Source organism: Ochotona princeps, chromosome 19 (genome assembly GCF_030435755.1).
Source record: "Ochotona princeps isolate mOchPri1 chromosome 19, mOchPri1.hap1, whole genome shotgun sequence".
Classification (NCBI taxonomy): Eukaryota; Metazoa; Chordata; class Mammalia; order Lagomorpha; family Ochotonidae; genus Ochotona; species Ochotona princeps.
Window position 1 is genome coordinate 44,276,690 of NC_080850.1, and position 144,179 is coordinate 44,420,868.

Below are 144,179 nucleotides of genomic sequence, written 5' to 3' on the forward strand. Positions count from 1 at the left end.
AATTGTGATAAGGTGTTTTCATGTTTGTCTGCCTGAGGTGTAGTAGCTAAAACATCATTTAGAATACCCACATCCAACAGAGTACCAAAATTTAACTCTCAGTCTGGGGAGCTGATTGCAGCTCCCTGCTAATGTATAACCTGAGAGACGATGGTGATGGCTTAAGAAATTGGGTTCCTGCTACCTACATGGGAGACATGGGTTCAGTTCCTGTCTCCCAGCATCTATGAGGCAGATATGGGCCTTTGCAGAGCAAATCCAACATTGAGATCTCACTCTCTAACAAATTGATAGAAAACTAAAAAACCAAACAAAAGCAAACTAGAAATCCTGAATACAGAGGCATTGCAGAATTGAGTCAGCCATGGATAGTAGTATTCAGAAAAGGTTTATTTAAAGAATAAAAAGAGTGTTCTTTTGTCATTAAATTATTCATGCAAGATCAACAAATTTCATGTATTTAACAATACAGCTTTAGGAGCAGAGTGACACTTGCTATTCCTCATCCATACTTCTCCTCTTTTGATTGTTTTTTGGAAACTTTTACCATGGCATGATTTCAGTTGGCCTCATAATCTCAGGCTTAACACTCCATTATGTAAAGCACTCAGCAAAAAGCAAGTAAGAAAAAACCAAAATGTTCCTCAAGAGCAGAAAGACTAAACAGTAATCAAATCTCAAGATACATGTAATTCTGTATCATAGAGTCACCAGAAAGTTAGGAAACCAGACACATGTCACGTTGCTGATGAAGGGATCTGTCTTGGTGTGCTATGCAAATGCTGTGCTCTCACAAAGACTGGGGAATGTAATATGTTATTGTTTCTGAAGAGTAGTCCGGAGAATCATTCCTCTCATCAGACTCCCATGTAATAAGCTTCTCCTTAATTAACCCCGTATTGTTCCCATCCATTTGTAGACTGCATTGTCTGCCGCTCAAGCACAGTAACTGTCAAATCATCCTGCATCGGTTCCATCTTGGCCACTCTGCTTTGGCAGCGTTTCTCTAACGAACAATAAATGGAGTTTTTAAAAGAGATAATTTAGTGAAGTAGCTTGGCAGTGAGTGATTGCACAGATACACACATTGCAGCGAATGACAGTGGCTGGGATTAATGGGCTGGTAAAAAAGGCTCTCCTGTGGAATTATTATGAGCAAACGGCAGATATAAAAGCAACAGTGACTCCCAAGTTCACTGCCGTAATCTGAGAGTTAGTGGGAACAGGTACCACACAACCCAGGTGTATCAGTCCTAATACTCCTCCTGCCTCTTTGTAAAGAAATCCTTCGTGTAATTAGTTTTAGTTATGTATGTTATTACTATCTCTCTCTCTAGTTCTCATGTCATCTTCATTGGAATTTCATAGTAGGTATTGTTAACAATAGTGTGGCTCTCGGACACAAAATAAGGCAACATACACATGGTTGTGTATAGTTTGTTTATAGAGACACTGTCAATGGTTAATTTAGTATGGAAACATTTCAAATATTTTCAGATCAAAAACCAAATCAACAGAGGCAGTGACACTCTGATTTTCATTCCTCCTTTATTACTAAGATGTGTCACCAAATTCTGTGAAATATGAAGAATGTTAAATAAAGAAGCTTTGTAAGGAAATAACAAATGTCAAGCAACAGATAAAATAAATTAAAGCGAAAGTTCATATAATTGTGGGCTACTGAAAACTGAAGATGTAGACCCTTTCTGTTCACAGAAGATTCATGCCATGGTCAAGTTTACAGAGAGGCTGGGGAGGGGCCAGGGCTAGGCAACAAAGAGCACGCTGTGGGATGCGCAGAAGCTCGTGGGGAACCGTGTGTTCAATGAACACGCATTTTAAAGATATCTACTTCTAACTTAAACCTGGAAGTGTGGGGAAGCATTCACAGAAAAACTACAGTGACAGGTAGGTAAAAATTTTAATAAAATGTAAATTATTACCTTAAAAACAAGGATATATGTTTCTTCCAAACAGGTACCAGAGCCTTATAGAAATTATATAAACCTGTAGAACAAAATCCATGTCAATTTTGAAGCAGAGAAAAACGGATGTACTTGTTTGTTCATGAATGTTACCATAATAAGGTGCCCTTATAGTAGATACGTGATAATTGTGAGATGCTGATGACATCTGAAGTAAGGGATTGGCTCCGAACTGAAGTCTGGAAGATGTGAGCCAGAGTATTTTAAGTAGAAGAAAAATAGTTGAAGGTAGTGATCTTTATTTGTCCAACGAATATGTTGAATATTTTAATATATCAAATAGATAAATATAAAACAGCACATGCTAGCAAATGAACAAAGATTGGGAATATAGCATTAGTACAAGCAGCAACATGAGTATAACTCTTGGTATTTGAAGAGGATACACTTGCGAGTTAATACATGTAGTCAGATTTGTTTATAGGAAATGTCTAACCCAGTGATTAATGAAAAGATTTCTGTAGAAATTTATGAAATTGAGATTTAAAAATGTAATTATCTGTGCTTTACCCACTGTGCCATAACACCATCCCTGATATCACTTTTTCATTTTTGCTGCTTTTATAAGTATGTTGTCATAAGATACACCTATAAATGGTGTATTGATCAGTTCAAGACACTCATGTTATCCATTTTCCCCAAGCATTTACCACGTGTGATTAAATCATGAGTCAAACTGATTGTCCAAACTATCCCCCATGGTTGCAGTATGGATATGAGCAATACATGTTGAAATGATTTACTGTATCACGTTGAGTTCCTAGGAACTAAACCAGCTCAGAATATAGAATGTAGGAGAGACTGAAGCTTCAAATTTACTTTCTCTGTTTAGAACTCTTAAGTCCCCATTTTTAACTTAATATGAAGAAAGTATATTTATACAAGCCATGTGAAGCACACAATTGAATTCCACAAATTATGGAGAGCAAACAGCATGCTGACATAATGGGAAGTTAGGATTTAACTCATAATGTGGCTTATGGATAGAGATTAATGATGTATTAGAATGGCTTAACACAAACCATGAACTGAGCCCTTCATTTGCTTTATCCCTGCTGCAGCAGCATGGACTGTGAGCTGTGGTTATAGTGCGCCTGCCTCTCTTACCTGTCAGTCTCCTTTTAACTCCTGAAAGTAACTGTTCTCTCCCACGCCGTGGTGTGGGGGCTTCCCTTGCAGCTGTACTTTAGAACACACTGGTCTCCGGGACACATCGGGCATGCTGGGCAGCTGTTTGCATCCCCCTTCCTCTCGGGTTCTTGGGATGATCCTTATTCCCAGAAATCACTGTGATATATTTTCACAGTGCATAGAGGAAAAATGCTCACGCGCTGTGCTGTGTGAGGCTCTGACAAATAAGTCACTCACTGTCCAGACTGATTGAATTATTGTTAATTTTCTGATTACAAAGTTTTCTACCTTTATGAATCAGCCATAACTGAAAGTGAATTTATCCAACTAACATTGTTTCTACACATTTTCGATAATAGTTCAAATAATTCATCTATGAGAAAGCTGTTTTATGTACTGCGTTACCTTATAGCATGTCATGTATTGTTGAGCAACCTTAACTCCATCCTAGTTCTTCTCTTCTGAAGTTTGACATCCCAAGGGACTTCAGGATCACTGCAAGAAGGATTTCTGTTTGATGCAAGGCTGGACCTAGTGTTTTCTGAAAACTCAATCATTGTTGCTTGTTATTCCTTAAAATGAACTGATTATATACTCATCAGGCAAAAGAATCAAAGTTGGGAATAGAAATTTCTGTGAGGGCTGATAGCTCTTAAGATTATTCTCTAGGATTTAACTCAACATATATAAAATACAATATACTTATGAATATGTAATTGTCTAGAGTGCTTTGTCTCTACGTTCCTTAGTTACATCAGGGAATGACTTGATGCTAAAGTAAAGTATGAAATGACATCTGCAGGAAGAGACGGGTTGGCATGGGAGTTAGTTCTTTGAATGTATGGCTGAATAAAACGGTGAAGATTCAGCCTTCGTTAAGATAATCACTGGCTTGGTCTGAAATTCCTGGTCTGAAAGAGTTACAGAGAGATGGACGGACAGAGAAGGAGCAGAAAGAAAGACCTTGCACTCACTGCTTCACTTGTCGAATGGCCCCGACAGGCATCTGTTCTCTTAGGGTGTGGATTTCACATGGTAGTTAGAATCTATGAACTCTGAATGAACAGATAATGTTTTTAGTAAAAATAAGCTCCTATTTGATTTTTATGCTTAAAAAAACATAAAAATAATATCCTAAATAAGCACTCTCTAGTAAGAATAAGATGAATGTTTTTCTATTGTTAAAAATGAGTAGTAATTGGGCCCGGCGGCGTGGTCTAGCGGCTAAAGTCCTCGCCTTGAAAGCCCCGGGATCCCATATGGGCGCCGGTTCTAATCCCGGCAGCTCCACTTCCTATCCAGCTCCCTGCTTGTGGCCTGGGAAAGCAGTTGAGGACGGCCCAATGCATTGGGACACTGCACCCGCGTGGGAGAACCGGAAGAGGTTCCAGGTTCCCGGCTTCGGATCGGCGCGCACCGGCCCGTTGCGGCTCACTTGGGGAGTGAATCATCTGACGGAAGATCTTCCTCTCTGTCTCTCCTCCTCTGTGTATATCTGGCTGTAATAAAATGAATAAATCTTTAAAAAAAAAAAAACTACCAATCATTCTAATAAACTTCAAAACACCCCAAATAAACTAAAAAAAAAAAATGAGTAGTAATCAATATCATTAAATGACTTAAAAAGGGTTTTTTTGTTCTATAAGATAGCTCTGTATCATATGAACATGCATTTGTACCTTTCATTTTGTCTCAATGATTTAATAAACTATAAAGTCTTGGTATGAACTCTCTGCTCCCCCATTACCAAAAAAAGGGGATGTAATCATTCAGATATTAACTCATGATGAAGTAATAATTTTTCAAAGTGGCAGGATTGCCGTATTAAGAACACAGGGAAACTGTTTCCAAATTCATTTATTTCTAGTAGATGCTTTGCAATGGCAAGTATTTAATGTTGACTTTATTAGTGTTATTATAAGCTATCTGCAATATGAATTAGCAGTTTGGCAGATATTTTATGTAAAATTGTCTGAAGTTGCGGTGTATCTAAAATATCTGTTATTACCATAACACTGAAATCAGTCCTTGTCATGAATGTAACATAAAGCATAGGGCTTTATAGCTTTTTACCATGAAATCACCTTAAATGAAGTAGATTCTATGCAATTTGCTTTTTTTGTTGTTGTTGTCAAAGCTTTATTTTTATTGAAAGGGTACATTTCACAGATTACTCCCTAAATGGCCATGAAGGCTGAAGCTGAGCTGATCCAAAGCCAGGAGCCAAGAGCTTTTCTGGGTCTTCCACATGGATTCGGAGTCCCAAGGCCATTCTCCATGGCTTCCCCAGACCACAAGCAAGGAGCTGGACTGGAAATGGAGTCGCTGGGGCATGAACTGTTGCCCACTAGGTTACCAGTGTTTGAGAATTAGCCAGTTGAGCCATCGCACTAACAATTTTCTAAGCAGAGTACTGAGCTCATCTTTCTTACTTCTTTGCAGAGTTGGTGTGACCTCAGTTCAACGCGAGCTTCCCACTGGCTTCAGGTCTCATAAGAAATCATCTCAACCCCAATCTGAACAGACTGTTGAGGTAAGAGTGTGTGTGTGTGCAGCTGAAAAGCTGCTCTCCAATCACCCGTCACCGCACTTCTCCAAGGCTTGGATGAGAGCAACCACAAGCAAAGTGGATGTAGTGACACATTTCCCCTCTAACTCAGATCAGCACAAGGGCAAGGCTTACTCTGCTGCCTGAAGCAGAATTTGTATCGGTTTCATTCTGATGTGGTGCCATCTGCCCATGCGCAAGTCTGGAGTCAGAAATCCCTTGAAGCTTGTGCTTAAGTATGCTGTGTAGACACTGACCTCCCTGAAAAGTGCTGAGATAGATTGACTCCTTCTTAGAAGCAAAGAGAATCATTTTGTCAAATCATTTTGATCGTATCTTACGACAACTGTGAATGGGAACTGTGGACAGTTTTCTCCTTTTGTGATACCCTTGTGAGAATAGGAGAGCACAGATCTGGACTCACGTTATCTGAGGGCATGGGTCATTAGGACAAGCTTTCTAAGCATTGCTTTGGACATCATTTTAGACACACATTGATTTTTGAGGGAGGGGAAATTTTGATTTCACACTATGTGGAAGATTGTTTACCCTGTTAGCTGATATTTTTTTTCTGAAAATGTACATGGACCATAGACACAAGTCAAATGTGTTATTGATTTGATTTTAATAACCCACCAAATGATGTAATAAAAAAACTCCCCATTTGCATACCCTGCCCTAACTGTGCATTCTTCAGGTTTTTCATTGTGTTGTCCATAAGTAGTACTACAAAGTGAAAATATATTGACCCCAACACACTTAAGCTCTGGAATTTCAGTCTAACTTGGAGTTGCAAATCCCAAGAGAGAAGACTGGAGAAGTGGAATGGGATTCTGTCATTTGCAGGGAGGAAAAAACATTCTAAGATGTCTTGGTGAAATAAGCACGGTGGGCCCTGGCCGAAAAACAACGTTTGCCAAGCTGTGGTCAGCGGCACTCAACAGCGGTCCATGCAGGCTTGCTGAGGTCACGGCGGGGTGGTCAGCCTTGGTTTTGTACTCATGCATTTTCTCATGATAGCAGTAGAAGGGGAGTTGTGCCATCTTACAGAGATACCATCACACAGGAATATAAAATACTGAAAATTTTCTGCAGCTTCTGAATGTGTGAGCACAGCGGGATTGCCTGGGTCGTGAGAAGAGATACAGGAGCAGGAAGGCAAGGAAAAAGGAAACACAGTAGTGTTTGGCCATAAATGGCTGGGAAGGCTGGCATTTTCCTTAGGAAAGTTGATACCATCTGGAGCTACAAGCCCTGAGGGTTTGATTATCCTGCCAGAAATATCACAACTTTTAGATGTCAAATAATTTCAAAAGTATTTTAGAAACTAAAATGCTATGAGGGCCAAAGAAAGCAGCTTGCAAACTTGTGAATTTTAGTTTCATATGTGTAGAAATATCCCCAAAAGACAGCTTGCATTTTAAAATAAAACCTAGAACACTTCGAAAATAGCACTGGGATTTAAATTGCCCAGCAAATAATGACGAGCTTAAGATATTTGTATTTTTGTAGCCAAACATGCCTTCAGTAGTTCATGGGGTTATTATAACTGTACCAAATTTTGGAGTGAAGGTTGAAAACTTAGTACCTCCAAAGAATTTATACATGATAGTAATGATGATATGAAAATTATTATTTTAAAAATAACAATTATTTTAAAAATTTAACCTGATTTTGCACAGCATGAAGAGTTGTTTGCAAATGTCAAATTACTACAATGCATATGTATCACTTGATAGAAAAATAATTGGAGGCGGGTCATGGTGCTGACAGCGTCAATTTTTGGCATGCGTCATTCCACATGACTAGTAAATATGTCTCGACAACTAGATGAATATTTGTCCATCCTCTTTTACTGTTTCAACTTGGTCCAAAAGCAGATGGTTATTCCCTTTTCCCTTCCTTTGATCTGGAACCTGATCTCAGACAAGCCAAGCTATCATTTAGACAATGTGGTTGAATATGTCAATGTTTTGAAAAAAAAAAAAGTGGATGTTTTAACTCTTCATTGTTCTGTTAATTCATTCACTAGTTTTTCATCCCTCATTGTTTTAAGAATGATAATACATAGACAATACAGCCCAATAAAATATACCTTGAATGGTACAAAATTTGGTTTGAAGAGAAAAAATTTTAAAAGTAATGTGAATCTAGGGATATTGTAAGTATACACACACACACACAATTTAAAAATGTAATATGCATTACATCCATATAATGTGCCTTTAAAACTTACTCTGATGTAAGTTACTTACTCTTACTTTTGGTTCACAAGTTAACAAAGGTAGAGCATGATACATTATAGAAGTGTTTATAAAGTAAAGAAAAACTGCCATGATTTTACTTCTTATATCAATAAGCAAGAGAAAAATATGGCACAACTCTTCCAATAATCAGCATCACCCCTATGGTAGCTAGGTATGTGTGCTGCAGAGTTTCCTAGGTCACCCATTCGTGTAGTTCAAAGGTGCCACGTCAGAATGAAACTCATTGGCGATCAGTTTAACACAGTTCATCATATGCTAATGGACCATAATGCGATCTGGTTAGACATTTTCTTTGAGTGAAGATTATGGAGTACACAAAGTATGTTTTCTCAGATGCAAAGTTCCTACTGTTTTTCACCAAGTTTGGGTAGTTGTCCATTGTGTTACAAGATACTTAGCAGGAGGCTCACTCTTTCGATTGTAACGATCCAAAATGTAGCCAGACATTGTCAAACATTCCCTGTGGGTAAGGACAGATCACCCCCAGTGCAAGTAGTGCCCTAGGGGAATTTAGGGATTGCACAAAAATCCAACTGAGGTTGCAAATGCTGTACATTGAAACACTGTGCCTCAGAATTACTTTCAGGGCAGGTGTGCATAAAAAAAATATCAGTATGTTCAGGGATTTAGATTTTTATTTTCAATAGCTGTTCTGATGGTTCTTGAAGCTTCTAGCTATTTACCACAAATTCACTTCTCTTTTTCTGGGCACACAACTAAAAAGGCTTTTGTAGATATATCTGGCTGCATGTTTGGTGAGCAGAAGTGATGAGCATCTTTTCTAGGAAGAACTCTGAAGGGCTAGGTTTCCATTACAGTAGGCTGTGTTTCTGGTGGAGATGCTGTTACCCATAGCAGAGCGCCATGCTCCAGGTTAACTGATGGCCCTTTCTTCTCTCTGCGCCTTCTTTTTTCTTGCTGTATGCAGGAAGAGAATAAACATCTGGAGTCATCTTGAACATGATGACTGTACAGCATAGCGAGCCTGCATTCTTGAGCAAGTAGAAAAAGAGCCAGTGATCTCTGCCTAGCGGTTTTGCAAACAAGAAATACCTTTAATTGTGTCTGAGCCTGTCGGTTTCGTGGGTTTCTATATGGCAATGGTTTTATTGATGCTAAACAGCAGAATGCACTTAATAAAACTTGGCAAATGAAGGAAGCCGAATATGGACATTTTCATGCTCTTGTGTTCTCCGCCGGTCTCCTTGCCGACATCTCTGCCATGAAAGTTACTTGTGGATTCAGACTGACTGCATATCAGTTGCTGATTGTATTATCTGGTGTTTTGAGTCCTCTCTGATCTTGCTAGGAACATGAAGACTGAACCGCTTGTGGTTTGAGCTTTGGCCACAAGCACCTTGCTTTGTCTGATACCATCAAGCCTGCGGTTTGAGCTTTGGCCACAAGCACCTTGCTTTGTCTGAGACCATCAAGCCTGCGGTTTGAGCTTTGGCCACAAGCACCTTGCTTTGTCTGATACCATCAAGCCTATGGTCTCTGCTTTAGTAGCACATGTCTGACCGTGATGACACTGACAACTTTTCAGACCTTCCACTTCTTGGAACACAAAAATTAGTCTTTGAGGAGCAGGATAAACCAAAACCTCTTCTTTCAATCAGACAATTATCCATATAACTAATTATGAAAGTGACCAAATAGTAAAAATTAGGGAGCTCAATGAGATTGTCTAAGGGATGGGGACAGTAAAGTTGTATTATGAACAGAGTGTGCCTGTTTCAGCAGGTTGCCTGCAGAATTACTATATTACTGTCCTGATTTCAGAGCTGCTGAAGTTAACTGTGGTACTCTTCTGTTGGTTCGTATTCTTCTCGCACTTTCTCTCCCTCTTTCTCTGATGTATCAAATTCTGAGTCTTTTATTAGCTGCATAATTCTATGTAGTTTCTATATCAGCATAATAGTATGCAAGAGTATATAAGTGTTTAAAAGTTTGTTTCCATGTTTTAGAAAGTACCATGGATTAAGTAAGACTTCATTTCTCTTTAATTTCTCTGTTAGCAGAGCCATACTTATTTTTGTAAAGTTGATTTCAAGACTACATATTTAACATAAATGTGAGGGACTAAAATCATTAGCAGCTAATCAGATGGGTTCACATTGTTAGGATTATAATTAATGTTTGGTGTTAAGAAAAATCTGGCTTTATGTAAGCTTTTGGTTTATAATAGTTCCATAGGATTCTGATAGAGGAGTTATTTAAAAATCAGCGAATTCTTAATCTAACCATTATTAATTTAAAAATCATCTACGTTAAAGTAACATTAAAATCTTGGCTTCACAGCTCTGTGATTCTGTTCAATACTTAAATTTACCACGACACTGGAGGAAGAGTATTACCAGGAAATGTCAGTACTGTGACAATTTTTAAAAATTACTTTACCATTTTTAAAATGATTTACTCATTCTTATGAGACAGATTTACAGAGTGAGGAGGAGAGAGATTTTTTCCATTTGCTGGTTCGGTCCCTGTGTCCGTGTGGTCACAAGGGCTGAAGAAGTTTGAGCAATTTTTCAATAATTTTTCATGCCTTTGGAGCAGCCAAGACATGTACTTCTGTAACTAAATATATATGAAGTATTTTTTTTATTTCATTGGCTAGAAATTTGGTGTCACAACCATTTAATGCTGCCATTTTAGAGCAAAAGAAAGCATTCAGTTATGAATGTCAGAGTGAATAGTTTTTCTTACAAAATCTGATAGTGGGCCAGATTTGTTCTGTGAATATTGATCTAGATCATGTTGTAAGAACAAATATCCATAAAAATCATTCTTCAGGGGTCAGCACGAAGCTCACCAGCAAGCACTGACATCCCATATGGGTGCGAGTTTTCATCCTGGCTGCTCCGCTTTTGAGCCAGCTCGTTGTTTATGGCTGGGAAAGCAGTGGAGGATGGGCTGAAACTTTGGGGCCCTGCACCCATGTGGCGAGCCAGGAAGAGGTTCCTGCCTCCTGGCGGTGGGTTGGCTCAGCTTCAGTTGTTGCAACCTTTTGGAGCATGAACCAACTGATAGAAGATCTTTCTCTGTCTCTCCTTCTCTCTGTGGATCGGTCTCTCTGATAAAAATAAATAAATCTGTGACAAAAAACATCACTCATCAGTATGGTGAACAAGCTTTGAAAATCTACAGTTCTTTTTTTATTTTCAAATGTTTTTATATTCACTGACATCTTCAATTTGCTTTCACACTTTTTTCAGTAACACATTACTGAGGTAATTACTGTAATTACTTAAAGGCTGTTAAAATTGGAAACCCCATTTAATGCTAGTTGCCTTGAATGCTAAATGACACCTTTGCAAAAATAAGGAAAAATTAAATAGGAGTTCTAGATACTACTTTGAACATTTTCCTTCGGAGAAAAATCCCCATTTGCCTTGCATTTTTACATATCTTGCAATCAAAGGCACTTGCACTTGGCTCACATTTTATTTTTCAAGATGTTAATGTACTCTACAGCCTGGGAAGGACAGATGGCATGTCTGTCTGCTCTCGCACAGTGATGCTAATATCTTTATGAGGCAAGGATGCACAGGGTCACTGAAGCTCATTGTAAGAGCCACCCTCCCTTGTCTGTCCCTCAGCTGTGATGGCGTCACCCCCCTCATCCGTGTGGGTACAGGGGAACATGATTCTGACACTCACTCCAGAGCTTTGAGTAATTGGTATCTTTGATCTTAGAGGATGGTATGTTCCACCATCATCCATTTAAAACCATTGCAGGCAAGTTTATGATCTTGCAAATGGGCTAAAAATTTCGAACTTGAACAGTACCTCATAATCAAAATTGTTCTTTCATTGGTCTAATTTGGGGGGAGAATAAGTGTTATCTAAGCCATTTATAGATTTATATTTTCTGTATACCTGTTGGAGACATCTTTTCACTTCAAGTCAGTGATCGTGTGTACTTATAAGGGAACATGACATTTTGCATATTTGTAATCTTTAGTTGAATCCATTTATTCACATAAAATTTACTCTTGTATTTCCTTAGGTAAAGATTAGGACTTCTTTTCTATTTTTATTTTTTCTCTTATTAAATAAGTCCCATTTCTTTAAAAAAAAACTTTCTTATTAAAAGGCAAAAGGGAACAGACAAAGAGAAATCTTCATTCTATGGTTCACTCTTCACATGGCTGCAATGGCAAGAGCTAGACCAGTCCAACATCAGGAGCGAGGAGCTTCTTCCAAGTTTTCCTATGGGTTTAGCATCCCAAGGACATGGGCCATCCTTCACTGCATCCCCAGGTGCATTAGAAGGGAACTGGATCAGAAGTGGAGCAGCCAAGCATCACAGTACTGCCCTTAAGAGATGCTGACACCACGGGTGTTAACTGTACCCTCCACGTCCCTCCATGTCATGGCACTGATCCCTATAAGTTCCATTTCCGTTAATCCTTAAAAATCAGAAATTTAAACAGATAAAGGACAAAGTCTTTCAAATTCTGTTTTTTGTGACAAACACCAGAAGAAGCTTGCTACTTGTACGATTTTTCTAAAAGGAAGCCAAAAATTAGAGTAATAAATACTCACTGTACAAAACATGTATAGAAATTTATATGAATTTTTGCCTTGAGCATCTGTTAGGCATAAGGTAAGATAAGGTCTTTTAGCCAAATCCTGCAAGACCAGGATTCCATCAACTTGACAGAAAATGTCTTCATGCCATCTTTAAAGTTTCCTGATCTGATTCATTAGTTCTGAGTTTGGACCTTGGATGGTGAATCCCCACCAGGTCTCCAGGGGATATAGCTAGCCTTCATTAGCAAGGAGTTAATGTTTTGGAGGGTTCATTTTAATGAACTATAACTAATTTTCCTGTGTATGTGACACCTGCCTTGGGAAATCCTCTCACATGCCTTAGTAGGGACAAACACATGGAATCTCAGCAGGCTTACCCACACGCATTGTGCAGCCAGCTGGGCCCGAGCAGACCAACATAAGCAGGTGTATGCTACCAGCAGGTCAAACTGCTCTAGTGCGATTCTGCCTGTCATTTCATTAGAAATCTCATCTCTCTGTTGCACATCTCACCAACAAAAACAGCTGAACCTACATCTCATGGTTTTTGATGATTTTGTTTTTATTTTCATTTCTTCAAAACAGTTTTTTTTCTCCTTAAATTCATCACTCATGAGTCATACAATATCATTTTTCTGAAAGAAGGTTCTTGATTTTCTTTTTTATTTCTTCAGTGACATATTAGTCATTCAGTAGCATGTTATTGAACCTCAAGGTGTTGTAAATTTCTGTTTTTCTTGTTGCTGATTTTGTTTTGTGTTTTTTTCATTAAAGGGGGTATATAGTAATTGTGAAATGGAGATTATCATATCCAGATGTGAGGATACAATGCAGTATGTATCTCTCCTTCCAGATCAAAGATAGACTTCCAATGAGACTGTTAAATATATCTTGACAGTAGGAGGCAGGACTCTGCTGTTGTCCATGTCTGCAATGATGGAATTAAGACTGTTTATGAAGAACTATACTATTGTAATGATATAGGGAAAATCAGTATGGGGGAGGAGGAGTCTTGGGGAGGGGCATAAGGGAATTACCAGAACCTGTGGAACTCTGTCATGAAATAATAACGAGAATAAAAAAACAGATCCCTTATGACAGAAAAAGAAGCCTCCTTCTGCCTTATGTTACTAGTAGAGTGGCACCCTACAACTGTAGCAGCTGGTGAATAATAAAGGGGACACTCAGTAACTGGAGGACTTTTTGTTTGGTGAGAACAATCAACACTGAATTATGACCAAGCTCTACAGCCAATCATTTAAAATAAAATAAAAAAAAAACCTCAAAATGGTGGAGCTTTTAGGAATGTATCATCTTTTACCACCCATTAGTTACGAGCCAGTGGCTGAGCTAAGCCCGTACAAATCTCATTGGTTCTGTCAGCAAAGCTGCAAACCAGTCGTTTCTCAAATTTTTATTCACCATCAGTCTATCAGTTATAAAATGAAATGCTTTAGTGTCTATTTCAGCTTTGCATGAAATTACTGTTAAAAGTACTTGCATGTTTGAAGTCAATACTCAGCTTGATACTGGGTTGCATTTCTGCATCACATATAAGGTTGATTTGATGATGCTACCATTTGTGTTACTTTGGCAACTTGTTGGTTTTCCGTAAAATTACTATGGGAAACACAAACATGGTGAGAGAAAATGAGTATAAATGAAATGGGAAATTAAAAACCATACATACTTTCTCCATTTGGTGTTATTTCTGAGTAGCCTTGATGCAAAGTTTCAAACATTTGGGTAAACTTTGATGTAGAAGAAAATTCCAGAGTTAAATGAAAGAACTCGAGTTTCCTCTTTACCTTGAACTCTGTCCCTTGACCAAGCTTTCGGTGTGCACATGGCCATCCTGTCTAATTTGGACAATCCCTCAGTACTCATTACACAAGGATAAGTGAGTGTTTGCCTAATAGTTCTTCTGTGAGGCCTACCTCTTTTCTGTCTCTATGAATGAGTTCTCTTAAAGAAACCAAGGGGAGATTTATCAGTAATTAACAGTAAATTAAAAAACTTTAGTCTTTTTTTTTTACCATGTCTTCATTTTGTGATCTTTAACATTTGTAAAATTCTTCTGCAAACATTTCTTTTAAATAGCTTACTGTGTTTTCCTTCACAACAAAATACCAGTCTCTGATTTGAATAAAATCAGTCTATCCTGACCAACAAATAACATCTCACTCTAATCACTCTAATTACTCACTCTAATTGTTTCAAAATATTCTTGTGTCTTTGTGATTCCTATTTGCTGACAGTCATGTGACATGACCCTTTAATTTCATTAAATTTATTGTTGCATTCAGGTGTGTGATTAACCTGACAGCAAGCTAAGTGTTTACAAAATGCTTTAGGTTGCAATAACTTTTTCAGTGTTACAATCGAGGACAAAATTCACTTGACACACACACAAAAAAATGAGATTATGCTAAAATACTGTCTCCTTTAGATTATATTCAATTTTTATCTGTATGATTTTTCCATAGTCTTGTGAGGGAAGCCTATGCCTTTATCACATTAGAACTGTACTTCTGTGTTTGCCTCTGAAGAGACCAGCCAGCAAAATAATTTCACACTTTCAATTGAGCTTTATAGATATGACATTGTTCCACTTAAAATTTCTCCACAGCCTACTGTGCTTTCTGATTCACTTCTATTTCTCTGACAGCCAAAAATTAAATAAGTAAAAAATAACAAAAATAACAACATAAAGTTTTGACCAATAATTTTAAAGTAGTTCTAAGAAAAGTAGCAAAATCTATGCTCAGTATTTTTCTTTTTCTGCTTTACTAATACAATCATTTATATTCAGTACTTACTATTTTTTTTGAAGAGGCATAGACAACTTTGGGGAATTGAAAGCTTCATTCACTCATCCTTCAATGAAGCTTTCAACTCCCCAAAGTTGTCTATGCCTCTTCAAAAAGTTAGGAAGTTTAAAGCTTACAAAAAGTGAATAATTTTCATGTTGGATTGAAAAAGCTCCATAAATAAACAAGTCAGGATTTTTACTTGAAGAAAAAATGCACAAAAACAGTGTGCCACTGCTTATAAGGACCACTACAAGTTAATCAAAACTGCATATAAATGTATAAATTACCGCAGCTGTCTCCTCCTGCCGCTCCATGTGAAGCATGGAGCTGTCAGCCCTTCCCGTTAATCAGTGAGCCTTTGTGTTTGTTCCTCCAAAGTTTACTAGCTGCGAGTTAACACACAAGTGGAATCGGTTAACAAGCATTTTTAAATATTTTGCATCTATGTTCATCAGGAATATTGGTCTATAGTTTTCCTTTGTATATTTTTCTGGTGGGGATTCCACAATAGTTTAAAAATGGAACTCCCATAGATTTGGTCGTTTCACCCCTGAGTATCCCAGAGAATAGCAAGCAGGAACTCACAGAGATCTCTGCACTCCCATTTCCACTGCAGCAGTATCTCATGGCCTTACATGTGTCAGGATCCCTTCTGGGAACCTGCACCTGTGTGGGAGACCTCAAGGAGGCTCCTGGCTCCTGGCTTCAGATGGCCTCAGCTCTGGTCGTTGCAGCCACCTGGGGAGTGAACAAGCAGATGGAAGATCTTCCTCTCTGTATCTCCTTTTCTCTGAGTCTGACTTTCCAATAAAAATATTTTTTAAAACAAATGAAAGTATGGATAACTAAAAATAAAAAATTTGGGAGATAGAGTGTTATGGGAATTTTTATTCTGTTCTTAAAATTGTGTATATGAAATATACATGAAATTTGCCCCTTTATCAAAGTAAAAATGAGAATATATGTGGAGAGAAAACTAGTGTGCATGATATATGACTGGATAAAGAAAATATAATATATGTAAAATTGCTCATTACTCATTAGTCTCAAATAAAGAAATCCTTGCATTTATAACATTATGATAAGTCTAAATTATACTACATGAGTATAGCCATTCAGACAAGCAATATAGCAAGATTTTATTCAATTGGAGGTGCTTAAGATGGTGAAATTAGTAGGAAAAAAATGCTGAATGGTGATTTCCCAGGATTAAGGCATGGTCAAACTAGGGACTTGTTTTTCAGGGGAGTAAAGTCTCAGCTGCAGCAAACAGGTAATATTTATGCCTGTGCTGTATGGCATCATGCCTGTTTTTAAGATGATGTGCTGTAATTCCAAGTTACCAAGATTATGGCCAACACATTAGGTAATATAACTTTAAAAACAGTGACACGTGAATCCTATGGGAACTCGTTTTTACTATGGATATGTCATGAATATTATCAAATTGTACATATTTAATATTGACAATTCTTTCTATATCCATTACATCTCAGCAAAGTTGGTGAGATTATTAAACACATCAGGAAAGGGCTGAATGGTGTGATTTTACAGATTTATAAATACAGATCATTGGGATGATTAGGTGATAAAATATGACTCAAATATGACAGACATAAGAATACTGAGAATACTTCGTGAGTGAACAGGATTTAATCATGCGTTAATTTGAGAAAATATTGAGTATAACTTAAAAATTAAGTGTCTAATTCATTAGAAAGCTGATGAGTTAGCAAATTTAGGAAGTGAGAGAATTAGAGTGTTTGTGACTTGGTTGACAATCTGATGGCGTTGCCCAGTGTGGTTTGCAGAGCCCTGATGAGCAGCAGCAAGACAGCCCTGAGGGATGTCTGCCTGAGCTGCTCTGATAAGGGTCTCATCCAATCACAGAAGGGAACACAGACCAGAAAATACTCAGGATGCCAATGCCTGAAAAGTACTTAGAATTGCTCAAAGACACACAGTCTTAGATCTGATAAATCCAACCGACTGAATAACAAGAAGACAAACACACACAATTTGAGGCCAAATTTCCAACTGCAACTTCACAGAAAAAATATTGACTGCTAGCAGATAGAATAGACAGCTTAACTCACAAGTAGAGTTAGGCTGAAAGGTAATTTCCTAAAATAATAGAAAAAGTCAGAACAAACAGGACTACGCTGCTGAAATCAGCATCCATTCAGAAGTGTGTCTCTAGCCCAGTTGTGTTTCAAACTAGTTACCCAACTTCTGTATTCTTACACAAGCAAATGCCAAGGTCATTCATTAGCCACGGTCCTTGGCTTAAAGAAATTGCAAATTTGCACAACAACAATTGAAATATCACTTGATAAAGAGGTGCTGACATGCATGAAGGAAGCATGAGACAATAAACAAGTCTGAGCAGATCCAAGCAAACTGTTGTCAGATACTTCAAAAAAAAAAAAAAAACCAAGCTAGAGAATCATGAAATATAAATTATCACTGAATGGAAAGTTTTGAATGAACATTTTATAGGGTCTTGTATAGTTTGAGGCCAGTGTAAATATGCCGAAGTTAGATACTGTGATATATCTAACATTGATTACTAAATTAAGATACACGCTTCAATTTGAACAATAAGAACTGAAGTGCCAGACAATGACATCTAAACCAAGAACGTGGGAAAAGTAGGATGAGAAAAATAAAATCTAAATATGCTTAACTTCTTAATAGGACAAGCAAACAGAAAACAAGAATGATAATACTAGTTTGAGGGTGTGATTATTTTCTTAGGTGTTTTTCAGAATGGTTTAAAGTTTTTACGGATTGTGACAGAGTAAAGCAGAGAAGCCAGCTCGGATACGTGCATCATTGAGGGAACGACCTACACACAGGACCTTACTTGGTCTCTCCCCTCACCCTACCCCCGTCCCAGCTCTGCCTCTGTGCATTTCTCAGTCTAAAAATAATTAATAGTAAGGTATTTGTTTATGTTCCCAAGTGATCGTATACTAAAATGAATACTAGGTAAATTTTTATGGAGAACAGAAGCTGTTTGCCATACTATATACGGTTGGATGTTTCTGTATTACCTTATTTGGCATTTATAATTCTACAATAAGTATACATTTTATTGGTGAGGAAATAGCTAAAAGAATTAACCAGCTTATGCAAGTGTCTCAGCTTGGTATCCATGTGTTTAGCTCCTAATTTAACCAGACTCACAGACACACCATACTCTCAATGCCGTATTTCTCTCTTATGCACACAACACACACGTAACATATCTTTATATTCCAAAACCCTGTATTCTGGTAGTTAAGTATTAAACACTGTGAAGCTACTTATCTGTAATGGAATGTGCATCAACAGCACTTTTTTTCTAGAACTTGAATCTGAATATGATCTAAAAATAAAATAGAGCCTCGGGTAACTATCTACAAGCAGTCCAAAACTGTGCAGATATAGAAAGCTTTTATATTATTCCTAAAGCAGATATCTACTTTTTAAATTCTATTTCTCCTTTTAAATAAACATGCAAGAGACATGAAAGACAGCTCTTCCACCCTGGTTCTCTGCCCACTCATGTGCAGCAGCCAGAGCTAGGCGAGGTTGAGTGAGGATCGTTGGCTGCCTTTTGGATGTGCCGCATGGATTGCTGGGACAAATACATGTGTCGTCATGTGCCATTTCCAAGACTGTGCGCGCAAGGAAGCTGGGTCAGAGGCAGGTGTGGCACAGAAACGCAGGCAGTTTGAGATGGAACCTGGGTGTCCTGGGGAGCAACTGAATTAACCACTGTGCCAGAGACCTAACACCCATGTAGACAATTTCAGGACAGTGAAGGAAAAAAAGGAGGGGCAGCACAGACAGCATGTCATCTTGTATTTCAGATCCACAACCGAGCAATTCACACTTTAGTCAAGACTCTTCCCCTAGAGGCCTAGTAAAGTGACATTAAAGTCATCGTTGCCATAACTTTCCAAGTAAATACGATCTTCTCTGGCATAATCGGGGCACAGACTGCTCCATACAGTGGCTTTGTAAACGTTCTGTTCATTGTTTGCACTGAGTGGCCTTGGAGTGCATATTACTTAACGTGTTTAGCACCAGAAAGATACCATATCTATGTAACACTAGGCTTATTTCCCACAAAGCTGCTGCCTGCCTGCCTACATAGGTTCCTATGCTGAAAAAAGAGTACCATGGTAAAATGCATTCTATCAAGGTTTCCTGTGTCACTCTTTAGCCAAAGTCTACAGTTCCTCATTCTCCAGATTTAGTTTGGTGATTCAGAGGACAAGAAAGGACGGTTTTGAATGTAGGGTCGGTTTATATTAACCTGTTAAATGTTGTACTAGGGCAACAAGTGATTTTTCATATTTTAATTTGATATTTATTGCATTACAAGATTATCACCCAAATCAATTTAAAATTCTGCATAATTAAACATATTGATGAAAATGTCAATGAAGCTAATTTTATATGTAATTTGACTATAATAACACATGTATTTTAAATTACTCTTTAATATTATAATTTTTAGATTTTGATGAGTATTCTAAATCTATTTTTAAATTATGGAATATAAATCAGTTTTCATTACTTTTTCTTTTTCCTTTAAACTGTTTATATTATGTTTCCTTTTGAAAACTTCAGGGCCTTATATTACATTAACTCCAACATCTACACTGGTATTATTTGTATCTAACTTGGTATCATTTTACTTAAACATAAACTCTTTGAATTAAGTTGCTGTTTTCCCCAATCCCTGTGTAGCTTTTGAATTTAGTTATCAATTTCATTTTAATTGCCATATTAACTGTAGATATTTTGGACCCAGCATGATGCCCTAGTCACTAAATCCTTGCCTTACACATACCAGAATCCCATATGGGCACTGGTCGCTGCCCTGGGGCAGCTGCTTCGCTTCCCAGCCAGCTCCCTACTTGTGCCATATAAAACAACACTAAATTGTTCAACCACTGTAGTATTCATTTGAAAGCATTCTGACCAAAGAAAACTTAAATCTCTCCTTCCATGTCCAGTCCCAGAGAGCCCAAATCTACTACCCCCCTTTGCCCTGTCTAGACACTTGAGTAGAACTAAAAGCATGTCAACTCCGTGTATTATCCTGGTGTATTTACTTAAATGATGTGAAGTTAGATAAAATACCTGCTGATAATACTTAGATGACATTCAAAAACACAAATTTTTGTCAGAATATTTTCAAATGAATACTAAAATGGTTAAGCAAGTCAGTGTTGTTTAATATGCTTTTATTAAAGACAAATATTTCAGAGTATGTACCTCCTAGGATTTTGCTAGAATAAACACAAAACTGTATAATGTTTACCGTGGTTGAATCCCAAATCCCAGGATTTCAAGTTTTATTAAAGGTAGCAGCTGTTGAACTTTCTAGTTTGTAACACATAGTTCAGTCTTTAAACTCACCTTTCTGTGTGTGCAGTCTGGGAAGTCTCCTGCCGCTCTTTCTGACTGGGGTTCTTTCAGCAGCAGCCTCTCTCTGCTCTGTACCAACGCCACACTGGAGTTAAATGTTAGGAACGTGAGCAGCAGAAAATAAACAAGCCCATTTCATGGCTTGAAGGGTCTAGCAGCTTCATGATTTTAACATAATAGCAACTCTCACAGTTCTCTCCAGCATCTGCCTAATAAAAGGGGGTGACATCAGGCCACACAGCCATGATTACACATTTTAAATGGCTTAAATAGGTGCTCAGGCACCTGCTTATGAAGACATCCTATAGATCAGGAAAACATGAAGAAAATCCAGGCATGTTCAGTATATTACCTGGAAGCGCAGGAAAGTAATGAAAATAACACAAACACCCAAGTCTGAACAGATTGACATATGTTTAGGAAAACAATGTATACATTAGATGAAAGGTACATCTAAAATATGCTTTTGCCTAAAGATTTATTTATTTCTTTATTGGAAAGGTGGATCTAAAAAGAGAGAAGGAGAGAGTGAAAGATCTTCCATCTGCAGGTTCACTCCTCAAAAGGTGAAAAAGGCCAGAGCTTTTATTGGGAACCATGAGCCTCTTGCAGGTCTCGCACATGGGAGCAGGGTTCCAAGGCTAGCCATCCTCTGCTGATTGCCCCCACACACATAAAGCTAGATGGGCAGTAGAGTAACGCAGACAGGAACTGGTGCCCATATGGCATCCTGGTACTAGAAAGGGGAGAATTAACCAATCAAGCCATTGCATTGGAGCTTAAAATATTCTTTTTTCAAAAAAAAATTATTTAACAATGTACAGAGAGGGAAGCAGAAAGAGACGGATATCTGCCCTCTGCTTTGTCACTCCCTAACTGGCTTCCATATCCGGGTAGTAGGTACAGAGTTCCAAGCAATCCTGCCATCTTCTGCTGCTTTCTCATGGGCCTTAGCATGGAGCTGGATTGAAAGTGGATCAGCCAGGTCTCAATCTAGCATGAGATGCTGACATCACAGGCAGAGGCTTAACATGCCATGCCACGATGCCAGCATCCAATATACACTTCAGAAAAAAACAAACCGAAACAAAAAAGAAAACAACAACAAAAGAAAAAAAGGACCCTGTGCTTTTGATCTTACCTGACAGTATTTTTTCCAGAATCAAAAATGGCCCCTGTTTTGTCCTGTGAAACATTACCTCTTCCAGTGGTCAACATAATTTTTAATAATTGATTTTAATTATTTATAAAATGACAAAATATTGTTATCGTTTCTGTTGAGAATAGGCGTCTTATGAAAACACTGTTGATTGCAATTAGCAGAAACATGATCCCTCCTGTAAGTGAGAAGAATACCACCATCAATTTTTAGTTCGTATACCCTTCCTGTAGTTTTTTTGTTTGTTTTTGCCTTTGGCCTTGGTGGCTTTGAATCTCTTCAGCACTGGTTAAAAGTGCTTCTAGAACCACATTCGTAATGATTAACCATCCCTGCATGCTTGCCAAGGTGCTTATCTATTACGGACAGCAGTGGCAACCAGGAGAATTGAAATTTTCATCTAAGCATTCAATGAGGAGAGTCCTTCGGCCAGGTGTGCCGCGGACCAACGCTCCCTGCTCTTTCCTGTTTCCAAAGCTCTCTGTTTCTCAACTCACAGCTTTTGTCCTGAAAAATCCTCTGGCTCCAACTCTGCAAGATTATTTATCATTTAGATGGTCATTTTAAAAGTCAAATCAGAGGCAGAGAAAGCCTGGAAATGCCAGGGAAAGTGTTCAGTCACTGTAGTGTAATAAACCACTTTTGTTCCATTAGCATGCCTCTGGTGAGATGCCGCAAGCAATTAGCAACACCTCTGTGGAACCCCAGGCGTGCAGATGACCACGTGAAGCATGCAACAGAAGTATGAGTGCCAGCAATTAATTATGAGCTGAAGAAAAGCTAGGCAGATAATAATCCTTTAAGACCAAACCTATCTTGCTCAGAGAGGGCTCCAGTGCTCAGGAAGATGACGAAGGATCAGTGTTGAGCAGCACTGGCTTTTCTGCCTTAAGTGAGACTGGCCATGACCTGCTAGACACCTGTTTGCACTTGGGGCCATATAAAATGTGCTGTGTTGTGGTCAGTGCCTCCTTAATCTCTCGCTGTCTGAATGATGGCTCGTTGCACTATCTTGTGGGAGCTCATATTGTGTAAAGTATTGCTCCTGAAATTTGGCTCCCAGATTCAGAAGAGGCACAGAACAAAGCCAGCCTGTCCTGTTTACCTCTGCCATGGATTAGGATGAGTTCACGCTGTGGTAGGTCATTATGATGAGTGTGTTGATTCCTAAAAACTACAGTTTTAGACCACTAAAAGTATCTCTGTGTTCCACTATAATATTTGTACTTGCGGATCTCAAGCTGCTCACACCCACTGCTGGGCTTCAAAAATGAAGGATCATGAGATTTCTGTTGTGACACTGCAAGTTAAGCTTCACCTGTGGGTTCTGATCCTGTCACCCACTTCTGATCCTGCTTTCTGCTAATGCACCTAGGCAGGAGCCATGATGACCCCATATTTGGTAGACATGGTTAGAATCTCAGGCTCCTTGGATTAGGCCTGACTCAACTCCAGCCACTGTGGGCATTTGGTGGAGGGGAGGGGGAGAGGAATCAGCAGATGGAAATATGTCTGTTTACCCTCTCTCTGTAATTGTGCCTTTCAAATTAATAAAAATCTTTTAAAAAATATTTGTTTTTATTGGCAAGGAAGATTTACAGAGAGAAGGAGAAACTCAGAGAGAAAGATCTTTCATCCATTGGTTCACTCCCCAAATGGCCTCAGTGGCAAGAGCTGTGCCAATCCAAAGCCAGGAACCAGGAGACAGGAGTTAGGAGCCAGGCATGGCATGCCATTGCTTGCAGGTAGAGAATTTGCTTGTTGAGCCACAATGCTGGCACAAAACACAAAAATCTTAAAAAAAAATACAGGACTGCATGCGATTATACCAATTAACATACACCTGTCCAGAGGCACTGTCGGCCAGGCTTCTATGAAGCCCCTACTATGTGTCTTTTTTAGAACTTTCTGCAGTTTTACTAGGTTTTGTTATGTTGATTTGCCATTCTAGAGATAGGTGCTAGTGACTGAAAAGTAATTAACTTTCCTAAGCATATTTTCATGTTGAAAAAGCCCTAAGTTATTGTCAGAGTGCATACACAAGCAGCTAAATACTTATTAAGCAAATGGGACTTTTTTTGAAATGGTTGCATTTGGGACCTGCAGATTTTTCTATTTTTGTCAACTGTCTCCACTTTCTGCATGTGAAATTCGTTGAAAAATTGAGACAATTCTGGCATTCAAAGTGAGCATTAGAAAGTAGCAAAGTGACATCCACCTTGTCTCATCAGAAATATGCAGCTTATATGGTAAAAAAAAAAATCATAGTTTTCAAGGAAGGGCAGGTGGTTAGCCTAACAGATAAGTACCTGTTTTGTAGACTAGAGTGCCTGGGTTCAACATCTGGCTGTGGTTTCTGACTCCAGCGTTCCGCAGTGCAGACCCTAGGAGGCACAAGGAGGTCTAGGTACTTGAGTCCTACCATTCAGGGCCCAGCTCTCACTATTGTGCGCGTTGGAGGACTGGATAATGGGTGTGAGCTCTCGTTCTTTGTCTCTCCCTTGTCTAGGAAATAAATGAGTATTTTTAAGATTGTGAAGTACACGCCATACTTTTTTTTTAGATTGCATAGCATAATTGTGACATACTTTTAACGCATAGGACCCAAAAAAGGAGTGCAGTTTTTTTCCTAGGATTTATTTATTTTTATTGGAAAGGCAGATATACAGAGAGAAGGAAATATAGAGAGACCAGACCCATTGTCTGCTGTTTTACTCCCCAAGTGACCAAAATAGCCAAAGCTGAGCTGATTTGAAGCAAGGAGCCAGGAGCTGCTTCTGGGTCTCCAACTCGGGTGCAGGGGCCCCAGGCCTTGGGCCATCCTCAGCTGCTTTTTCCAGGCCACAAGCAGGAAGCTGTATGGGAAGTGGAGAAGCTAGGATTAGAACCAGCACTCATATGGGATCCCGGCATTTGCAAGGTGAGGACTTCAGGCTCTCTTTACCCTTTAAGTTGTTGTGGTGTAGGTTAGGAATTAATGTTTATTTCCTAGCTTTTTGCCTGTTGAAAAGCATCTTAGGGACAGGCACCAACATGGCTTAAGAAGGTGGTGAGGTTTATTCAGAAGGCGAGGTATACAGACATTCTGGGCCAGGGAAGAAAAAGGGGAGGAAAGAGAAGGTAATAGTCTGAGTTCACCTATGGGAGAGGAGAGAGCCACCTCTTACTGAGCAGGGCTCCTAGGGGCCTTGAAGCGGAGTGGCTATGTAACACTGCTCCCTCACAGAACATTCACTGGAAAGGCCTCATTTGACAGGTGGGCAGAAAGCATTGCCAAAGTGGGAGACCTGTGACTTCCCAACTCATGGCTATGAACCAGGTTGCCTAAGTCCATATCAAAGTTAGTAATCTCAGCACAGACTTACAGTAACTAAGATGTAGATGAGACTGAATGTTCATTGTCCTCACAACCTCATCAGAAAGATGTTCTTTTTCTTCTGGATAATTCTGCATGTGATCTGTAATATCAACTTTAGCACAATTCAACTTTGAACTAACCATGTCATTGGGATGTGATCGATTTAGAATGTTTAATTATAAAACAGATAACATGGGTAAGAATCACACAAGAAACTATACTGTCTGTGGTCAACTTAATGAGTCCCCGGGCAGCTTTTTTTTTAATATTAGAAATTTGTCAAATGATACAAAAACACTCAAGCACTTTTGTGAACAGCTATTTAAAGATCCTGGTTTGGTCACTATTGACCTTGTCAGAAAACACGTTTCCTGATGGTCTAAGGATCAGCTGATGCACAGTGCACGGAAAGCCAATCACTCTGCATTCCAGATTTGCTCAAGGAGGATGTTGGAAGATTTCCATCCGCAAAACTTACAGTTTAACAATTCTAGTGATGTTTAAAATAAGTCCGTATAACCTGAGTTTTGCCACAACCCTGGAGATTTGCTTTGTGATTTAACTTGAAATACAGATCTTTAGCATTTTTGGTAAGACAGAACAGTGATATTTAACTCACATGCCACAATGAACACCTAATATGAAGTGCAAAAATTTAGATAATTATAACATCATAAAATCATTTCTGAAAATTTATCACTTTTTAGACTTTGATTCGAAAATCATACACTTGTAAAAGCTGTCAAAACGGAGCAAAAATTGCATATGTCATCTACTCTGGTTATTCAGATAATTTTGTACAGACTTCACATGTTTGCTTTTTTATTCCCTCTGTAATCATTCCTCAAGACAGTTGATTTTATTAATCTTTTTTTTTTAAGATTTATTTTAATTGAAAGTCAGATTCACATAGAGAAAGAGAGGGAAGGACAGATTTTGCATCTGCTGGTTCACTCCCCAAATGGCTGCACAGCTGGAGGTGAGCTGATCTTAACCCAGGAGCCTCCGCGTCTCCCATGTGGGTGCAGAGACCCAAGACTTTGGCCCATCCACTGATTTCCAAGGCCATAAACAGAGCTGAATCAAAAGTGCAGCAGCTGGTACACAGTCACCCACGTGGGATGCCAGCGCTGTAGGAAGATGAGCTTGCCTACCCTGTGATTTTATTAATCTATTTAAAAGAGTGACTGCACCTTAGGCATCTCTGTAGCTTTCTAGGTTTGTGATTCTTACGCTGCCTTCTTTAGACCTACTGCATTATTCTTTTCTTGAATTTTTAGGCTAGATGTACAAATTCTAGGTTTGTACTTTTCTGCTCTATTAGAGCAAATAGACCACAAATTTCTCTCCAGGGACTACTTTAAATAATTTTTATTTATTGTTAAGGTTATTAAGTTTTAAATGTTTCATTGTATCTGTATTTTTTCATTTGATTCAAATATCACATAACAGTGTGTTCTTTTATCTCCAAACCTCTTCTCCATTATATTTTCTTAATTTCATGCTGTTTGAAGATAATTGTATGACTTGTATATTATCAGTGAACTTCTAGAGATACTTTTTTCTTATATAGTTTTGTAAATGATCAAATGAAACAATTTATCTTTGTTAGATGCATTGTTCAAAAATATTATGTTCAAATGGCCTGAATAATTACCAGGATTTATGCACTTTTGGTCTGTTTATTCCCATTGGTAGATTGCTATATTATGTGGTAGTTTTTGACTTTTGCATAGAATATTTTGAAATTATTAGAGGTAATATTTGATATAATCTTCTCCCCAGATACCGATTTATAAAGCTCTGTAACAGCCTTATTATTTCTTTTAATACTTATTTCTTGTGATGTATACCAATATAGCCACACAGCCTCCCAACGGTGGATGCTTCTCTAGGAAAACTTCCAAATCTGTAGGTTCAGCTTTCAAAGCAACAGTTGCACAGGCTCGGGAGACTTTGCTCAGGTTCTAAGTCCTGTGTGAGTGAGTGGAGAGGTGCCACAGGAAGTGTGGGCCGAGCTCCATGGGCTCATCATGGGATGCTTTGCATCTTGCCCCTGAAGCAGGGAGAAACAAACTGAATTTCCTGATGCTTGGCTTTCTAAGGAATAGGCCCCAGGTTTTTGAAAACGTATACCTAGGTTTTAAAACTACCTGGAGTCTTTAAACGATTTAAAATATCAACTAGGGAGATAAGAATATTCAAATGCACGTTTTCTAAAATAAATGATTATGTAAAAGTGACTCAAGCTGGAGGAAACCACTTTGTAGGAAAACATTGTTGTCGTTCAAGTCAGTATCCATGTGTTTTAGAGTACCTGCATACAAATAGTTATATCATCAATCTTAAAAATAGTTCTGTTGCATGAACATGCTGCATTCACATTACCCTCTTTCAGTACTTTGAACAAAACATTACAGCATGTTTTGATTTCCATTGTTGCTCTTAAAAAGGCAGCTCTTTGGAAGCCCTGCCTCTGTAAGCAACTTGTGCTGTCTGCTGCTTCAGTTTAATGGGTCTACATATGAAATCTCTGTTTTTCCTGCTTGACATGGTGAGGAGGACATCAGCTTTTATTTTAAACATAATAGTTACCTTTCCTGAACTCTGAGAATTTCTCTCCAAATATAGCATCTTTCCTATTTTGCCTTCTTTTGGATCTTGCATTTCTGAAATTTCTGTGTCTTTCTTTTTCAGCTCTGCTGAGCAAAGCTTGAGGTCATTATTTCTCTGTTATCACCAACATTGTTCTAGTTATTCATTTGTTCAGTATTTACAATTCTTGTGAACACAACGTTGTATCCATTTCTGTTGACTTCCCTAACGTTTACTCATCACTGTTTACTATGATTTACAATATAACATTATATTCTTTGCGGTGGTATCTTTGGGAGTATGCTGAGATTTGACTTCGATTAACTTCAGATTCTGCCTCCTGTTTGCAAGACACTTACTTGATGGCCAGAAATACATATACTGAATTTTTTGACAAGGTCATTTTCAGTTTATGTGGTTAGTTTCAGAGCTCAGTGTTTCTGAGAGTTTGAACTTCCAGTTGAGAATTCTAATGAGGGAAGAGTGTGTATTGTCCATGTGTGTTTTGCTGCTCAGTGCTCAGCCACACCCATTCAGGCACCTGTCTTTACCATCACAGCGTGAATGAAGGAAAGGTGTTTTGTTCTTTTTGTTTGGGTCTCGTTTGTTTTCTACTTGCTGAGCGTGTTGATTCTCTGAATTCTCAGATTTTTTTTGGGTGGGGGGGTTGAAGTTTGGATCTGGGCTTTGTCATTGAAACTCATGCCAGGATAGATAAACAGATTGCTCTAGAGCCAATGTAGGCCTCATGATAACCTACTCCTAGGAGATTTCTTTTCTCATTTTTGCCCTGGAAATAATTTCCTTAGATTTACCCTCCCACTGACTAGCATTTTCAGCTAGAGCTAGTGTTGTAACCAGTACAGTCATTGTCCTATAGCATGAGTTTCTTTGGCTTCCAGATGTTGCTGATGTGTCCCTTCTGCCTGTAAACACAGTCCATTGAACATACCATTACGTACACAGTTCATGGAAACGGTGTACTTCTGCCTGTAAACACAGTCCATTGAACATACCATTACGTACACAGTTCATGGAAACGGTGTACTTCTGCCTGTAAACACAGTCCATTGAACATACCATTACGTACACAGTTCATGGAAACGGTGTACTTCTGCCTGTAAACACAGTCCATTGAACATACCATTACGTACACAGTTCATGGAAACGGTGTACTTCTGCCTGTAAACACAGTCCATTGAACATACCATTACGTACACAGTTCATGGAAACGGTGTACTTCTGCCTGTAAACACAGTCCATTGAACATACCATTACGTACATAGTTCATGGAAACAGTGTACTCTGAAGGAACAATGACTGGATTTTAATCTTTTTTGCATCAAAACTATTTTCAGTCTATTATTCCGTGAATTTTCTGAAGCATCCTTGTACTTTTTGAGATTATGACATACCAGTTGTGATTTGCAATGGGTTACCTACTGGTTTATCTTATCCTGGTTTTAGTATAGATGACATGAATTATACAGGAGAATTTAAAATGCCTTCCCCTTTATCCTTTGCTGTAAAGTGATAGTTAGAATATAGATGTTACTACTTTCAAAGGTAAGACACTGAATATGTGGCAGCTGAACTGACATTGTCAATTAGATTAGCGTTAGATGGATGTATATGGCTCTGTCACCATCACCTTCTCAATCCTAGAAGAATAAATAAAATATCTTATTTTCACACTTGGAAATAATTTTTTTCCATTTGCTTATCAGTTATATAGGATTCTTAATTTGACATCATATTGTTTTTTAGTGTGGTGATTTGACTTTCAAAGAAATTCTCTTAATAAAAGTGTGTTCACTTAGTTTTCTTTTTCACAATTTGTGTTGAATGAAGTGTACGGTGTGTGCCCTGTGCTGCAGCAGGCCGTATGGATCGCAGTGCAAGTCCCAGCTGCTCTGCTTCTATTCTGCTCCCTGCTAAGAAATGAATCATTTTTTGTAATTCAGTTGCATGAACAACAGTTTTTCTCCAATAACTTATTTACATCCATTTTCATGTTTTTTCACAGTGCAGTTTCAAAAGCAAATAGTTCAGGAAAATTCATTGTGATGAATTGTCTCCATCTTCAGATTATCAAAATATGTTAGTTCTTCAGGGGAATCAGTGAGTGTTTGACCAGGTGCAGAATTCTGTGCACAAAAACCTTGTCTACCCTTCCGGGTTGTTCACTGCAGTGGGGACAGCATGAAGCCTCCTGGTTTGATTCCAGCTCTGCCAGCTTCTAGTGGTAAGGGTGTATTCACTCAGAATCCATGAACCTCGCTTTGACCTTTCTAGCATGACAATACTCATTGTGTCTACACAGTTTAATTTTTCATGTATTTGAATTTTTTGTGGTCTTTGAGCACTGTAAACTGGTGCTAGTTAGTCTTAGGGAATTCTCTAATGATAGATCCAAACTCTACTAGCTCCAGTTCAATTTCCTGCCAACTAAAGGTACAGCCTCCACAGCTAATGAGTAAAAGGAAAAAAAAAAACCATAAAACATACATTTAGCTGTCTTTCCAATATGCAAATCCTTACATCTTATGATAATATGTCACAATTTGTTATTATATTACATAATGATTTCACTATGTATTTTGTAACACATTTTCTATCATATTTTTTCTGGAGTTTCTGTGTGTGACAATTGAGAAGCATTAGCAATTAATATTAGCAGTGAAATGCATTCCCTCCTTTTCCTTTTCCTCCCCAGAGATAAATGGCCTGTCAGCATACTGCCAGGCACTCTGCCTATAACTGCTAGCCCCCAACCAGTGTACAGTCAGATTATGATTCCAATTGAAGGCAAGACCAACACTTTTTCAAGGTCTGCTGCTTTTGCTATTAAACTTCTACAAACATGAATAAGAGGGCATTACCTATTAAAAAGACTTATTTTCCCAGTTGCATATCCATTATTCTGTGCAGTTAGGAAATACAGAATCTGGTTTACTTCAGCAACTTTTAATATAGTGCTACATTGAAAGAGAATGAAGAGTTACGGCTTGGAAATGAAGGAGGAAAAAACCCAGAGGCTTCAAGGTATACTGATGTCGGGTAAATTAAATCACCAACAGAATGACTCTGTCAATTCAATTTATCTTGCACATCATCTACAGCTGGCTTTCCATTTTTTATTAATAAGAATTTTTAGATAACATCCAAAAATGTGCCCCTAGTCATTTTTCGCTTAGTGTATGCTAAGAAATGCAGCTAAAATGGTAAACAAGATGACAGAATATATGAGCTGTGCTGGTATTCATTTCCTGTCTTCATGCTTGGATGAGGGGGGGGTCCGTTTGTTTAGCTCTTAATGCATTCATTTCCATACAAAGCAGCTATCCTAAGTGAGGACCTTATTTCAAAACTATGTCCTTTTGTGCCTTTAGAAGCTGACACACTTGGCACCACTGGATTAACCAGCTGATACTTTTGATGTAATCAATTGCACTCAGCTTACAAATTCCTAAAAAAAAAATTCAGAGTAAGTTGGAGGAGAGATGATTCATCTTCACACTGTTTCTAGAGGCAATAAATCAAGGCAGTTGGCAAGCCAATTTTCTAATCTGGGTTTTGCAAGATACTTAAAAAAATATGTAATGTGGAACATGCTGGGAATTTTCTATGAAATATCATGTCCCAAGTTCATTAAACACTGTGAGATAAAAATTGTCTTAATTCATCTCGCGTCTGCTGAGCCACTAGTACGCATGACACATCGTGCACTGTTATGTGTTACATAGTTTATGCCTTTGGTATTATATTCTGTGTTTTGAACTTGCAAAGTTAGAGTCCTTTTTTAATATACCTGTGGAGGAAGTGGAATTAGCAGTGTGTCATGGCCTCTTTTTCCCTAAAATAACCTTCTTGACCTCACACTGTGGTGCCTGACTTCTGTAAATTGTGTTGTTGACTTCTGAGTGTGAGGAATGAGATCCCAGGATTGCATAGTCACGTACCAAATGCTCTGCATTCTTCAGGGTGTAGGTACGCTCCCTGCTGGCTCTCGGCGGCCGCACTGGCAGGGAGCCCAGCTATGCTTCTTTGTCCTTGTCTCTGGAGGGTGAGCAGAGAATGTCCAGGCACGCGGGAACTGGGCACTGCAGGACACATCCATTGTCTTCCTTCAGGAAGGAGGGCCCTGCTTGCTTCCCATCCTCCAGCTGCAGCTGCTGTGACTTCCTTTGCTACAGTAGGACTAGTATTGGACATGAAATCTGCCACCGTGTTAAACAGCACTGCAGGCCTCAGGGGCAGTCAAGAGTCACTGGCCTAGTTGGCAGCAAACCTGTGCTTTCTGGACTGCTAGCCTGCTTGGCCAGATCCGGATGACTTTCTGCCTTTAAATCTGAATTTCAAGCACTGGGATTTCTTTTTTCTGGAATACAGGTCTGGCTTTCTTCCCTGTGTTTCAACTTGGAAACACATGTAGCTCTTTTATCCTTCCTTTCCTCCAGGAATGGTTCCTCTTCCTGGTGAGAATGTTTCCTCACAAACATTACTCAATACATGTTCCACTGCTCCCTCTGCTCTTCTTCCTTTGGAAAATAAACAACTCCAGATGCAAGACAAAGTAGACATGTTGTTGACAGTCATGCTACTGTAAATTCCAGATGCAGTGAAACCATTTAACACGATATGGGGAAATCAACATGAGCAAATAAATTAATTAAAACATCTCCATATAGGCTTAAGAAGAAAGAGAACCCTCACCAGATACATGAGTACTGTCATAGAAACTGTCAGGCTTAGAGACTGCCTTTAGCTATCCAGGGATTCTTGAATCACCACATAAATGTTACAGTTCTTAGTGTTTTTATTTTAGAAATTATTTTTACTTTTTTATTGTTGTCCACGATATAGTCATCGTTCTCCTTTTCCTTTCCTGTTTGCTGCCGTCCCCCACCCTATATGTATATCACACGGATGTAGTCCCTTTATTGCGAGTTGGCAGATTCTATCGCAAAAGATGAGTTGGAGTCAGACTGTTAGAAGCTCAGAAGTTTTTATTGACAGGCTGGTGACTGTCCCATACCACTGCGCCACTGCAAGTGGAAGAGGGCAACACCCTGGAATGGCCACTGTTGGGGGTTTTCCAGCTCACACTGGTATGAACAACTGTCCAGTCAACTAAGTTAACATTGGCACGGGCACAAAAGGCTGTCCAATCAACTAGGATAATATTGGCACAGTGTGATGAAAGGGGAACTATCGGAAATATTTTTTTAAAAAGATTTAATTATTTTTATTGGAAAGGTGGATTTATAGAGGACAAATAAAGAACCACCCACTGTCTCGCTCCCCAAGGGGCCACATGGCCAGAACTGAACTTATCCTAAGCCTAGCGCCAAGAGCTCCCTCCAGGAGCTTCCTCCAGGTCTTTGACATGCATGCAGGGTCCCAAGGCTTTGGACCATCCTCTACCGCTTTCACTGGCCAGAAACAGGGAGCTGAAAGGGAAGTGGAGCAGCCAGGACATGAACTGGTATCCACAGGGGCTCCCAGCAAATGCAAGGCCACACCCGGGCCCTGTTAGAAATTCTTGTCTTCTCAAGGTTGGGCACTTTTTCTTCCTGGGGTTACTCTTGGAGTCTTACATCCCTCTCTCCCTCCCTCTCCCTCCCTCTCCCTTCCTCTCCCTTCCTCTCCCTCCCTCTCCCTTCCTCTCCCTCCGTCTCCCCCCTTCACCCCTCTCCCTCCTTCTTCTGTCCCTCCCTCTCCCTCTTCCTCTCCCCCTTTTTCTCTCTCTTATGTTCTACCTTTCACAGCAAATCTTTGAAAGAAACTGAAGCATGGCCTGAATTAGATACGAAGTATAAATTGTACAATATTCTTCTTTTTAAAAAGATGCGTTTATTTGCTATTGGAAAGGTAGATTTATAGAGAGCAGGAGATGCAGAAAGATCTTTCATCCACTGGTTCACTCCAAATGGTTACAATGGGCGGAGCTGAGTTGATCTGAAGCCAGGAGCCAGGAGCTTCCTCTGGCTATTCTATGCAGGAGCAGGGTCCCAAGGCATTGGGCCAGCCTCTACTGCTTTCCAAGCCATGAGCAGGGAGCTGGATTGGAAGTGGAGCAGCTAGGACACAAATTCGTGTTCACAAAGGATCTTGGCACTAGCAAGAAGAGGATTAGCTAGTTGAGGCATTACTCCAGGCCCCCATGCAATATTATTTTCATAAAATTAGCATAGCTAAGTAAATAATAAGGACCCTAGTAAAGTAACTATTCCTAAGTATAAAAAATCATGGATACTAAAAGTCAAGTTATTACAGGATTGCTAAATTACTTATAAGACAGGATTAACATTGTAATAGAAATCGAAACTGTCCTTTCTTACCAGAAATCTTATGGTTTCAATGTGACTTTCCCACATTTATATTGTAAGAAAATAACAGTAAACTAAAACGAAGCTTACTCCACTAAAAATTAAGTAATGCTTGAGTATTAGTTATGGCTTGCTTTACCAGTATGGCATTAAAAGATCATTGTGCTCCTAGTAACGTCCAAGTTTTAAATGTGCTTTCCTAGCAACCATAGAAGAATGAACTAACACTTAGGATTTGAGTGATAACATAATGAAACCATGAAATAAATCTCCAGACTGATTGCTTTGTGTCAGTCTTTACAGTATTTGTTCTTTTTAAAGAAACTGAACTTTGAGTTTATAGATTATGCCAGAACTACAACTTAAAACTCATTGTAAAATAGCCCACGCTCGGGTGTCACAGACTGAATAAAAAATAAACAGGTGAATTTAAACGGTGCATGTTTAAGTAATATTTTAGTTGATACATGTTCGGTTTATAGATGACAGAAGTGGTTTTGATCTTATTATCAAATTGGATATCTGGTTTTAAAAATCATTAACTTAAACATGAGTCTGAGATGTATCCTAGATTGACTATTCTGGGATGTATTTGGCGGTTTTCCAGCATGGTTGAAGCTAGTGAATAGAGCCTTTCAAAAAGGTAGTGTGTTAATAGAATACATAGACAGGATTTACATTCTCATTCCTAATGACTTTGAGTTCGGCTTGATTGCAACATTGAGCATTCCTGGGCTTCAAGTTCCCTCTTTAACTTTGAGATAATAAGTCTATGCATTACAAATATGTGTTAGGTGTTACAGAACTGCATGCTGAATCAGTGTTCACTGTGGTTTTCACTATCTGAAAATATTATTGATGTAAACTTCATGATTGAATTCTTATCGTCAAATAACTTAGAATCAGCTAGTGTCAGAGCACTTACATACCTGATATACTTCCTTAAGTTTACATATGTGTGATGATTTAAGCCTCTATGGATGTATATTTAGGTATTAGAGAAAGTGTTTTGATCCTTGTCTTTTTACAATTCCACATTTCCAACTGATTAATTAAATTAAAAAAACACAGGTTTCCCTTTTTTGTTTTTTTTTTTTAGTAATGCTGTCAACTGTCCCCATTGAACTCAAGGTCATTAACAAAGGTGTGGTTCATACATGGCTGAAGCTACTAAAGAACATGCCCTCAGATAACTAAAGAAAGCAGATGGCATAGCCAGCTTACAGTGGACTGAAATGCTTAAGTCTTTTTGGCATTAGTACGCCACGTTTATTCTAACTCATACTAGCTTGAATTTTTAAAATCTGATTCATCAAATTAAATCTTTTAGTTTTTAATGATTTTAACTTGTTGAAGCCTATTTAAACAATCTGTCTTCGATCATAACTTACAGCATGTTTTCTAAGGTTAGATTGTGTGTGTCTGTATACATACATATACATGTTTTTAATCAAGCTCATGACAAAAGATGTTAACTTGAACATTTCAGACCCATTTGCCAGAGATTCGGTAAACAAGGAAATGAGACAGACTTCATGCTTAAGTAGTTCTGAGATGAAACAATGCTTGTAGAAGAAAATGTGTTAAAATCAAGCAAGCCTCATTAATAGATCTTATATTATTTCTACCTGCAAACATTCCAAGGTAAGAAGAATTTATATAGGTGAAAGTCACAGTCCATACTGGGCAGTATTACAAGTTTGACAAAGCACGTAGGGGGTAAAATAACACTAGTAAAGACTGCAGAGTTACATACCAAGTTTCAGCATTCAAGTGGAAATCTCAGCAGTATAATTCAAGAGCAAATTAAATCCACAGTATATTCCAGGCTAAGTTCTAGAGTCTCCCACAAGGCATCTCATGGTCCTTAACCATCAATGGTAATTGGCATATGTTAAAATAGAGAAAATGTTTATAGTCTCCCACAAGGCATCTCATGGTCTCAACCATTAATGGTAACTGGCATATATTAAAATAGAGAAAATGGGGCATATCTCTTATTTAAATCAATTTTGATTTTTTAAAAAATATTAACTATAAGTTTTCATTTTGTTACATAGGTAAGAGCCTCTTTTAAATTAGAAAATATGATTTCAACTTCACATAAATTTACATTATTTTTGTATCTGGGAATTTCTTGTGTTTTGTTTCCTTTTTCTCTTCTAATTCTAACTGTTCTGTCTTATTATATCTAATATGAAGTTATAGTACACAGTGTTTCCATGGATAACATTCTACTAAAGAAATTTGTTCATATTTGTATATGTGCTTCTCTTATCAGTAACAATGGTTTCGTTATAAAGTTGGGTTTTTCTCCTGAGGAGGTAGAAGATGGGCTTGTTTTGCTTTCTGTGTCTGAATTTTCTCCTAAACACATACAGCCTGAAAATAATATTATGTATTAAAACATTTCAAAATGAGAAATAATTCTTCATAAATCACCCATCACCAAATAATAAAATAATGAATATGCGGACAATTGTCTCTGAAAGCATAGCCTGTAAACTAAGCAGGTGTAATCATGCCAGGGGACAAGTGACTGCTTGTGGCACAGGAGGAAAGGCTGCTTGAATTGCGCTGCTTTACACCACCTGGGAGGTGACTGGTGAGCTACCACTTTAAGAACAATATGCTGCCTTAATCTGGTTTCACATCAGAGCCTGTACATTGTTCCACCTTTTTCATTAAGTAGGGCATGTTCTTGCAGGTGAGTCCAAGAAGCTGGACCAGGTGTCCCAAGCATTGCCGGATCCCCCACCCCTGGGGTTCACGAACTCAATACCCACGTATTATGCTGACCCTGAGACCCAGTCCCTGTCAGGTTCCCCACCTGGGGTTCACGGAGCCAACACCCACCTAGAAGGTGGGCCACAGGATCTGGGCCAAGTGACCCATACCCCACCAGTTCAAGTTTTGCTGAGAACGGTCTGCTTTTATACAGTAACTCAGTGTCAGATTGTATTTGATATTTTTGATGTGTAGTAACAGTACACAGTACATGTTTAAAAATTATTTGAGAGACTGAGAGAAAAAGACAGTTTTCCATCTGCTGGTTCACTCTCCCAAAACCTTCAGTTTTCTGAGCTGGGTCAGGCTGATGCTAGCAGCCAGGAACTTGCTCTAGGTCTCCAAAATAGGTGGCAGGAACCCAACCACTCTCTTCCAGAATGTACTTGAGCAAGAAGCTTGAGTCCTGAGGCCAAATTTTAAACCAAGCTTAGCAAAATGGGGTGCAGTTTTTTAAAAAGTTTTCATTTATTTATTGAAACGGTGGAACTGGAACAAGAGTCAGAAACAGATCTTCCATCTGCTAGTTCACTCCCAAAATGATTACAGTGGCCAGGAGTGGGTCAGACTGAAATCAGGAGCCGAGAGCATCATTCAGGGCCTCCCACGTGGAGGCAGGGGCCCATGAACTTACTACTTTCCCAGACTATTAGCATGGAAGAGAATAGCTGAGGTTAAAACCTGCATCCATACGGGATGCCAGCACTGCATGCAATGGCCCACCTCACTATTTGTTGGTGTCCATTGCTAGGATGTAGACATCTTAACCATTAGGCCAAATGCCTACCCACTCCTTCTTTCATTTTTACTATCAAGTGAGCAGCAGAGTAAGTGACTTGCATGTGAGTAGTCTCTCCGTAGACAGAGATGTGTGTTTTCGTTCTTTGGATATTTCTTACAAGTGTAGTCAAAGTGATTTGCACCTCTTCAACAGGATACAGGATTCATGGTATTCCTAGCTAGGATTCCTGGCTAAGGGATCATCATCTAGCCATGTCCCATCTTTCAGATAGCATGTACCTTGTGCAAGTTGCTGTCAGAGACCCTGGGCCTTCAGGATGTACTGTTTCATCACTCCTGGGTGATGGAGAAAATGTTCCCAAGAGGACGGCAGAACCCTACAAGGATATGAGCCTAAACTCGTAACAAGTTGAAGACATGGTTGGTTTTTATATATTCTGAGGATATAATATTGAGTTCTGAATATTGGTTACACTAAAATACTATTTTAAATAAACACCCTTTCAGAATATGGTTTTTCCTAGAACAGATATGTACATTTTCTTTTTTTTAATAAAGCAAACATTTATTAAACTATAATAAAAACATTCGATCAAATTACAAAACCTGAGCAAGAAAAACAAACGGCACATGCTTAACTGTAGTTGACATTCAAATAAAATTTACATTCCCAAAATATTATACAGTAATTAGAAAATACCAGCCAAAGTAATATTAGGATACTTTTACGTGCGATCTCAACAAATTTGAACAGAAGCAAATTTTAACAAAGGTGAATTTTACAGTGAAACATAGCAGTAGATTAAGGATCTTAACATGTTTATTTTACTGCTATTTGACACTATGATACAAAAATAAGAGGATTTACTTGACATTTTTAATAAATATCTCATGGGCTGTTGAGTGCCTTACTGGTGAAAAGATTTAACTGGCTAATCTCGTCAATCCATTTTGTACATTTAGTAAGCATCATCTCTGCCCTACATAACTCTTAATGCAATTCAACAGCAGAGTATATTTAGCATGTTGTGTACATGAATATGGCAAATTGGCAGCTTCCGTCAGTTGCTGGCAATAGTTTAGAGTGATGACAAATATTATTTTGATTTTTTTGTACATTTTCTTGTTATTTTCCAACTTGGACAAAATGGTAGTGTTGATGGATTGGGGAATGTTTCAGTTCAAAACCAAATCACGAGTCAATTAATCTCTGAAGCATGATTCATAGTCTTTCATCTCTAATCTCTTTGGTCTGTTTTTGAGAGGATGGGGTTGAAAGGAGAATGTTGTTTGCTCCAGGAATCCTAAAGTCACAGAGCAAATCCTCCAGAAAAATTTCCCTGATTCTTGAAATTAGATTACATTCTCCCATGCTCACATAAAACGTATCATGTGTCGGTCTTCCCACTGCAGATTTCTCAGAAGCAGGAAGCATATCATAGAATTACAAAATTACAATGTGTGTAAGATTGTTTTGTATGTAACATGCATTAAAATATACTTTGTTTCGCAACGATGGACATATGAATTTTTATGAAGAATTATACTATAGTAATGATATAGGGGAACTCAGTGAGGGGCGAGGGAATTAAGAAGGGGATAAGGGAAATCCCATGATCTATGAAACTGTATTAAAATGATAATAATAAAAGAAGTAAAATTTAGAAAAATAATTAAGACACCGGGAAAAAAAAAAAAATACTTTGTTTCTAACCCTGCCTTCAGAATATTTGCTGTTTCAGAATTGGCTTAAATTCATTAGCTAAAATACAATAGAAAAGAACAAAGGATTTCTGCTTATCCTAAACCTCTGTGAGTACTTTTATCAAATATAGTGAAAGAGTACAAGTGAGCTCCTATCATGTGGTTCAGCCACCCCCAACAGCTCGTCTAGGCCAGGCTGGGCCAGGCTAAAGCCTGGGGCTTGGAACCCAACTGGCTTTTTCAAGCCATTTGTGGCGAGCTAGCTGCTTGAGCCACAACCTGCTGCTTCCAAGGTGCACATTCACTGAGAGCTGGAAAAGGGAACTAAGCAAGGACAGAACCCAGACCCTCAACGTGACGGGCATTGTAACTGCTGCTTAAACAGCCACCCCTGCACCCTATAACAGGGTGCTTTTCCCCCTACATCTTTCCCAGTATTCATTGTTTACTGATTTCCAACTGATACCATTCTAACCTGGGTGAGATGAAACTTCATTGTGCTTTATATTTGCATTTCCCTCATGGCTAGTGATCCTGAGCATTTTCCCCCATGTGTCGGCCATTTGAATGTCATCCTTCGAAATGCCTGTTCATGTCCTTTGCTACTTTCATAACTGGATTGTTTGTTTTGCAGTTATTAAATTTTTGGACTGCCTTATAGGTTCTAGATATCACTCTCGTCAATTGCATAGTTTTCAGATGTTTCCTCCCATTTTGTCAGTTGCCTCTCCACTTTGTTGAGGGTTTCTTTTATAGTAAAGAGGATTCTTAATTTGATACTATCCCATTTGTCTATTTTTGCTTTAATCGTCTGTTCTTCTGTTGTTGTTTTTCCCAAGAATTCTCTGCCTACATCCATGTCTTACATGATTTTCTCAATATTTTCCTTCAGTGATTTGACGATACCAGGTGTTTATTAAAATCACTGTATCATTTTGCTTGGAATTTTATGCAAGGTGTAAGGTAGGAATCTTAAACTTCTGCTCATGGAGATCTGATTTTCTGAGCATCATTTGTCAGAGTGTTCCCTCTCAAAGGACTGATTTTATTTGCAAATAAAAAAGGTTCGTTGTTTGTAGGTACATGAATTGACTTCTGGGGTTTCTATTCTGTTGCATTGCTCTTTGTATCTGTTGACATCAGTACTAGTCCATTTTCAGAATTATTGTTCTGTGTCATATACTGAAATTTGGAATTATGACGCTGCCAACTTTTAGGGTTTAGATTTATGAGGGCTCTCTTGTACTTCAGTATTAATTTTAACATTTTGCTAGTGCTGAGAAGAATGTTTCTGACATTTTCTTTGGGATCCCATTGAATCGTAAACTGCTTTGGGTTATATGGACATTTTCATGGCGTTAATTCTTCAATCCAGAAATGTGGCAAATTCTTTCATTTCTCCCTTTACTTCGTCCTTTAATGTTTTGTGATATGTGCTTAGAGTATCTGGTGTAGATTCAGGACAACAGCCACTGGATGTTAATAAAACTTTCAGAACTTGAGGTATGCATAAGAATGATTGGACTCGCTTACTAATGATGATGTCATTAGCAACTAGTCATTTAGCAATATACTGTGCGACAATGAGAAAAGGTTTCAGCTTACAGTTTGTATCTGTACTCAAGAAGTGTTGAAGCTGACTTAGAGTCAATAATATGGCACAGATTGTGTGACCTAACAGGGACAACTCTGGGACCGCAAACTGTGAATAGCACCACACCTGTATATTGCATGCTCTGCATATGTTTGGTATTGTATCTGTGAAATTTGGATTTTGATAGGTATCTGTAATAGGCAAAATAGAAGCCCACCTAGAACCTCCATCGCCTAATCGCTGAAATCTGTGCCAATAGAATGATATATGACAAAAAACACTTTGCATTTGTGGGTGAGGTCACTATCTTTGGATAGAGCATTGCCCTGGATGACCCATGCCTGGCTTAATGGCATGGATATTTATATTGAAGCAAGACACAGAAGTCAGAGAGATCTGAAGAGAAGTACTGTGCAGGACCTAAGAAGGTGCCAAAACCCCCAAAATACAAGTGTCCCCTAGAAAGCAGAAAGCACAAAGGCAGTGATTCTCACTAGAACACCTGTAAGAAACACAGCCAGGCTAAACACTGAATGTCAACCCAGGAAGTCTCTCAGGCTTCTGATCTCTTGAATTGTGAGGAGACAAATGTTGCTTCAAGCTACTGTGTCTGAGAGAGGAATTGGCTGCGACCTGTGGAAAGGCCATTGACTCTAAGCAGTCTTGTGCTAGCAGCGTGTCTTAGAGCTGGTTGCTGTGCACTGCCACCCACGAGATCATCTCATTGTGCTGCTGCGTTTGCAGAACCAGTCCAGCCACTGTGTCGTTTGCAATGTTCAGAGCTACAGCTCGTGATTACATCATGAGCTGTGAAGCCACAACTTTTACAAGTGTGGTTATCTAAGGGAAAATACTTACAATAGCTTGCACATGTTCCAGAAAAGTATACATATTTATTGTGAAAAAAAGGTTATGTTTCTTAAGATGCATTGTCTGTGTTCTCCAAAGATTGTTGAAACTTAATTTCATGTTATTCAAATCAAACTATCAAATTTATTGAAAGGCAGATTCTTTTTATTTCTAACACATCAAAAAATGTGTTTTCATTACTGGGTCATGTTCAGGAAAGCAATAAACTCAAAAATTTAATCACACATGGGTTTAAGAATCTGAATTATCATATTTTAAGTTGCCACTTATCAGATTGTTAATGCATTAAATTTTCAAGAAAGTTTCAGTTTAATGCTGTTATTAGAGTTTTATGAAAGAAGTATTTACCAGTTGTGTCTCTGCATCTAACACTTTTGGGATTGACAGTTATTTTGATTGATAAAATAACTGTGTAACTGTGATGGTTGTAACTGGATAGCAGGATATTTCATTTATTTTGTCCACTCAGCTTGTTTTAGCTCATCAGGTATTAACCTATCATTTTTACCTGTACAGTTGTTCATGGTTATCAGAATCCATAGTTATTTATCAATTTCACTAAATTTACTTTTGTTTAAATTCAGTGTTGTTAAGTAATTTACAAAATGTCCAGTAGTCAGTTTATCAAAAAGGCAGGTATAAACTCAGAATCCTTCATTTTCTAATAGCTAGAAGAGCACCGGTGGACATGTGCATTCTGTATGTGTGTATAAATGTAAATATGTAATGCATGTGTACGTGAGTGGGTGTGTGTAATGCAGAGCAGCACAGTACTGGAACACAAATAACAGATTGTCCTGGAATCTCAAAGTGATCTGTTTAGGTTTCAACCTATTGATTAGAGATTTTCCTTTGAGCCATTTATGACAAATGGACTCTGGATCAGAATTGCTTAAAAACATGGTAATATATCATAGTAAAAGAAATAACAATCTATCAATGTGACAGTGGCTTACGATGAGAAATCAGATTTTGTTTTAGCTAAGCATATCTTTATGCAAGAAATGAACCTTCACAGAATGGTGATCAGAGCACCAAAGGATTGAAACATATCCTGTAAAATATAGAACAACTTTCTTCGTCTTATTTTCAAACATTCTAAAAGCATTTTTATTGGTATATAATAGTTGTCCATGTTGATGGATACAGTGTGATTTTTGATGCACGTACAGCTGATGTAATGATGACATCATGGTATTTAGCTGATTCATCTCCTCAACCACTGATCCTGTAGGTGTGGTGAGAAAATTCAAAATGCTTTGTGTGGCTATTTTGAGATGTATGAATATAATTTATCTTTACCTTGGATGCCCTACTGTGTGACAGAACCCCAAAGCCTTTTTCTTCTCTTCTAGCACTAAGTTGGCATCCCTCGATGAACCACGGGTCTTTCTGTTACCCACCCTGCCTCGGGTAGCTGGTGTTCTAGTTACTGCTTCTATGGTCTCAGCAATTTTAGTTCCCGTAGAAGAGTGAGATCATGCAGTACTTGTGGTATTTGTGATTCTGTGTCTGCCTGATTTTGCTTGACATAATGACCTCCAGATTCAGAAACACTGTTTAAAAAAAAAAGGTTGTTTGCATTGATAAAACTAGAATTAAAAAAAAAAACCAATAGGGCTTCTTTACTCATGTGTTATATTCATGTTAGGTCATTTGACTTTATCATATTACTTGTATTTATATCAGTTCAGTTCTAATGTTTTAAATATAATTTTGACAAAAGATTTAGATGAAGCCAATAATTGCATTAATTTTTTAAGTACAGAGAATGGTATTAACTACAATACAGAGATTTTACCATTTTTTGAAATGATTTCCCATGGACACCTTCAGCTCTCTAATGTAAGCAGTGTGTTTTCAGTGCTTCTTTTGTATGTGAGAGATTTGATGCTTAATACTAAGGAAACAGACATGCTTACTATCAGCCCACTGCATGGGAAGTTCCATAAAGTAGAGCTTAAACAAATATGAGAATCAGTACCATCCAAAACAGTTCCTAAACAAGATCATGAAAAACAATTACTATTTTAAAAAATAAAAGCTATGAATGGATTTTAAGGTTTTTGCAACAAAATAAAATTATCTCTCTAAAATCCATTTGCCACCAACTTTTTAACATCCTCTTCATAGAGTCGACACGCATTTACCAAAAATGTGGCCAAGTTACAGGGTTTAGGTAGGGATGGAGCTTATTATACAGGTGGGAACACAGACAGGCTTGAAATAGTGACTCTTGGAACAAAAGCTGAGCTTTTGCAGTGGGAAAATTATGAAAGCACAGTCTCCTGTCAGGTGCAGCCCTTATGTAGGGAACTGAAGAAGGAAGACATTAACTGAGGAAGTATCTCTCTGCAGGCCCAGGAGGACTGCATGTGACGGGAGCCTTGGAGGCTGCAGAGGAAGCTGTGAGCTAGTAAGCCATTCACCTTTATAATAATGTAAAAGTAGCATGTGCTCTGAGTGTAGTGGAGTGAGTGAGGCCAGCATCCCAAATGGTTGCCAGTTCGTGTACCGGCGGCTCCACTTCCCATCCAGTTCCCTGCCTGTGGCCTGGGAAAGCAGAGGTTGGTTCAAAACCTGGGACCCTGTAGCTATGTGAAAGACTGTGAGGGGGCTCTTGGCTTCGGATTAGCTCAGCTGTGGACATGGCAGCCTTTGGAGAGTGAATCAGTGGATGCAAAATCTTTGTCTCTCCTCTTTGTAAATCTGCCTTTCCAATAAAAATCAATAAATGTTTGTTTGTATTAATGAGAGATGAACAGAATATACTTACTGATTCCCTAAGCCTTCAGGGGGAGTAACTCCTCCTTCTGGAAAAACTTCAGATGTCCCCATTGCCCTTTTTAAGCTCTACTCCCCAATTATTAATTCTGACATGATCATGGACTGGGGTAGCGCAAAGGGCACACATAAAAATTACCCAAGTTTCTGAGATAGAGATATTTATATGAAGTTATTTTAGCTGTGTTTTGGAGAGGTTCATTCTTCAAGAGAAAAATAGTGGAAATTGGCCTTTTAGGGATTTAGAAGCACATTTATTCATTTAATCTGTGATTTGGAGATTTCCTTTGTTTCAGTATCTGAGTTATTGAGACAACAGCTGGGCACGCTGTTACATATTTCTGTGTTTGTTAAGGATACCAAGGAAAAGTGGCTGTTTTTCTAGGACAAGCTCCCTACCATGCAGAGCAAGTCCAATATTCAGGCTGATCATCTGTCCAGAGATGGCCATTAAATTCACAGACGAGATCTGAAAAACATTTGTAAGTATTTAGCTGCTCCTGAATAGCTTTCACGGCTAGCTAAATCATTTTCTCCTAGTGGTAATTGTTTCAATGTCCCAAGACATTAAAAACTATTAAAGCCTAATGACCCAAGTCTTGTTTTTCTGTAAAGGTGGATACTTTTTCTGATGCTCTAGCTTTTTTGGTATCAGTGCTCACCTGACTACGAGTCTTACAAAATACACCACCGTGTGTGCATACAATAAAATAAATAAATCAGTGAATACACAAATCCAAGAAGAGTAAGACAAATAGATCCAGAAAAAAGCCAGAGAGTCAGAAAAGTGGTATTTTTAAGTTGTTGTTGAATTTACTGGAAAGATTTTATATAACCAAAGAGCCGTTTTCAAGTTCAGATAAAAGAATTAGGTGATCACCAAGTGACAGCTAAATGAGCATGAACATTCCCATCTTTTGCTGGCAGGATTTACAGTTTGCATTTGATTGGATTTTCCGGCCTTCACCTGCTGAAATATTTGCCATCACCATGAAAAGCTGGTTTTGAGGCAACTTGCTCCTATGTAAGAGTATAAATACGGGAGTGACATCTTTTACTATAATTCTACCCTGTCCCTGCACTTCTGAACACTGTTCATCCTACAAATATCTGATGTTTTAAAAAAGGTTCCTATCAATCGACAAAAAAGGAAGATATGAGAAGAGATTGGATGAAAAAGAAAATCATGATTTTGATCATTGTAATTGAATGAGCATGCATTTTTATGTTCTTCTGTTTCAGAATGAATGGCTACCTCCTCATTGGGGCATTGAACCCCAATCCTCCATGTCAGAGAGGAATGCTTACCCATATGCTAATGAGGACTGCAACAAATGCTATTTTAACTTTCCACGCACCCTCAATTCAAACATTGGCCCAACTAAAATGGGAATTCATCTAAGTAAAGTGAAGATATATAGTTTCTTACTAAAGATATATATACAGCAAGGGAGAAAAGCAGTTTAAATGCTGTATTTCTGTATTTGTCTTACAAAAAATTATCTAGAAATTTATGTATCTGCATGTCTGTGGATGACTATATAGATTTTGTTTCAATAAAATGATCAAACAAAGCCAAGACAGGCTATTCCAAATTATATCTAGATTGACAGAGAGAAGGAAGGAAAAAAAAAGTGTTCTATCCACTAGTTCCCTCCCCAGTTGGTGGCAATGGTCACAGCTCAGTTGATCTGAATTCAGGGCTAGGAGCTATTCTGGGTTGTCTCCCAAACAGATGCAGGATCCCAAGGCTTTGGGCCGTCCTCTACTGCTTTCCCAATCCACAGGCAGGGAGCTGGATGGGAAGTGAAGCAGCTGGGACACAAACTGGGGACCGTATGGGATGCTGGCACTTACAGGTGGAAGATAAGCCAATTGAGGCATTGTGCCTGCTTCCCCATCACTGTTTCTAGCAGGAAAAGAGAAAAATAAACACTAACTCAGGTATGTAACCTGTGTTGTGAAGTATATGAAGGCAGAATGTTCAGGAAAAAATCAAAAGGAAAACTTATTTTGATGAATACATTTTTCAAAGATGTAGAAATAGTTTCCAGGAACTTTGTGAAGACCCTCCAAATAAAAAAAATACAAAGTTGTGTTTATATTTTTACAGCAATTTCTAAATCTAACTAGGTTGCTTAATTTGAGTTGCCTATAGTCTTAAATTTGTGTGGTATTTTTACTTTGTTTATTTTAATTTGAGAAAATATGCGTTGAAATGCTATTTTAAACAAAATTGTATTACAGTAACCTGAAATTTATTTAGCAAATATTTAATTACTTCTTATTGTATGGAAGTTACCACATTACAGGTTGAGTTTATGCTGATGAAATGGAAAATAAAATAATGCCACTTAAATTTAGGGCTTATGTATTTTAATAATAAATTGAAATAACTCAAGAAAAATATTTTATAAGCTCCATACCAACTCAGTATTCAGTCAGTGGTCAAAAATACTGCTTTACTTGACAGAAGAAACAGGCAAAGATGTAATGCAATTTTACTTGAGTGCTTAAAGAAACAAAATTGAGACTTTTGTCTGTAGTATGCATTTTTAAACAAGTGGTTTAGTTTGTCATAATTGGGAACAACAAACTATTGTGAAATGTGGAAACTTGCATTTTAAAAGGACATCTTATGAAGTTAAGTTTGCTTCCAATACCACATTTATTATAACATGAAAATTTATAACACATGTTGCTGTTCCTAAACTTGTTGCTGTATATTGATGTTGAAAATAGCAAATCCTTGTCTCTCCCATCTTCTAACCTCTGAAAATCCCTAACAATGCAATTTACACTGCAGAGGTGTGCAGAGGGCGGTCTCACTAGTCACCGTGTGAAGAAACCGGACAGATACAGCAGAGAGACACATTGCTTTGTTTTTCAGGTTTTTTTTATTTTTGCTTGCAAATTTAGACACAGGGAGAAACACAAACGCACAGAGAGAGAGAAAGAGAGAGAGAGAGAGAGACTGACTGACTGACTGACCTTACATTCACTGGTTTACTGCCCAGATGCCTATGTTGAGCTGGACTGAAGTTGGGAGCCTGACATTTTGTCATGACCCAAGGCTTTGGGTCATCCCCTACTGCTTTCTCAGATCACAAGCAGGGATCTGGGTGAGAAGTGGAACAGCCAGAACATGAACCGGTACCCAGGCTAAACTACTAAGGTCCCAGATAGCCACGTTTCTAACAAGCCTTAATATCCACGTCCAACATGAGCCATTTATGGACTTCTCAGTGAACGACTTCATCAAATTAGGATCTGTGGGAAATTTGAGTTGGAGATATCAGTAGAATGGCCAATGATTCAAACAGAACTCAGTTTTTTAATGACCTGAAGATATTTAGACATTTTGTTACATCTTGTTAGGTAGCTCCGTATTGTCTGTTTATGTTTGCTCATGCCCATGGTTATAGGATACAAACAGCAAAATGTAACTGGTCCAATTTTCCCATATCAGTTAGGAATGTAGAAGAAGAATGAGAGAAATAAAATGGAGCAAAGATCTCTATTTGCTGTTTCTGTTAATTGGGAAACAGACTGCATGATTCATTTGCATGTGGGGGGTGTGTGTGTGTGTGTCTTGGAGGGATGAACACATAATTAAATCTGCTATTTACCCCAACAGTCTATTCTTAGATGCCAGATTTAGATTAAGAATGTTAGCTTCTTTATGTATTTTGATTTTTTAACATTTTATAGGGTTATATATGACGTCTTGATGCATATATGCATTGTGGAATATCCAATTAGAATAAACATTTCTATCACACAAACTTAACATTGCTTAGGAGTAAAAACTGTTAAAAAAAAACACCTTTCTTCAGGTTTTTTCAAGGAGAAATAGAGAATAATTGTAAATTAGGTTGAATTTACAAATTGGGAGCAGAGCATTATATAGGGTTAGAATTCATGTTTGTGGAATTTTACTCATGTTGAACTAGATTGAAGGAAAATAAGCAGAAATGATCATGTATACTGACAGAAAATAAGAAATGCCTCCAGCTATATAACACAAATGCACAGGTTTTCTGTCAGATAAAAATTGGAATAAAGAGAGGATGCCAGAATTGATAGAAAACTCCCTTACTCAGTCATGTAAGAGTTGTGGAAAGAAAGTATAAAATACCTCAAGAGCCCACAACTATTTTCCAATGTAGACAGACAAAAATTTTGGTGATGAATTTATTGTACAGAAGATGTAGGATAATTGTGTTAGTAACACTAGCTCATATCAATTGAGTTACAAAAGGAAATACTGCTAGGCAGTGCATCACTATTTTTACACAAAAAAATCTCCATCCCTGAAAAAATAAATCAGTCAGTTTTATATTCTTCAACATATAAAGAAAAACCATATGATCCTACCTGTAGATACTGGCAAAAATGTCAACAAAATTCATTATCTGTATATGACAAAAAAATTCTCAGCCAACCTGGAATAGAAGGGGTCTTTCTCAGATTGACTAAGTGTAGCTACACCTGCCACCACCACATCTAATGTCATACATATCCTTTAAGATCTGTGGCAAGACGGTAATGTCCCTTCTCACCTCAGTGGCGAGCTTGAAATACTAGCTAATGCACCAAGATGAGAAAAGGAAAAGGATGTAAGAGGCCTAAGGATTAGAAAAGAATATGTAAGCTAGCTCTTTCCTTAGATGATACAACATCTACATTAAAAAGTCCAGAAGATCTTTCATGTTTGCTTTGATCTAGTAGTGATTATAGCATGCTGAAAGAATTTGAGGAAGAAGGGCTCAGTGGTCAAGGAAATGGAGGCTCAGTATTGTCAGTGTGTTGGGCCTTTCCGACTTCATCCATAGGCTCAGGGCTACCCCAGTCAAGAGCTCAGCAAGTGACTGTATGGGATTGTTATGCTCATTTCTTTATCTTCCTGATGGCATATTCACCACACTAGCCCCTGGTTTGTTCCCGTTCCCATGTCCTATAGCTTTGTTGGACCAGATGGTGAGGGAGCTGGGCTGGTTGGAGGTGGAGGTTCAGCTTGGCCTGCAGAAATCACTTAGCTGCTTATTTTGTAATCGGAATATCTTTGAAAGCATTGAGTTACTGGAAATAGGCTGCCCATCCCACCCTCATCCTGTCTTCCCCTTCCTCTCACCAATTGGTCTGCTCCTTACTATCTGGGGACGTAGAGTCACTGGCTCACTCTTTCAATTTGTTGCTTTGATGGCAAGCACTCCAGTTTTCCTTGTTGTGAAGGTTGTTTAAGGCAAAAATAAAAAGAGACATATTGAAAAACAAAACATTTACATATAGGCAAAAGACTTCAGTGAACTCAATTACTTTAAAATGTTGAGCCAGCGTTTCAGGCCTGAGATAAATGTAACCTTGTCTCTATTTGTTTGATATATGATCGATCTCAGTTTGTTAGGATTGCTGTTGAGGGTGTCTGCATCTGCATCCTTAAGGGACACTGTTTTACAGTATACCTTTCTTGTAACGTTTTGGTCTAGTTTATAGTGTCGGCATGATGCTGGCTTCCAAGAATGAATTTGGATGTATTTATTACCTGTCTGTATTCTAGATAAGATTTTATAAATTTAGCCCAAGTTCTTCCCACTTTCTGTTTTGCAATGTAATTGATCACTGATTCAGTTTCTTTAATCAATATTTGCATGCACACACACATATACTGTGTTGGCTAGTCTGTTCTTTAGATAAAGGAATCAGGAAAACTTACAAATGTCCTTTTTTCTATGAATTTTGTTGAATATCACAGAGGTAAGTGTTCCGCTCAGAGTGAATCAAGAGTGGGCAGACCTGAGCCAGAAAACCCTCCCTCCTCACATAACAGCGCAAAGGAATGGAATTAATGGAAGGTTGAGTAAGAGAGTCTCAAAAGTCTTTGATTCTCATACAGTTGTCAGGTTTGGTGTTTCTGGTTGGACCATATCACAGATAAACCAGAATGTACATGAATTTCAGTCCCCAGCTTAGATAAGAGTAATGCAGAATGCTTCCAGAGAGCTTTCTGCCTCGAAAGGGAAACACCGCAGCACACTGGCTGCCTTCATGTTCCCTTCATTTGTGGCAAAAGCCACACTGGACCCTGCATGTAGCAATTCTACCTGCCTCAAGCAGCATCCCTGCTGGCTAGGTTTTTAGTTCACAACTTACCAACAGCTTACGGCCAGAAAAGCACAAATTGTCAACTGAATTTCTGAAGCAGTAACATTGCCAATTTGTTACCCGTTTTGCATGATTGTGAAGGCAGCACTTTGCATTTTGGTCAGATCCAGTTATTTCCATAAGGACAGAATACATACAAGAAGTATAACACCAGCATTTACGTGAGCTGGCAGATCACTTGCTGGGATGAATTTACGAAGTCCCATCAGGTATTTTGCTTTCCTTGAGATAGTTTATGCAAGCTGGTTAATTTGATCCCTGTCTGTTTCACCAGGATTTTTTGTTTTCTATGCTGCTGCTTACATCCTCCTGGTTTTAACGTCTTTTCTAAGAAGTTTTTGCTGCTGTTGTTTGTTTTTTAGCACTCTCAGCAGTTCAATCTGTTAGCCTTATTAAGCATCAAGAAAATGTGACATTTTAGGGGAATGAAAAAGGAAGGCTACTAAACTTTTGGGGGACCTGTAATGTTTTCCTTTCCCTTCCAGGAATGTAGAACCGGAGAAGAATGAGCTATCAGATTTCTGTTCTGTAGGTTGGCTTTGAAGCCCAGAGACCTCCTGCAGTTTAATCCATACCAGATGTGAGGAGTAGCAGTGGGCATAGAAAGAAAACAATCATGAAATCATGCATTTCTAAGTGAAAGGAAAATGGAAACATTTTTGTTTTCAGTTATCCTGGTTCAAAAGAAAAGTAGTATGTACTTAGAACTGCAGAAGGAAACGGGTTTTTATCACATTAGCAACTATTGCAATCCAGCAATCAGACTGTGATCCAAAAAAATCCCTTTCTCATTGGAAGAGAAACTCTTGAGCAAAATCTTAGTGTTCAACACTGTTTCCAAGCCAATTTTTATGTTAAGTGCTTCAATTCAACTCCAAGGTCAGTATCAAACTTCAGAAAAATTTTTAATGTATTTGATTGATTTTTTGTTGTTTTAGTCTAAGTGATAGGACAAAATTAGAAATGTGCAGAACTTACCTTAGAGATAACAGTAATATCAAGCCTGGCGCGGTAGCCTAGCAGCTAAAGTCGTCGCCTTGCACATGCCAGGATCCCATATGGGCGCCAGTTCTAATCCCGGCAGCCCTGCTTCCCTTTCAGTTCCCTGCTTGTGGCCTGGGAAAGCAGTCAAGGACGGCCCAAAGCCTTGGGACCCCGGCACCCACATGGGAGACCTGGAAAAAGCTCCTGGCTCCTGGCTCTGGATTGGCACAGCACCGGCCATTGCGGCCGCTTGGGGAAAGATCAACAGACGTAAGATCTTCAGACAAAGATCAACAGATGTAAGATCTTCCGCTCTGTCTCTCCTTCGCTCTGTATATCTGACCTTCCTATGAAAATAAACAAATCTTTAAAAAAACAGTAGTATTCTTTCATTGGATTCATTACTCTCCATATGACCCCACTTAGTTTGCCTTTAATGCAGAAGCACTATTGACTAGGAGCTCTTCAATATAGGCACCTGTTTGACACCATGTTTTTTCTTTTTGTTCAAAACCACTTTGGATATTTCAGATCCTCCTGTCTATGAAGAATATCTGCAGTTTGATGGGAATTTTCCTGAATAAATCAATAGCTTTGGATAGAATTGATCTCTTAAATTCGATTCCTCCACTCCATGACCACAGAAGTCTTTGCATTGTGTGTGTATCTTCAGTGTCCTTCATAATATTTTGTAATTTTTTTAAAGGTGTATTTACTTGAAAGCTAGTTCCAGAGAGGTTCACTCACCAAATGGCACGCAATAGCCACTGCTGGGCTGGGCTGAATCCAGGAGCCAGGGGCTTCATCTAAGGCTTCCATGTGATTGACAGTGGTGCAAACGCTTGAGCTATCCTCTACTGCTTTTCCCAGGATGTTGGCAGCAGTTGAATCAGAAGTATAGCAGCCAGATCTTGAGCTGGCACTCACATAGCATGCCAGCATGCCAGGTTTTACCTGCTATATAACAACACCAGCCCTGTGGGTTTTTTTAAATTTTTATGGCAGTATGTTTCAAAATTCTCATTTACTCCATGGTACTCTTTTGTATGTAAAATTCTATGAATGATGTTGTTGCATTTGTTTCTTTTTCAGAAACTTACTGCAGATGTGTACAAAGAGTGAATTTTCTATGTTGATTTTTGTATCCTACAACTTTACTGAATGGGTTAACTATGTATGTATATTTTATTTATTTTTTTATTAGAAAGCATTACAGACAAGAGGAAAGACAGAAAGATCTTTCATCTGTTGGTTTTCCCCTAAATGGTCACAATGGCCAGAGTTGAACCAATCTTTATGGCAACCTTTTACTTTATTCCTGTCTATAGCAAGTATTGAACATATCGTTGTTGTGCATTTGAACATGTTCTTTTTTTAAAAAAGACTTTATTTTTATTGGAAAGTGAGATTTACAGACACAAGGAGGGAAAAAGATCTTCTTTCCACTGGTTCACTCCCCAAACGGCTGCAACAGTCAGAACTGATCCAATCCGAAGTCAGGATCCAGGAGCTTCTTTTGGGTCTCTCACAGGAGTGTGGAATCCCAAGGCTTTGGGCCGTTTCCTGCTTGTGGCCGTTCCCAGGCCACAAGCAGGAAACTGGATGGGAAGTGGAGCAGCCATGAAGTACTAGTACCCACATGCAATCCCAGCATGTGCAAGTTGAATATTCAGCCATTGATCTGTGGCAGCATGCCCACTTAGTTATTTTTTAATTAAATATTTTTATTCTTTTCTATGATACTTATTTTTAGATAAAGGGATTCCTCCTTTGCCCTCTGCTCTCCCTTCCTATTTTTCCCTCCCTAAATTATTACAGTAGTATAGTCCTTTAGTAACAATTACAGGTTTAACATTCTGCTCTTGTAGGTATAGACAGAAGTAGAAAAATCTAGTATCTTATTTTCAAGGTGTATGTAACTGATTCCCAGGGAATCCTCCTTTTATTAGGCAGTAATAGTTTCTTAACAGTCTCTTGGTTTTATTTTTCTGAAGTGACTAATTATCCTTTGTATTTACCTCTGTTACATTGTGTGCCTTTGAAGAATTATTTTTTATATAATGTTTTATTTCATAACTTGGTTTCCACAGATACATCTGGTACTAAAATATTCCCATCGATTTATTATTTTTTGTTCCAGTATTTATGTCAGCCAACTACTTGCTAGTGTTCGAAAGATCATAGGTTTATAGAAAAAAAAGGCTAGCTTAGAATATTTAGATCAAATAGTATATTTAAATTTATATTTATGTTGATATACCTGTCCTTAAGTCTTTCTCTGTGTGAGCCTTGATATGACCAAAACAAACATTTTGTACAGTACATCTTTGTTTAAAGGAAATTAGTCAATTCTGTTGCACTAGGATATGGCAGTGGGAGGTTATGTTCACATTGTTGGATGATATGCTACTGTTAATGTTGATACTTTGAGTGTGAGCTTCTTAAAACCAACAGTTCATACTCAAAAGAAGCAGGAGTTGATTTAAATATCATGGTATTTTAGTAGGACATATTTTTTACTGTACAATGTACTTTGGTGCTTCACCTTATGTCTCTGGAGAACATAGATCGTTTCCCTAAGGGGGGCTTTTTAAAAAGTGTGGATAGGGTGACAACCTCGTCTTCAAAGACACTTTCAGCCTGCCTTTAAAATGAAATAAGAAAACCTTCTTTCTAAATGTCTAATTGAATCCCTCTCCTGTTAGCAGTCAATAGTTGTTAATACACTTTCTTCTTTGTGCATCGCTGGTATCATTTCCTTCTCTGCCACAGACATCTGGAGGCACTTCCAGCCGGCGACTCCAGAGCCCCAGCCTGCTGTCATTGCCGTGGGAGTCTGAGGCTTTTCTTTCAAAGTGGAGTCCAGTCTTTCTCTGTCCTCTGTGTTAATAGGCATGTCATATGTACCGTTGGGACATCTGATTTTTGAAACAGAAAACAGGCACGCGAGGCTATTTTATTTTAGCACTTTTCCCTCCTACTCTGTGGAAAGTGTGTGTAAACACGCACAAACACACAGAGAGGCAGAAACACACATGCGTTTTCCTCCCTTTCTGAAAGCTCTGTGGGAAGTCTCTCCAAGGGCGCCATGAACATCTGCTTCCTCCACGCTATTGGGAGACCAAGGCTGATAGCCTAGTTGTTAGATGCAGGTTGTTATGGTGATTGAAAAACTCTATTCCTGAAGTAGATTCTATTTGTTTGTTTTGAAGATTTAAGTTTTTGCATTTTTATTGGAAAATCAAATATACAGAGAAGAGGAGAGACAGAAAGATCTTCTGTCTGATGATTCACTCACAAATGGCCGCAATGGCCTGAGCTACAGCGATCCAAAACCGGGGGCCAGGAGCCCAAAGCCTCTTCCAGTTCTCCCAAGGGTCTGCAAGATCCCAAGGCTTTGGACCATCCTTGACTTTTCCCAGGCCACAAGCAGGGAGCTAGCGTGTGCAAGGCAAGGATTTCAGTCACTAGATTACCACGCTGGGCCCTAGATTATGTTTACAAGAAAGTTTTGAGGAGTTTGCTGAGAGAAAAGTTGTGTAATTGTTACAGTAACAGGTGGACTTGTGGCCTGAAAGATAGCAAATAAACAGACTTGTGATTTCATCATTAATGAGGATAGTAACAGGCTCTGTATAGTGGAAAAGATGTTGCCATATTTTTTGCTGCTGTTAAATTGCCAGAGGTAGGCACTGAAATAATTATCAGTCTCGGCATTTTGGGGTGTGGTAACTACAGCCCGGAACTCTGACCGTCACGGGAGCATATGTCCTTCCTAAAATGTGAAGTTTTGAGGAATTTGTTTAGATGGATTTAAAGATTTGAGGGAAGAAACTCAACTAAATACAAGTCTTGGTTGCCTAGGATAGAACACTAGTGATGTCAGAACAGAGATTGTCAGCCAGTCTAGGTTGTGTCTGCAGGACACATTTGGTAGTATCTGGATGTATCTGTGATTGCTGTGACTGGGTTTGCTAAGAGAGAGTCTACGGAGGTCTAGTGGATAGAGACTCTAAGCATCGTGTAACACCGAAGACAGAGTCATTACTCTCCCCACTCCACCCAAGGAGTTACCTGATTCAAAATGTTACCAGTGCCGGGATTACTGGACACATCTACCAGCATTTCATTCATAATAAAGAGTGGAATACACAATAGTGACAAGGTCAATCAAATGATAGACTGACAGAGTAGAATATTCCCTGACTACATAGCTAAAAGAAAACAGGATTCACCACAATTCTACCAGACAAAATAGTCCAAAGCAAATGAGGCCAAGAAGGTCTTCAATGACCAATCTAGTGAGAGCAAATGTTTCGGATATCTGTTTCACTCGGCTTCCAAACTGAAGAGTTACCCAGCGCCATTGCATGAATGACCGTGGAAGCCTGCTCCCGGGTCAGTGGCATAGGAAATCTGTGACGTATGGTAAAGAAGGCAGCATAGACATGGCGTTGATGTGTTTATCGGGATCCTCTTTGCTCAAGTACCGCCAGGGTGAGACATGGTTGTTGAGCTGGCTGCTGCATGAACTGAGGGCTTGTGTTAGCGTCGGATTTTGGGTCATATCTGCTCTGATGAGCCACAGTACCAGGTTATCAACGATACTACCAATAATGCTGGTGATGGGGTGGATGAAAAATAATACTTCAAATTTTTTGTGCAAAATAGAGTTAAAAGATATTTATTTTGGTGCAGAGTTTTATAAATTCCACAGATAGTTGCTTTGTAAGCCTTATTTTCACTGAGCACTTTGAAGAAACCCAGAAAAGCATACTCTGAGGCAAGCTCTCTGCTAAATATTTCACGTACTTTCAGAAAATTTTCACAGCACTGGTATATGGTAATCCCAGAGGGAATGATTGACATAGGAAACACAAAAAAGCAGCTTCCAATCAGACCCATCCCTGTACCTTCAGAAAGTTTCCAGTCAGAGTCCAGCTACGACAATCCACACAGGCTGGGTGGTTAGACAGCACACTGTGTGACCAGGATGGGGAGAGGAGGAAACACAGTAGCTGACCTTCTGCCCTCCCGCACCCTCCTCTTTCCTTTGTTACACTCCACAAATTGAAAGGTCGACCTGTTCTGCCCTTCCTCTGTGACAGGAATATCCTTCACATTACATGTTGCTTTCTCCTCGTCTCTAGGTTAAGGGGCCATGGTGAGACTGAGCTGAAGACTGTAATGTAACAGTTTCTTTAAAAAAATATCGTTCACATAGTTGAGAGGAATATACCCCCTACAGTTAGGGTGGGAAGGGTTGGGGGAAGGTGGGTGGAACAGATGTTTCAGTTCCTTCTTTTTTTGATTTTTTTTTTAATTTTTGTCCTTTGTCTATAGTGTAGAAAGGGAGGGGGCGGACCTTGCTGTCAAACTACATCAGCATCCAGGGATAGGATACAGTCATTATGAGGCCTTAGAGACTGATGTGGGAGACAATGTTCCAAAGATTTTTTTTAAATTAGAAAGTCAGATCAGTTTTACAGAGAGGAGAGACAGAGGAAAAGATCTTCCATCAGCAAGTTCACTCTCCAAGTGGCTGCAGTGGTCAGAGCTGAGTCAATCTGAAGCCAGGAGCTTCTTCAGGTCTCCCACATGGGTGCAGAGTCCCAATGCTTTGGGCCATCCTCCACTGCTTTCCCAGGCCACAAGCAGGGAGCTGGATGGGAAGTGGAGCAGCTGGAACGAAAACTGGCTCCCACAAGGGATCTGGACACTTACAAAGTGAGGAATTACCTAGTTAATCCACCAGGTTGCGCACAAAGGTGTTAGTTGAGTGTTTTGATCATTCTGAGATATTGTTGGCTTTGTTGCACCAGGATTGAGAAAATTTTCACAAATTCTGTCAGCTAAGTCCACCTTAGTGCATCCACCGATCCAGACTCTTGCTCCAAGTTTGTTCAGGAGAGTTGTCCAGCCTGTTCTACTTTCCGTCCTCTGAAGAGGCACTCAGCATGTTCTTCTGCCCTAGACGAGTTGGCTGTCATGTCCTCGGTGTGCATGTTGGCCTGCTGCCCACTGCACAGGCATCAGCAACTGATGAGGTCAGTCTCAGTACAGGCACACCAAGATTGGATTGTATATCTTGTGATTTTTTCCCCTCGGCCAGGATTTGAGTCCGGCGATCTAGTAGGGGAATCTCCCAAGAAACTTACGTGGGGTGTGACCTCGTCGGTGCTGTGGCCAGACCCTGTCTAGCCTGATAGTCCAGCCCTGCCTCCTAGCTCTGATTCCACAAATGTCCGTGGATTTTACGGTCTATCCTAGCTCAGCCCAGTACTACCACCAGCTCTTGTGTAAACTAGCATGTTGTACAGTCCCAGAGATTTATGCCCATAAACCCCCTACAGAATCTGCCCCCAGATCCGGTTCTGTTACATTGTGGTGGGTGCTATGGGCCAGACTAACATGGTCAACCCCTGCCCTGACATTCACCAGTGGTTAATGTGGCCTTGCCCAGCCAGGCATACACTGCAACTAGCTTTTTTGCACCTGTGGGTGGTGGGCACTGTAACTTAGCCCAGCCTTGGTTTCCCACATGGATGGGTAGCTTGGCCTGACCCAGACATGCCCTCCAGTTTCCCCCACCCCGAAACCACCAAGTGCAGTGGCCCATTCTGTGGAAGCATTTCTCCGCCTGTTAAACATGCCCTCTGTGGCCTCCACTCCATTACAGCTCCAGCTCCCTTCCCCAGGCAATCTGCAGACCCCGGGCATGTGCCTGGGAGCTGGGGAGGCATGTCCTGACTTGGTATTCCCTGCCTTCCCCATGTATCTTAAAAAACAATAGGCTACTCTGCTGGCACACTGGCATAGATAACATGGAGTTGGCATTGACCAGGCTCAGTTTGCCCACCAGCAATTGGCTACTTTTCTCCCAGCAGTGTAGTACTTGCCTAGGTTCAAGGCATCCCAGGTAGTTGCCTGTGGCTGGGGTATTACTGTCTAAGCTTTGTTTTCATGGCACTTGTTGGAGAAGCAGGGTAGCAGCCATGCAGATACCATCAAGGGGAGAGAGGACTGCCTTACTCCGGTGAGCAAATGAAACTGCTAAAAACATAGAGGACAGCCTTAGTCTTTGCCTTTTATTATTTTTCTTCAAAACGAGTAATCAATGCTTGATTGTCAGGGTAGTTACTTTACTTTTAGTTATTATAATCGTTACCATGGTAACTGTCCCCCCAGAACAATCCAGCTGTTATCTAAAAAAAAAAGTCCCAGTTTCTTACAAACGTGGAGGAGGTTAAGATATAAGTTCCACCTAAATAACCATGTTTGTTATTTGTGACTTTGAAATGAAGAGGACCAGAAAAATAGTGGGCTCATTCCGTAATAGATACACTTTGATATCTGTAGTCCTCATTACATGGGGAAAGGTATGATACATTTAAAGATGATTATGTATCTTTAAGTGATGTGAGATTCTTCTTTAGACATTTCTTGAATGATTAGTAAACTGACAGGCTGCTGGAGATGAAATCTTCTCCTGGCCTAAGCTACAATGTAGTGTAGTATGCCCAAGGCCCAGCCCTTATTTCAGTGACTGTTGGTAAGATGCAGCGCCACTTGGACTTTTTGTAGTGAGAATGAAGTCTATATTTCTGTCTGTATTTAATCACATTTATGTCACTCTGCTTACACAAAATAACACGTATTTCTACTATGTGTTGATGACCAGCTAGTCCCATAAAAAGAAGTTAAGCTACTTTACTGGGTTGATTGGCCCTGAGAATAACATTTTAAGCTACTTTACTGGGTTGATTGGCCCTGAGAATAACATTTAAGGCTTAGTAGGTATTTACATTTTCAGTTGATTTGGCAGCACAGCAAGATATCCAACAAGGGCTTCATCTACTTGGCTATGAATTATGTTGCAAATGTTCTCGAAGGTGCATATGTGTTCCTGTTAGCTCTTTTTTTTTTTAAGATTTATTCATTTTTTTATTACAGCCAGATATACACAGAGGAGGAGAGACAGAGAGGAAGATCTTCCGTCCGATGATTCACTCCCCAAGTGAGCCACAATGGGCTGATGCGCGCCGATCCGATGCCGGGAACCTGGAACCTCTTCCGGGTCTCCCACGTGGGTGCAGGGTCCCAAGACATTGGGCCGTCCTCGACTGCTTTCCCAGGCCACAAGCAGGGAGCTGGATGGGAAGTGGAGCTGCCAGGATTAGAACCGGCGCCCATATGGGATCCCAGGGCTTTCAAGGCGAGGAATTTAGCCGCTAGGCCACGCCGCCGGGCCCCTGTTAGCTCTTAACATATCAAGGGTAAAATTGTTTTTAAGTACTGCCTTAGGGTTTTCAAATAATATCCACAATATATTTTTCTACAAACCCCACATATTTATTCAGATGAAACTGCCCTAATGGCCTGACCTTTAAGTTGCACTATAAAATATAGTGTTCTGGCCATGTTTGCAGCCATTCACATACTCTAGCATATGTGTGACACTTTTTTTCCCCCAGGTTAACATTTGAACACTTTATTTCTGGCTGAAGGGGAAATACCTGTTCTGACTTTGATTCTAAATTACATTATAATGAAGTGCACAGCATGGTCAGTGCTCAAGGGGAGAAGGACCCAACAAAGTCAGCAGCATCATGGATAGGTTTTGGGATTTTTAGACTCTTTCATGTGTGTATTATACTGCCTTTCCAATTAAAAAAATGGCTGCACCCTTCCTCTTTTTCAGGGACTAATAGAGCCGATTTATTTAGGTGGAGAATTCCTCACCTCAAAACCTTTTTGCTTCTTATAGTCAGAGTACCTCTTCCTGGTTTTCTTCCTTCTCCTCCTCCCTGCCTTGTCTCTCGTATTCCTTTTGCTTTTCAGCCAGGCGAAAGCAAGATGAAACGCAAGGCAGCTAAAGCCTTCCTCGAGGCCGTGCTGCACATGTTTCTGCAGGAGCTCCAGGCTGGCGAAGACTCTGCAGCAGCCCAAGCACTTGAAGCCATGCTCAGGTGCCACCAGCCACTCGGGCGTTCTGGCCCTGGGTCTCTCCAGCAGAGCTTGACCCTCTGCGAGCCCGGAAGCCTCGTCCCCAGCCTCTTGGTCTTCCAGGTCCCAGCTGGACTCACCCTCAGTAAGGAGGTCCCCTGTAGACACATAGGAAAGGTTGTCTTCCACAGGGAGCTTCCCTGGAAACGTCATTTCCTCAACCTTTCTCTTCTTTGGGGGAGTCTCTGATTCCTCCTCTGTATCCCCTACGACAGCCACCCCTCTTTTTCTGTGGACGTGCATGTAGTAAACCTTCATATCCCTCTCCTTTCTCCTGTGTGCTTCTGGGGTACAAGGTTCATTGGCTAAATGGAAATGGAAGCATATATGATGATAAGGGGAAGGGGTAGGGCTCTCGTGTTCCTCCAGATCTTGGGGTCGGGGCATCTCTGAGGATGGAAGACAAAGGCCTTCTTGTTGCAATTGGTGGATTCCTAGGAAAGAGAATTTCCTGGATAAGTTGCAATAAGGTATTCAGAATGGTCCCAAGAATATCCCTGCTAGGGAGACGGAGTACCTGATGTGTCAGGGTTCTGTATGTGGTGGGTGTCATGGGAGATGTATACTTGTTATCTCTTGTACGTAAAAAGTGAGTGTGGGGTGGGTCTGGTGCAAGTATATGTGTGTTCTGGTACCTAGACGGTAATACTTCTGATGCTAATTAGAGGAGATGGTGTGTGTGTGCGTGTCCCCTGGTATAACAATACATGTGGAAGAGTACAGCTCTCAGAATGAGAGCCAAAGGGTTTCATTTTTTAAAAATATATTCTTGAAAGACAGGGCTTCAGAGAAAAAGGAAAAGACTTTTTCTCTCTCTCTCTCTCTCTGAATTGGGGGGATGTGGAGGAGTGTTTTCATCACTCCAAAATGACTGCAATGGCCACGGCTGGGCCAGGCTGAAGCCAAGAGACTGGAATTCCATCCATTTTCCATGTGGGTGGAAGGGTCACAAATTCTTGGGCCATCTTCTACTGCTTTCCCAGGTGCTATAGCAGAGACCAAATTTGAAAGTGAAGCAGCCAGGGGCCTGGTACGATGGCTCAGTGGCTACATCCTCAACTTGCACACACTGGGATCCCATGTGGGTGTCTGTTCATATCATGGATGCTCCATTTTTTTTTTAAATCTAGCTCCTTGCTTGTGACCTGGGAAAGCAGTAAAGGATGATCCAAAGCCCTGGGACCCAACACCCATGTTGGAGACCTGGAAGAAGCTCCTGGCTCCTAGTTTCAGCTCAGCCTAGCTCTGGCCATTGCGGCCACTTGGGAAGTGAACCATTGTTATAAAGGTCTTTCTCTCTGTCTCCCTTGTGTAAAGCTGCCTTTCCAATAAAAATATTAATAAATCTTGAAAAAAAAGAAAGTGAAGCAGCCAGGACTCGAAGCTGTGTTGATAAAGGGTGCCAGTGTCACAGACAGTAGTCATAGCACGGCACCAAAGAGGTAGTCTCCTAAGATGACTCTAGGACTAGAGCTTCAATACATTGTCTGTATGAGGGAATGTAAAATAGTTGTAAAACAGTTAGGAAAGATCTAGCTCTGAGGGACCAGGTACAGGAATGAGGGGTTAAGGAAAAACTGTACTGTTAGTGGAGAATGGGGAAGATGAGTGAGGCGTGACATGGATAAGTGTGAGTGAAATGAAAGCGTGTGAGTATGCGTGACTGTCAGGCTGCCTGAGATGTTCTGATCAGGTTTCCATGCATGTCAGCCCCGTCCAGAGCCTTACCCACAGCTGTGCTAGGCTTCTGTGACCTGTGCTTGGAGATACAATCCCTGCTGTGCTTCTCTGTTCTTCTGAATCCCTCCACCCTGAATTGCTTTCTTGTCTTTGAGGGCAGGCAGGTAAGCAGGAATTGGACAGCACAGCCCAGCTGCACGTCTGGTGCAGTTTCAGAGGTCACCTTTGTATCTGCCTTACCAGTTTTTTCAACAAGAACATGTTTGCTTGGAGACGAAACACAGGAGAAATATTCTGAGGTGGCACTTTTCTCTCCTGCTGCCTGGATGCAGACTGGGACCAGCCTGCCGCATGTCTCAGAAGCTTCTACTTGAGATTTCTGCAATTCTAGGAAATAAAATGAAAAAAAAATGGACAAAAAATATAGTCAGGGATCATCTGGGTGTTGTGTCTAACAAAGATGAGCAATGGAGTGGATATTTCATTTGGGGCGTTGTGACAATGCGCTGGGCCTTCTCTCACAGGAATTAGATTGCTTCATATTTTAAAATTCCCAACTATAAGTAAACAACAGTTATTAACATTACATTCCTGGTGATGTCAGTAGGACGTCATACTTTGGGAGATACATTGAGAATCTTGGAAACAAAAATTTTTGCATAAAAATCAGAGTGTAGTCATTGAAGAGAGATCCTATCATTTAATTGCTCAGTTTTCCTCATGCATGGTGCAAGTGAGCCTGCTGCGTACAGTTTTTATTGTAATTAGATACGTTCATTTGCATGCATATAAGGGAAAGAAGGATGCAGTGTAGATACATGATAGGTAGGAAGGTAGACAGATAAAACTATCAGTTCTTGATCTTCATAGTCACACAGACATTGAAGTATGTATGGTATAACTCTGTCCATTCTGCTCCCGGGATGTCTGCTTTCAAAACTCTGCAGACCTCAAGCCTTGTGATAACCAGTGAGTTCTGATCTTACTTAGGAGGTTCCGTTGTATCTCTGGGACCTGCTGCAGGTTGGACATGTTGCATAGGCCATGATTCTCTCCCAGTTCTGGTTTACTCTTCACCAACAAGGTCAATGGCATGACCTTTATCCACAAGTGGCCTTGACTAATGTTTCCCCTGTTCAGCAATCCGGAAGCTGCTGCCTTATTGCAGGTGCATTACTAGTGGGTTTTTGTTGTTGTTGGCGGTGATGGTTTGTTTGTTTTGGCAAAAAAGATTTTGTGAAGTTTTAAAATAAACTTTGCCTCCCCCATGGATTTAAATGTTATGACAACTACTGATTTTTTTTTAAATTCTCAATCCATTTTTCTGGTAGAGAGAACTATACCTTTGAATTCATGAATTCATGGGCATGAATAAACACGCACATTTTAATTCCTGAGGAAATAATTCATAAACACATTCAGTCTCTTTTTTTTGAAAACATCAATTTAATGTATAACCCAACTTTTACTCCACCAAGTTCACCCATTTTGTCTCTTGGTCACTATACAGTAACTGGTGTTTCTGTTGAGAATAGAGATAGGAAATGAGTATGTGTGGTTCATCTGTAGAAAATTAGTGTCTCATGATGGATAAATATAATTTCATGTATTTGTAGTCTGTATATATGTGTGGCAGAATTTTGGAACCTCTGTGCAATGAGTATAGGGCTTGAGACCACCATTGTATGTGAGAGTAGCATGCGCAAGATATAATTAGGTGAAAGTTAAGCCTGGTTTTATACATTTGAAAGTACTTAATCTTCCATGTATGTTGTACTGTGTATGCCATTTGATATTGAAGTGTTATCATTTACACAATGGCATTTAGAATATAATAGGGTGTTTGTGAATATGAATAACTTTTTACAGATTTGCAAAGAGTTGAATAGATGGGCCATGTGAGCAAGAATAAAAAAAACAAGGATCGGAACCCTTTGGTTATGGGATTTTATGAAGGAACTAAGGAACTGGAAACATCATATGGGGTTATAAGATTGTAATGGCTTCATTCATTGTTACTACACAATGCAGAGTTCTACAGGAGCGGGATTATTTATGAGATTAATTGCAAGAGGATGCAACCTCCACTAAGAAAGTAGTATTCGGGGGAAAATATGAGGGATGCATGTGCTGTGAAATGAAGATGCAATGTGTGAGCATATGAATTGTGTGTCTATGTACATAACAAAATGCAAGTAACAATGGAGAACCAAGGAGCACATACACATACAGAGATGGACTTTAGAGCAATGGAGCTGAGCCAACCTGGGCGAGATGGGCTTGGAAGTACCTGAATGTCTAATGTCTCTGCCCTTCTCCACTCACCAAGAAGTCAGAGCTTTGCCGTCTTCCTGGAGACAAGTGTAGAAACCACTGAAGGCTCACTTTATACTTCAGTGTATACCTTTATGGTTGTCCAGGACCTGACTGAAATTGCAATCCACAGAACTCAATCTTTCAGTTCCAGACAGAATGTGTCTTCCCTTATTTCTCTGACAAGTCTGTCATTTCATTACTTCTCCATCTTCCCCCACATTTCCATGGAATTGTGGGCAGTTTTCCATCTTAGATTATTCTCACCTCAAGCACTTGAGTACCTCTCAGAACTAGAAGACCGTGTGTCCTTGTTGTAGTCTGGCTGTGACCTGTCCATGAGCTGTTAACCGCTCATGTGGACCAGATCGTAAGGCCATCCTACATCTCCTTTACTCTACTCCCTTATGTCCTGTTGAATCTTCTCCAATTGCAAAATTTCATTTTCTCAAAGGAGATTACTTTGGTTGTGTCGTCTTTGTGTGAAATACCGACTGGCTGTGTGTAATCTGTTGACATTGCCAAGATTTCTATTTGAGGGAAATTCAGAAACTGCATCTCACCTGTAAGCTATTCAGTCTTGAGTTCTCACTATGTGTCAGATGCTCATGTAGACTACAGTCTCTTTTATGGCCAAAAGTGCAAAGCATTAACATTTAATAGTTATTAGTTTTTTTTGTTAGGATGGTTAAGCTGACACAGTCTGTATTTACTGCAAAGTTTTACAGAGCTGATTAGGATGCAGGAAGCTTGGACTTAGGGCTTTACATAAACTGTGGTTGATATAAGAGATTTTAATATACCTTTACCTGAAGATGCATGTCATTGTGTTTAGCATATTGCATGATGCTTGTGGAAGACTGCATAAGACCCCCAGCCCATGTGTTTATATCTTAGACCATAGAGCCAGTAAATACTCCTCATGTTTTAAAAAGGACTTTGCAGATGTTATTAAATTAAGGATTTTGTGATGGGGAGATCATCCTGTGTGACACTGGTGAATAATACACGCAATCTCAAGGAGAGTTAAGGAGGCGAGAATGATAAAGGCAAGAGAAGAGATGTGACAGTGGGGTAGGAGGTTGGACAAAGGAACATAAACCAAGGAGTGCAAGAAGCCCTTGGGAGGCAAGATGATTTATCACTGGAGCCCACTGAAGAATCTAACTCAACGGTTCCTTGATTTTTAGGTCCAAAAAAGATGTTTTGAATTTCTAACCAGCACCCCAAACTGAAAGGGAAAGAATACACATTACTTTAGGCCACTACATTTGTGGTAATTTGCAATCGCAGTTAAGAGGAAAAAAGAACACACACTGAGCTGGATTTAAACTTCTCAGAGTCTCTGCTTGCCTACTTTCCTGAGTTTGGAGTTGTTTTTGAGTCCGTGGCTTTCCTCTTGGAGCAAAGAGTGAGCTTATAGCACTTTTTCCAACCTTGAATGTTGTTGTAATCTAGTAAATTAATTTAAATGTTCTGTCGCTTGTGAATAGGTAGTTTTTTTTATTTTTCTATTTAAATCAGCTACCCCTGTTCATATATAGTAACGTATTTACCCATGTTAGGCTCAAAATTTAACTTTGATTGTTATTGTTTCTTTGTTCAGTTGAACATGTTTTAATAAAATATGTCCATTAGTGTTTTCTATATTTCTTATTTTTTAAAAAGTGACTTTTTAAAAATCATGTTCTTGCTGATTGGGACTGTTGCCTGTCTTCATTGCATCTTTTCTGGCTGTGGTCTTTGGGAGTCTATGAATGCCTCTGAACAGCTTAGTGACTCTAATTCTGCCCAGCCCACCACTGCAGCAATCTGTCTACCCTTGGTGGTCCTGCCTGTCGCTTACCAGTGCAAATGGGCATGGACAAAGTGGAGTAGCAGGTGTAGTATTGTGATTCAGAGGTTGTGTCATTTGCCACGTGGACCCGGGTCTGTTCCTCCTTAGAGTACCCAGATGGTGGAGCACATTTGTGTAAGTCTTCAATTCCTAGAAAACAGAGCAGAGTTTGTTGATATATACTTGGTGTTTGTTGTATGCATTTGATAATCTGTCATGTATTCTCCCAAGTACTAATCAGGCCCAACACTTCTTAGCTTCTGAGATCAGACGCATTCAAGGTAGTATGGCCATCAAAAATTATCTGTCATATATTCTTAATAAAATATACTGCGCTCAGAGAATAAACATGATCCACAGCTTGGTGGAAAAATATCTAACCTTTTAAAACCCATAGTATGCTCATGCACATAGACGTTTGTACTATTCCTAGATGTAGGAGTCTGGATTCAGATGGATCCATTGGTTTGCACTGCATTTCATCCACTAATGCTGTCAATCCCAAAAGTATAATAATTTATGAAGAAACACTACTGTGAAACACCACTTCAAAAATAGAAGTATTTGATATATTTAGTTCCATACCTGAAGACTCTATGCAGCTGCTTGCAGTATGCATCTTGAACTTACATTGCCATGAATATTACATTCAATGTGAGAGATGTTAATATTCATGTACCTGGCTGTGCATCTCTGTTCAGATGTGTAGCATATTTCATGAGAGTTGTAAGAGGTGGAGTAGTGCTCCCCACCCAAATGCCCATATCTGAAGTCCTGCCTCCTCAGAATGTTTCCTAGTATACACTTTGCAGATGCTCATACATGTAGGATTTTGTGAGGGGTAGATTATCCTGTAGCTGGGTCCTCAATATCACTGCAGGGAGATTTATAAGAAGGAAGCAGGAGGGGCAGATGCAGAGGTAGATGTAGAAGAAGACAAAGGTTGTTGGAAATACAAAAGGGTTACACTTCATAGAGCGCAAAGAATGCAAGAAGGCAGAGTCCTCAAGGCAGAGTCCTCAAGGCAGAGTGTTCTTCTGTGGCATCCTCAAAACAAAACAGCCCTGTCAGTACCTTGATTGTTAGCCTCATAATAATATTTCAAATTTCCAACTTGAAAAGAATGTAAGAAAATGAATGTGTTTGGATTCAAATCACTGAGTTTGTGCTAATATATAACAATATCTAAAGGACATACACAAATATACTAAATTTGAATTAACCTTTTCCATATGGGCAGGTCCTAGCTTTTTAATTCTCCACTGATTTTAGAGTTGGTTTGAACCATAGTACAAGCATAAAGTCCTTCAAATTCCAATTACTATCTTCCATGTTACATACGTGTAATACCTCAATGATACCTATTTTATCAGTTCTGAATTATTATTTTTGATAAGTAAATCCTCAAGGCCCATTTATATTCAGCCACATAATTACAAATGCCTTAGTTTATAATTTGTTCTTGCCATTGCCTCTGTGTTTTTTATTTGCCTGAATTGATTCTTTCGTTTTCCTACAGTGTTCTTTCCTATTATGTGTATGTCTATTTTCCATGTCCTTATTAAGCATATGCTTGTTGATTGTGATTGCTCTTTTTCTTTGCCATTATTGTGATTCTTTGCGGACCTTTGAACAATTAGCAACTACAGGTCTGCTCTGCTTCTTATTATTGCACTGACCTACCTCTCCTTGAGCGTCCTGCCTGTCCCTTACTGGCTGCAGAGTGCTTGTGCAAAGTGGAGAGGCAGGAGTAGTATTCTGATTCAGAAGATAACTCTTTCACAGTAGGCACCAGGATCTTCTCCTCCAAAGGGTGCCCAGTTTGTGGAGCACAATTTTGTAAGGTTGATATTTCTGAAAAAAAAAAAAATGGAACAAATGTCATCAGTGGGCACTGGGAGTTTAGTTCTCTCATTAGTTTATCATTTAGTTAATTTCATCCCTCATATAGTCTAATATCATTTCCTTAGCTCTGAAAACAGACATGACTCATAAGCTCGAAGGAAATAGTCCCAGTCCTGTTAGAACTCACAACATGCCTGAGCAGAGATGCATGTCTAAGGCTTGGCTGTTGGAGCCTGACTACACTTGATCTGTTTGGGTTGGACTGCAGGTCTTCCACGGATGCTGTGTTGCTGATGCTGTCACAATTGTGAGGGAACACAACCACCAACCTCTATTATTTTTGCCAAACTTGTTTCCTGACTCTGCTCACATGAGACTTCAATAGTCTCACTGCAGTTCTTTGCTTCCAGGGCTGAATTTCGTATGCAGGAAAGCCAGAAACCCTAAATGAAACTGTAAAGATCCCTGGAGGCATGAGAACTTTCAGCTAAATACGTCTACATCCTTACTTCGCCCTCATTGTACTCCAAGATCCCACACTCCCGCACCCTAGGCACATTTTGTCTTGAACAATTCTAACTTGGGCTGAGTATTGGTGCGTTACATTTCCTTGTGTGTCTCCTTGAAACATGCCCTGTTAGGCTCCTTCTGTTCACCAGCCTTGCCTTAAGTGTTACCTCGGTTTGCCTCCACTGCATTTTTCACGCTAACATTTTGTGTCTTACAGCTAGAGTTTCACAGCTTTAAATGAAACTAATGGTGTTTTTTTTAAATTTTTAAAGATAGTAAATATTTATGATTTATGATGTGATTAACTATTTAAATGTTAAATTCACTAGTCAATGTTTGGAGAAACCGTCAGGCTTTCAGCAAATAAATGTCACTTTATCAAAACACCATTCACCAAACATACTGTCTTACTCCAAATCTAAAAAAAAAAAAAAACCAACATGAATTCAAAGGAATCCATTACCAAACAGGGAAATTATTTGTACTAATGAGATGATATATGTGCAGATGTGAGGTAGAACAGACTACAGTCATGTGCCATGTGGATGAATTTCACTAATATGAGCGAAAGAAATCTCATACAAAGTGTGTACTGTGCACTTTTGTTTATAGAAAGATAAAACAATTCAGGGATAATGAATCCATGATACTATAAAAGAGTAACCATTACTCTTTTGGCAGGCACACAAAATTTCAAAAATCTTCATGCTTGTGGAAGTCGATAAGGGATGAAGGTGAAAGATAGGAGGGGAGATGGATCTACAAATGGGTTATGAGTGAGACTGTTGGCTATGAAATCACACTGATGAAACAAGGTCTTACAAAGATGTGTCACTCTTGAGCAGGCGTCTGTTCACTGCCTCAAGCACATGTCATAATTACACTACTGGTTTGACCCTGTTTTCAGATAGTAGATTTTTCGTAATTCCTTGAAAGTGGAGCATCCTGTGTTACTTCCCTCTGAGTTGCTGTTCCCGAGTGCCTCTGTGCCACTACCAGGCAAACCGGGTATTCCACTGACCTTGCAGGGCTTGCTCCAGTTTTCTCGGGTGCTTTATTCCTGGAGCACGTGGCTTCCACTGCTGCTCACATCAGAAGCCATGGGAGAGCAGTGCTATGGTTTGAATATTTGTGGGGTATCTCTTAACTTCTTCCTGTGTTTAATTGTAACTACTACTGTGAGATAATGCGAGGGTAGACATTTATTCTAGTTATGAAGTACAGGCACAGGGCCATAGGGGAGGATGATTGTATAGGGTCATTCAGGTGGAACCCACATGAGTGAATCAGGCTGGCTTTAGAAGAAGTGGGAAATACACAATCCACTTGCACCTCCATGTGTGATTTGCCACTTGATGATCGCATCACCCAGAATTCTGCTACAGCAAAACCATCACCACAGGAGTGATAGGAGGCAGATCTCTTAATAAAGTTTGGCTCCATCATAGATTATATTATAGCATAGAGAAGATAACCAATACGAGTGCTTTGAATGTTCTTTTTTTTTTCTGGAATGCATAAACTTGAGTGTACTCCTGGGAGAGTCACTCAGTTCATCTGTATGTGCCTGCATGCTGGCTGGCTTCTGTACCATGATCTCTCCCTCCTGCCCCAGTGAGCTTGTCTTCAGAGGAGACACAGGAGAAATAGTCTGAGGAGCCAGCAGCAGCATCCCCTGTTTTCTGGCCTGAAGTTGGGGTCAGCACATTTTGTTTTTGCTGCAGAACATCCTTGTACAAATTCGAGTTTCCTGAGAAAGGACAGAAAAGAGACAGGATTCACATTTGCTGTATATGTATTTATCCATTTTTAAACAAGCAGTAAGTCTGTAATGTGGCAGATTGCACACACACGGCTCCATCTTCAAGGAGCTTCCTACCACTGGAAACACTAATTGTGGAGATGTGTTTATCCGTCTGTTGCTGTATGTCATTGGAGACTGGAGTTGCAGTATGTGCCTTTGTAAGTAGTGTGAGGATCGTCACTAATCCTTTATCTATCTGTGTGTAGCTTTCATATTCATCAACCTCCCTTAGAGAGTTCTGAGCTGACTAGGGGGTGACCTGTACCCCTTCCTGGCATGGACCTACAAACCTGTATCCACTACCCTGCTGTTTCATTTTCCATCTGCCTGGGATATTGATATTCCCCTTTTGAGAGCTTTCTGTTACAATTACATTGTTTTCCTAATCTTAGGTTCTGAAAGATCATGAGGAACAGATTTACTCTGTTGATTTAAATGTATCACCTATATTCTTGTAAGACACAAGTGTCTTCACTGTGTTTTGGTTATCATGACCTCATTCCTAAGTCGAGGTTATATGGGGAGTAAAACATTCTGGAGAGTCAAAGCTGGTAGCACAGAAATATGTTCTGTGTTACTAGTGCCTTTCTGTGGGTGCTGTATGTGCCCTGTGTGTGCCGGTGTGAATAGGTGTGATTTTATAGCTTACACACCTCAGTGCCTACACTCAATAGCATGTTTGGATGTGTGCTGATTTTACTGAAGTTAAGGAGGCAGCTTCACTCGCATCCTCTGTAGGGGACCATCCGTACATAGAACCTTAGACTTCAGTGGAAATGACAGATTCTAATCAGGCGAATGAGCCATGGTTGGATTGTTGAGGTTGGCTGCCTTCCCCTCTGCTGACTGAACAGTGACCTCAGCTCCTATGAGCTATTTGTTTCCTGTTAAACTCCATGGTAGCTGTGCCCATCTAACTTCACCATTTTACCAGTAAGACCCGTCTCCATCTCTTTGATTTAATCTTTGTGACTAAATGGTGTTACGAGTGTTACTGCATGTCCTATATGTTTCTCACATTCCAATAGCAGGCCCCACACTTACATCCTCACGGCCCAAAACAATTGATTTTACTGCTTAGTGAATACATTCTTTATGGCTGCACTCAGCCCTGCCTAGACATCTTCAAACTTCTCAAACTTTTTAAAATGTTTCCTTCATCCCTGGGAGTCACACTTTCTTCACTGAAAGGAGAAAGTGGCAGTAAAGAACTTAAGAACATAATCACTTAAGAAGTTTCACTTAAGAATTTTGTGGACAATTTTCTCCCTCATTTCTCCTCTTTTTTCCCCAGTTCCCACCAGAATCCTCCTTCCCTCCTTCATAGAAGGCAGTGCCTGGTCGCACCAGACCTAAAGGATATACTAGGACACACCTCTTGATATCTTTGCAGCTTGGGGAGAGTATGTGACTTCCAGATGTTTTGTCTTTTGTTTCCGCTTCATGGTTCAACTCCTTGGAGAATTATTTAAATCAGGTGCTTTTCTCCTTGCATCTTTGCTCTCCAAGAGTTAGTCAATTAATGAGATTTGAACCTTCAAGAGCAACAGATCACATAAGACACATTCCAGTTAGTCACCACCCTTTTGAGTGTCCAGTTGAGCACTGAGTTTCAGAGATTACAGCCCATCACTAGGGCCTCTGCAGTGTTTATGACCTGTCGATGACATCACTCTGTTCTGAACTCAGAAACTCCTTCAGGAGTGCAGGACCGACACATCCTCTTGCCAGGGGCTTTCTTCAAGTTTATTTATTTATTTATTTTTTACTTGAAATGGTGTGTGATGCAGAGAAAGGCAAACAGGAAGGGAGATCCTGGTTCAGTCTCCAAACACCTTGAAAGGATGGAGCGAGGCCATACCAAGAGTAGGAACAAAATTCTGTTGAGTCACATCCATGAGGGAGCAGGGACACAAGTACTTCAGCTGTCATCTTCTGCCTTCATTGAGTGCTTCTGAGAAAGCAGGTGTATCTGCCAGCTCTCTGCCCATGTGCCTGGAAGAGCAACAGGAGGTGACAAGTTATTGGGCTCCTACCTTCATGGGAGATCCTGACAGGGTTCCAGGCTCCTGGCTTGATGTCCCTCTCATTCCATTTTCTCTCTCCACTCTCGTTGCCTCTCTCCCTCCCTACCTCTCGGGTCCACCCTCCCATCTTCCCTTTGGCTCTCTTTGTTGATCTCTAACACTGCCTTTAAAAGAAATCTCAAGAAGGAGGAGAAGGAGGAGAAGGAAGAGGAGGAGGAGAAGAAAAGAATATTTGAAGCAGAAGCAGGAATTGATTTCAGGCATGCAGATAGGAAAAGCAGTTATCCCAAGAAGAGGTAGAACCTGCTGAGTCCTAACATACATCCTTGGAGTGTTTATTACCATGGAAGTTCTATTATTAACTTTTGTTTGTATTGCATTTGATGCCAAGACTTTAATTTGATGTCTTACATTAAAAAGAAATTATGTAATGCATTAAGGGATACGATGTTACTAAATCACCCGAGTAGTGAGGATATAGCAGTGCAAAAGAGCGCAGGGAGGCTGGTGTTGTGGGCAGGACAAACCACTAGTTTTACAACTAGCATACCATATCCAATTGCCAGTTCTACACCTATGCACTTCACTTTGGCCAAGCTTCCTGCTAATGTACCTGAGAAACCAGAGTGGTGGTCCAAATCCTTGGGTTTCTGAAATCCATCTGTGAGACGTGGACATAAATCCCAAATCCTATTCTTAGCTTGTCCTGCCCTTGGACTTAAGGGCATTTGAGAGGCGAACCAGTGAATGGAAAATCTCAATTTGAGATTTTCCCTTGCCATCACTCTGTCTCATAGGAAATAATTACATATTATTAATGGTACAGTTTAACTTAGCATATCCAAACACTAGTAAAATATTTGGAAATAAGTATATTTACCTTGATTGGACACTGTGCATTGTATGTTTGTACTGAGATGTCAAATAGCACTCCCAAAATATGTGCAAGTAGCTATATGTCTGTTTTCAAGGAGATGTGAGATTTTAAAAATGTGAGTATGTTGTAGTGGGTTTGCAGCCATTTCATGCACCTGTACTTATTTACTGAGTTTATCTTACTGCTGGCAAGTCTTACGTGTCTTCACAATGTGACTCCCTCTTAGCCACCACTCCACATCATCTCACCATAGCTGGGAGTAGAGGTCACGCTTAGCTATCAATCCTCAGCCCATCTCAGAGGTTATGTTCTCAAACCAGAGCTCTCAGCTTCCACTTTGGTTTTCCAAGTCTGAATCTGTTTCTTCTGGAAACATCTGGGCTGTGTACATGGCTGCCACACTGGGGGCACTCCTTTCTGTCTCCCACCCAGAACAGGAGTTATGCCATCTCTTGGAGTCTATGCTTTCAACCCTGGCAGTTAGCAGGGCTTCAGCTCTGGAACCTCCTTTATCCAGTTGTTTGCACCTGGTTGTACCCATTGATGACCTTGGCTTTTGGATGCTGGGCACTAGCACCAAGTTTTCATGTCATTTACCACAGTGCTGGGCCCCCTGCACTAGGTTTCTAACAGCTGGTTTGTTAACCCCCTACTCTGAGATAAGCCAGTAACTACTTTGTTACAGAATTTGGCACTTATTTTTACAATATTTTATCCTCTGGTTACTATTTTTTTGCACCTTTATTTCAAACTAGTCATAAATATTTAACACAGTTAAACCAAATATGTATGTTAAGCTCTAATGCTTCCTCTTTTGTAATGGAATCATTCTCTTAACCTTTTATTTCTATGAACTTTTATAGAATAGATTATATAACATATATGTGACGTATATATTTGAATGCTACCATATATCTCATATGGCAAGGTACTTTCTGGCATATTTCATTAATGATAATAGTTTCACACTATCACAAATAGTTGGAAGTCTGCATTAAGCCTTCACCTGAAGTACATTCTATTTAGGGGTTGGTTTAGTCCAATCGAGCTCGCTGCTAATATGCCTGGGGAAACTGTGAAAGACAGCCGGCATGCTTTGGCCCCACACCCAGGTTCATTCTGCCGTTGACTTCATTCCCTCCCGCCATTGTGGCCGTCTGGGGAGCGAACCAGGGAATGGAAGCTCTCTGCTTCTGTCCTCTCTGTGTTTGTAATTCAACTTTTCAAACAAGATTAAGTAAGTAAATAAATGACTCTTCAAGAAAGTCATGCAAAAGTACTTCCAAATATTTGTAGAGTGTGTAATTGTAAAGGTTTCTTTTCTGTCAAAGACTTTTGAAATCTATACATTTTCCTGTGAAGTTTATGAAGACCACTTGTATGCTTGGTTTCATAAACTGGGATCACAGAGAAAGCTTTAAAGTTTGTTCAGATTTATTAATTTCAAAGCCAGAGTTACACAGAAGGAGACAATGAATCTTCAGTCTGCCAGTTCACTCCCTACATGGCTGCAATGGCCAGAATCGGACCAGGTCAAAACCAGGAGCTTGGAACTATATCTGGGTCTGCTACATGGATGGCAGGGCCAGGCAGAAGCTGGGGGCTCACAACTCCATCCAGGTCTCCGATGTAGGTGCCAGGAACCCAAGTCCTTGGGCCATCTTCTGCCTTCCCAGGTGTGTTAGCAGGGAGCTAGCATGGAAGCAGCCAGTCTCAAACTGTATTTCTTTATGGGATGTTGATATCAAAAGACAGTGACTTAATGTGCGATGCCACAACACTGATCCCAAATATGTTTATTTTAGAATAGGAGTGATATGTCAGAGATAAATAATGCCTCCACTTTTCACAAGAATGAGTTGACATACACCAGGTTATATGGTGGTCAAATTGTTTTTATAAAATGTGAATCAGATCATTGCATTTCTTGCTCAAAACCCTCCAGTGCCTTTTATTGCATCTATTCAGTGCCTTGCCCTTATAACCTATCCAATGCTTTTGCTTTATAGCTGTAATAAAACTTCAAGTCCTACTATCATGTCCAAGATCGTCTGCGATCTTGTCCCTGCTGTTCTTGTAAAAGCCAACCCACCTCTACCTCTGGGCTGTAGCACCTGCTGTTCCTTCTGCTGTATCGTGCTTTTCCCAACCTGGTTTCTGCCAGCACTTATTTCCAGCCTTTGCTCAAAAACCATCTCTTCAGGGGTTCCTACTCTGTCCCCAGTGCAAAATAGAGTTCCTAGTTGGCAATCAGCAATCATTAAATTTATCAAGTTAGCTTATTTATAATTCTTTCCAATTCAATCTGCTTTGCAACCTTTTGAAATATGCATTGTGCCATCATATTCAGATACAGAACTTCTCTATGGTACATTTTCAACTCCTTGTTAGTTTGTATTTACTTGAGGGAATATGGACTATTTCTAAAATCTTAGCAAGTGTAAAACAGGATTAACTTAAAAATAAAACTCATGCAACAAAATACTCAAACTGCTAAACACAAAATAAACATCTCAAAAATGCAAACATGTGGAAAAACCATTTGTGTCAGACATAGCATTCTGAACTTTTATCTGTGTTACTACTCAGACACAAACCCACACACAGTGTTTGTATTGTATCACCATAGGATTTTAATATTAGGATCAATACTGCCATCTCCATCTTCAAGATGACAAAGCTGAGGCAGAAGAGCATGTTGTTAAAGGAGAATGAAGTCCATGTCCATGTCAACAGTCAGGTTTTTTTTGGGTATGTTTCTCTACATAAACACACATCTTTCTCACTACTTCCTTCTGATTTCCTTACATGTAAATTATTGGTCTGCAGGACAGGCTTATGGTCAAAGAAAGCCAATTGGGTTGTCTCACAGATGAAATCAAACACAGCATGTCTTGATTTCCCCTTGCACATGTGGGTGAACAAATACAAAATTAGTTCACTGTGTGATATTAGCATAAACACTATAGTCAATGTAGTTTATAGTTACAGTATTGAGAATACATGAATATTTCCTCATTCCTTTCCTTTACCTCTGTCTCCCTTCTCCTTTCTTTCTTTGTGGTACGATTTTGGTGTTATTCATATTCAACTACCTGTATATAAACTCATCTGTAGGTGGATGAGGGAAAGAGAGACAGAAGAGATTGAAGATGTGTTAAAATACAATAAAATTTTGGAGTTTTGATCTTCCTCTTCATACCTTTTAAAGTCCTGACAATGCAGGAAATGAATGGTTGATGGTACATTTCTGTCCATTCTGTTCTTGCAGTCATTCTTGACAGAGTGTGCTCTCTCGTGCGCGCTCGCTCGCTCTCTCTCTCTCTCTCTCTCTCTCTCTCTCACACACACACACGTTATTCACTGGCTTTAGTCAGAGATCACACCTTTTTCAACAAACACTGCTGTTAGTAGGAAATAATGTGTTAAATTTGAGTTAAGACTTCCTGTATCTCCTGGGTAGGTCCTCTGTAATTCTCCTACTGTGCTGAATTCAGAGTTGCTTTATGCAATCAGTGACTTCGCTCTACTTCAGTCATTAGGAGGAGTTTCAGATGTTTTAAGTTTCAGTCATTCTGACATACTATTGATTTCCCTATGTTTTCAGTCCAGAGTTATTACTTTTGGGATTTAGGTTTTCAAAGAATATCTATATTCAATCATATATTTACCAGTATCTTAGCTCAGAATTTGTTCCTGATTGTCACTTCCTCTGTGTTTAGTTCAACTTATTTTGGAGTGGATTTTATAAGTACTTTTCTGTGTGATATTCCATCATTTCAAACTAAATTTATTTAACCATATTCTGTTTGATTGAAACTCTGACTTGTCTCTAGCACACTAGCTTATCTTTTGTTTAGGTTTCTGTGATTGCTGTTGAACAACTTGGTCTGCTCACCCTGGTTGTCTTGGCTTCCTCTTACCAGCATGAGTGGGCATGGACAAAGTGCAGTGGCAGGTGTAGGATTCAGATTCAGAGTTTTCTTTTGCGTTGTGGACTAGTGCCTTGTGTTCCAGCTTGTGGAGCACACTTGTGTAAGATTGAAGTTCCTGGAAAATGGAACATAGTTCAGTCATATACACTTGGAATTTAATTCATTTGTTCATGTCTCATATATTCTGAATTTCATGTTCTCAGCTCTGAGAATAGATATGTGCCACAGCTCAGAGGAAGCAAGGTCTTGAACCTGCGACCCTTCATAGCATGTGTTTCCACAGATATATGTCCTTAGGCCTGGGCGTCTGGATTAGCATTCAGCCACTTGTACTGCGCTGGCTGCTCAGTACTGATCCATTCTTGGTGGTGTCAGAGTTTATGAAGGAACACAGCTGTCCAACTCCACTGATTTGCCATGGTTTTCTTTTTGTAAGATTGTCTCATAATTATCCATATTTTCCATGATACAGTTGTGTAGGTACAGGGATTTCTCCCTGTGCTTCCCCCTCCCATTTCCCCTCCCACTATCTCCCCGCATGATTCCAAGCTTTGTTTTCCCCCTAAAAGCTACTTAGTCACATGTAGCTGTGATGATCTTACACTCTAATTGTTGTTTGCAGGACCGAATTCCACCAGGGAATTCCACAGGGAAACCAGTGTCCCTGAGGAGACTAAATATCCACATATTGATGAGCGTTTTCAGTGAAGAGGGCCGCTTCCATCACATTCCCCCACGTCACCCTTCCCTGAGCCCACACTGATGTCCCCAGGCGATATTGTGTCTGAAAGCTTCTCTCTTGGGCAGGGAGTTGGTGGGCTTCATTTCCATGTGCTTCTCCCTGCATCCTACCCTTGACACTGCTTAGACTCGTCTCATTTGGCTAAAGCTTTTCCCTCTGTCTGCATTTTCACCTTGCATCGCATGTACCACATTGAGAAATTGACAACCTCATTCGAAACCAATGGTGCATTTTTATTTTTAAAGAATGTTAAATATTTATGGCTTTGCAAGTCACGATCTCTGTTACATGTCAACGTGGCTCAGTACTCAGTATTTCATGGTTAAGTTTTTCAAATCTCTCATAACTATATCTAGCTTGTATACCTTACACACATCACACTATGCTTGTTTGATTCTTAAAGTGTGCCTGGTGTGTAAAAAAAAAGTTTCTACTATCTGATTCAAATTAGGTTAAAGTTTAATGTACAGTTCATTTGGAAGGTACGGGTGTGCCTGTGTGGTGAGATTTATTTTGGTGGGATTGACATTATGTGGTTTGAGCCTGTTTGATATGTCTGTGTAGAAATGGTATGTTCTTTAATGAGATGTATGTGTGTGCTGTATACTGTGGTTTACGTTTATGGTGGAGTTAAGTGAGAGTACGCCATTCCAGACTAAACAAGTTAGTGCATAAATGACATCTAAGGGATAATGAAGATGTGAAGCCCAAAGTTCAAAAGAACATACGCTCTTATCCATAAAGTGAGGTCAAGAGGAGCAGGAGTTAGAGAAGACTGCCTCTGCATCTCGGTCTCTCTTCTCTCTCCCCCCACTTTCTCTCTCAAATAAAATACAGATGCAAAGACAAAAACTGTGGAACATTGAGTTCTGAAAGGATTAATATACAAGTAAAGGAACTCACCAAACAGAAGTGTCTTAGTATATCCAAATACATGCCATGGGGTGTTCAAATAGCGATTTCCATATTTCTACAATTAAAGCCACCCAAGTTCCCAGCAAGGTACAATTAACAAGGAAATGGTTTGCATTCAGGCAATGGAGCACAGATCGTAGTGCCAGTCAACAAATTGCAGTCACATGCAGCTTGGATAAAATGGACAGAGGAGTCGGACACAAAATATGTTTTGTGTGTTTCTATTTACATAGAGTTCACTGTACACAGGTAAAGAATCTGGAGGCACTGAGGAGTCCCAGGGATCCCTATTTGTATATTTTCCATGAGTACAAATGAACATAGAGAACATCTATGCCTGTGAAGATTCTAAGGAGCTCAGATGTGAGGACAGGATGTGGAGCTGGGACTTCACAGGGGTAGGTGTGAGAATTTCGGCACTGTAGATGTATAGATGAGATCATGAACATTTATCTTTACCTTGCATGCAAAGCCTGTCTTTTGAAGATCTCACTACTTTTGGCCTGTGTACACCTGCTTGGTGCTTTCATAGCTGCCTGGCAATGCAGCATCCCCTCTTCCACATCATGCTTGCTACGTGGCTCAGATGCTGCTGCTATCCCCATTTCCTCTCCCACCGCCTCCTTCATCAGAGAGTCCTGTTGGAATGTCATCCCTTTGAGCTTGCCCAAGTGCTGTTAGGTCCTCTTCCCTTGGCATGTATGTCTTCCACTGCCGCACACACTGAACAGTGTAGAAGAGAATTGCTTTGATTTGGCCATTGTCTCCCAAAACTATGTATGTTGAAATTTCACTGCCATGGTGAGCCATGAAGTGGATGGAAACTTAATCCAACTATGAAGTACAGGGGTGGGCCTTGGGAACTGATGAATTTGAGTGAGTTTAAGTGACTTCAGAAGAGGGAGATAGGCACACATGCTATCTGTGTGTCATCTGCGTCACTGCAGAACACCACACAGAACTAGTTTGCCTCCAGAGGAGGGCCCTGCGCTTGGCTTCTCCAGAGCCAGCAATCCAAACAAACCTCTTCGCTTTAAGTTTGATCATTTCTAGAGTTTCATTATAATAATGAAAAGTTCTTAAGTTTTTGTTTTCTTCTGGAATGGGCAGACTTGTACAGACTGATAGAATTCCTCTTCTCTGTGCTTTGCTTAGGTCCTGGATTCCTTCTGCATCCTCTGAAAGGTTCTCTTCCCCACCTGCACCAACAAGTCTGTCTTCAGATGAAATGCTGGAGAAGTGGTGTGAGGAAGACGTGCCATCATGTCCCTGGTGGTCTGAGGTGGGGGTAAGTTTTTGTTCATACCATAGAACATCTCTGTAGGAGTTCAAGTTTCCTGAGAAACCACACAAAAGCAGAGGTTTGTGCCTGGCATATCTGTGTACCTATCCATCCTTAAATAATAGTACGAGCAACTTAGCAAGTTCTGTGTTCCTAGGGGCGCCATAATCTGCTTCCTTCAATTGGAAACTTTAAGTATCTGTCATGTTTCTTTATCACATCAGTATGTGCCAAGGGTGACTAGATTTGCGCCATGTGTATCCTTTGTAAGTCGTGCACAGATTGTTAGCAATTCCTTGTACATATGTGCACACTGTTGTAGTATATCATCAAACTCCTTCATAGTCAACTCTGACCACCGGGACTAAGTTAATGGATGGGGTACAATGAACCCCTTCCAGGTACAGACAGACATATGCCCTGTGTCGTGTTACTTTGTCTTGCATCTGACAGGGATGCCAATACCTTAGTGTCTGCTTCAATGCTGTTGTATAATGATGACAAAGTTTTCATTGATCCCAGTCTGAATTGTAACATGGAGGAGACATACCAACTTGACCTGCCTTGTGTTCTTACATAAGCAGAGAGCCCATTTATCAAGTATCACTAGAGCAAGAAGACCTGGTAGATGATGTGTAGAAGTGTGTATAGTAGATGTTAACATATATCTCCTTTTTGCTGATTCAGCTCTTTCACTTTGTAATTTTAGGTAGCTATGACTATGTGTTTTACTTGTGTCCTAATTTATATTCAGTAGCATCTTTGAACATGCACTGATATGAATAAAGTTGACATTGGGGCAGCTTTCCACTCCAGGTCTCTCTCTGAAGGACCATTATAGTATTCAGAGCCTCAAATTTTGTTAGTATTTTCATATTCTACTAAAGAATATGAGCCATTATTTGGATTGTTGCAGTTGGCTCCAGTCTGTTCCCCTCACCTCCATTGTGAAGTAATCTGACCCCACATTAAGTTACCCACTTACTATTTTTAATTATGTATATAAATGGACCAAATATCATATACATGGTTTCAAGAACATTCAATTCCTGCTGGTGTGCAAAGGGTCAGGTCTGTGGCATGCTGGGTTGGGCTGAACCACAGCACCCACTGGTTTGCATAGGACCTTGGGGCTGTGGATGGAACTGAGCTGACAGCTACAATCACCAGTGTATGCATAGGTTGATGCAGGTGACAGACTGAACCGGCCCCTGTATTGGCTGGCAAGTGCGAGTCAGGGTTGGAGTCATCCCAGGTGAGTTTTCTTGGGAGAATTCCCAACTGGACTACTGGATTTGAAATTCTGGCCACAGGCAGAATCATTGTATTTGTGGTCTGACCTTGGAATTCATGTATCAGGATTGTGCTTCAATTGCTGATGCCTGTGCGGTGGACAGCATGCCCAGGTGCATGGGTGGGGGCAAGACGGCCAGCTCATTTAGGCTTGCAGAGGATGTTGAGTACCATATAGAAGATGGAAGCAGAACAGGTTGGACAACTCTCCTGGCCAAGTGTCTGGGCAAGTGGATGCATTAAGGTGGACTCTGTCAGCCAGTGAACCTTGGAAGCATTTTCAAAACCTTGGAGTAGCAAAACCAACAGCATCTCAAAACTCTAAAAACTATTCAGGCAATACACTCAGAACGTTCTTCTCCATCAGGTTCTAAATGACATCAAGAAGACATCCCCTGTCCCCAGGTACTGAAGTATTTTGGCAGCTGGGAGCAGCCCCCGCCATTCCCCTGTGCCCCAACTCCCCCCACCACCGATACAGGAGATACAGGAGAAAAGGAAAGAAAAGGAAAATTGGAATCATTTGTTCCACCCCCCTCCCCCCCATCTTGACCCTCCCCACCCTAATCAGTGGTCCTCAGGCCTACTATGTAAACAACATTAAAAATAACATTTTTTAAAAAAGAAGAACATAGAGATCCTTCCACGCAACATTCCTCTCTCTTGTTCACAACTTGATTATTGTAATGCAGCATGGTAGTCATTCCAGTCCAGCTGGTCATCTTCCCAGAACATCTCAATAGCTAATTTTTTTCTCTGTCTTGTCTTTTACACTCAAATGGAATTCCTCCATTTATACCTTCAGAGTCCAAAACAAACCGTCTTTATTTCTTGGTGAATAAATTATTTAGGGCTATGTACTTATCCCTTCTGAGACATCTTCAGAGTATCCACTGTTCCCCTCTGGGGCATCTCGAATCTCTAGAAGCCTCACTTTCTTGTTCTTTGTAAAGAGAAAGTTTTCATGCACAAAAAATGAATATATAAATCTCTAGTGCTTTCAGAAGTGAAACAAACGAAAGGAGATGTGTCACTGTTGAGAAACCCATCACTGTGCAGCAGGATGAGTCACGGGACTTTGTGGAGGTAGTGCCTAGAGCCCGCACCTGAAGCTCCACAGAGGAGCATGCGGCGTCTGCTCTGCACTGTCCCATCGCTTCCATCTTCAGGAAGACCCCCGCACAGCTGCCTCTGTCGCCTGCCTCCTTTCTCCCCTCTGCCTTTCCCTTGCTGCCCCTCCTGTGTAACCAGGAATCTGTTCCTCCTCCTTGGAAAGGCGGTGCCCAATCACAGTGGCCCCACAGGCCGTACTTCTTGATGTCTTGGCAGGCTGGAGAGGATGTGTGTTTTCTACATGTTTTTTTTTTTTCTTTCGTTTCCACTTCATGGTTCAGCTCCTGGGAGAGTTGTATAAACCAGGTGTCTTTCTCTCCGTAAGTCGGCTCTCAGGGTGAGTGGTGGTAAGGCAGGCAATGTGAACACTGTAGATCAGTAAGTCGTACAGCTTGCTCTCTTCCCACTGAACAGTAATGCCGCAGCTCTCAGTGTATCCTCAAGTCATCATCAGGCCACAGCGGCATTCTGTGGCCAATAGACCACATCAGTCCATTCCGGGGAGGCAGCAGTAATTCGGAATACTGCAGGATTGTTACAGCTTTATTACTTGGCGTTGTCTTTTAAAATTAATTTCTATTTAAAAGAGTTAGAGAAGGAGAGACAGAGAGTGAAGTTTTCTCTCTGTTGGTTTCCTCCCCAGATGACCTTAAAGGCCTGAACTGGGCCCATCCAAAGCCAGGAGCCAGGAACTTCTTCTGGGTCTTCTGCATGGGCAAGGGGACCAAGGGCCTGAGGAGCCTCCACTACTTTCCTGGGCCATAAGCAGCTGGATTGGAAGTGAAGCAGCCAGGACACAAACCGGAATTTATGTAGGATCCTGGCACCTCAGGCAGAGGCTTAGCCCACGCTATCATGGCACTGTCCCCTATAGTAATCTATTTTATCATGTGAAAACCCTGCTATTAACTTGAATTTTTACATCTTGTACTTCATACTAAAACTAGAAGGCAAAAGACTTGGATTTATACACAGGAAACTATTTTACATCTAGAGACACCACATAAACACTGTACTGATATTACACAAAAGGACTAGACAACATTCTGGTGTCATAAAAAGTATCAATATTATGTCAGTATTATTTAATTTAGGTAAAAACATAAGTAAATTGAAGAGGTAAATATGTTGTAAGCATATGAGAATGTCCCCACAACCACCACTATTCTCTGTCTATTACTCTCATAAAAATCAAGTTAATTTTTTCCCCAAGGGATGTGTGTTTTAAGAGTCTGTTCAAAATTCACTTAATTCTATAATACGAGCAACTAAAAAAAAAGAATGGAAATGTCATGAGCAAAAGATGCTTACAACCCTTAATGCTAGAGTTTGGTAGAGCGTTGACAGCAAGCAGCGAGGTGAGGTGGGTGGGGGTGCATTGATGGGTGGGTTACACTGCTTCCCGTGGTGTGCCCAGGCCTCCCAGCGCTGGTCTCCGTTGTTCCCAGAGCCACTGTCTCGGCTGTGCTCCCACAGGCCCCTCAAGTCTCTGAATTCCCATTGTAGCTCCGCATGTTGCTCTAAGGTGCTTGCTTTTGACGTCGAAGTTACCTTTTATGTAGGGAAACAGCTGATGTATTTGGCTCCATAAATGTCTAATCCACTTATGCCAAGACTCTGTGAAGAGGATGAAAAAATGTCATCAGTTGAGGGAAAATAATTGCACATTGCCTATTTAAGAAATAATTCACTTATGTAGGCCTTTTGAAGGACTCTCCAAGTGATAAGAAAAAAACCAGAATTTTTAAAATAGCAAAATCTTATGCAAATCTTTCATAAAAGTTAGCCAAGTGATAACACAAAGCAGACTGGCAAAAGCTAGATTATAAGCACCATAAAATCCCATTGCATAGCTACGAAAATGACCAGAAGGTTGAGGAAGCACCTGTCCCATTAAATGTCCAAGAGAAGCAAGGATACCAAATTTCTCCTTCATTGGTGGGAATATAGCAATGATTGGGCTCTTGTTGAAATTAGTCTATGGTTTTCTTTTTCTATTAAGAAATCGAACAGGCACTTCATGTGCAGGCAAACCTTAGAACGCTTCAAAATTCACAGAGAAATGAGGTCTGTGTTTACAAAAATATCCTTTACACTCACATTATAGAATAGTTTTCAAAAACCAGTAACTTGAAGCAATGACAGGATTCACCTGCAGTGTGTGACAACACTGTCTGGCAGCAGAGCCATTGGTCGTGTGGCTGTGTTCTTCAGAAGGAAAGTCACTGTGGTGCTTGGGAGCCCTGGATGGTAGCTCGGGGCATGTTTCCTGCTGCCGATGCCAGCCTCAATGAGAACCCTGACTACCACGTCCTTTGGGATGCTCCTGTTCTTGAGCACTCACCTCTCCTGCAATCTACCCACAGCAGCTTCCAATTCCAGGGAGTGTCCACCTCTCCACCATGGAGGTGACAGAGATGACACCCTGGCTGGGTACCCCTGGTCAGGCCAGGAGGATGCTCTGTTCTCCCTTATGGCAGAATCAGTCTTTTCTTTCTTGATGGTGAAGGCAGTGGATCCTGACCCTATGGTCATGAGGGTGACAGGTGTATATAACGAAAGGTGAGCCCTCTGGCTGTTGACAAAACATAAGAGCCGTTACCTCATTAGAGTATGGCTGCTTCTCTTTCTGTAGGAAAACCATCTATTTTATCTGTGTACGGGGCTCCTGGTGTCAGTACCTTTTGCTATTTTGCTTCCACATGTGATTTTTCTGACTTTCTTGTTTCCCCAATTCTTCTTCTCCTTCATGCTCTTGCTCTTCAGCCAGGCAAAGGCAAGGTGGAAGGCGCGGCAGCTGAAGCCCTCCTCCACCCCATGCTGCACGTGCCACTGCAGGGCGTCTTTGCTGGGGAAGACACGGCAGCAGCCCAAGCACTTGTAGCCACTCTCAGGGCTCAGCAGCCACTTGGGCGGCCTGGCCGTGGGGCTCTCCTCCAGAGGGGGATGCCTTGCCATGCTCTGCTCCCGCACCCCCACCTTCTCCTTGTGTTCTTCCACATCCCAGCAGCACTCGCTCTCTGTTAGCAGTTCCCAAGCAGACATGATGGGGAGGTTGGTCTCGATGGGGATCTTCCCGGGAAACACCATTTCTTGTACTTGCTGCTGCCTTGGCGGAGGGACCAGTGGTTGTGATGCATTGTTTAAGCCAGCCATCTCTCTTTTACTCGGAACATGCATATAGTAAACTTTCATTTCCCTTTCCTTTCTCCTATGTATTTCCGGTGTGCAGGGCTCATTGGCTAAGTGGTAATGAAAACAGTTCCGCTGATATGGGGTGAACATCTGCAGGGGCAGCTCTGAAGAGCAAATGCAATATTTTTGTTTGAATCTCTGAATTCCTAGGAAAGAAAATTTCCTGTGTAAGAACAATTAAATTAGTGACTTGACGTTTCAAGGATTTAAGATTGTCTTGAGTCTTTCCCTGCACGTGTGGCATGTAGAATCAAAATGTATGGGTGGAAGATGTTTCAGAGTTTTATATGTGATACAGTCACACGTGGTGTGCACTTTGCATCTCTCATACGTGAAGAATGAGTGTACGTGTGTCCAGTGTGAGAGGATGTGTGTTCCGGCACACACATAATGGTGTTTCTGGTGTTTTAAAAGAGAATGGTAATGAGGGGTGGTGTGTGCTCTGTGTTACAACATTGCGTGTAAGTACAACAGAATGACCTGTGTTAGACCACAAGACAGAAGCTGTCTAGGGTTAGAGAAGACACACAGTTCTTTGTAGGGTTTTAGACTTTGTCAGTTCAGGGATGTAGGAGGGAGAGAAGCCATCTATGACAGTGAATTCACCTTAGATGATGGGAGTTTTCTGAACCCCACTACCACTGCAGAGTTACAAGATGTTATTAGAGGGGCCTGGCGTGGTAGCCTTGTAGCTAAAGTCCTCGCCTTGCACACGCCGGGATCCCATATGGCCATAGGTTCTAATCCTGGTGGCCCCGCTTTGCATCCAGCTCCCTGCTTGTAGCCTGGGAAAGCAGTTGAGGACAGCCCAAGGCTTGGGACCCTACAGCTGCATGGGAGACCTTGAGGAGGCTTCTGTCTCCTGGCTTTGGATTGATGCAGCTCCAGCTGTTGTGGCCATTTGAGGAGTGAATCATTGGACAGAAGATCTTCCTCTCCCTGTCCCACCTCCTCTCTGTGTATCTGACTTTTTAATAAAAACAAAATAGTTCTTTTTAAAAAAAGCATTTCAAGAAAGAATATGTATTGGAGACGATGGGAATTAGTCATGGTTTTAGTATTCATGGCGCTGAATGACTGTGTGCAGAGCTGAGTCTGTGTTTGTACTTACACAATGCTGCTAGAGAACAAGCAAGATTTGTGGGCAGTGATGGGAGGTGTGGGTTTGCATCAGCTCACCCCAGAAATTCTGACAGGTTTTGCATGCACATGTGTGTATTCCTTACAGCTTTATCCATGGCTGTCCTAAAGCTCACATGTAATGCTTTAGTCCCAGAGTTCTTACCTACTTTTACAGGCACATTCTTCCAACCCCAAAGGTCTCAGCCCTGGTTCCCCTGCCCTGAACTGGTTTTTGGGGTTTTTTGTTTTGTGTTTTGTTTTGTTTTTCCTTTGGAGGGCAAATTAAGTAAGAGGAGGTTAAACAGAGGAGCCTAGCTGTACCTCTTCTCTAAGTTCCCACCTTGCCGTTGCTTCTGCCTTACCATCTTCATCAGCCAGAAGGTTCTTGCTTGGAGAGGAGACACAGGAGAAGTATTCCGAGCTGGAGAAGCTGTCTCTCTCTGCTTGACTGCAGGCTGGGACTGCTGTGCTTGTCTCAGGAAAGGTTACTTGAGATTTCCAGGGTTCTGGGGAACCAAGTAACAGCAATTAAACACACATGCCACATTGAGATATTGTGTTATCTGGACTCTGTTTCCTTTCAGAAGAACAGCACATACACATACGGGTGGTCATGAGAGAGGGAGGTAGCTCCAGGCAGTCCTTGAGCCCCTGTTCAATCCTCTAGCCTCCCCTCATTTACCAGGCACAAGAACTTGGCCCTCCTCATAGAGGCAAAAGCAGAAGACACTCAAGGTCTGTAACATGCAGTAATTCCTACTTTTCTGGTTGTCAAGGACCTACCCACTAATGTAGCCCATAGAATTTACCCTCTTAGTTTCACACAAAGTCTTTTCTCTGACAAGTCACTCGCTACTTTACATCTCTCTATTCTCCTACTGAACCCTGTTCCCTTATCTTTGATTTTTGAATGCGTCCCCCCATAGATTATTCTGGAATGACAGCATTTTATGTGAGTATGATATATAAAAGTTATTTCCCAGTACTAGAACATTGTGTATTGTGTTCAGTGTTCTGGGCATGGTATATTTATCAGCTTAATATATTCATCATCAACTGTAGGGTAGACCCCTGGGTTGTGTCTCAGACACTGTGCTAGCATTTCATATTCTCACTAACACTCCCTCACATCTTGTTTAGACATTCCCAACCATAAGTATTCATGTACACAATGTAAACACAGGAGAAATATCTGTATATTGTTCTCTATTGTTGCTCAAATCATGTGACATTAAAGAGCTCCTATCTGCTATCTATTGAGAGACCATTGAATATTTGCTGTGTGCCAGTTACTCCGGCAGATTGTAGTTTATGTCCTGACCAAAGCTTCAACATACAACAAGTATGTCATAATTTTAGCTTTGCCATTGTGTTGATGTTCAGTCATTATGGTTCTATCACAAAGACTTCAAATATAAGAGATGTTTATATGTGCACACCTGACTATATATGTGTCAAGGATTTTAGCATGTTTTGTGATGTTTGAGGAAGGTTGTGTTACACCTCTTCACCCAGATGTTCATGTCTTAATCCCTACATCCTGATACCACTCCCTCATACTTAGAGAGGGTCTTTGCAGATAATAGCACATGAAGGATTTTGTGATGGGAAGATTATCCCATAGTGATAGGCATAATATAAATGTAATGACAAGTGTATTTGTGCCAGGGAGAGAAGAAAACCAGATACAGGATATGAGACATAACTGTGGAAGCAGAAAGTTGGAGCCAAGAAGCAAAGGGGCTGCAAACCCAAGAGCACACTCAAGTGAAGGCACATCCTCCATTGGAGTTCCAGAAGGAAACAGCCTTGCCAGTGCCTTGATTTCAGCCCCAAAACATGGATTTTTCAATTTCTGACTCCGAAGAAAAGGATAAAACTGCATGCTGTTTTAAACCACAAAATGTGTGGCAGTGTACAACATCTGTATAGTAAACAGGCACATACACTAAATTTAAATTCACATTATTTGTCATGGTGGGCTCTGCTTATTTAATTGCCTCACTGAGTTCAGAATCGGTTGCTACAGCTAACAGTTTTACTCTGCTTTCAGCAATACTCTGAGCATAGACTGCTTCCAATTCTGACCACCATCTTCCATGGTAGAGCAATCAAATCTGTCAGTCACATCCATTTTATTGGTTCTGAACTATTGGTTATTACCTTGGTATGTAAAGCCTGAAAGCCTGCTTATATTCAGCCACATACTTATCAGTGCCTAAGGTTAGAATCTGTTGTGGAGTATCATTTCCTCTGTGTTTAATAATTCAAAAAAATTTTCCAATGTTTCTTCTACATTTTTCTTTCCCATTATTTCTATACTTTTATCTCAAAATGTCTTTATTTAATCATGCTTGCATAGACTGTGACTGCTCCTTTGCTCTGCTGTGGTCAGTGGATATCTATGGTTGTTTTTTGAAACACTTAGTGTTGGAAGCCTGCTCACCTTCCCACTGCACGACTTTGCCTGACCTTGCCTATCTTCCCTTGGTCTTACCAGTGGAAGGGAGTTTACGCAAAGTGGATTGGCAGGTGTAGTATTCTGATTCAGAGGATGTCTCTTTTCCTTCATGTAACTGGATCTTCTCCTCCAAAGACTGTGAAGCACCTGTGTATACGGAAGAGATTGCTAGGAAACAGCACAAGGATCACTGATGTACACTTGGAGTTTAACTCATTTGTTCAAAGTCTGAATACCATGTTCTGAACTCTAAAAACAGATACATCCCCAAACTCAGAAGAAATAGTCTTCATCCTGCCTATGTCCATAACGTATGCAAGCCCAGATACACCTGTCTTACATTGGGTGGTTGGACACTGCCTTAACTTCACCTGTTTGTACAGGGCTTCTTGTCATACAGCAACCCTCTGTTGCTGATGCCGCTGGAATTGATGAGGCCACACAACTGTCAACCTTCATTATTTTTCCAAACTCATTTCCTGGCACTGCTCACAGGGCTGATCTCACTGCAGTTTTCTGATTCCATACTCGAGGAGACCAGCAACACTGAGGAAACTGCAAATGTTCATGCAGGGACCAGCACTTGTAGGTGCTTTCTACTTCCTCTCTGTTCTCTGACTGCACTCTCTTTAGGAGCTCATGCTGCTTCTACCTGCTGGATATTGTGCCTTGAACAGTTATCTCTGACTTGGGCTGGGACCTGGTACGTTTCAATTCTTTGGGTTTCTCTTTGGAACCTGCCCTTGAGACCTCAACTAGCCCACCTTGCCCAAGACTTTTGCCTTGGATTGTTACACTTTGTTTTCAGTTACACCCACTGTCTCACATCTCAGCATGCAAAATCTCAAATAAAACATTTATACATTATGATCTCTCAAGAAAATAAATATTCATGATTTAGCCATACCAGAGTTTATGGTAAAAGCCAACCCACATTACCTTAATTGCATAACTCTTGAGGTTGTCAAATTCTCTTGTGAATATATCTGCCTTTGTGTTATGTACTAATCACAGTGAAAGTATACTAAGTATGATGAGCTTGATGTTTGTAGGATAAGTTGGTTTAGATTGGGCTATCGTGTAGTGTGAAGTTGATTTAGTTACTAAAATGTTAATATTGGATGGGTTTTATTTGTGTCAAATAGTGATGAAAGAATTGTTTCTATTGGTTCAAAACGTGTGTTTGTGGTGTTGTATATTCTATGATTATGGATTTGGGTGGTTTTGGTTTTCATATTTGGCTTAGCATCATAGTGTAATTAATGAAAGTATTCGAAGAATTTGGTGTTTTTATAAAATTTAAGAGAATAGTGAATATTCAGATACTGGTGCATGGAGATTGGTCTGAATTGGGATAAATATGATTATATGGGCAATAAAATTGGATAGCTGAGATCTTTACAGTGTCTCTATGCTGTACATCAAGTCCATCACTCGAGGACGCCCTTAGTCTGATCTATATTCAGTTTCAGTATATCTGTAACTTTGAGAAAATGGCATATTCCCTCCCATGCGTCAACCTGGGTTAGTGTTCCTGGAAGTCTGTGATAACACTGCTATCTCCTTATTCTCTTGAGTACTAATGCCTACAACTGAACCAAATGTCAACTGAACCTTTAAACTTGCTTCAGTGCTCTGAGGTGATTCTTCTTCAGAATGTATGACTTTCAGTGCTGCTCACAATAGAAAGTATAGAACAGAGTTGCTATGGTTCGGTTGCTGTGCAGTATCTCCCAAGGATGGGTGTGTTGAAATTTAACCATCATTAAGTTTAAATTTAAATGATAAATTGTGATATACCTATTCTATGAAATATTACTCAGCCTAAAAAAGAATAAAATTCCACCATTTGCAACAAAAAGAGCCCAACTTGATACCATAATGCTCAGTGAAATAAGCCAACACCAAAAGGACAAATATCACATGTTCTCTCTGATATAAGGCAATATCATGCAATATACAGAATAGATGTATAGGCCAAGAAGTATATACATATATTGTTATTGCTGAACTGTAGGACGGAAACTAGCATCCCGGGAAATGAATATAAATCCCTACTCCTGAATAAATGCAGACTCCCAATGAAACTGTTCAGTATACTTTGATAACATGATACTAGATTTTCTAGTATTGCCAATGCCTACAATGCCATGATACACTTAAATGGCAGAATGTTGGAGTTGTGACTGTTGCTGAAGGATAGTACTATTGTGTAAATATGGAACAAAACAGTTGGGGGCGGAAAATGGAGAGGGAGGAAGGGAAGGGGGAACCCTGCAACTATAAAACAGTATCATGGAGAATAATGATAATAATAATAATAAATTGAAATTTAAACTTAACCTAGGTTTTAAGTACATGAAAACTTAATCCAACCGTGAGGCTCAACTGTCTGGCCATGTGAAATTGAGAGGGTTATGTGCCTTCTTTCGGGAAGAAGTCCATGAACAGATGAAGCTGGCTTTAGTGTAAGGGGGAAACACATGTCATTGGCAGGTGACACTGTCGCCTCAAGATGCTGCCCACACAGAGATCAATTCCAGATTGGACTCATGGGCCTTGTGTCTGTCTAAGCATCTTTCCAGACAAACTTCTTCTCTTTGTAAAGTTTTACTCCTCGCAATTTCAGTATAGTACTGAAGAGTGAAGTACCTTGAGACTTTTTTTTCCCCTGGACTTGGCAAATTTGAATCGATTGATAGAACCATTCACTCTTTGTGCTATGACCGGGACTTGACTTCCCTTGGTGCCCTCTGTGAGAAGCCCCCCGTATCTGTGCCAACGGGCTTGTTTTTAGGTGAGATGACAGAGGAGAGTGAGAGGAGGATTAGCAGCAACCTGCTTCTCGCCTGCAGTTGGAGTCTGCACCTTCTGTTTATGCTACAAGATTTTTGTGCATGAAATCAACATTCCTGAGAAATTAGAAAAGAAAGTAGGAGTTGGGTTTCATAGTTGGTGTTGGATTGTATCTGCACATGTGTCATTAAACAAGCCTCAAGAGTCTGATATGTGACGGACTCTGCAGAAGAGTATTCCGTCTTCAAGATCTACTGCACAGCTGAGAGCTTCGAGTCAGAGCAGTGTTGCTGCAGCGAACCTGTGTAACCATGGGTGGCTGAGCGTCGCTTGTGAGCAGAGCAAACACTCTTGGGAGTCCCCAGTGCATGTGCATCTGAACACATTGCATTCAGCATTCTTCCTAGGAGCTAGTTCTCACCATGAGTCTAAGTTAATGGAAGGATGACCCATACTCTTTCCAGGTACAAACATACAATCCTCTGTCCCACACCATGCTTTTTTTTTAATTTTCTGGGTGACCAAGATACTGTCCTTTAAAAACATTTATTATGATAATATTTTTATTAATTATGGCACATAGCAGACTTACTACATTGACCTGCCTGTATGATCTGATTTCTTATGGTAATTATAGATGCGTAGTTTACTGCCTACATAGCTAGTCCTTAAACTGATGATACCCAGGCATATTGTGTTTTTAGCAAGAAGTAATTAAAACTGATAGTGTGGGGACATATATCTCAGATGTTGCAATTCATCTCCACTGGCTAATTTATCTACTTTCTTCTGCATACATAGATATGGATGACTATGCATTGTACATATTACATTGCTTTTGCTCACCTTTGAACAATTAGTGTTTTTACTGATTGGTGAAATTTAGACAGCTTCCCTCTGCATTCTTCTCTCCAAGGGAATGTGCAGAGCCTCCAATTTGTCCGACTTCTCAGATTCAGGGATATGACTCAGTGTTTGGATTGTTAAAATTGGATCCAGGCTGCCCCCTCTCAGCTACGTACCTCATACCTCATACTCGGGTTCTAAATGGCATTCATGTGTTGATTTTGTCCTGTGTTACTGCTTGCCTTTTAATAGAAGTCCAAATTTATTCCTTCATTGTCCAAAGCTAAACATATGGTTTCTATTCCTTACTAAAAAATTACCATGACTTATTACTTGTTCTTGACTAACTATAGTTTACATGTTAGAACTTCTTCAGTGTTGCCGTGATCGCTGTTAGTCACACTCTCCTCTTCATTAGATGGAGACAGGGTTAGTGGAAATTTTATGACACCTTCTCTTACTTCTCCAATGATTCCAGAGATAAAGCAAATAAAAGGAAATGCTTCATTTTTGTTAAAAATTAGCCTAGGTGGTTGGTGCTGTTGCCTATCAGGTTACACTGCTGCCTGTGATGCCAGCATCACAGAGGGATATCTGCTCACTTGCCATCTACTCCACTTCAGATCCAGCTTGCTGCTAATGTACCTGAACATGCAGCAGGGGCTGGCCCAGGTCCTCGGGCCCATGAATCCAAGTGGAAGACCCTGAGGAAGTTCTGACTCTTGGCTTGGAACTGGCCCAGCGCTGACCATTGTAGCTATTTAGGGAATGAACCAACAGGTGGGAGATCTGTTTTCCTTTTCCTCTCTCTCTTTCTCACTCTCTGTAACTCTGTCTTTCAGATCATTAAATAGATCTTGTAAAAAATTTCTAAACTAATCAAAGACATTATCAGCAATGGAGAAACCAAGAATGCCTTTGTGTAGGTAGCATAGGCCCTTCGCACAGAAAAGTGCATGGGTGACCTGAGACTTTATCTACTCTGTCTTGCCTGGATCTTTCGGAAGATACGAGTGCAAACACAGCTCTTCTGTCCCGCCCAACTTTAATCACAGCCCCTTTCCTCTGCCTCTCTCCCTTCCTCTGCAACTAGGAATTCTCCTTTCCTCCTTTTTAAATCTCAGTTACTGATCACTCTGTTCCCCGAGACATCAATACATACCTCTCGATGTCTTTTCAGTTTGGGTAGAGTATGTGTTTTCCAGATGTTGCATCTTTCGTTTCTGCTTCATGGTCAGCTCCTTGGAGAGGTCAAATCAGGCATCTTTCCTACAACTCTACTCCCTGGGAGTTAGATGGTGGTGATAAGGAAAAAGATTGGAAGAACTCACATTAGAGGCTCATCAAGACTAACATGCAGTGAGTCATGTTGTACCGTGAGACTTCCACAATGTGACATAATGATGACATCGGCCTAAGCCAGGCTGAGACAAAGTTCTGCTATTTAATTTACCAAAAAGGCAGAGTATTAGGGAGAAAAAAGACCTGTCTTCTACCTAATGGTCTATTCCCAAATACGTGTAAAATTCAGGTGAGCAAATACAAGAACAGGAGCCAGGAGCTCCATTCGTATGTCTAACATGGGCAGGGACAAATACTTGAACTGTTATCTCCTGAATTCCTAGCTTGGACCTTAACATAAAGCATGAATCTAAATTTGTGGCAGTAATTAAAGCCTCACACCACAGTATTTGCTGTGGGCACACGTTGCCACAAAACCCACACCTTGAGTGTTTTGTTTTATCTAGTGGAAACTATCATCTTGAAATGTTGATTATTACTCTCACTAACAAAAAGATAGATTACTAGGATTAAATAAATGAAACTATTCGATGCATTTAAGGATACCGCGGTACTGAGTCTTCACAGTTGTGAGGATGCAGCAATACCAAGGCTTATGGTTAGAGCCATGCTTGTCTCATACTGTTTGATTTATGTCAAAACATAAGTGAGATATCTGAAGAGATACATACATTTGCCCTGAAAGGATATTACAGTACATTTATCAAGACATTACATGGTATATGCTATTTTTTCTTTTTTTCTTTTTCAGACAGCTTATTTTTAGCTTGCATTATAGTCAAAGCTTAATGTTCCACTAAATAATGATTTCAGGAAGTAAAAATAAAAGGGCCATAGGTCTATAGAAATATAGAGAAAGGCTATAAATGATAATCAGAATGAAAAGGTGTAAATTTCACTCAAACAGTAACTTTTAAAAGAATTACACATCATTTAAAACATAGGAGTATATCATTCTTTTTTTTAGGAGTACATCATTCTTAAAATTTAGTTGACAGAAATAAAAAAAGTTTGACAAAACTGCATTTGTAGCAATACTTTATACACAGTTTTAATTTTAGCACAGACATTAAAAACACATGTGGTATTTGTTTTTCTGTGTTTGATTTATTTCAGTCAATGTAATGTCTTCCAGTTGCAACCATTTCAATGGTAGAATCTTTTTTCCATGGCTGAATAATAATTGTGCATAAAATATTTATAGTATATATTTATATCTATATAAGTGTAGATGTTTAGTGCATATATGGCATATAGTTATACTTATAGTGCATATATATATAATATATATAATATATAATATATATATATTATATATAATTTTTTCTATTCATCTGAAGACAGACACTGAGGTTCCATAAATAAGCTATTGTGAAAATCACTGCTATGAACATAGTGGTTCAGGTAGCTGTTTGATATATTGTGTTCATGTGTTTTGGGTGTATGTCCAGCAGTGGGATTGCTGGACCACTTGACATTTCCTGGTTTTTAGTGGTTTCCACAATTGCGTAGTAATTCACATTCTTACCAAGAGTATGTGAATTCTCCTGTTTCTATATCCCAACCAGCGTTTGTTTTCTCTATCTTCTTGAGATAGTCACACTGACAGGGATTAGATCTCATTGTGGACCTGATTTGCATTTTCCTGAAGGTTTCTGCTGTTGAGCATTTGTTTATGAATCTCTTCGCCATTTGTATTTCTGGTTTTGAGGTTTTTTTGCACTATTTTTAACTGAATTGGCCTATTTTTTATTCTTGAGTTATTTGAGTTGTTGTTACAGGTCTGCAATTATTAACTGTCAATTAAGTAGCTGGGAAATATTATCCCCAATCTGTTGGATGCTTCACACTATTGTTTAAAACTTTAAGGGTTTGATTTACTCTCATTTGTCTCACTTTCCTTTTATTGCTTGAACTTTGGGGTTCTTATCCAGATCATCACATACGCCAATGTCTTAGTGTTTCTCCTACATTCTCTTACAACAATATGATAATCTCAAGTCTTAAATTTAGATTTTTGATCCATCTTGACGTCGTATTTTATAGTTGGGGTGAGGCAGGGATCTAATTTCCTTCTACATATATGCATCCAATTTTACCAGCACCATTTACTAAATAGATTATCCTGTCTCCAGTGGATGATGTGAGTGTGTGAGAGAGTGTGTGTGTGTGTGTGTGTGTTTGAAAAATCATCTGGCTCTTGTGTGTGAGGATTATCTTTTGTGCAGATATGTTCCATTGGTTCATGTGTTGGCTTTTATGCCAATACCATGTTGTTGTAATTACTACAGTTTTGTAATATGCTTGAAAGTCAGGTATTATAATGCCTCCAGCTTGATTTCTCCTGCTCAGGGTTAGTTTGGCTTTTGTTGGATTTTTGTGATTGCATGTGAATTATGGGATAAATTAAAATAAATTAGGATAAAGAAACTTGTGGTTTATCTGATTGGGATTGCATTAATTCATAAATTTCTTTAGGTAGCACACACATTTTAATGATACCAATTATTCCATTTCATGAGCAAGGGATATTTTGTTTTCAATTCTATGTGTTTGTCCTTGATAAACACTTTCACTAGTATCTGAAAATTTTCATTGTGGAGATCTTTCCAATTTTGATACCATTTATTTTTTTCATCCATAATTGCTATTTTTATTAATAATTTATTATTATAAATGTATCACTTAATTTGTTATTACAATAATACAATGAATAAGCATGCTGAAATGGACATCCTTGTGTTATTCCAGATCTGGGGGAAATGTTTTCATCTTGTCCCCTTTAGTATGATATTTGCTATTCATTTTCATGTATAGCCTTTATGTATAGCCTAATTTTGAGGTACGTTCTTTCTATACCCAATTTCTGCAGTTTCTTTCATGAAGAGATGTAAAACTTTGTTAAATGCATTCTTCTCATACTTTGAAATGACCATCTGGTTTAAATGACTTCAAATTAAAAATTTTAAATTATAAAAATGTGAAGAATATACGTATCACTTGTCCACACAATTCTTGCATTTCCCAGATTTTCCTTGCTACTGATAACATGCTAATGTGCTTTAACAGAAGTTTCTCTTTTGTCGCTCTCCCTCACTCACACTTCCCCACGCTTTCAGAGAAGAGATAGAGCATGACTTAGCAGAAAATTGCCCTTCCCAGATTTTTTGGTCAAGCCAAAGTTCTTATATTTAGGCTGTCTTTTTCCAAAGTCTATCTCTGTGTCTTCTGAAAATGACTGTATGCTTTGTATCACTGAAACTCGGAAGTAGTGCCTGTCTATCTCCCACCTGGTGTAGAATGTATCTCATCTCATGGAGTTGGTGTGTGTTTGCTTTCAACATTAGCTACATCCATGGCAAAGCCTCCTTCAGTCGCCTTCCCTACCAGGAGGATTTTCTCATGTCTCTTCCATTTATTCATCATGGCCAGTGAATGATGAGCATGAATGTAAAGATACCCTAAATCTTGTTACCTACCAGAAAAGTGAAAATAAATCACAAAATATGTACTATCTTGCACATTTAAAACTGGTAAAGTTTAAATTATCTAAGTGTGCTAAATAATATCGATAGGACATAGACAAAATGTACTAACTATTAGATTGAATCTATATATAGCCAATGCAGAATAATTAAGCAACACTTTCAAAATAAAACAAGCCTATGCACACTTTGGATCTATAATTTCAATCCATAAAGAAACATTCATGTAGTTGATACTTGTTGCATTATTTATGCTGGCAGTAAGTCAGAACTGGAGTTTCTGACTCAAGAACAGATAAGAAGTTGCAGTGGTTATGCTAGAGAACTAATTCTTTAAGCTATTTTTTTAGCTTCAAATTTTAACAATGTTTGACATTTTGCCACATTCACTTCATATGTATATACTTTACACATACATATCTTATTTTTTCTTAAACAGATATTGATATAACCAAGTGTGGTCTTCATGATAACCATAATGTGGATAAAGAAAGACTCTAGTGTACATGGCATGATTCAGTGCAACAGTGTTTATAACTAAATACCAATAATATGGCATCTGCATAATTTTATGCTCCATATTAATGATAAGACATAAGAGAAAATATGTAATCTTTGTCTTTCTGGTCCTGGTATATTTTATCTGTCATAATAATATTAGTCCCATCTATTTTATTGCAAATGTCAAGCTTTCTTTTTTATGACTAATACTCCATTATATGAATATACCACATTTTCTTTATCAGTTCACCATATGGTGGACACCTAAGCTGATTGCCTATCTTTGCTCTTGTGAATTTAGTTGCTATATAGATGGAAGTGTAGTTATCTCTTATACAAATTTCATTTCCTTTGAATATATCTCCAGTAGTGGTTGGGAGGTTCCTATAGCAGATTTATTGTTAGTTTTCTCTTGCATTTCCATGCCAATTTCTGTAATGATCGTGACAGTCTGTATTTCTACTGCATTCTGTTTTAGGGTGCTCTTTCCTCACACCATTGCCAGTATTTATTTTTTGATTTTTGGTTCGTAGCCATTCTTAACTGCAGTGAAGTAGTATTTTTTTACCGTGGCTTTTATTTGCATTCCTCTAATGGATAGTAACTGTGAGCTTTGTTTCATGTGTCTATGGGTCATTTGTATTGCATTCTTTGAACAAGATTGTATTTATATCATTTTCTCATTTCTTAATTTTTTTGTTTTGTTATTGAATATTTTGGGGGGTGTTACTGTTCCTGTATATTAATCCTCTATCAGTGCAAGTATTTTCTCCCATTCTGTTGGTGCTCTTCTTACTCTGTTATCTATTTTTATAGAATCCATTTATAAGAATAGAGATAAGTATAAGAAATAAGGTTAGAAATAGGAATAAGATTTTAATGTAAATTAAAATCTGTACCTGTGAGAAGGAATGTCAGAAAGAAAAGCTGATAACAATTAAGAGAAATAAGAAGTCAGGGAAATAATCAAAAGTGATTTATTTAACCATCTGAAGGCTGAGATTATTAGCCATTCAAACATCTGTAATTTCTAGCGAGAAAAAAAAAAAATAGTCTTGCCCTGAAGTAATCATCATCTACGTTAGGGATGGGATCAAGAGAAGCAACTGCTCTCACTGTGCTGGTTCCCTATTGCTACTATGCCAGATCAGCACAGACATTGGAGTTTATAAGGAAGGGTTGAGATCAGGAGGTGGCCAGGGCTGCTCCTGCCCGGCAGCTCTGGGGAAGAGCACCTCTTTGCAGCCCTTGGTGCCTGATACCAATTACTGTCCTCAAAGCATCTCTCCAATGGGAACTTCTGTCATCACAGTTCTTACTGGCCTGCTATGATAACGTCGTCCTCATCTAGATCTTCCAAGATAAGCTTCCCAGGTCAACACACATGACTTAGTCTCATCTCCCAAATCCCTGGACACTCATGGTTTGCACTGCAGGGTGTGGAGAATAACATTGGTGGGAGTGGGTAGATGTCCGGGATAGGAGGTATCATGGCATTTACCATATAGAGAAAAAAAATTCAAAGGACAGCAAGAAATTTTCTGACAGCAAAATTTCTTGCTGTGAGAGTCAAACTATAGTATCAAGCAAAAATAGCCAGGAAGAAATCAACATGGAACTATGTATACATATTGAATAAAGAATAAAATGAAACAGATTGAAATGAGGAAAAAAATATGTTTAAATGTAACCAGAGAAGTGGAAGATAATATGAAAAATTACTTCAGAATGGAAAATGTAGACTTGACAAAAATGAAGATCCTGTAAAAGTAACAATAAAAATGTTAAAAGAATTGCAAACTGGAACAGTAAAAGGAGCATATTATGATTTCTTGAAACATAGCAATTGTTTTAAATATGTATACCGAGGTAAGCCTGAATGTAAGTTAAATGACACTAGTAATGAGAAGATAACAGATTTTAAAAAGAAATGATGCGACATACTATAGACTTTCTCAAGAATTTAATGAACAACACCATTTTTTCAGATCCAATACAAAAGTACTTCAATTTTCATGAAGCATGATCATTAAAGGATATTTATTTTTGCTGCCAACTCCTTAAAAATATATTCATGATCATCATAATACACATTGCCCATGAATTTTTTAAGGCTGCATGTATGCAGATTTCAAACATTTTTGAAATTTACCTTATTTGATTACTTTTTTAAAATGTATCAGTGTCATCATTTTTAAAATAGGACTCAGTGTAAGAAACTAATAGGATAGTATACTTACTCTAATGTGCTTTCCCATGAATGTTTGAAGTATTCTATTTCCATAACCTGAGAAAACAAGTCAGAAATGAAAGTGATGCATTGTTTTGCATGAATAAAAAAGGTGGAGGAGCAGCTGTGGAAATTGAAATCCTCCAGTGAGAGTTTTATTTCAGGTGGTGGAACAGACGCAGCCTTTAGGCACCAAAGGAGAAGCAGCGAAATGACTCAAAAGAGCTCTACTTGAAGATGAACTTCATTCTGTAGAAAGTACTGTGCATTGCTTAAAAAAATACAGTGGCAAGAGGCAAAAGACTTACATAATCCAAAGCAAGAGAATATTTTCTTGTTATTCATCCCTAAGGTCATTTCACATAGGAAACAGAATGTTCTCAAAAGTGGTGCTTGGCTATTGTGTATTTTGCCTTGATTAAAAATATACTTTAAATTTTTAAAAAATGGAATGTTCTTGGTAGTTGCTAAATGAAAATAAGGGTGACTTTGGCATATTATGTTGCAAATTATTCTTCCAATGTAAAAGCAATTAGCAGGCATTGTTACCTGTGTGGCAAATTTTGTTTCAGGGGATATGGATGCTAGAAGAACCCTTATTTAACAAGCCACTTAACTGCAACTAAAAAATGAATGGAAAAGCCACTTTAAAACATGATGGTGGTCTTAATGCCATGAAGTAGTAGACCAGTGGCAACCAGCATCGGAGTGCAGAGCGAGCAGGAGATGGGTGGGAACTGATTGATCCAAGGATACTTCATGCTTTTGTTTGAACAAGTTTAACTTCTGCACTTTCCAAAACCCACCTGCATGGACTGTCCCCAGCTCATCTTTCACTCCATTCTGTGTTCCATGTGTTCAAGGGTCTTTCTATTTCCATGGCAACTCTGCATTCTGACTTCTCTGTACTGTTGGCACTAAAGGCATTGGCAGAAGAGAAAACAACTCATGTATTTGGTTTCTTACACATAGAAAATCCTCACTTGTCCCAAACTCAGTTGAGTGTGTAAAAAAAGACGCGTCCAGAGAATGAAATCAATTACTTATTTCTTATGAAGGACTCCATATAAGTAAGAAAGAAATGGACTTTTAAAATGAAAATGTTTCAATAGATCTTTACTGAAAGGAGATTTGTAAGTGACATAGCCACAGTGAAATATAATGCTTGCCTATTAAAGTAGGTTAAAAAGTAAATACCTATATCACCCAATACTAGTGAAATTCTGTGAAACTGCATTTCTCAAGAATTTGTAGAAATAAGGAAAAGGGGATTTGGCTGCTGTAGAACTCAGTTCTGTGGATTTTTCTGTAAGAAATGAAATATATATCACATAATATCACTCTTAGGTATTAATAGTAGAGAAATAAATGTTTTTTCTTCCATAAAAACTTGCATACTAATTATCTTCTATTGCCAATAACATGAAAAACCCGAGCCAATTGCCTTCATCTGTTTGACATGTTGAATTATTCCACAACAGTAAAATGAAATCAAATACACAGAGAAATTTGAATACATTTAAAGGAGTCATAGTTACTTGAAAAAGCTGATCTCCAAAATATTTCATCCCATTTATCATAATTCCTTAAAAATTAGGAATTGCAGAGATAAAGAATCGATAAGTGGTACCCAGGAGTTAGGAGAGTCGGGGGTGAAGACGAGCAACAAGGTCAGATAGCAGAAAGTGTTTGTCTCCGGACAGCAGAGGGGGCATGCAGATCTATACACGTGATAAAATGTCACCACGTTAAACAGAAAAACACCTAGAAATGAACTTGTACAGCAAATAGGAAATGTGGGTGAGGTCTATGGTTTTCTGTTAAAATTAGTATAATCACTGCGTTATGTTTAGACGACGCTGGTGGTTTTGGGAGAAGTTGGATGATGGGTATGTGGAGCTGCTCTGTGCCATTTTTGCAGCTGCTTGTATGTTTATAGTTTCATTAAATTTTTTTAAAAAGAGGTTTTTCCAAAGTGGGATTTGTCAAACAAGACTGGTGTTAAAAAAGGCTATTTAAAATGAAAATCCTATCAAGATACAACATAAACAGGCTGCTGAAAATCTAAGAGAAAAGGAAAAAAATCTGAAAAAATGAATGGAAGGCAGAGGGATTTCAGCCAGTTGCAGAGATGCCCAGCACTTGCCTCCGTCCCATGGAAGAGCCAGCAGCACAAGGGGAGACAAAGACTCTTGAGACAAGAAGTGAATGGAGCAGTGTGCAGCTCAGCAACCCAGAAAAGCCAGCATGGAGAAGAACCACACACACCTCATCCCTCCCTGCCGCCTCCCCAGCCAGGGCCATCATTTGCCAAGGAAAACAGCAATCTGCAGAACTCCCACTGAAGGTTGGCGTCACTGCAGGCTGGCAGTCCTAGCTAAGGCAGAACTGGATAGCTCTCACTGGCTTTAGATCCAGCTTGAAAAGCTGTATGGGATCCAGGGTACAGCTTTCTTAAAAAGCCAAAAACAAACAAACAAAACCTCACCTTTCCTCTGTCTTCTGTGAAGAGTCCCAGACTGGAGCTGCTGCTGCTGCTGTCCAGCCACGATGGACTCTGTTCCGTCTTACGGACAGCGGGCAGGAGCCCCCTGAACCAGTGTCCTTTACAGGCCAGAGAGCAGGTCCCTCTGTTTGCTATGAGATGGGTGACCCAAGCCACGGAGTCACAATTGCCTGGGCTATTTGATCTAGGGAAATCCCACTGCTTTTTGGGGCTGTGTGCCAGGGGCACCAATCCACAAACCTTGAGGACCATACCTGAATAAGGCCTCTTCTATATTCATTAGCACAGTGTGATGTGTAGCAATGGCACAAGTGCCAACATCACCCTTGCATGCACCATGGAGTGTGGGCGTTACAGCCTTGTCTGCTCACTGGCACTGTACCCAGGGAGTAAGACTCACTCACCAGTAGTACCTTTGGAATCCTGTGTGCATCCCTGTCCTTCTGGCCGGTGACTGCCAGTCCACAGTCTTATGGATGTTCATCTTGGGTCACCGGGAGGGCTTTTCAAGTCTCACAACACTTCCAGGCTTGAGCCTGATAGTGCACCATCCAACCATAACTCCACTGTTCAGGAAAGAACCCCTTCAATTCTTGTAGCTTGTGAAATGAAGCTGTTGGAACTATACTCCCTAGAGTCACCTAAGGTCCTCAGGGACCAAGGAAACACCCTCTCCATATCACACTTCTCTGGACATACGTCTTCCAGTGTACAATCCCCAGCATAACCTACATATGAAGCGTGGTAACTGGGAGGTGCCTCCACAGCATGCAGGGTCTCTGGCACCATATCGGCTGCTCTGCCCGTCCTGGCAGCATCTGCACCTGCCATGTGCCTGAGGAAGGCCATATTTCCACTCCCTCATTAAAGACCTATGGCTGAAACAAGAGTGAAGAAGCATCTGGCGTAATGGGATATAGTACTTGTACTTGGTGCTTATCTTTTAGAGGATGAAGATTCAGAATATATCTGAAATATAAGGAAATGACAGTAGCAACAAAACTCCAATGAAGATGTAGGAAAAGTTCCTGAATAGACATTTATCAAAAGAATATTACCGATGATCAACAAATATAAGAAAAATGTGCAATACTAATAGCCTTGAGATTAATGCAAATCAAAACTACTTTAAATCAGACCTGTTTGAATGTCTGTTATTACAATAATAAACAAACTATAAAGGTGTAGCAAAATTCTTACATAGCTTGGTAGTTTGGTGAAAATTAGTACAGCCACTATGGAAGCCAGTATTTAAATTTCTTTAATGCTAGAAATACAACTGACCATATGTTCCAGCAATGTCACTAATGTAATCGCATGACATGGAACTCATTGTACCAAAGGTATACCACCTCTGCTGTTTTTATTGCTGCAATATTCCCAGTAAGCAAGATATGGAATCAACATATGTGCCCTGAATCTGATGAACGGATAAGGAAGATGTTGTATATGAACACAGTGGAATATTTCTCAACCATAATAAATACAATTTATCATTTCCGACATAATGGATGGAACTGAGAACATCATGCTGAGTGAAATAAACCAGACACAGAAGGACAGATACTGCATGTTCTTCCTCATATGCAGAAGCAAAAAATGTTCAATGTTACTAATGTATTACTAGAGTAATGGTGATTATTACTTTATGCTGGGAGAGATAAGGGTGAAAGAAAAAAAAATTAGATACTGGGTGCCATGTCAGATTTAAAGAAATATGTTCACAGTATATAAGGTAATACAGGAGTACATGTAGTTGATAAAATCCTGTATTAACTGTATGAAAAAATAAAAAGGAACTCAAAGCTTCTAATACTACATGTCGAAAAGAGGGAAATGGCTACCTTTTGATCAATTCATCTTATATGCATCCATTGAAATGTCACACTAAGCCACAAATAGGTACTGTTGGTTAATTTGAATATCAAAGTAAAGAGGATGAGGCTGTGTCTAACTTGGTTTTAAAGCCTGTATAGTTGTATATTTGTGGTGTGCTTGTTATATTGAGGGACATGTCTGAGGTTGATTGTCAAGAGTCTGACCACAATAGAGTCTAAGACCACAGCAGACAGGTAGTGTAAGTGCTTTAAGCATTATGTTAACATCCTGCGTGTATATATATAATCACCTGTAATTCAAAGTAGATCAAAGTACACAGTGTAAGAATGCATAAAGAAATGAAGCATACTGAGTAACCTTTATGCCACACACTTTTCTGTGCATTCATACGTTATGACCCTCAGACATACTATCACACGCATTTCATCTTCACAGGGTGTGAACAGTATACTCAATAGTGTTGATTCTCTTCCCAAGATGAGAGCACTAATATAGAGGACGATGCGCTAAAGGAGGCTTTCTCCCAGCCCCAGTGCAAGGACTTAATGTGCGGAAGGCATAAAGACATTTCCGGTGTAAGCTCTGGGTCAATCGAGGGCTTTGCATATCTACCACAATTAAGGAATCCATTTCAAGGTAAAATCCCAGAAATATTTCAGTGTTTAAAATGTGAAAAATTGTGTTACACTGAATAAGTATCAACCATCAATAACTGATCAGGGTTCATTGAAGAAAAACCAAAATGAAAGATATAAATTTATTATTCAGCACTTGTTCATATACGGGGTTGAAAGGTGAGTACTTAGATAAAGGCGGCAAAAAGTCCTGGAAAGATGAAAGTAAAAGCGACTCCCATCCACCTCTCGGCTCCTATGGCGTCTGTGCTCACACATGTCCATGAAGCCTCCTCATACATACACACCCGTGAGGGAGGAAGGAGCGTGGCTATTTCAAGATAACCAGATATGTTTCACACAGATGTCGCTAATGACATCTAGAGACGTTGTAAGTTCTAATTTTAGAATAGCAGCTGTGATGTACAAAGAAATTTTTTGAAAACTGCACTAGCCCAATTTCAAATCTTTCTGAAGTTTCATTTTATTGATGCTCTCTCTGGTGGGAGATGGAAAATTATGACAAGAAAAATTCAATCTTTATTTTGAAAATACAGAAGGCTTAAGTATAAATGAGATGTAAATAAACATGCAAATGTTGTCTCCCAAGAGTCAATAGTTTCTACATTTCTGATTATTCATCTCCAAACTACAGTATGGTTTGGAGGACATCTGAATATACAGATGTTTGATTTTCTCAGTTGATTTATTCCATGTTACTTCTTCACTGCTACTACAGATGCTGTCACCTGTATATGTGCATGCTCAAAGAAACTGAGGATTTGAGGCTAATCTGCAAGTGTTCTATTTCCCTCCTTGTAGACTGTGTCTGTCCTGCAGCAAACGTTACACAGCTAAGCTCACTAGTGGAGGCATGAGTCAAGGTCTGTGTTCGTGAAGAGGATACAGAAGCAAACTGTTGACACTAAGCTCTTGGGAACAGAATGGACTACAGGAGAGAAGGGCATTGCAGTTTAGCCGATCCACATTCTGTCCTCATGGTGAAGCATGTTGTAGTCATACATGCTGTATGTGGGAGGATGGAGATGGGAAATGATGAAGTTGAATGGCGTGAAGCACACTACCTGGTCTGGAGCACAAAATCGTGAGCTCCATATCAAATACACAGTAAATGGGATAGAGTCTAGAAGGTAGACTTCACAGTTGGAAGAGAACCAGAATATCCCAAACCCCCATTCCTTTGAGCAATAGCCTCGCAGTATTCCCACGTAGTTGTCATCCATCCCAGTAGCTCTAAGCATACAAAGTCTACTTCCCACAATGTCAGCATCACTCTGCCTACACTGCCCCTTCTCACTTCGCAGTCTTAGAGGCATTTTAACTGTTCTTTGACCTTCTGAGGGGATTTGAGTGTAACAGGGAAAGGCCCGCTAGGATGAGCTGTTCGCAGTGTAGCCTGAGTGCCCCACAACTCCAGATGTTTGCTTCAGAGCCGATGCCACATTTTCAGCAACTGAATGCAACTCCAGGGGATCTGCTTCAGATCTGCTGTCTTCAGATCAGCCCTGGTGTGATGCTGTGAGGCTAAAAAGGATGGATGATTTCCAGAAAGAATGCAATTGTGTTGGACACTTCATGTCAAGCCTAGGTTGCTAGCAGGAAACAAAAACACAGGAAATAATTTATTTAATGAAGAAAATCAGGTGTTCTTATTGTGGTGACAAGAATTCAGTCATTTCTCAGGATGCGGACAGTAGAAGATTTCATCAAAACAAGGTTCTTTGGTACTATTAGTCATGGAAACGTCATGTGTGTTTAGGAAAAAATGGGTACTTCTGGCTTCTTAGAGAGGATAAAGCTGTCTCGTAGACTGTGCCTACTTCACTTGCTCTTTTTAAAGGGGGCTGGAAAACATCTATTTCCCTGAGCAATTCCTCCTGTGAAAGCGTTTTCCTTTTCTGCTTGCATGGATGCTTTTCTTCTGTCTCCTATTTTTCATACTCCTTTTGCTCTTCAGCCAGGCAAAGGCAAGGTGGAAGGCGCGGCAGCTGAAGCCCTCCTCCACCCCATGCTGCACGTGCCACTGCAGGGCATCTTTGCTGGGGAAGACACGGCAGCAGCCCAAGCACTTGTAGCCACTCTCAGGGCTCAGCAGCCACTCCGGTGGCCTGGCCCTGGGGCTCTCCTCCAGTGGGGGAAGCTCGGCTGGGCTGTCAGGCTCCTCCTCCTTCAGCACCTCCACCACGTCCTCTTCATCCCCTACGTCCCAGCCACACTCACTCTCAGTTAGGAGATCCCAAGGTGATAAGATAGGCAGGTCAGTCTCAACCGGGATTTTCCCAGAAAAGGTTATTTCCTGTACCCTCGTGTTCCTTGGTGAAGATGTCAAACCTTTCTCTGCATTCCCTAAGTCAGTCACCTCCGTTTTTCTTTGGACACGTGTGTAGTAAATTTTCATTTGCCTTTCCTTCCTCCTATGTATCTCTGGCGTACAGGGTTCGTTGGCTAAATGGTAATGAAAACAGTTATTCTGGTAGGGCGAGAGAGTCTGCTGGAGCTCTATGAACTGGAGCAGAGGCGTCTCAGAGAATCGAAGACAGGGAGCTTCTGTGAGGCACTGATGGATGCCTAGGAAAGAGAATGCCTTATGTAAGAAAAGTGAACGAAGTGTGTGTGTGTGTGTGTGCGTGTGTGTGTAGTCAGGAGGGTTGCAGATGGTCCCAAGAATGTCCCTACATTTGACATAGCAAGGATGGATGGGCAGAAATTATGTTTCAGAGTTCTGTATATAGTCATTGTCGTGAGAGATGTGTTCTTATTGTCCCTTTGTGTGGACAGTGTGGGGTGTGTCTGATGAGAGTGGGTATGTGTGCTGGTACATATCTGGTGATAGTCCTGTGCCAGTGAAAGCACATGTATATATGTGTTCAACGTATGAGGCTATGAGTGAGCAAATAATGCAGCAGCTCATGAGCACTGTTAGCCACACAGAATGCAGATAGTCCGATAAAGAAGGCCTCTGTGATATCTCAGAACATGCCCTGCAGGGCTGAAGGTGCTGTGACTGCTGGGACATGGAAGAGAGGCTGTCTATGAAACTGAATTCTCTTCATAGCAGAGGGTTTTTCTGGAGCTAATCTAGCACCAGTGAATTCAAACAGATTATCTGTAAGAGAAGATGCAGTGCACTCTAGGATTGGAAAAAAAGGCTGGTTCTGAAAGACTGTGCAGGAGTGGGTGTACAACTTTGTACCTATGTGATGCCACCACAAAATGGCAAAGATGCATGGAGAGTAAAGAGAGATGTTTGACAGAATAAGTCAAAAGATGGTGAATGAAGCCATGCTTGGTGTGAAGTGATAAAAGCTGTGATTATCTGAGGGCCTGGTTCTGTGTTAGTCTGGGTTGTTGTGATCAAGTTGCTGTATGTGTCAGCACTGCTCATGGCTCACTCATAGACCCGGTGCTCACATGTGGCTGCTGAGTCCTTGGGCACTGTATCCTGTTCTTGCTAACACATCCCCTGCGTGTCCCATCCCACAGGGCTGGCATTACTCCCACTGCTAGTGGGCATAGCTAGTGAGCAGGGATGGGGCAGACAGCTCAGCTGCACCTCTTGTCCACGTTCAGGCATCCCTTTGTCGCTACTGTACCATCTTCGTCAACAAGAGTGTGGCTGTTCTGAAACAGGGACAAAGGAAAAGCTGTCTGAGCTGGAGGCACTCTTGCCTTCTGTCTGGCTTGAGGCAGACAGGAACACTCTACCTGTCTCAGGAACATCTGCTTGAGACGTGCAGAAACCTGGGGAGCAAATATCACAGAGAACATGGAAACATGGCCTCATCTGGGTTCTGTATCCATTCACAGGAAACGCATGTCTGTGGGTGTGGAGGGCAAGAGGCAGCCATTTGAAGACCCTTTCAAACCCTTTCTCACTCACCAGGTCACAGGGGCTTTGTCCTGCCGCGGGAGGCAGAAGCAGAAGGCACTGATGGCTCTTCAGATGTTTCATTCCGCACCTGTCACCGGGTGGTCAGGACCATGCACGCAATTGCTACCCACAACATTAAACTTGCTAGCTTCAGACTGAATACATTTTTCCTTGTCTCTTTGACAAACCTATCGTTCCGTTGTTTCTCCATATTATTCTTCATAACGCTGTTTTCATTCCCTTGTGCATTCAGGTATTTGTCCTTTTTCGCATTATTCTTGAATCATAATGCTTTGATTTTCAGACGAGAGACAAAGAGTACGTGCCAACATTACAAGAGTTGGTGTTCCTGCTAAGATGTAGGTACAGGCTCCAGCAGTGTCCACTGTGGTCTGGTAGCCATAGAGTGGAGCCAGTTGCTGGGTGTCAGACACGTGCCAGCATCTCATTAACCACTGTATGCCCTACGATCCTGTTAAGACATCTGCAACTATGAGTTTTCACCTTCTCAAGGAAAATGGCGGAAAACTATCTTGAGATAAAGATGGCTTTCTTGTCTCTCAGGGAAATATTACCAGAGTTAATATTATCTGTATCATCAATATTATTGTTTAGTTGTAAGGTAAAATGTTTTCTAAATGTTTAGAGTCAGGTTTATTTTCTAGATGGCCACAACAGCCAGGGCTGAGTCAAGTTGAGGACAGGAGCCATGAGCTTCTTCCGTGTCTCTCCCACATGGAAGAGCAGGAGCCCAAACATTTGGATCATCTTTCCTGCTTTCCCCAGGCTGTTACCAGGGACCTGGATTAGAAGTAAAACAGCTGAGACATAAAACAACTCTCAAATGGGATGCCAGCATTGAGGTGACAGTTTCAGCTGCTATTGCACAACAGTGCACTCATTCAAGGAAATTAAAAGGCTGCATCTTTATTTGATTCAAAGAATGCTGAGTGTTCACTGTCTCACACTTCTGGCTGCTGTCTGTTCTTATCAAACTCTAAAATATGACTATTAATGATACATATTTTTGGTCAGGTATTGCTGGCAAAGAGAACATAATATATGTATGTTATCTTTCTGGAGTGGCTTCTGGTTTGGAGTCTTAGAATTATTATACTGTCACACAACCTTCAGTCAAGAGATTTGAGTATGTGTTGACCTGACTGTATCTGTCATTGTGTTGAGGATGCTTAATGATAGTTGTGGAAGGTTGAGTCATGCTGCTCATCTCAGATGTCGATAAATTCTGGAGCCAATGAATGTGCCTTCATGTGATGAAGAGGACTTGGAAAGCTAATGCAGGGTGTTGTGATGGAGGAATTATCCTACATGATGTAACAAGGTCCTAAATGGAATCCTAAACATTCTTTACAAAGGGTGTCAAGGAGACCAGACAGAAAGATAAATAAGACAGTGGAAGTAAGAAGTTAAGTTTAAGACAAAAGGGTGTACAAATCAAGGAGAGTAGGAAGCACTTGAAGACAAGGACATTCTCAACTGAAGCATTGGGGGAATCCAACCTTACCAATATCTTTTTAGCCTCACACGACATTTGGAATTCCTGAGCCCCAAGGACATAAGTGCAGCTTTTGAAATAATTTATAAAAATTTACAGTAAGGGACCTGGCCCAATAAACCCTTGCCTTGCCTGCACCATGATCCCACATGGACACCAGTTTATGGCCCAACTGCCCACTTCCCATCCAGCTCCCTGCTTGTGGCCTGGGAAAGCAGTGGAGGATGAGCCAATGTCTTGTGATCCTGCACCCATGTGGGAGACCCAAAGAGACTCCTGGTTCCTTGCATTGTACCGGCTCAGTTCCAGCCATTGCAGTCATTTGGGGAGTGAACCAGCAAATGGAAAATCTTTGTTTCTCCTTCTCTCTGTAAATCTACCTTTCTAATATGAAGAAGTAAATTTTTATAGAAAAATACATAGTAGGAAGTTAATCTATTAAACTTGATTTACTTCTATCTCATGGGAATGTCGTGTGTCTTCTAACTCCCTTGTTTTCTTGAGTTTAGAGTTTCTTGTTAAATTCAAAGCCTGTATGCCACATTTGAGAAATAGCAGGGACTTATGCTTTTTGTTTACATAGCATAACCTTTTTAAATATAAATTTAGCTTTCCTGAGAAATCAGGAAGAAGAGATAGGGCTCATATCTGCTGTCTATGTATATTTGTCCTTCCTTAAACACGTAGTAAGAATCTGCTGTATGATGGATTCTGTGAGCATGCAGCTCATGAAGCCAAGATCTACTTTCTTCAGCTAAAAACATTGATTGTGGAGTGGTACTTATTGAGGCAGGACACACTGTGACTGATGCATTGGCAGTGTGTGTTTCATTTATTAACAGTGCACACACTGTTAGCCATTCCCCGTCCACCCGAGCCTCTGTATCATACCTATCAACCTCCCTTGGAATTGGTTCTGAGCTGTGATTGAATTAATGGAAGAGTGACGTGTGTCCTATCCAGCATACAAACCTCTGTCCTCTACCATGCTGTTTAGCTTTCCAGCTGACTGGGCAGTTGATATTCCAGGGTCCCTTTCAGTGCTGCCTATAATGACATAATTATATTTCATTAATTATATGCCATGAATTACCACATGGAGAAGACTTGCTCTTCTGACCTGATGATAAACCTTGAATTCTAACAGAAGAAATAAATTCATAGTGCATAATTTATGGTGACCTAGTCTCTAACCAATGAATTCAGGCTGTAATGTGGTTTTGAAATAGATGATTAGACCTTGTAGTGTGTTGTAGTGTGTTGGCCTATGCATTAGATTAGGCTGTTATGTATTTTTTTTTTTGTATTTGGATCAGTATGACTGTGCTCCACACTTCTGAGTATTAACACTTCAGTAACATCTTTGAATATGCACCGATTGTATTGACTTTGAAATGGATCCAGCTTCACATCAGGCCTCTGTCAAAGGCAGCTTCCAAACAGGCGGAGCCTGAAACTTTATCGGAAGTCTCAGATCCTACTTGGAAATATTAGTTGCTACTTAAATTGTTTAGATTGGCTCAGTTCTGTCCCTTTGCTTGCACTAAACTACTCACCATCCTCAGATCGGTTACTTACTTGCTGTTAAGCTCCATGGCAACCATTCGTGTGTTATGCCCCATTTACCCAGACAGCCCGCTCAGCTCACTCTATTTGTAAACAGCTTTGCATGTTTGTGTATGTTCTGATTTTTTCACATTCGCGTGGATCCCTGCATTTAAGTCTTCACAGTCCAAACCAAAAGTTTCTATCTTAGTACATAGATTTAGTATGGCTTCTCCTGTTCCTTGCCCAGGCATCTTACAAGCACTCAGACTTTTTTGTCTCCTAATCTCCAAGAGGCCCACTTCCTTCTTCATCTAAGAAAGAACTAGTAGAAAACTTTCATCGCTTACGTTTCCAATTCTTTAAGAAAATGAAAGAAATGGTAGTTATAAAAAATAAATTAGTCTGTTTGCTGCAGAGTCACAAAGAATGACATAATGTGGGTATGACAGGCCCTAAACATCAACAAGAGCCAGGAACACTTGGCTCTGCTTTTCTCCTGCGCCCTTCACTCATAGCCTCTCCCTCTTCTCTCGCCTGGTCACCACCACAGCTGGGAACCCTGGGGTCTGCCTCACACACCGGGCAGATCCTGATAGCCCTGCTCCCAGAGAACATCCTCAGACGTACCTCGTGAAGTCTTTTCAGATTGGGGGGGATATGTGATTTCCAGATGTTTTGTCTTTTGTTTCCGCTTCATGGTCAAGTCGTTGGAGAATTACTCACATCAGCTAGTTTTTTTTTACCCTGTAAGTCAGCTTCTGGGAGTGAGTTGGTGGTAATGAGGAATGAAATGTGAGCATTCAAAAATCATATGAGAGGCTTTCCCTTCACCTAACCACAGTTCTGTCAGGTGCTCAGTACAACATCTACCTAGCTACAGGGCAGCTCAACTCATTTATGACACACTGATGACATCATTCCATTCCAGGGACTCAGTATTCCATGACTGCAGAATGGCCACAAGCCGCTGCCTTAGTTGATTGAGTTTGTCCAGTGGAGACACTATTAACTAGAATCTGTATACCGATTTAATATTAAAGACACAAACGTATAGAAGATAATTCCTCAGACTATCACATTTAATCAATGAGACTCCATAAACTAGAATTGTACAACCATGCAGGTCAATTCAAAGCAATAAACATGGAAAAGCTAGAGTTGTGAGAAACAGATTTTGAAGAGTCATGACAGAATACGTAAAAGAAGCAGAAACAAAATATCTATTGGTTGGTCTAAATATTTTTAATAAGGTTGAGTGAAGGAAAATGACAATGCATTTACTTAGAGGGTGACATACTTAAGACGGAACTGCTAAAGGAGTGTGTTGTGGCAGAGCACCGTAAGCCATCATTTGGAGTGCTCTGGCTCCGGTCTTACCTCCTCTTCTTGTGTGACCCATTTCCTAATAACGTCCCTGGAGACAGCACGTGATGACCAAGTGCTTGAGTCTTTCCCACCCAGGTAGGAGACCTGGAAAGGATCCCCAGCTCCTGGTTCCTCACGTCTAGCCCATCCAGCCCAGCACTGGCTGTTGCAGACATTTGTGGCAATCTATCAAATTGGCTAGAGTCCTTTACTTTGGATGTGCCAGGGTCCCATATGGATGCCAGTTCTAATCCCAGCAGCCCTGATTCCCATCCAGTTCCCTGCTTGCAGCCTGGGAAAACAGTCGAGGATGGCCCAAAGCCTTGGAAGCCTGCACCCACGTGGGAGACCCGGAAGAGGCTCCGGGCTCCTGGCTTTGGATTGGCCCAACTCTAGCTGCTGCAGCCACTTGGGGAATAAATCATCAGATGGAAGTTCTTTCTGTCTCTCCTCCTCTCTGTATATCTGAGTTTCAAATGAAAATAAAATAAATCTTTGAAACAAAAGATTTATATATTTTTTATTTGAAAGGCAGAGTCACAGAGAGGAGGGACATGGAGGTATTCCATCCATTGGCTTGCTTTCCAGATGTCCACAATAGCTGTAACTAAGCCAATCTAAAGGCAGGAGCCAGAGACTTCTTTCTGGTCTCCAGTGTGGCTGCAGGGGCCAAAGGACTTGAGCCACCCTGCTTTGTTCTCCTAGGCCACAAGCAGGTAGCTGGATCAGAAGTGGAGCAGCCGGGACTAGAACCAGCATCTATTTGGCCTGCTGACACTTCAGGCAGATGTTTGGCTCTCTGTGCATCACACTAGCCTCTGAAAAAGTAAATTGGAAAAAAAAAAGATAAAGAAAGAAAAAGAAAATTCCCAGGTATGCCCAGAAAAATCTTTGGAGTCCTGGCTGTGGATTGGATCAACTCAGTTGCAGCCATTGTGACCATCTGGAGATTAAAACAGCAGATGGAAGATTCTATCCTTCTTCTCTGTCTTCTCTCCGTAAGGCCACCTTTCAAACAAAAATAAAGCAGTCTTTAAAAGCAAAGTGGAATGCATCAAAGTGGTAATTAGTTTTCTGACTAAAGAGCCCAAAAACTAAAGCAGACATAATTCCAGAGTACTTCAATATCTTCACTGAAAATGAATTAAAAAGTTTTATTAGGTGTCAAAATATTTTTGCAATCCACACATTGACATTTTCCGTGAACTGTATAAGCGTTGTTTGCAGAATTAGATCAATACATATATAAACCTAAATTACTATTATTATTCTATATAGGTATATAGAATATATAATGTAAAAATATATATGGAAACATTTTTAAATTGTGCGTATGAGATGTCATTTTGGGTACATATGTTTCTTGTGTAATGCCTAATCAGGATAAGTATTTCCATCTCCTTAAACAATTAGCTTTTTTTATTGAAAACACTAAAAATCCATGTGCTCTGCTTTTAAAATAGAAAGATATACAGTACACAGAGATTGTGTTAGCTCTGAAGTGTATTTGTGTGAATTCTGAGATATCCTCATTTCCACAACATGAGAAAATAATGTTGAAATCACAAATGAATGTGGTTCATAGTTTTTTAGGAACAGAATGACAGACGTGATCCCATAAAACACTATACCCCCGGTGAATTCTTTAATTATGATTGAGCATAATTACCTTTGTATGAAGTGCAATTGACTGTGCAACTTCCATTGAGGAAATTCTCCAGGTGAGGAATTGTAACGCATATTTCCTGTGTTTCTGATCTGCTCTGTCACTGAATGCCCACCGTGCTATTGCAAGCAAAACAATTCACAGTTGAAAAGCACAGAGAATCCTCAGTAATAGCGAGCCTGTGAGGTTTTGCTTAAAAATTAATAAAAACAAAAAAAACCAATCTCAGCAATGAAATCCAACCAGCTCTTTAGGTAGTTGCTTACAACTTGCAGAGCAGACATCGTGGTATGGAGCAGGAACCTAGCACTTGGGACAGATGTATCCATTTTGAGAGTGCCTCGCTTGAGTCCACCTACTCACTGCACATTTTCCACTGGTGTGAACTCTGGGAGGCAGCAAACAGTGGCTCAAACACATGTGTCCATGCCAATCCATGGGAAATAAATATGGAGTTGGTGTACCTTGACTTGGACCTGGCCAAACCCTGGCTTTTGCAGACATTTGGCGAGTACTGCAGCAGGTGGAAGTTCTCTGTGCCCCTCCTTCCCTGTGCGTGTGTGTGTGTGTACGTAAAAAGGTATTATAGCTCCTTTTCCATTTCACTCTCCCTGTCCCTTTCTCCCTGTACATATCACTCTTTCAATTAAATAAAAGTGAACTTTAAAAATAATCTTACATGTCTTAAATATAGTAAAATGAATAGGGATAAAAAATGAATCCATGTGAATACAAAATAGCAAAAGGAAAGTAGAGATTATAGTAACAAGAGAATGTAGATTTTGGACTTTTTTATAAAGGAGCGATATTTACAAAATTGAGAAGAGAAGAGAAGAGGTTAATAAAATAGATGATTTCTTCATCTTGCATGTCAGAGTTTGATACTGCCTAAATATCAAATATAAAATTATATCTACCTAATAATTTTAAGTGTTATACTTAAGTAAATATCTTTTCACCATAAATGTAGACATTGAAAGTTGAACAACAGTGTTAGTATTCATCTCAATGTCTCTATACCCGATAATTTTTTAAATATTTTAATAATATTTTAATAATTATTACTTAATTTTGCAAAAGAGCTTCTTTTCCTTTTTTAAAAGATTTACTTTATTTTTGTTGGAAAGTCAGATATACAAAGAGGAGGAGAGACAGAGAGGAATATCTTCCATCCAATGATTTACTCCCCAAGTGGCCACAATGGCCAGAGCTGATCAGATCCAAAGCCAGGAGCCCGGAGCCTCCTCAGGGTCTCCCACGCAGGTGCAGGGTCCCAAGGCTTTGGACAGTTCTCACTGCTTTCCCAGGCCAAAGCAGGGAGCTGGATGGGAAGCGGGGCTGCCGGGATTAGAGGCACAGGCCATATGGGATCCTTGCACATGCAAAGCAAGAATTGTAGCTGCTTGGCTACTGTACTGGGCCCTCCTTTTCCTTTTCTATGAGGGGTGATAGAGGGAGTCTGACAGGATCTCCTATGTGCTGCTTCAATCCCTCAAACGACTGCCAGTTCTGGGTGAAGGCCAGCCAGTAAGTCCAATGAAATCTCCCAGCTGGGTGGCACGGAGCCATAAGTGCTGCTTCCCAGGACATGCAGTTAGGACCTGGAGCCAGAGACTGAGACCAGCCACACCAGCGTGGGACAGAGCGCCTTGATCCCTGGCTAGACCCCAAGCCCTGTTTCTCTTACATCCATCCAGTAAGTCTGTACAAGCTTGCATGCAGAAATATATTTCTATTAGCTTCATAAGGTGTAACTAGTGGAACATTTTTACAAAGAAGAGTTAGCATTTAATGCATATCAGTCATCACTTTATGTCTTCATACAGCGGCATGACAAATGCGTCATCACAGAGAAAGGTTAAAGAAAACCTCAGAGTTAAGTAGTCATCTTGAGCAGGTGAACAGTGAGTGTGGCCAGGGGCTGTCTATCAGGGAGATGAAGCTACACAGTTCTTGTCTGGACCGAGGGAGAGCGGCCGTCTGGTTGGAAGGCTGATCTGATTGATGCAGTGTGGCAGCCTCCCTGAGCCATCGCTCAGCCAGCTTAAGGTGTCCGAGGGTATCTGTTCTTAGCAAACACTTCTGGAATTCTTAATAATGCTGGAAGCTTTACTTTTTGTTTATTTATTTATTTATTTATTTATTTTATTTTTTAAAGATTTATTTATTTTTATTGGAAAGGCAGATACACAGAGAGGAGGAGAGACAGAGAGGAAGATCTTCCATCCCGTGGTTCACTCCCCAGGTGACCGCAACGGCTAGTTCTGGGCTGATCTGAAGCCAGGAGCCTCTTCCGGGTCTCCCATGCGGGTGCAGGGTCCCAAAGCCTTGGGCCGTCCTCGACTGCTTTCCCAGGCCACAAGCAGGGAGCTGGATGGGAAGTGGAGCTACCGGGATTAGAAGTGGTGCCCATATGGGATCCCAGGGCGTGTTCAAGGCGAGGACTTTAAGTGCTACACTATCGCACCAGGCCCAAAGCTTTACTTTTTAAACCAGCTGATTTTGTAGTCATCAAAGACCCTGATTGCAATGATTCTTACTTGGTTCTAGCTCTCAAGGAGAAGTTGAATGAAAGCCTGTCTCCCACTTTGGCATTGGACTTGTATCATTTATCTCTGCTGAAATGAAGCTGTCAAAAACAAGTATGTGGCTGAGGGCAAGAAAGGAAAAACAAAGAAAAGGAAGCTACAGTTTACCCTTCTCCATTTCTGTGTGTTTGACTTCTGACAATTGCTGAAGGGTGGAACAGAGATCAGAGGGAGATTGTGCAAGCAGGAGAAATGTGTTAGACAGGTAATACCCGCCTCCACCACACACACACACACACACACACACACTAAAATGAAATATGAGGGTAAGCGCCAAAAACTTAGTAAAACCAAACTTAAGGCATTTGAAAGCGCTAATTTACTTTCAGCATTTGTACTGTGCAAGTATCCTACTCAATTTTATCGCTTAAAATAATTTGAGTGGATTTTCTTTGATTTCTCTCATAAGCCCGAAATGGCAATTATTATTTGCCTTTAATGCTCCTTTGAAAGAATCACTTCTCAAAGGATCAAAGTGGAATTGTGTTCCTTTGATGGAATACATGCCAATTTTCTTCATTTAAGTGCGCTGTAAAATCGGTGGTATAACAAATTAGATGCAAAAAGTTATCACTGGTTGCTGACAATGGTTGCCTTTTACTGCCTGTAGTGATAGAAAAACATCTCTTCCTGTGGTGATAAAAGGATGTTTGACATTTTATTGCATCAGATTACCTGTAGTTAAGTTTCTTTATGTTACTTTGTATAGTCAGAAAATACCATTTTTTTTAAATGAATTTAAGACAGTAGTGCTAGCTGTTGGCATTGCCAACATAAGCCTTTAACAGAAATGCCGGTGCCAAGTATGAATGCCAAAATTTGAGACTTCTTGTAAATTCATTTTATCTTATTATATTTGTTAAATACAATAATAAATCACCACTTCTTTATTTATGTGCCCAAAATAGTTACTATCTTAGTTTTGATAGCAAGAATTTTTTTAAACGCAAGTGATCTACTTCACATACCTACAGTCCTCAGTTTGTATATCAATGATTTAAATATACTTGATTCTTATTTTTTCAAGGCAAAAAAAAAAAAGATTTGAGAGACACTTTATGATAAACATACATGGGAAAAATACTGGAAGATAAGACCCCCAAATAGTCTAAGGCATGTAATTAAAAATCAGTTTCAGTACGTAATTAGAGAAACACTTGTATACGCTTCACTTGAACACTCCTGCCAAAGAGACAAGGGTGACAGCCAGCATCTCTCTCAACCCTGCCACGAGTCTTATCTGATACAAGTTGAAATAATGAGAACACTTATTTCTACGACGGATAAGTTCACTTATCAATCATCTAAATCATTTTCCTCCAACACCAGATATTTTAGATGACTGCTCTTTGGATCTGCTTATTTCTCGTGAAGGATGAGCTGTGACTGCAATGACTGTGTTATGAACATTTGATACATGGAAGCTTATGGAACACTTCACTGAATTCACACTGTGAGCTCACATTCTCAGCAGTATTCTTACTTTGGTTATTTCAACGTGTAACTACACATGACTCCCTACAGGCTCGAGATCCATGAACAAATCACTCTGTCTTAGTAAACCTTCAGTGCATGTCGTAGAAATTGTCTTTAAAGAGGTTGTTGGGGGGCATGTGTATGGTGCAGCAGCTGCTTGGGGTGCCTGCATCCCAAAGAGCCTGGTTCAAGTCCTGCTGACTCCCCTTGGAATCCAGCTTCCTGCTAATGCAGTTCTGGGAGGGAGCCAGGTGATGGCGCAAGTCCCTGGGCAGATTTCCTGGTTTCTGCTTCTCCATCTCCATAACTCTCTCGCTCTGAATTGTCAGTAAAGGGGTCAGGTCAACACTTCATGGACGCTTGATAGCTTATGGAAAACATACATTGCAAATTAACACACAAATAATGGCTCATCTTTCTTGTAGTATCCCATTTTCTTCTTTTTCACACCTGAACAAATGTATTAGATTCACTGACTGAAATAATATATTAAAATGAAACGTTTAGCCCAATGATAAGAAACCTTTTAATGGAAGTATGTCCTTTGAGTTACCTATTTTTTTTTTCACTCGATTTTTAGCTGTTTTCCCTTTCTGCTCACTGACGACAGTTCCTTCATGCTGTAACCTAATTGTGTCATCTCTTGATCACAGACTGTTCTTGAACTGTTTTCTTCTGGCTTGATTTCAGCATTGTTTTGTCTGGCAGCATTAAAGGACTTGACAGCAGCCTTTCACACCCCTTTCATTTGCAACAAACCACTGACTCATGCTCAGGAGAAGGAAGTACTTGGACTTTGCTTTTCACAGACTGTTTAGAGATTCCCTTGACCATTTCAATTCTATCCCCTCCATTGTATCAGATGAACAAAGAGAATCCCATTCAAGGCCCAGGAGATGACTGTTGGCAGAGGAGGACCTTGCAAGTCTTCATTTAAAGTGCTTTTCCCCCTGAATCATGGTGCTTCTTAGGACCTTTCAGTGTTAAGCATAGACATTCATAAGGTTAAGCATTATGGTGGGAAAAACATCCCATTAGAATTGCTTATTTTATTGATTTTCCTCTGCTGCGATTTCTTAATTCTCCTAAACTTGTAAATGCACATGTAGGCTCTAGCCCAAACTCTATTTTCTTTGCAAAGTTTTTTTAAAAACTCTCATTTACTCTAATCTTTTGGCTGTCACCACAATTTAGATGAATTTCAATTTTATTTTTCCAACGTGCTGTCTCATTCATATACGTGAATGTGCATGATTTGATTTTTCACATTGCAACTGCATGGGCACAGATAGTTCCCCCTTTCACCTCCCTGCTCCCCACTGCTTTTCCCCATGTTAGTACAGTAGTGTAGTCCTTAAACAGCAGGCACAAGTCCAACATTCTACTATGTGTAGCTTGGCATTTTAGGTGTAGAAAATGGTAGAAAGTCTAGTACCTATTTTCCAGATACACGTAACAGTTTTATTGGGAGTCCTCCTTTTGTCTGCGAGTGGAGGTGCAGTGTGTTCACTCTCCAGTAGCCTAGTCTCTGTTCAGTTCATCAACGGGAATTTATGCATATATGTTCACCTATATGTCTATTTGTTGGTATTTTGCATGAAGATTGCTTTTTCTCAGAACATATGATCTTTGTCTTTTCGATGTTGGTTTATCTCGTTGATAATAATGATTTCTAGCTGGCACTATTTTGTTTCAAATGGTACAATTCCATTCTTTTTAATGACTGATTAATATTCCACGAAGTAGATAGCACAGTTACTTTATCAGTGTCTCTTTTAAAGGGCATCTGGGTATTTTCCATGTCTTCACTATTGTTTTTGCTGTCATAAATATAGGGTTTCAGGTCACTGTCTTATATGCAGACTTTACTACTCTTGGATATATTCCTGGGAGTGGAATAGCCAGGTCATATGGTAGACCCATTTTCATATGTATTAGCACTCTGCATAATGGCTTTCGTAGTGGCTGCACGAACCTACCTGCCATCACTGAGGTGGAATACCTTCCCCCACATCCACAACAGCAGGTGGTATTAGTAGATTTCCATATGTGGGTGGATCTTAGTGAAGTTAGTGGAACCTCAGTGTGCAATTTATTTGTATTTCCCTGATCGCTAGGGAACTTGACCATTTCTTATGACCTTTAACTAGTTGAATTTGTCTTTTGAAAAAGCCTGCTTAATTTCCTTCAGCTATTTTTTCACAGGGTTGTTCCATTGTTGTTGAGTTTCCGAATTCTCTGTAAGTCCTGGATTATTCCTCTAACTCTTATGTCTAAAACTCTCCTTAACTGTCATTTCTAGTCTGAAAACTTGACACTGGATGTCACTCGGGATGCCAGCTTCTCTGTCAGCGTGCTGGGGATCCAGTCCTGGCTCTCCTCCTACCTGATGCAGATTTCTGATGCAGAACCCCTGAGGCACATGTGAGGCTGTGATGCTGTGACTCCTGCTGCCCACACAAGTTACTCAGGATTTTGGAGCTCCTGTGTTTAGCCTGGCCCAGTCCTGAGCGTAGTAGGCATGTGACAAGTGAATCAGTAGATAGCGCTTTCCTCTGTCTTTTTATAAAAGAGATTTTAGTAACTTTTCTGAGAACACCTAGCTCTGTCATTCTCGAAATCTTTATATTCTCCAAACTTTCTTTGAAATAGCCATTTCAGTTGGCATTTTGGATGTTGGCATTTGTTATGCAAAGGGAGAAAATCATTTATTCTAATATTCATTTTTAATGAAAGCAATTAACAGACACTATTTCCAAGCGGCATTTTAAAATGATTTTTAAAAAATAACTTACTATTTCCCTATGCACTTGCACCCATTAGTTCCCTCCCCACAAGCACCCAGATTCTAGGACTGTACTAACCCAAAGCCCAGAGCTGAGAAGTGCAGAAACTTAATCCAGGTCTCCCAGCAATCTCTCTCATGCTTAGCAGGAACTCAATTGCGTGACCCATCACTGTTACCTCCCAGATTGGGTATTAGCTGAAGCTGGGTATCATGCAGATATTATAGATATCTTTTGTGATGTAGTTTTACTTTTATTTGAAGAGAGGCAGAGATCTTGTGTATACTGACTCATTCCCCTTATATCCACACAGGTCCACGACAGGAGCCTGGAAGTCCACTCAGATGTCCCTACATGCAATGGCACAGCAAAAGTACTGGACCTATGGCCCCCGTTGGGAATCACATGAAGAGAAGCTGGCCTCTTGGACCTGCAGTAGCTGGAGAGGAACCTGGCACCCCAGGTACTGTCATTGCCAACATGCCAAACCCCAACCTGGAGTCATAGGTCTTTTAACCTAGTGTCTTCTCTACACACTAAAATCAATACTGGTCCCTTCACTTTTTTTTTTAATTTAATAAGGTAGCTTGGCAATCTATCCAGATTAATATATAGAAGCCCTCCTCTAAAATAATAATGGTTATTCTTTGTGGTCCAACCAGATTTTTTGTTGTTTTTAGATCTGTGTGTATCCTAAATTATGCAAAAAGGAATAACTTCAGATGGATGCTATGTACAAGTTTTAATAGATTTCCACATTGCTGTAGACTAATAGGGTAGTTTCACTTAAGTTTCGTAGAAAATGCCAAATGCCATCCCAGTCTTATCACTGTTACCAAAATGCAACTGTATACTCCAGATTTTGCTTTCACATTTCTCTACAATGTGTTGCTACAGTTTAGTATTTAATATGACACTGGAAATATACAAATTTCATTTCCATGTTTTCTAAATGAGGTTGAGCATCTTTTCAAATATTTAGGGTTTATTCGTTTTCCTGTGAACTATCAACTCATGACTCCAATGGTGACGACAGTGGTTTTCATCTTAGGTAAGTAATGACTTTTGTTCTTGGTTTGTCCTTTACATTTTGATTATATATTTCCCCTGTTTTCACAATTCTGATTTTAAATGTGTGATCATATCTTTCAGTACTTTATATTATACCTTCTATATTTTGAATAAGGGTGAAGATCCAATTTTGTACTCCAAGACTGCACAAACTTTTACCCACTTTGTGGTAGTTTTATAGATTGACATTTTAATTCTTTGTCACTTTGGAGTAAAAGGAGTTTCTATTAAATAGGACAGTAATATATTTTAAAGAGATTCCCTCTGGATAACTGATTATTTATATTTACATATGCTCATTGCAGGATTTTCTACGTTGCCTATGTGGTTACATGTCCTGACATTTGCCAGAGTCACAAAATGTTAAATCATGAGGCTTTTTCCTCATTTCTGTTAATTTGAAGGTTCTTGTGGCAAATGTTTTCTGACTATTTGTGTGAAAGGGTCCTGGAGGGAAACAAACTGTTGGTGCAGTTGTCATATTTGTTGCATATGTGAACTGACTTTGGGGTAAATGCCATTATTACGTCAGATTCTCATATGGAGAGCATTGGGTTCCACAAGCATTTTCATTTTTCTCATATTTCATACATTTTCTGTTATGCAAATACTTAGTCTTAAATGATCTCTCGCTTTCCTCCCCCTCCTCTATTTATTTGAAAAGCAGATAGAGAATGTTACTTTATTCCTACAAATGCTCACAAGACCTGGAGTTGGGCCATGCCAAATCCATTAACTAGGAATTCCATCTGGATCTGCCCTGTGGCAGGCACGAGCCCTTGGCCATCATCTGGTCTAGACGAGATCAGAATTTGCAAAAAGCAGATCCAGAGGCAGCATGTTCAGGACTCCGACCAGTTGCTCGGATGTTGGTTAAAGCCTGCCTGTGAGCTGCGGTGTAACTCACTCTGCCACAACACCTGCCCAGAGATTTTCTGTTTTAATGTTGCCTAGCTAGCTAGTTGTATCTATGAATATTGGTGACTGATGTTAATAATAACAAGTGGAGTTTGTGGTTATTTTATTACTGTTTTTATTGAAAAGTCAGGTATACAGAGAGGAGGAGACACAGAGAGGAACATCTTCTGTCTGTAGATTCACCCCCATGCTGCTGCAATAGCCAGAGCTGCACTGATGTGAGGCCAGGAGCTGGACCCTCTTCTGGGTCTCCCACGTGGGTGCAGGATCCCAAGGCTTTGGGCCATCCTTGACTGCTTTCCCAGGTCACAATCAGGGAGCTGGATGGGAAGTGGGGCTGCCCGGACACAAAGTGGCACCAACATGGGATCCCAGTGTGTTCAAGGTGAGGATCCTTTCCTTTCCTTTCCTTTCCTTTCCTTTTTCCTTTCCTTTTTCCTTTCCTTTTTCCTTTCCTTTTTCCTTTCCTTTTTCCTTTCCTTTTTTCCTTTCCTTTTTCCTTTCCTTTTTCCTTTCCTTTTTCCTTTCCTTTTTCCTTTCCTTTTTCCTTTCCTTTTTCCTTTCCTTTTTCCTTTCCTTTCCTTTCCCCCTCCCTTCCTTCTTTCCCTAACCTATTCCTGCCATTCCGCGCCCTATCTCCATTACCATTGCTGCTGCACTATGCCCTGCCCACTTCAGTGAAAGGGGGCCTTTACCGCCCGTCATTCCTACCTTACACATGAGTATCTCTATGTACATGTCTTTTCCACTACAGGAAGTAGAATATCTAACTCTACAATTAGAAATTCTATTCCTGATTAGACAACTGATTTGGACTGTCTGTGCACTGCCGTTTGTTACCAGCAAACACCTGCCCAAGCCTTGAGCTGGATGGCCAGGGTTCCTTCCGCACATCTGTGATGCTGTTTCCTTCTTCCAATCCAAATTAGAGCCCACAGGGAAAGCTTTGGTCCAGTCATGCAAGCGTTTCTCTCATCCTTTTCTTCAGCAGCAATGCCTGGAGCAAACGGGTAAAAGAAACAAGAGTTCATAAATACTAATTCATGGATGAGTCTAGAACCTATGGGTGTAGACCGCAATGTGCCTTCCCCTTTCGGTTATGAATGTGTATGTTTTCATTCTGCCTTCTTTCTGTGGTTGTTATCCTTGGTGGAATATTATAATCACCCGGGGAGCTTTAAAAATGTGCCTGCCTTATCCCACCCCATCCCACCTGCCTTGCATTCACCTCCAATGACTTGGCACTGAAACCATTTAAAGCTCCCCGAATGATTCTAATACATCCCACAGGGTGACTTCTGTTACATTTAGAACTTTTTTCCTGTTCAGTGAGAGCAGATGTCAGTTCTCAGGAATCAAAAGGGCTAACAAATTTTTGTCATGCAGTGTAAAATGCAAATGCAGAACCAGAATTCCTTTTAACCAAAAGCGATTAATTTCTACTGTGACAGTAGAGAATTAAGCTGTGAGCGTCCCTGGGCACAGGTAGCGTTTCCAATGAACTGTTTGACCGACAACTCCATAGTTAAGCATTTATCCTCCTGTGGGCTATCTTTCATTCCATAATCTTCTTTAAACAAGTCTTTAGTGCACTTACCAATTCTGTTTCCCATTTATCCTTGTGAAAGTACAGAGCATGGAGAGAAACATTGTTTTGTGGTTGTTCCTTTCCAAACTCCTGGAAACTGGAAACTCAATCCCAGCCCCTCAGCTTTGTGGGGGGGCCAACTACTTGCACTGTCACCGCTTCCTCCCAGGGTGTGCATTGTCATGAACCTGGAACTGACAACAGCCCGGGTCTACAGTCTTGGCACTGACATGCAGGTGTCCCAAGCAGTGAGTACAGCACTACGCAGGACACCCACTTCTTACCAGTGACTGAGAAGGCATGACACAACAGTCTCCCCCCACCCTTGCAGAGGTGAGGACGGGTGGTATAAGCACAGCCTGGGTTATGTTAGAATTTTCCGTCTATTCCCTTGGTTAGCTCATTTTGAACCAGCCTCATCCTCTTACTTGGTGGTGACAGGGATGTTTTATATTATTGCTTGAGAAAAGTATATTCAATAGATTACGAGGAAGGAGAATCCTAGGGCTTGCTCTGCTTAGAGAAAAAAAAAACTTGATCCTATACATGTTTCATAGTTTTGATTTTTTCTTGATATAATCACAGATCAGCAATAGAATAATCAATGTCACATGAAAATTAACCATAGCAAAGAGGGTTACAATAGATTTTAAATCCACCACCATGAAGAAATACATATTCTTATCCCATCCATCTTTATCCATTTGGGGATAAAGAAAATGAAGGTCAAATACAGCCGAATTGACACTTGTGCATAATTCTAGGAGACTTTTGGGGATTATTTTCTTGCCACTACTTCTAACCATTTTCCCTTTCAGTGCTTTCAGAAAGTTTAGGATTCATCTCTTGGCATACTTACAAAACCAAAAAATAATGGCCCATAAGAATAACATCCTTCAAAATAAAAGCAGTTTTGATCCTTAGGTGAGGATCGAAACTGCATTTTGGGGTCCAGAAAGGATGGAGCTGTCAGCCCCTCTGTAGACCCTGGCATCTCACACTGGGTCGACCTTGTGGCACACAGTGGATTTACAACGCTCAGTGTCACTCTGATTTACTGCTCAGTGAGGGTCTCCCAAAGACTTGAATCCTCACTACACTTGAGCTGGAGATGGAAAATTTTATTAAGACAGGCACAAGTGAAAACTTCTCCGGGAATTTAGCTACAAACCCAAAGAGAAAGGAAACCCATTAATGTAAGATGTTGCAGGGCCCATGACTGGTGTTGGGATTCTTGCTGGTTCAGGACCATCCTCTTGCTGACCTAGTTTGCCAAAATGATTTCTTCATCTATTTACCTATGTTCTTGTAATTCTTCACAGTTAAACTCATATATTTGTACTTGAGCTTTTCTTCATGAGACTAAGATGCTTCTTTTCTGATTTTATTATCCCTTATCAGCTAATATACATTATATTTAGATGTACATGATGTGCATATACATGAAACTTACTACATTGATAAGCTACTCATTTTATGCTAATTATCAATATAATATGCACCGAGATGGTTCAGTATATTTGCATCTTGCAACATCTGCAAGAAAAGCTTGCCTTTGTGTAACGTGAATAGGAACACTCTCTTTGGTGTGTCAGCCCAGAATGCTTGGTCCGAATCTCACAGAATGCTGTTTCCCTGTAAGTTGGAGGATACACAGTCCCACAGAACAAAGTTTCCTTGTAAAAGGAGGCAGCTCATGGAACAGAAATTTAATTCAGACCGACAAACTGCCCCATAAAAATACTTTTACCAAGCCACAAAGTGACTGTGTGGTAAGCGGTTATTCCCCAGGGTAAAATCCAGAACTAGGAGCTAATCCAATTCTGTTACTCATTCTTGCATGGGACCTAAGAGAACACTTCAAAATCTGACCTATGCATTGGATTGGATGAGTCAATAATACTTAGATGATTCTCAAAGGAGACACACTGGGTTTATGTAAACCACTTTGGCTGGTGTGGCACAGCTGCTCAAACTGCCACTTGGTATACTCAGGTTCTGCATTAGGATTCATGGGGTCCGGTCCCACCTCTGCTTCTGCTCTGGTCCTTGGGCTGCATCATCCAAGTGGAGATGTGGTTACAGTTCCTAACCCCTGGCCTGAGTGTGACAGCTCCAGCAACTGAGCCCATTCAGTAAGTCAAAGCATAGACACAGTATCTGTCTCTCCCTCTTCTCCAATGTAAAATGTTCTGGAATTTATCATCTCCAGTGCCTGGGTCAGAGTAGTCCATTCCTCCCTGTTAGTCACTTTAGCCTGATAGCAAAGAAGTTACTGAAGTTTTGACAAAAAGCATCTTCTGCTTCAACTAAATGGGAAAAGGAGACTCTGGTATGTCCTATAAATGCATGGTCGCAGGGCATTACCCCAGTAATGGGACCAAATGACAGAATCTGTGCTAGAGAACCTAAAAGTTTATGTAAAATACATCTCTTAATTTTTACTGCTGTCTGTTTTTGTAGTGTCCTCCTAGGACCTGTTTACCTGAAGTATGAAGTATAGTCAAATGCATAGACATCGCCCAGGGCTACAGACTAAGGACATGCAAAGTTTTTCAATAGTTGGTGCAGAATTTGTTTTACAAGATAAACAGTGGTCTGTGCATGACAGATGATGATTGTAGCAAAACACATTTATTTAATGCCATTGAACTAATATAGTGAAAAATGATTTTGATGACAGATTTTACAAGAGGCATATTTCCCCACAAGTTTTAAAATTTGAGAAGAGCCAAAGACAAAAGCAAATATGCTGAACTTTCTACACGGTATTGGTCCTTGATTCCAAGAGTTGGGACTGAATTTGATGCGCAATTTAGTACTGTCATCCTCTGGCTGCCTGACTTCAACAGAAAGGCAATGTGTACATGATGGTTATTGTCTTGCAGTGACATATAAATGAGAAAAAAATCTAAACTTGTTCTTTTAACAAAATTCTTAAAGATAAAGGGTAGTAGATGTAATCTATTAGGTGCTGGAATAGGGGGCCGACTTTGCTTTCTGCAACCTTCTCCTGCTGGGACTGAGATGTATTAATTGGGCCCACTATGGTAGCCTAGTGGTTGAATTCCTCACCTTGCATGTACCGGGATCCCATACAAGTGCTGTTTTGTGTCCCGGCAGCCCCACTTCCCATCCAGCTCCCTGCTTGTGGCCTGGGAAAGCAGTCGAAGACAGCCAAAAGCCTTGGGACCCTGCACCCACGTGGGAGAGCCAAAAAAAGCTCCTGACTTCTGGGTTTGGAGCAGCTTAGCTGCAGCCATTGCAGCTCCTTGGGGAGTGAACCACTGGACATAGAAGGTATTTCTCTCCTCCTCTCTATAAATCTCACTTTCCAACAAAAATTAGTAAATATTAAATACTGAATTAATCATTTCAAGGCATGAATTCACAAGTGTGACTGTCCCACACGTGATGCCTTTGAGCGATCTCACTTCCTTCATCCCAGTAATGGACAGGAAAGCTAGCAATGCAGGAAGGACCCCGGCGTAACGCCGTGGCTTAAGGATCACATTATTCATGAAGGAAAACTAGATGAAACCAATTGCTCAGGGATATTAAGGTAATCATGTAAATATATGTACATATATTCATATGTTGATATACAAATACAAGGATATTTCAAAATGTTTTGGAAAATGGAGGTTGAAAATTATTTTGGTTCAAAATATTCTTGAAATTCATACATGGAGCCTTCAAACATAAATATGTACATATATTTATGCATGTTTAAATGTGTGTATTATTAAAACATTTCTGCTAGAAAGAAACAAAGCTTATTATTTATTAGTGTCACAGTTTTATGCCCATCCAACGTTCTAGCCATCTGTGGACTATGTTAATATCTCATGGCCTTAGGAAATGCAATTCAGACGTAGGTCCTTCCCACAGCAATGGTTAGAAATTAGACTGACAGGCTTTCATATTCCATTTCACATCTTACTGGTCCCCTAATTATATATACATAATTGTTAAAGCATACCTTCATTTTTAAATAACTATGTTTTGTCTTCCTATCATGGCTACTATTGGTCATTAGTTGCAAAAAAACAGGATATTGTTAAATGCATAGAAAACCACTTTTCTTTCAGAAGAGTATTCCCAGGCATACTGTCCTATCATTATAATTGTATAATTTCAGCACTATTTAACCTCTGCTCCTGTGGCTCCAGTAAACTCTTCCATTGGAAAGATGTTCTATGATTGAAAATCAGATTATCTACCTAACTTTCCCAGGCCACAAGCAGGGAGCTGGATGGGAAGTGGAGCAGCCGGGATTAGAACCAGCACCCATATGGGATCCCAGGGCATTCAAGGTGAGGACTTTAGCCACTAGGTTACGCCGCCGGGCCCAAGATCAATGTGTTTTCTCTTGAAGGTTAAGGAAAATTGAGAAGATAAAGATAACGTAGGGCTGAAGGGGAGAAATTGAAAGAGAATGTAGAAGAAAGGAAAACCAAGATGAAAATGGACTCTGCCTATTGCCACCGGAGTGAAGCTAATTCTTAATCATTATCTATAATTATTAAATAAACCTGTAGAGCTAGTGTATCAGTTTTAATGTGTGCATCAAATGGCTCTATTTAACCATTTCCCAATGTCCTTATCCCCCCCATGAATGCAAAGAAGCACTAGTATTACGTGAGTGTTGCTGATGTATTTTAGAATAAAGATAAATGCTTCAAGTAAAAGCAACCCAGCATATTGACTTTGCATGAACAAAAAATGAAAGACAAATACAGCAGTGGAACCAATCAGCGAACAATTCTGCAAATGTAGAAAATTCTTAAGTTACTCGTAACAGTTTCATTTACTTCCAAATACATAACAATAAAATTACCATACTTAGACATAGATTTTTAGAGGGAAGCTATTCCCTGAGCCAGCTCTACAGCTATTACAATGAAAGCCTCCTGCCTGATCTCTCACAGGTCCAGCTTGGCCCATCAAAGCACACAGATAGATTGGGGTTTCCAGTTGCTTGGTTGGTATTTCATTGTAATTGCATTTTCGTTCACATAGGTATGGTCTACCCATGTAGATCTCTATAGGTAGCACAATATTCTCTAGTCTCTAAGCACCAATATTGCTCTGTCTACAGAGACGGATACAGAAGGGCAAGAGCTCGTTTTCACTTATCACAGTTTTCTTCCTTTGCATTCTGTTTCATTTGGGCAAAACCTGTTCAGCTATGAGTTTAGAAGTGGTTCATGTCACTAAATCACGGTCATATTTTTTCTTGGACTAGAATTCACTTGTATACTACTTAATGAAGATTTTTGATAAATTGTGAAAGTACACACATTTCCTACATAAATCATTCTTTGTCCTTCATCAGATGGTTTATGAAAGTGGTTGAAAATATTGCCAAGAATTAAAAAAGCTTCCGCAACAATTGTGGGTAAGTCTGACAGACTTTATACATGATGCAAAGTAACATTTGTATCCCAAGCAATAAGGTAAAACAAATGCTATGAAGAAACAATTCCTAAATAAGACCCACTCTTCCCTGCAGATCTATGTAATACACGTTTCTTTCACTGATAGTCTGTCGGAGTTTCATAGTCTTCCCTTTAGAAAGAGGAAGAAGCTCTGAGGAGGATGGGGGGAGACAGGGACGCACTCCAGCTGGAGAGGTTGGCATGGAGCTCAAACCAGGCTGATGCCACCGGCTGCTGAACAGAAAGGAAACATCCAACTCTGTGCTGGACCTGGAGCAGAGAATCCAGCACAGCACTCCCCACATTTCCGCACACCAATGAGTTGACCCACTTTTTGCAAAGGCTACCCTGGAAAAGTCTCATGGGCACATGTTCTACTCCCCCTACCCCAAGAGAGACAGAAGAAACTATGCAAGCATTAGTGACTACAATCATGCATGCACTTTAGAAACAATAGCTGCCTCCTCTGATACACATGTGCAGACTCAGACCTCTCCCCTGTACTCAAGACTCATTTTTGTGTTTTCCTCCCCTCTGGGAACCAACCTCTTTTTCTCCATTTTTTTTTTTTTAGTATTTCAGTTGCATTTTTATCTGGGAAATTGAATACATACAAATCCTGACAAAGAAAACTTACTGAACCACTCATCTGGAATTTATCGTGGGTAAGTTACAGAGATGGTCATCTTTCTTTTTCTTCATAATTACCCTCTAACTTTTGATTTGCATGAGGTTACTTCCTTAGATTTCTGACAGCATGGGAATAGTCACTCTTGTTAAATGTAAAGAAAATGCCTTGCTTAGAAATATTGAAAGGCAAGAGAGAAAAGTTGTAAAAACAAACACAAAGAATTAGGACTTACTTAAATTACATCCCTTGAAAACATCATAGAAGATAACACTCAATGTCCTGGCAAGTTTCATGTCACTGCTAAGCTTGTTGAGATCTATCATCCTTCAGACCTTAATTTTTGAAGTTCTAAATGCAAAATTCTTTATCTTTCTTAGGCAATGTTTTTTGCATTTTAATGCGAATTACTAAGGATGATTCTCATTAAAAGATGAACCTTCAGCTTGAAAAACTTACAGGAGGAAGTGGACTAGGTGGGCAGTGTGGTGTCCTGGGCCAGAATGCCACCTCAGCTACAAGGGCCAGGGCCTGAGAATCGGCTTCCTGCCAACATCCCGGAGAAGGCAGCAGGTAGTTCTCCTACTCCTCAGTCCCTGTCACCTGGTGGGCATTTTGGGAACCAACTGCTGATCTGCCCGTGTACCAGTGAAAGAATAACACTTAAAAACCAATGAAAACTAAGTATGAGACTAGAATTCCTTTTTTTTTAACTGTTATAGACCTTGAAATAGTTCACTATTGAAAATCAAAGAATAAAATTGTATCAAGAAAACTGTCAGGAAAAAGTTTGTAAATTAAGAATTTTAGTGAAGAAATTTCTAAATGTACAATATCTGATATGAAAAATCTCATTAGTCACCTGATAGACATTGAATTAATAGGGGTGTCAGGCTAAGTGATATATATTCAGAACCTCACATTTGAGTGACTTTTGTAGAATGTGTTTCAAATAGGCCAGAAAGCATCCTTCAGAATGGATATTATCACCTGCAGAGTTATACTCCAGGAGGTTCATCCTAAAACACATTTGATTAGTTAAAACTGGGTGCTTTCTCACCATCTCCCTGGACATGATGCTATTATGAAAATATATCCTCTTGAGGAGGAATCTCTGTGCTCTGAATGAAATAATACTTTAAGAAAAAAAATCTTCTTGACTCAGTTTGCAAAAGAAAATTCTGGTAGAATAATACATCTAGAAAATCAGCATTGCACTGTTTTTTAAACAATGAAGGACTGTTCTTCCCCACAGTTATAAGTCATTACAGCACTTTGTCCTTTGGTAGGCTCCTTTACTACAAGTTTGGTAATATTTTTGCTGCTTAGCTTGTTAAATGTTAAGGATTACTGCACCAAATCAGTGCTCAAGAAAGAAAGGGTAAAGGGATGTGAAGTCTAAGATGTGTGGCTACTGTTTAGGAGTTTAATCAAAGTGGACATTGTAGACCCCATTGAAAGGTAGGATCTGTGCCAATAAAGCTAACTAAGCTCTCACACACACATCCTCAGTATGCCATGGCTTGAAGTAATGCAGCTCAAGTCTCAACATTCCCATTTCATTTAATGTGCAGCCAGTCTCACCATATAGTTTGATTCCTCATCTAGGAAAACAGGAATTTGGATCTAAGATCTGCGAAAGTCACTGTACTTCTCTGACCAATGACAACCTCAAAATAGCTTGTTAGGACAAAAGTCTGAGTTGAACTGATGGCTCTTCCAGTACTTCTGGAAAGAGCACGCTACCACAAGTTCACTATAACATACATAGTAAATGGAATCCAGCTATTTCTGTGAAGCAACAGTCTAATAAAACCAATATTCACATTTTGAGAACACTTCAGTAGAATGTATGCAACTCATGAACCAGTGCAGTGCTAACAGAATGTAAAATAGCTCAGTAAAGGAACAGGTACTGTGTGTTCTTACTTTCTTAGAATTGGTCCATCTTAACCTCTCTGCAGTAGTATGGCAAATGATTGGTTGATTCATTTTAAAGGAACAGAGTCCACAGAGAGCCACCTACCCTTCAATCTCCAGGCCCTGCTCACTGTCTGAGTGTCCAAAGCAGAGCCTGGAGCCATGAACTCAAATCTGGATTTCACACACGAAGGCAAGCAGTGAAAGTTTTGGGCTCCCCTCTCTACCTCACAGGCAAGGCAGGTATATGCCCCATGTAAGAAAGGAGATGAGGAAATGCTGGCTGTAACAACTCAGGAAACCCCCAGGATCGTCATGGCCCAACAGCTAACTGCTGCATATTTGCATTTAAATCCTCCCCCAACCTCACCCCGTGCAAAAATAGGTCACACAGATGCCGCATGACAGCTCCAGAGAGTACTCCATCAAGACCCAGTCATTGTGGAGTGATTCAAGCTGTCTTGTAGAGCACAAAAATGGCTATTTCCTCCCCACAAGAAGCTCTCTGGTAGATTAATTGCTGAAGCATTTCTGGAAGCCCTGCAAGATGGACCACTGGGCTCTGTTGGCTCTAGGTGACCTTGGATGAATGTTATCTGGGGTTTCCTTTCCAGACTCAGACCCGGACACTAGCCCCAAGGTTACGGAGGTGTCAAGTGGAGGAAAGCCAGTCTACACCTGGGCATCTGGACTGGGTAAGTCAAACCCCTGGGGTAACCAAGAGAGGCAAGTGCAGGCTTCTTGAACCTGCCTGCAGCTGATGGTCAGGAGCTCCTACTATGTGAGCCAGAGCTGGTGACCACCAGTCCAGGCACACAGGGTATTAGAGGCTCCTCCAAGAAGTCCTGGGACCCCACTAGTGCTACAGTAATGCTGCCCTGGGCTGAAGGTATCTGGCTCTGGCTCCCAGGATAGTTGAATTTCTGCACAAGTTTAAACTGGAAACACATGTCCTCTGTGTGTCCAAAGTGAGCTTGTGATTTCCTGCGATCTGTGAACTCTTTCCTGTCTCTTCCACTTCCGCATAGATTTTACAAAACTAAAAAAACTGTTTAAGTTTCTAGAAGGTGCTGTTTACAATAACACTTCTTGACCTCAGCATTTGTTGAGATTAGATGAGAACGGGCCACCTGGTAGAACTTTGGTTTTGTCCCACCTTTTCCAGTTAGAGTTGCTTTATGAAGTGAAAATCACAGAAAGTTCCATGAATGCATGCTGATATTGCCAGAGTGAGTCATTGCTGAGCAGTTCAGAGACAGTACACCAATCCAAATACTTGTTGGTTCAGGTAACACACACAACGCTTTCATAACAAATGTCAAACAGGTTACCTGAATGAAGGGAAGGCAAGATTTGAAAACTTTCAAAATTGTTCTCATGTAGTTAGGCCTGTGTTTGCTGGTTAGGAAGTGCCACACTTATGTGCTTGCTAGTTACTTGAAAAAAAAAAGTAATTTTGACCTAAAAATAAGTAACTGTAAAGTATACTACTGTTTTCTGTGTGCTCACTGACTTAAGTACAACGCATTATTGTTTAGAATATTCTTTACATGATACACATTTAAAGGAAATTTTCACCAGAGATCCTAACTCATCCTTTAAATGTGTAAACTATTGCTTGTCACTTCTGGACACTTCTGTGACCAGTGCCCATCTCTTATGTGAAGCCCTGTGCTCTGCAGAGAATATCACATGGAGAAATACTGGATCAGGCCCTTGCAACTGGAACAAAACCGATAATATAAAAAAGGACTTCAGCCCAGGGCTTGGCCCTCCCAGACAGAACATGCCCCTTTGTTCTGTATCTAAGGAAAAAGAATCCCATTTGCAGTGCTGACTCAGTGGCTCAGCTGGGCTCCAAGCTGTGCAGGCAGGACGCACCAGTGCCCACACAGCTACCTGCACACCTGGGCCACTGGGCCTGCCAGTGGCATTTCCATCAAGACTGGGCCTCAGCTCTGCGAGCCCTACCTGCCATGGTGTTGCTGATCCAAGACACAGACAAATGGATTTGGGGTAAGAAATAACTGTCAGGGTTTCCCACCAGACCCTACCTTCTTGGCAGGTCTGCTTCTTGAAGGCTGATAGGCAGAAAAGAGAAGTGGACCAATGCCAAGCCATGGTAGGAGAGAATCCACAGGTCAAGTAGAGGGGATTAAGACATGGAGCCCTGCAACTTATTTACCAGGAGAGAAGAGAGAGCCCCTCTGCCCCCATCCCAAAACGATGAAAAAAGACTTTTCAGCCACATCAGGCCTAGGTGACACTCTAGTCCCAAACAGGAATTGGACATTCTTTACAGACAGGAGTAGGAGACCACACCAACTAAGCAGTTGCCAAAGACAAGGGCCTCAAGCATCCCATGCAAACTGAAAGGGCAAGAGAGTTCCACACAAACGCTTAGAGGTGGACTTTACTGAGTTACAGGTAACAAACCTTGGATCTGCCACCCCCATGCAAAACCAACAGCAGCCCCTAACCAGGAAAGCTGGCCATCATCCCTGATGCCACACTGCCCAGAATGAATAAGCTCACCTGGAACTAGCAGATGCTCAGCAAGTCTTCATCAGTCCTGAACCAGACCAGCTCAACGGCCTGGCACACCCCAATGTCAACCAAAATGGCTACCTTTGCAGGACTGAACTTAGCAGCCACCCAAGACAGTCACCAGGTAGGACAGGGCCTGGAACTCCTGGTGTGGGGAACTCTGACTTCCTGGGGCCCGTGGCAACTGCTACTAGGCAGCCCAGTAGTCACGGTCCCTTTGACCTCATGATTGAACCCTGTGTTATAAACCTCACACAGTTCATTCAATCTGCAGTTAAGTGAGATTACATAAGATGGGTCATCCCTTATGGATTATGAAGGTGAAAAGAAGTCGCTGAAGTGGAAATAGGCCTGTATGTGGTTAAACGCTAAGCTCTCACGCAAGACTCCTTGCTCACATCAAGAAGCCAGGTTTCAACTGTGGTAATGCAACAAGGTGGAGGAATCTACCATGGGGGGAGGGTTTGGGGAGGGGTGGGGGCAATCCCAGTACCTATAAAACTGTGCCACATAATGCAATGTGATTGACAATTTTAAAAAAATACCTTAAAAAAAAAAGCCAGGTTTCTTGAGGCACAATACAGTCAAGTAAAGACAAGAATGCTGGCTGTAACAACTGAGCAAGTCCCTAGGCTTACAATGGCCCAACAGCTAACTGCTGTTGTGTTTGCTTCTGCATCCTCATATAGCAGTTGCGTGGGGGCAAGTGAATATCAGCCGAGAGAGCATTCCATCACAGCCCAGCCATTACAGAGAAATGGGGTCAGTGCCCTCTACAGTAAATAAAGGACTACTTCCTTTCCATAAGTGGCCATGGAGTCTCCACTGGTCAGTTTCCATAACAGAATCAGGATAGAGCTAGAACTCAGCAGCAAGTACTTGGCCTGGGATGTAGGCAACCATTTCGCTTCTTCATAAAACACCAGCCCTCAGAATATGGGAAATTCAGTGGCCTCAAGCCTGTACTCTGTAAATGTATTAATTTAAAAATCCTTATGTATAGTTATTCAAAAATACTCATTAAACATGCAGAACTAGAACTTCAATTATATTGTTTCAAATGGACCAATTAACATATGTTTTTCTCTACTGCCTCCTGAAATTAGTAATTTCAAAAGGATAAAGCAACAAGGACAGAGGAGAAGAGGAGCAATAATTACAGAAACCAATTTTGGATTCCAAGAGAAAAAAGATAGACATAAATATTAATGCAGATCAAGAAAGCAAAACACTAAACTGGCCTCGCACAAATGAACATAAAAAATTCACAGAATATATTGGGGAAAAATAGACCTTCCTGGAGCTGGACACAGTCCCTGTTTCCAGTCTTGTGTGCCACAGGAAACTTATCCACCCAGGAGAAAATTCAGAAGTTTTCTGGATAGAGAAGTATTACTAGAAAGTTGGAAAATTTGGAAATTTATGACTCTAAGAATGTGGGAACAATATTGCTATGTGGGGAGAATAGTTCCAAGGTAATTCATGAACTGTGGAGTAAGAAAAAAAAATCTCTTCTACTCGGCCTAAAAATATTGACAGCCACAGTTATGCCCCTAAGGTAATCTATGGATCACTCCTCTCTCGGCATGTGGCATGCCAACTCACAAAACATCATGTTATGAGTATTTGTGAACAAGTTGAGTATTTGTTCTAACGTGCTCTTCTATAAAGAAGCCTGACATGAGATACAATAACACACAAATGGTTACCAATATGTTCATACTCCATGTATGATGCATTTTAAAAATGCTGTAGGTTAACTAAAGTTGGGCTGATGATCAGAAGAAAACATCACAAAGATTAGGGGAAATAAGTAAAGGAATAATCTAGAGACTATAATACTGTTAACTAATGAACTGCTCTGTGTCAGGTCCTTTTATGTTTATATGTTTTCATTTTAAAATCAAGAGGACAGAGAAGGAAGATGATCTCCTCTCTGCTGGTTTACTCCCCAGATGCCAACGACAGCCCTAGGTGAGCGCACTCCACGTGGGTCTCCCCCAGAAACCCGAGCCGTCAGCTCCTGCCTCCCAGGGAATGTATTGGCACATACAGAAACCCAGAAATGAAGCCAGACCAGAACTCAAACCCAGGCACTCCAAAACAGTGTGTGAGAATCCGGGTGGTACCTTACACCCTACATCAAATACTCACCCCTGAAGCTTTTTTTTCAATCTAGTGGAAAACACATGATTAATAAATACAATCATATACAAAGACTATTACTATGAGCTGAAGAGAAAGAAAAATAAAAGAGATAAGAACACAAAATTTTGAGGCAAGAGAAAATTGGAGTTTTAAATCAGGTAGTACAAAGGGCCTCACTGTGATTTTTAAGGAAAAGACCCAAGTTAGGAAAGAAACTAGTTGAATGTTTGTAGAGAGTAGCAAAATGCCTCAGTGGCTCCTACACTGTCCCAGAACAGCAGCAGTCCAGGGTATCAGCACTGAGAGGACAACGAAGAGAGGGAACAGAAGGAATTTTAATTGGGGAACTCAAGAACTTCAGGATGGTGTAAGAGGTTATTGGCCATTGGGAAGGGGGTTTTGGGCCAAGAGCCATTCAAGAGTTTCATGAGCTAGAAATGAAGATAAAATTATCTCCCCCAGTGGAGGTAACATTGGAACACCCCCAAAGGAAAAAAGATGGTATAAGAATATAATCAGAAGTTACCAATATGATGCAGGACTAAGTAGAAACAGCAATATAGAGAAAATAACATGTAAAAAAGGATAAGACCCAACATACATAAATTTGCAAGCCTTCCTCAAAAGAAATCTAAAATAAGGTATAAATGCCTGCCCAGAAAAGTTACTTTCAATAAATAAAAGTGATTAAATTTGAGTATGCATATTAAAAGGCAGACTATATCCTAGGTAAAATTCAACCACAGTGATACACAACAAAACTTATTTTTAAAGCTGTTTTTAGAATTCTAAACATACATAATGACTTGGGAAACCTTGAAAGAAATGGTTGCAGACTTTCAAAAGGTTGAATGGTTTTAATTTTCTGCAGAGTAACAATATCAATAAAATACTGAAGCAAATAAAATATCAGCTTCTTTTCAGTTATCTCCTCCTCAAAATATAATGTCTACTCAGTTTTGAGGATGTAAAAAAATCACTTTCATGGGTCCATGGCAAGAAATCTTAAGAAAAAGAACTTCATCACAAATTCATTAGAATGTTCTAGTACAAGTCCTGAAAGCATCACTATGTTTACTTACAGTGAGGGCAGTCCACAGCAAGAGTAGGAATCAGAAATATGAATGTGAGGAGACCCAATAAGGAATGCTAGACTCAGCTTGCAAAGTCGTAAGCGAAAAATTGTTCTCAGGGATCCAGTTTTGTTGGTTCGTTATTGATGATTTACCATAACCAACTGCAGCATCTGACAGTTCTACCTTAAGGTTTACAGCTAATAGTGAAATAAAGACACAGGTTCATATTTAACAGTAATAAGAAAATCATCACACAATATATCATTTGCTATTTTTAACCTTTCTCATAATGGGTAATTCTTACACATATTGTTCAATAGCCCTTGAAAGTTAAAAAATAGAAGAGATTACTGTCCACATCATTTCACCCAGGATTCCACATTGAAAAATCAGCCAAATGATGTAAACCTGGTTAGTTACTAAGGGTCACAGCAAACAGAGGCATTTCACAGCCAATGGTCAGAGCATGCTCTGTGCTCCAATGCCCAGACAGCTCCCCAGTTACGACTTGTATAGAGGAAGTAGCTCAGTACCCAACTTTCCAAGGCCCCTATCCGTCCAACAGGCAGGGACTTCTATTGACCACATCTTCAGTATAGCATAATGTCTGAAGTAAACTGGAACCCCAATTTAGGAAAATGCTGGAGACGTTCTATGAAGGAAGGATTAAAAACAGATCCCATGTATGTGCACAGATATTTTGAGGAAAAGGAAATTGCTTTGGCAGTTGTGTAGAAATCATTTTAATAAGAACAGAAAAATTTCTGACTTCCTCAGTTGCAAATGACTTACTGTTATCTCTAAAAGAAGTGTTTTCAAAGAGAAGGAACATCTGTTTAGAATGATAAAATTTAAACAAATGGTTGGCTGAGAAACTCAGTATTTCTGTGACTCTCAGATCAAAAGTGCCATGCAAATTCAACTTAACTCCTTGATGCTTTGTAAAGGTTGCTATACAACTATTATAAAAAAGCTACACTTGATATTAAAGAACTAAATTCTAGGTATTTCCTCTTCAGGATAGTAGGATTCATCCTTCCATAGGACATTGTACTTTGAGGAGAGTTTGATTTCATAGTCAAACTTTTCCCCAGTAGTCTCAATGACGTTATTACTGTGGTTATGTGCCTTGACAGATAACACGGAGTGATTTCTTTAAGCCCAGCTGGCTCCAGCTTAACAGTCTCAGAGCTTGGGGGTAAGAAGGTCCCACGGTCCGAGGTGGGTTTTGACAGCACCTAGGATGTACGAGTGCTCTAGAGATAAATTCTATTGATGTAAATCTCCATAAAATCAAATTCAACATATACACACACATAATCATGTATACATATATATATTCATATATACATAAAAACTGTGAGATACTAGTCAATCTTAAAAAATAATGAAATCCCATCTTTTGCAATCCAATGAATACAACTGAAAACACCATTTTTAGTGAAACAAGCCAGTCTTAAACGATCAGTTTCTGGGATACGCAGCAGCTAATATGACGTACCAGACCACACAGGAATGCAGTGACCTCTGTAAGATAGGTTTGTCATTTTTAGCCTATGTTTGTATTTCAGTGGAAATGTAGTCTTTTGGTATTTGGGGGGAGGTATTTTTGTGGGTTTTTTTTGGTATTTTGGTATTTTTACTTGACTATAATTATTAGTGGCAGTTAAGCCTGTAAATATAGAGTGGATTAAAATTATAACTCTAGGGCCCAGCACGATAGCCTAGCAGCTAAAGTTCTCGGCTTGAATGTGCCAGGATCCCATATGGCACTGGTTCTAATCCTGGCAGCTCTGCTTCCCAGCCAACTCCCTGCTTCTGGCCTGGGAAAGTAGTAGAGGACAGCCCAAAGCCTTGAGATCTGAACCTACGTGGCAGACCCAGAAGAGGCTCCAGGCTCCAGGCTCCAGATCTGCTCAGCTCTGGCCATTGCAGCCATTTGTGGAGTAAATAAATTAAAAGATGGAAAATCTTCCTCTCTGTATCTCCTCCTCTCTGTTTATCTGATTTTATATATATATATATATATATGTGTGTGTGTGTGTGTATATATATATACACACACACACACACACCCCTCAATTCCTGCTAGTGAGCCCAGCTTTGGTCACAGTGGCTCAGCAGTCTGGGAGTGGGTTGGTATGAGGTGTGTAAAGACTATGAGGTAGGCAGATAGGTTTATCCCTGCTGGACACAATGACAGAAGAGCAACTTTAGTTAAAGTACATCCTCTTGGTGTCCGTTTGCCTCAGGATGGGCCAGAAACTCACTACTGATTAAACCCCCTGGAGTGTGTGGAGGGAACTAACCCAAGTGTGCAGAGATGAGAGACCAGATCTACCGGTAGAATTAATAGCTTCCACTTGACAAATTAGAGTACCGTAGGATACTATCTAAAGCAGGCTATTAACTTCTCAACTTTTCCATGAACCATCAGGTTTTTATCTTATCTCTTGTTTGAACTGCATTGAAGTTATCCATCAAAGAGATTTTCTTTGTATAACAAAGAGTTTTTTTGAAGTTAGCATGTGTAATGCATGTGCAAAGCCTTTGGTTATATTAAATGATCAATAAATTAACGAAACCATCAATTATTAATGCAAAGTCATCCTCTGTATGTTTCATATCATTCACTTTTGCTTGGGGATGTAGTATTAACATAGTGGGCGTTTAACTTTAGCTCCGCATGTGTAACGTGCTTTGGGAAAACTGCACCGTAAGAGGGCAGACTCAAACTTACCCCTCCTTTCAAAAGCTTTATATTATGTCAAAAGTATGAGAGTATTTTCATAGTTTGAATGCCTCAAAATCAGAACTAACTCATGGTATTGTATACAAAAACTTAAAGTTGAGCGAGAAGCAGCATAAACAAGCAAGTGGCCTGGCAGAAGACAGGGAATCCCACACAGCTTTTAGGAAATCACAGTTACCATTGTGGGTATCTGGAGAGAAAGACACCCAAGATTTGACCTGCACAGAGCCCAAGCCCTGGCTCCATGGCTTGGGTGTTCACACGCTCCCTCAGTCTATGTCTTGGTCCCTCTGCAAGAGGCCGGTCTGTCATGGCTTCAGCGCACGCAGAGCTTGGCCAAGCTGGAACAAAATGAAGCATCCCCAGCATTTGCAACAGTTTACCTTTTGCACTACCTGAATGAGCTCAAGCCCCATGTCATATTTGTATGTATGTATATATGTAGAATATGTATATATGCATATATGTATAATGTATTATACACACATATATATATTTTACACACACCTGGTAAGATTTAAAGCAATTGGTCAAAATATTTAAACAACTTGAAGTTTAATAAAGTAAGCCACAGTCTTACTGCAGCAAGAATTCCCAAGCAGCAAGCAATACTGACCAAATCTTTCCCATCACCTGTTCTAGATTTTTTTTAAACCTTCAGGTTTACACTTTTGAAGTCCTATATTGTTTACCAAGTAGAAACACTTGCACTCAATTTCTGAGACATATGAGCCCTTAGTTATCTCAGATGGATGTAACCACAACTATATTGTTTACACTGGTTGAAAATACTGAGAGGAACCGCAGGGCCCCAGCTCCCAGACATCATACTCTGCTTTCTGCATTAGCTGTTGGCATCCTAGCATCCAAAGTTCTCCTGATTACTAGTGTTGGTTACACGACAATACAATAGCATCTTTATTTCCCTGATGTTCTATTAAAATATGCAGAATTACGTTTTGGGGACACTGTGCTATTCAACAGCTATGGGTTCAACATTGGAGTACATTGTGTCATATCAAAATGCATTTGGGCATATTCAAGGTTATAATCACCATCTTTTTTTCTTGGCGGAGTCTAAGGGGACAATACCAATATTCTGCCAAGAAGAACTTTCCAGCTGTTAACAGAGAACCCGATAGTCATATCTACATGGCAATTTAAAGGCATCTCAGTAAAAGCTTGGTCCTTGGTTACCAGTGTTGCAGTGTCTCATCATTCTGGTGGGCGTGGTGTTCCCAACGCTGGTGTTCTTCCTTCTGTGGACAAAATTCAGTATAAAAGTATTTGCTACATTGTGCATGCTAGATGTTAAAAAGGAGGACTGCCCAGACTTGTAGAGTGTGCTAGTAACCTGGCATTTTACTGACATCTTTGGAATAGAGTTCCAACCC

At 40.1% G+C, this 144,179-nt stretch overlaps 3 protein-coding genes and 1 long non-coding RNA gene across 8 annotated transcripts; all 4 read right to left on the reverse strand.

Annotated features, from left to right (window-relative positions):
- Positions 1-60,253: 60,253 nt before the first annotated feature.
- Positions 60,254-72,331, reverse strand: LOC101525243 (protein FAM170A-like). Of its 2 annotated transcripts, none has more exons than XM_058677437.1 (4): positions 72,154-72,331; positions 68,333-68,473; positions 66,629-66,769; positions 60,254-61,223 (listed from the first exon to the last, which is right to left on the reverse strand). In XM_058677437.1, exons 1-4 carry the CDS (start codon positions 72,221-72,223, stop codon positions 60,502-60,504), a joined length of 1,074 nt encoding a protein of 357 aa, XP_058533420.1. In that variant the 5' UTR covers positions 72,224-72,331; the 3' UTR covers positions 60,254-60,501. The 2 variants fall into 2 exon arrangements, with proteins under 2 accessions (XP_058533420.1, XP_058533419.1); XM_058677436.1 differs by having other exon boundaries at positions 68,303-68,473.
- Positions 72,332-84,264: 11,933 nt separating this feature from the next.
- LOC105941904 (protein FAM170A-like) lies at positions 84,265-94,652 on the reverse strand. Of its 2 annotated transcripts, none has more exons than XM_058677572.1 (5): positions 94,545-94,652; positions 89,777-89,887; positions 87,642-87,785; positions 85,644-86,303; positions 84,265-84,579 (listed from the first exon to the last, which is right to left on the reverse strand). In XM_058677572.1, the coding sequence occupies exons 1-5, from the start codon at positions 94,612-94,614 to the stop codon at positions 84,353-84,355; spliced, it is 1,212 nt and encodes a 403-aa protein (XP_058533555.1). In that variant the 5' UTR covers positions 94,615-94,652; the 3' UTR covers positions 84,265-84,352. The 2 variants fall into 2 exon arrangements, with proteins under 2 accessions (XP_058533555.1, XP_058533554.1); XM_058677571.1 differs by having other exon boundaries at positions 89,777-89,908.
- A 3,298-nt stretch (positions 94,653-97,950) lies between these two features.
- LOC131482672 (uncharacterized) lies at positions 97,951-103,562 on the reverse strand. 2 transcript variants are annotated; one of them, XR_009247222.1, is made up of 5 exons: positions 103,389-103,562; positions 101,707-101,817; positions 100,911-100,957; positions 98,899-99,054; positions 97,951-98,159 (listed from the first exon to the last, which is right to left on the reverse strand). It is a non-coding gene; the product is annotated as an uncharacterized LOC131482672 (long non-coding RNA). The 2 variants fall into 2 exon arrangements; XR_009247221.1 differs by lacking the exon at positions 98,899-99,054 and having other exon boundaries at positions 97,981-98,159; positions 103,389-103,542.
- A 4,129-nt stretch (positions 103,563-107,691) lies between these two features.
- Positions 107,692-113,705, reverse strand: LOC131482629 (protein FAM170A-like). Of its 2 annotated transcripts, XR_009247176.1 has the most exons (5): positions 113,443-113,705; positions 112,240-112,314; positions 109,586-109,621; positions 109,434-109,501; positions 107,692-108,448 (listed from the first exon to the last, which is right to left on the reverse strand). XR_009247176.1 is itself a non-coding variant. In XM_058677556.1 (4 exons), the coding sequence occupies exons 1-4, from the start codon at positions 113,510-113,512 to the stop codon at positions 107,736-107,738; spliced, it is 894 nt and encodes a 297-aa protein (XP_058533539.1). In that variant the 5' UTR covers positions 113,513-113,705; the 3' UTR covers positions 107,692-107,735. The 2 variants fall into 2 exon arrangements, 1 of the variants encoding a protein (XP_058533539.1); XM_058677556.1 differs by lacking the exon at positions 109,434-109,501.
- Between the last annotated feature and the right edge of the window lie 30,474 nt (positions 113,706-144,179).

What these genes read in the sequence shown, in the direction of transcription:
- LOC105941904 (XM_058677571.1), bottom strand. Translation starts at nt 94,614, where the DNA reads ATGAAGCAGAAACGAAAGATGCAACATCTGGAAAACACATACTCTACC. An exon ending in GCGTAAACTCCCTTCCACTG is followed by an intron (nt 87,786 to 89,776) that starts GTAAGACCAAGG and finishes TTGGTTCCCCAG; the next exon opens with AACCCTGGAAATCTCAAGTA. An exon ending in CCTTCTGGCTGATGAAGATG is followed by an intron (nt 86,304 to 87,641) that starts GTAAGGCAGAAG and finishes TTTCTTTCCTAG; the next exon opens with GAATTCAGAGATTCAAACAA.
- LOC101525243 (XM_058677436.1), bottom strand. Translation starts at nt 72,223, where the DNA reads ATGAAGCGGAAACAAAAGACAAAACATCTGGAAGTCACATACTCTCCC. An exon ending in GGCAGGACGCTCAAGGAGAG is followed by an intron (nt 66,770 to 68,302) that starts GTAGGTCAGTGC and finishes TCTGTTTTCTAG; the next exon opens with GAATTGAAGACTTACACAAA. An exon ending in GTCCATGCCCATTTGCACTG is followed by an intron (nt 61,224 to 66,628) that starts GTAAGCGACAGG and finishes TCTCTTTCCTAG; the next exon opens with GAATCCACCAATTGCAACAA.
- LOC131482629 (XM_058677556.1), bottom strand. Translation starts at nt 113,512, where the DNA reads ATGAAGCGGAAACAAAAGACAAAACATCTGGAAATCACATATCCCCCC. An exon ending in CAGCATGGTAGAGGACAGAG is followed by an intron (nt 109,622 to 112,239) that starts GTTTGTATGCTG and finishes TTTGCTCCCCAG; the next exon opens with GTTTCTGCACGTCTCAAGCA. An exon ending in AGCAGATGTTCCTGAGACAG is followed by an intron (nt 108,449 to 109,585) that starts GTAGAGTGTTCC and finishes TCTCTTTCCTAG; the next exon opens with GCATCCATCAGTGCCTCACA.